This window comes from Lucilia sericata, unplaced genomic scaffold, assembly GCF_015586225.1.
Source record: "Lucilia sericata isolate MDLA Ls3-8-SP2 unplaced genomic scaffold, ASM1558622v1 Contig001421F_arrow, whole genome shotgun sequence".
Lineage (NCBI taxonomy): Eukaryota > Metazoa > Arthropoda > Insecta > Diptera > Calliphoridae > Lucilia > Lucilia sericata.
Genome location: NW_023995354.1, coordinates 1 through 137019, shown reverse-complemented (window position 1 = coordinate 137019; position 137019 = coordinate 1). Strand labels below are relative to the sequence as shown.

The window sequence follows — 137019 nt, the reverse complement described above, 5'->3', positions numbered from 1 at the left end:
ACTATGACTAGTCTATTTTTTTAGTTTTGTTAATAATTTAAAAGAAGTTTTTGTCTTTTCATAATTATCAAGATTCCTAAGAAATATTTAAAACCTTTAAATATCTGTTTCCCAGGAAACCCAGCTGTAGAGTAAAATCTGTCACCTTTTAACCTGCAGCGATAATTTATTGAATACCTAGAATTCACAAAATTCTACATACAAAATAAAATTGATAATAAATAAACAAATAAATTGCAAATGATTCATTTGTTAAATAAAACGCTAAGTAGAAGGTCTTGAGAAAAATGCAATTCAAAACTGTTACTCTTCCAATTTTATTATTTCTATTAATTCAACTTATAAAAGCTGAGAAAGATGATAGAAGCAGTGAGTGGACTACTAGCTCAGTAATTTAGTGCAGAATGTGAATTCCATTAGAAATCAGCTGAAGAACATGAAAATGCAAGTAGTGGGACAAATATGAACATGAAAAATTACTTTGGCAATTGGAGTCATTCGAAAGCTGGTATGCAGATGAGGAAAGATCGAAATGTTCCGCAGATCTTTCTTATATCTTCAATGGTTGGACACCAATACAAAGACGTCTAGATGGTTCGGAGAATTTCTATCGCAATTGGGCGGATTATCAGCAGGGTTTTGGCGATAAACACAAAGAATTCTTTATAGGTTTAGAGCCTTTACATCAGCTAACTAAACCAAAGGACCCCAAGAACTTTTGATCGTACTAGGGGATCATGATAAACATATAGCTTATGCTAATATAATAATTTTATAGTGGGCTCTGAAGCGGACTTATCCGAACTTAAAGATTGGGTTCTTATGTGGGTTTCGGCTGGAGATGCGTTAAGCGAACAGGTGGGTAAGAAATTTACCACTTTGGATCAGGATAATGATGGGTCAAAATTGCATAATTGTGCCAAACTATGACACGGAGCCTGTGGTTGGTTATTGTCATCAGAGGTAGGTTTTGACTTAATGAATGTTTTTGTTTGGTATCATTTTATATTTGTTTTCGTAGTCATCTTAATGGTCCTTATCTGGAGAAACCGGTTTCTGAGAAGGGAGAAAAAGGCATAGTTTGGGATCTGTGGCATGGCATGAATTATTCATTGAAATTTGTTTTAATGATGGTCAGATCGAAAGCTGAATAATATAATAAAATGGATTGATGCTCTTTAAAAAATTGTTTTTAATGACGTAATTTTATTAAATTTTTTTAAAAAGTACTTCTTCAAATTAAACTGAATGAAAAAGTACTTTCTTATATCATAAAAGTCCTTTTTTAGAAATTAAACTGAATTTATAATTTAGTCCAAAAATTGGCTTTTTCCTTAGGCTTAGACTAGACTATATACTAATCTATAGACAACACTAAAACTAGATTATAGACTAGACTATGGACTAGACTATATACTAGAATACAGAATAGAATACAGAATAAAACATATACTAGACTATAGACTAAACTATAGACTATACTATAGACTAGACTATAGACTAGACTATAGACTAGGCTATGGATTAGACTATAGACTAGACCATAGACTAGACTATAGACTAGACTATAGACTAGACTATAGACTAGACTATAGACTAGACTATAGACTAGACTATAGACTAGACTATAGACTAGACTATAGACTAGACTATAGACTAGACTATAGACTAGACTATAGACTAGACTATAGACTAGACTATAGACTAGACTATAGACTAGACTATAGACTAGACTATAGACTAGACTATAGACTAGACTATAGACTAGACTATAGACTAGAATATAGACTAGACTATAGACTAGACTATAGACTAGACTATAGACTAGACTATAGACTAGACTATAGACTAGACTATAGACTAGACTATAGACTAGACTATAGACTAGACTATAGACTAGACCATAGACTAGACTATAGACTAGACTATAGACTAGACTATAGACTAGACTATAGACTAGACTATAGACTAGACTATAGACTAGACTATAGACTAGACTATAGACTAGACTATAGACTAGACTATAGACTAGACTATAGACTAGACTATAGACTAGACTATAGACTAGACTATAGACTAGACTATAGACTAGACTATAGACTAGACTATAGACTAGACTATAGACTAGACTATAGACTAGACTATAGACTAGACTATAGACTAGACTATAGACTAGACTATAGACTAGACTATAGACTAGACTATAGACTAGACTATAGACTAGACTATAGACTAGACTATAGACTAGACTATAGACTAGACTATAGACTAGACTATAGACTAGACTATAGACTAGACTATAGACTAGACTATAGACTAGACTATAGACTAGACTATAGACTAGACTATAGACTAGACTATAGACTAGACTATAGACTAGACTATAGACTAGACTATAGACTAGACTATAGACTAGACTATAGACTAGACTATAGACTAGACTATAGACTAGACTATAGACTAGACTATAGACTAGACTATAGACTAGACTATAGACTAGACTATAGACTAGACTATAGACTAGACTATAGACTAGACTATAGACTAGACTATAGACTAGACTATAGACTAGACTATAGACTAGACTATAGACTAGACTATAGACTAGACTATAGACTAGACTATAGACTAGACTATAGACTAGACTATAGACTAGACTATAGACTAGACTATAGACTAGACTATAGACTAGACTATAGACTAGACTATAGACTAGACTATAGACTAGACTATAGACTAGACTATAGACTAGACTATAGACTAGACTATAGACTAGACTATAGACTAGACTATAGACTAGACTATAGACTAGACTATAGACTAGACTATAGACTAGACTATAGACTAGACTATAGACTAGACTATAGACTAGACTATAGACTAGACTATAGACTAGACTATAGACTAGACTATAGACTAGACTATAGACTAGACTATAGACTAGACTATAGACTAGACTATAGACTAGACTATAGACTAGACTATAGACTAGACTAGACTATAGACTAGACTATAGACTAGACTATAGACTAGACTATAGACTAGACTATAGACTAGACTATAGACTAGACTAGACTAGACTATAGATACTATAGACTAGACTATAGACTAGACTATAGACTAGACTATAGACTAGACTATAGACTAGACTATAGACTAGACTATAGACTAGACTATAGACTAGACTATAGACTAGACTATAGACTAGACTATAGACTAGACTATAGACTAGACTATAGACTAGACTATAGACTAGACTATAGACTAGACTATAGACTAGACTATAGACTAGACTATAGACTAGACTATAGACTAGACTATAGACTAGACTATAGACTAGACTATAGACTAGACTATAGACAAGACTATAGACTAGACTATAGACTAGACTATAGACTAGACTATAGACTAGACTATAGACTAGACTATAGACTAGACTATAGACTAGACTATAGACTAGACTATAGACTAGACTATAGACTAGACTATAGACTAGACTATAGACAAGACTATAGACTAGACTATAGACTAGACTATAGACTAGACTATAGACTAGACTATAGACTAGACTATAGACTAAACTATAGACTAGACTATAGACTAGACTATAGACTAGACTATAGACTAGACTATAGACTAGACTATAGACTAGACTATAGACTAGACTATAGACTAGACTATAGACTAGACTATAGACTAGACTATAGACTAGACTGTAGACTTAAAATTTGTCTTTCCTTAAAATTTTCTTCAATGAAGGAAATCTATGTAAATTCACTTTAAAATTATTCAATTTCAGTTTTTTCCCATTTCGGACTTTAACTTCCAATTAACGTTTTATTCTTTTTTTTCATACTATATTTACCTATCAGTTAGCTTTAACTTTTTGTCGTTTCTGATGTTATTCCTAGTTTTAGGATTAATCTCATGCCACCCAACTGCCCTTTATAAATATAGACAAAGCAACCCTTTCTTGCAGCATGTAAATGCAGTTTTAGATAAAGTTTTTCGCTATATAAAGGCCAAACTCCCTTTGGCTAAAGAAAATTAAAAACTAAATTGAGAAAGGGTAAAGAGAGAGCGGAAGGAAAACAAAAGGATTAACCAAAAAGTATATACGAACAGAGACAGGAGGCTGTAAAAATAACAATAGCTGTGGAATAAAAAAAGAAAACATAGACATCATTTAGATAGCAGCCAAACTGGAACTTTGAAACAAAAGGAAGTTTTTTTTTTCAACAGCCAGCAAATGCAACCCATATTTTTGAAAACCAAACTTACAACAAAAAATTACAAATTGATAAGGGTTTTTTTTTTGTAAAGGCAAACTGCAGTAGGTTTTGTTTTAGAAAAAAAAAGGTCTGGTCAAGACCGGTTTCTGGTTTTATAAAGAAACAATGGTATATGTTTTGTAAAAAGGTAAAATAAGTTTATTACAAAACTGACTTTTATTACAAAATGTTTTCAAAATAACAAATGTAAATTTAATTTATGTGCAAATCAAATTTTAAATGACACTAACATGTCATCATAGAGGGAAACAATTAAATCATACAAAGGAACCCAGATAACGGGATAAAATGTCAATTAGAAGGACTTTGAATTAAATGACCTAAAAAGTTTAAGGAAAAACTATTTGGAGATAAAATTATAATCTTCCAATTTCTAGTTTGTTATTCTTCAGTTTTGATAATTATTTTCTTAAAATTTGTTAAATTTCCTATAAATTTTATGAAATATTTTATAATAATCTTTAGAAATTACCTTAAATTTCTTGATTACACTGTTTAATCGTTGTAAATGTTTTAATCATTATTCTTTCTTGAAACTGTTTTATCTTGATTTATAGTTTATGTCACTGCTTTATCTTGAAACTCTGTTACCAGCAACTGCTTTTCCTAAATTCTTTACACTGTTTTATCTTAAAAAACTTCCCGTTGCAATCTTTTTCTTTTAAGCTGCAGCATTTCTTCATCAATTCACTTATGTAAATAATCCAATTTTCTTTTTATTAATCATTTAATACTCTTCTTAATTTCTGTAAAAATTAAAACTTAAAAAACCTGCAAAATAATAATAATAAAATAAACATAAACTTATTAAACTTTAGTTCATTGATATTTCCCACTAATGCCTTGGCCGTCGATACCACCGAATGTTTGACTATATTAATTATGGGAGCGGCTGAGCTAACAACGGGTGTTACAGAACGTACACTACCACCACTGGGTACATGAAAGAAACACAACATAAAGCCAGCTGCCAAAAGAAAATGAGCTCCAAGAATGGCTATAATCAGGAATAAAGAAATTTTGGAATTTCTTAAGGCTGGTGTGAGAACAGCAATTAAAAACAGAACCGGATAATAAAGCGGCAGTGATGACCAAAAGCCATTGTAGAATAGACAGCTGGAAATGAAGGAAAAGTTAGCATTTTTTCTTAAAGAAATTCATCTTAACTCACTTGTATAACCCACAAATGGAGAACAGGAATGTAAATAGCCAAAGAATAACCATAAACACCATTAAGGCCAACAAAGAAGGGGTGTATCAGCCTGGAAAAAGAACATAAATTGTTAAACTAGCCCAAAGTCCAGGATATCTATAGTCTAGCCTAAACTCCAGGATATCTATAGTCTAGTCTATAGTCTAGTCTATAGTCTAGTCTATAGTCTAGTCTATAGTCTAGTCTATAGTCTAGTCTATAGTCTAGTCTATAGTCTAGTCTATAGTCTAGTCTATAGTCTAGTCTATAGTCGTAGTCTATAGTCTAGTCTATAGTCTAGTCTATAGTCTAGTCTATAGTCTAGTCTATAGTCTAGTCTATAGTCTAGTCTATGGTCTAGTCTATAGTCTAGTCTATAGTCTAGTCTATAGTCTAGTCTATAGTCTAGTCTAGAGTCTAGTCTATGGTCTAGCCTATAGTCTAGTATATAGCTAGTCTATAGTCTATCTATAGTCTAGTCTAGTCTAGTCTATAGAGTCTATAGTCTAGTCTATAGTCTAGTCTATAGTCTAGTCTATAGTCTAGTCTATAGTCTAGTCTATAGTCTAGTCTATAGTCTAGTCTATAGTCTAGTCTAGTCTAGTCTAGTCTAGTCTAGTCTATAGTCTAGTCTATAGTCTAGTCTATAGTCTAGTCTATAGTCTAGTCTATAGTCTAGTCTAGTCTATAGTCTAGTCTATAGTCTAGTCTATAGTCTAGTCTATAGTCTAGTCTATAGTCTAGTCTATAGTCTAGTCTATAGTCTAGTCTATAGTCTAGTCTATAGTCTAGTCTATAGTCTAGTCTATAGTCTAGTCAATAGTCTAGTCTATAGTCTAGTCTATAGTCTAGTCTATAGTCTAGTAGTATAGTCTATAGTCTAGTCTATAGTCTAGTCTATAGTCTAGTCTATAGTCTAGTCTATAGTCTAGTCTATAGTCTAGTCTATAGTCTAGTCTATAGTCTAGTCTATAGTCTAGTCTATAGTCTAGTCTATAGTCTAGTCTATAGTCTAGTCTATAGTCTAGTCTATAGTCTAGTCTATAGTCTAGTCTATAGTCTAGTCTATAGTCTAGTCTATAGTCTAGTCTATAGTCTAGTCTATAGTCTAGTCTATAGTCTAGTCTATAGTCTAGTCTATAGTCTAGTCTATAGTCTAGTCTATAGTCTAGTCTATAGTCTAGTCTATAGTCTAGTCTATAGTCTAGTCTATAGTCTAGTCTAGTCTATAGTCTAGTCTAGTCTATAGTCTAGCCTATAGTCTAGTCTATAGTCTAGTCTATAGTCTAGTCTATAGTCTAGTCTATAGTCTAGTCTATAGTCTAGTCTATAGTCTAGTCTATAGTCTAGTCTATAGTCTAGTCTATAGTCTAGTCTATAGTCTAGTCTATAGTCTAGTCTATAGTCTAGTCTATAGTCTAGTCTATAGTCTAGTCTATAGTCTAGTCTATAGTCTAGTCTATAGTCTAGTCTATAGTCTAGTCTATAGTCTAGTCTATAGTCTAGTCTATAGTCTAGTCTATAGTCTAATCTAGTCTATAGTCTAGTCTATAGTCTAATCTAGTCTATAGTCTAATCTAGTCTACAGTCTAGTCTATAGTCTAGTCTATAGTCTAGTCTATAGTCTAGTCTATAGTCTAGTCTATAGTCTAGTCTATAGTCTAGTCTATAGTCTAGTCTATAGTCTATAGTCTAGTCTATAGTCTAGTCTATAGTCTAGTCTATAGTCTAGTCTATAGTCTAGTCTATAGTCTAGTCTATAGTCTAGTCTATAGTCTAGTCTATAGTCTAGTCTATAGTCTAGTCTATAGTCTAGTCTATAGTCTAGTCTATAGTCTAGTCTATAGTCTAGTCTATAGTCTAGTCTATAGTCTAGTCTATAGTCTAGTCTATAGTCTAGTCTATAGTCTAGTCTATAGTCTAGTCTATAGTCTAGTCTATAGTCTAGTCTATAGTCTAGTCTATATCGTCTATAGTCTAGTCTATAGTCTAGTCTATAGTCTAGTCTATAGTCTAGTCTATAGTCTAGTCTATAGTCTAGTCTATAGTCTAGTCTATAGTCTAGTCTAGTATAGTCTAGTCTAGTCTATAGACTAGTCTATAGTCTAGTCTATAATATATCTTTAAGCTATTTTATGTTATGGACTCTAGTCTGCCCTATGGTCTGTGTATTTTTACTTACATTCTCCGTTTCCAAACCCTCTTGTATGGGTTTCAAACTATACTTAAATAGGCCCCACAAAGCCGCTGGCAATAAATTCACATAGACAAAGATACAACTGGCCGCCACCGAAACCAAGTGAAAATTATAACGCCACTTGTAGTGGTCATCGGCCGCCTGCAAATAACTGGCAATATTGCCACTAATAGCAATACTGAAGATCTGTACATTGAGATAAATAAAATTAGTTTAGTGTTTTGTGTTGATATCCAAAAAAAAACTCACCAAAGTAGTGGTAATCCAAAAAGGACCATACAAATCTGGATTCTGACCTATAATCGATTTCAAATAATTCCCAGGAGCCCTCTTGGGGATCATAGAATTAGCAATACGTTCCAAAACCATTAAGGTGTCAACATTGAAAAATTGCTGATAATATTCCAAAGTCAAGAAGACACTTTATTTGTGCCAGCGGTGGCAGGTTCTGGCAAACCTTCTCCACCATTAGCAGAACCAGCACCATTTGCTGAACCCCCACCCGAGCCGCTTAAAATATTAGCCGAATTACTCATGTCGTAGATTAAATCCTGTAAAGGATCACCACGTTGTCGTCCCGCACCAGAGGAGGAATTGCTATTGGAATGTGTAGGAGAATTGACATTTATTTGTGCCGGAGGACTGCTGGTGTTGGGTTGTATTGGAAAAATCCTTAAATTGCAATAAATCCTCGGACTGCATGTTGTTTTTGTTGTAAGTTTTTTTAATTATATAGAATTTTAATTGTTTTTTTTTAGATTTGTTTATAAATTTAAACAAATTCTTTGGTTTTTTATAATTTTTTTACACGTCGTTAATAATTTGCTCTCTTTATTTTCTCTTGTTGTTAGTCAGCTGTCAAGTGTGTTTTTTTTTCGTTTTGTTGACATTTGCTATGTTTTTGTTTTCATATTGTTGTTGTTTGTTTTTTGAAGCGAGTGCGATGTTTTTGATAAGAGTCAGAGTTGCTGTTGTGAGTTTTTTGTTGTTTTTAACAGGGTTGTTTGGTAAATTATTGAAACCGTTAATTTTTGAAAAATAAAAGAGTTTAAAATGATTTTTTTTTAGTTTTTGAACAAAATAAAGATATTTTTTAGGGTTTTCTTTACATTTAAATAAAATTATGGGACATACAGTGAATTGTGGGTATTTTTATAAAAATTTTAAGAATATGTAAGAAAATAAAGGGATTTTCTTGTTGTTTTTATTAGATTTGAAGGAAATTCAGATTTTTAATAATAAAACAGAGAAAATGTTTTTAAAAAATCATAATTTTACTACATTTTCTTGTTACTTTACACACTTTTATTGATATTATGTAAAACTTATAGAAATCTGTGAGTTTTCCTTCATTTTTAAAAAAGTACTAAAATACTACTATTTCAAAACTGTTGCAATTTGACCAAAATTCGACATTAACTTATATCATTTAAATGCAATTTATGAAAATAGCAATATTTTGTCATTTTTCATACTTTAGTAGTAAAAATACTACTCTTTTTAATAGTAGAGAAAATTATAGTTTGCTATATTTTCGTTTAATAATATTAATATTATGTAAAATTTATAAAAAATTTTTGTAAATTTTGAAAAAAGGAGTAGAAATACTACTTTTTAAAAATGGTTTCAATTTGACTAAAATTTAACTTAAGCTGAAATTACTTACATCTACTTTATGAAAATATCAATATTTTGTCATTTTTCATACTTTTTTAAATAGTAGTAAAAATACTACTCTTTTTAATAGTAGAGAAAATCATAATTTTGCTACATTTTCTTATTATTTTAAACAATTTTATTAAAGTCATATAAAATTTATAGAAAAACTATGAATTTTTGTATAGTTTGAAAAAAGTAGTAGAAATACTACTTTTTAAAAATGGTTCTAATTTGATCAAAATTCAACTTAAGCTGAAATTACTTACATCTACTTTATGAAAGTAACAATATTTTGCCATTATGTACTCATACCTTTTATAATAGTAGTAAAAATACTACTTTTTCAATAATAGAAAAAATCATGAAATCTCAAACTTACTAACATTTTTTATATTTTCTATATGAAAAAGCAATATTTTAATAAATATTTGACTTTTATAAAACAGTAGTAGAAATACTACTTTTTGTAAATTCATCTAATATTCAAAATTTTATCAACTTTCTTATTATTTCTTACTAATTTATTAAATTTATTTTGAAAATTGTGAAAAATTAAAAAAAAATATTTTTTCAAAAAGTAGTAAAATACTACTATTTAAAATTAATTCCAATTTCACTTAAAATATAATTTTATTAATTTTCTTATATTTTTCTGCATGAAACAGCAGGATTTTAGTAATTTTTGGCCATTTTAAAAATAGTACTAAAAATACTACTACTTTTAATTCGTTCCGAATTCGCCTAAAATATAATTTTATATACTTTCTTACACTTTGTGTATGAAACAGCAAGATTTTAGTACTTTTTGTTAATTTTAAAAATAGTACTAAAAATACTACTATTTTTAAATCGTTCCAAATTCACCTAAAATATAATTTTATTTATTTCCTAAAATTTTTCTGCATGAAACAGCAAGATTTTAGTACTTTTTGGTCATTTTAAAAGTAGTACTAAAAATACTACTAGTTTTTAATCGTACCAAATTTACCTAAAATAGAATTTTATTAAGTTTCTTTAATTTTTCTGTATGAAACAACAAGGTTTTTTACTTTTTAGACATTTTAAAAATAGTACTAAAAATACTACTTTTTTCAAAAGTTTGAATTACATATTTTTTTAATGTTTTCTGGCAAAAAATAGTTGGGTTTTTTGTAATTTTGACATTTTGAAAATAGTAGTAGAAATACTACTTTTTTCAAAATGATATAATTTTATTATTTTTTTAAAATTTTTCAAACTTTTCTAATATAAAATAGCTAAATTTCAATATAATTTCAACATTTTGAAAATAGTAGTAAAAATACTACTTTTTTCAATTTGTTCTAAATTTGAAATTTTGTGATATTTTTAGGTTTTCTGTTAAAAAAGTTAAGTTTCAGTATAATTTCGACTTTTTGAAAATAGTAGTAGAAATACTACTTTTTTCAAATTTGCTTAAAACTAAAATTTTCATAATTTTTTACACTTTTCTGCTATAAATTACGAAAATTAATTATATTTTTACCATTTTTTAAAATAGTACAAAAAATACTACTTTTTTAGGTTTTCAAAATTTTTCTTTATTTTCTTAAAAATCTGTCTCACAATCTTTCATTAAAAACCAAATTTATGCCATTTTTGGCCTTTAAAACCATTTGTGCCATTAACACCAATTCCTCGTCAGGATCTCTGAGAGAAACTTGTAACTTCTGTAAAATTTTTACGGTCAAAATTTTCATTATCAAAAAGGCGTATTTGCGTCCAATGCATATATGGGGGCCCGCTGAAAAAGGAATATAACTAAATTTGGGAACTTTTTCATAGGATTTCTTAGTAAAACGTGAGGGTTTAAAGGACCAAGGGTCCTCGAAAAGGCTTTCATCATGAGCCAAACCGTACATATTAATCCATAAAGTAATGCCAGCAGCATAAGTACGTTGACCGATTTTAGTGGGCTGGGTAGTTTGTCTTCCGGTTAAAGGTACTATGGTATAGAACCTTAGGCATTCTTTAATAAACATATCCAAATATTCTAATTTATTAAGATCGCTGGGTGTTAAGGATTCACTATAATCCAAATTATGATGCTGTAACTCCTGTAATAGACGTTTTTGCTCCTCGGGATATTTGCCTAAAGCGTATAGCACAAAGGACATGGTAGCAGTAGTGGTGTCAACTCCCTTTAAAGTGGAAAAATATTTGGTCAATTTACATTATAATCCAAAAAGATGTAGATCTTACCGCAAACACAAAAGTATTAACTTCATCTCGGATTTCCTTCAAGGTCAAAGGTTGCTGATCTATTTCCACTGTTAGTAAAGTATCTAAAAGACATTGAGGTCTTTTACGTTTACCACTTCCACCGATATCAATCAAATCTCCTGATTCTTTTAATTCTCTGAAATATTCTTGTCTTTCCTTTATAACCGATTCCATTAAGGTGTGTATAATATTAAGATTTTTATCCAATTCCTGGCAAGCGGAAGTTTTATTGTAAATGAAATCGGAGAATAACAAGGATTAGTCATTCTGGCGAAAAGTAATTCACTAGTTCTAAAAATAATTATAAAAAAATTAAATCTTAAGAATGTCATGAAAAATTAAAAATATTTGAAATTTTTAAAAAAGTAGTATTTTTAGTACTATTTTAAAAATGTGTTAAATATAATAATTTATATCTTTTTTGTAGCAGAATAGCGTAAAAAATATAAATTTTCAAATTTGGAGCAATTTGAAAAAGTAGTATTTTTAGTACTTTTTTAAATAAGTCAAAAAAGTACCAAAATCTTGTTGTTTCATACAGAAAAATTTAAGAAAGTATGTTAAATCAACTAAAATAGAATTTGAAACGATTTCAAAATAGTAGTATTTTTAGTACTATTTTAAAAATGTTAAAAAATTACTAAAATATAGCTGTTTCATACAGAAAAATATAAGATAAGTAAATAAAATACTATTTTAGGTGGATTTGGGATGATTTAAAAATAGTAGTATTATTAGTACTATTTCGCAAATGTCCAAAAAGTACTAAAATCTTGCGGTTTCATACACGAAAAAGTAAGAAACTATGTTAAATTCTATTTTAGATGAATTTGAAACGATTTAAAAATAGTAGTATTTTTAGTACTATTTCGCAAATGTCCAAAAAAAATACTGAAATCTTGCAGTTTCGTACAGAAAAATGTAAAAAAGTAAATAAAATTCTATTTTAGGGGAATTTATAACGATTTTAAAATAGTAGTATTTTTAGTACTATTTGGAAAATCTACAAAAAATACTAAAATCTTCATGTTTCATATAAGAAAATGTAAGAAAATAAAAAGGTTATGTTTTAGGTGAATTTGGGATAATTTGAAAATAGTAGTATTTCTACTACTTTTTAAAAAATTTTCAAGTTTTTGTTCACAAATTTCCCAATAAACTTAATAGATTTGTAAGAAACAACAATAACGGTTAAAATTAATAAAATTTCGAATTTAAGACCAATTTTAAAAAGTAGTATTTCTACTACTATTCTAAAAAGGCGTTAATCTTATTAAAATATTAATATTTTCATATAGAAAATATAAGAAATGTAGTCAAATGTTAATTTCAATCAAATTGCAACAATTTTGAAAAAGTAGTATTTTTTACTACTTTTTACAAAATTTACGAAATATGCCCAGTTTTTCTACAATTTTCACATGATATTTATAAAATTGTATAAAATAACAAGAAAATGTAGTAAAATTATGATTTTCACTACAATTTAAAAAAAGTAGTATTTTTACTACTATTTAAAAAAATATTAATATTGCTATTTCCATAAATTATATGTAAGTTTTATAAGATAAATTCGAATTTAGGTCAAATTGGAACAACTTTAAAAAGTAGTATTTCTACTGCATTTTTTTAAATTTACAAAATATGCACAGTTTTTCCATAGATTGATTGTACATGATATTAATAGAATTTTCTAAAATAACAAGAAATGTAGAAAGATTATGATTTTCTCTACAATTTAAAAAAGGAGTATTTTTACTACTATTTAAGAAAATGAAGAAAAATTCAAAATATTGCTATTTCCATAATATGTAATAACAGCTTAATTTGAATTTAGGTCAAATAGGAATAATTTAAAAAAAAGTAGTATTTCTACTACTTTTTGACATTTTTGCAAAATTTGTCAATTTTTTATTAATTTTTTACTAGGAATGTAAAAAATGTAAGAAATATAAAAAAAAATCTTTTTTAAGATTAAATTGCAACAAATTAAGAAAAGTAGTATTTCTACTACTTTTTATAAAATGTTTAAAAATTTAAAAATGTTCGATAAATTTTAAATGAATTTTCATCAAATTGTTTTAAATAATATATAAATAGTAAAATTTAACCAAATTATAAGGTTTTTATGAAATTTAAAAAAGTAGTATTTTTACTACTATTTTAAAAATATATGAAAAATTTCGAAAAAAATCGCTATTTTGAGAAGTAAATGTTAGAAATATAAGAAAATAAATTTTTAGTTGAAATTAAAACTATTTAAAAAAAAGTAGTATTTCTACTACTTTTTACAATTTTAAAATATTTGGCAAAATTTTAATAATATTTATTAGGAATGTAAGAAAATAAATAAAATGTCTAATTTAGTTGAAATTTTACAAATTTATAAATATGTAGTAGTAGTATTTTACTACCTTTTTCCAAAAATTTCAAAAATCCAAAAAAATTTTTAAATTTCTTAAAATTAAGAGAAATGAGTTGTAAATAACAAAATTTAAGCAAATTATAAGGTTTTTTATGAAATTTAAAAAGTAGTATTTCTACTACTTTTTGAAAATTTGTTAAAAATTTAACAAAATTTTGTTATTTCATTTAGGAAAAGTGTGATAAGTTGTTATTGGTTGAAATTTAAACATTTTCAAAATAGTAGTATTTTACTACTTTTTTAAAAAAATGCCAAAAAAATATTTTTTTAAGTTTTTTTAAATTTTCAAACTTACCTATGAAAAGCATGAGTATAAAAATGATTTTCATCCTTTTGTGATTGTAAATTTTTACCCATAGAGGTCTCTATTATAGAGTCCATTATGCAGGGAAATAAATAATCCGTTATTTCCACCGGTTTCGTTTGTAAATTTCTTAAAATTTCCACCAAAATGTCAGCATGTTGGCAAATGGTTTCGGTGAAACCATTTAGAATGTTAGGATGAAAGGCGGGCCCCAAGGCCTTACGATGAGACTCCCAAAATTGGCCTAAAGAAAGCTAAATATAAAAAATTTCTTTCTATTTAAGAAATTTCATAAATACCATGACTTATTAGTAAACCATTGCCGATAAGTTTGTCCAACAACAAAAAAGTATCTGCTTTTCTTAAAGAAGAATCCTGTAAAGCATCACGATTTTCTTCAGGGGTATGTAAAAATACCCAAAGTTTGGGTCCCAGCCAGAGGCGAAAAGATTCTCCACAAGTTTCGCGAAAGTTTTGTATGTGAAAAAGAAGTTCTAGTAAAAAAAAAACAAATTTAATTATTTGTTTTCTATGTTGCTAAATGCATTAAGTTATTTTTAACTTAATCTTAATCGAAATGGAAAATAACTCACTTTCTGGTGTTAATTTTGTTATCATTTGCACATTGCCCATGAAAGGTATTGCCCAGGGTCCAGGCATTTGTATGCCGGTTAAAAATACTTTATACCATTTTAAGAAAAAATACACCGAAGCAAACACCAAACAGAATACTAAAATCACAGACATTTTTCTAAAAAATTTCAAATAAAATTTTTTATAATTTAATTTTTAATTAATACGAGTTTTTTTGTTTCTTTAATTTTTCTTTAAATTTCAACGCAAACGCTTCAATACTTCTACTCAGTGGGAGTTCCAAACTAATACTAAAAGACCAAATATGTTTTGTGTATTGATAGCCAAGAATTTAGTTCTCTCTTCCATATAGTTGTTATTGTTTAAATAACAAGATTATAATAATTATATTGTATGCTAAATATTGTTTACACTCAAAGAAAAATATAATTAAAATAGTGATCCCATTTCAATATTAAAAGAAATTGAGAAATTGTTTAAAATTATCTATAAACTACTTTTTATGGTAAAAAACTATAAAAATTGTTAAAAAGTTAAATTTAAGACATTTTAAAAAAAGTATTTCTACTACTACTTGAAAAATTTCAACATTTTAGCTTATTAAAGTTTTTTACAGAACTAGGAAAAAACTAGAACAGAACTAGAACAGAATTAGAACAGAACTAAAATAGAACTATAATAGAACTAGAGCAGAACTAAAATAGAACTAGAATAGAACTAGAACAGAACTAGAACATAACTAGAACATAACTAGAACAGAACTAGAACAGAAATAGAACAGAACTAGAACAGAACTAGAACAGAACTAGAACAGAACTAGAACAGAACTAGAACAGAACTAGAACAGAAATAGAACAGAACTAGAACAGAACTAGAACAGAACTAGAACAGAACTAGAACAGAACTAGAACAGAACTAGAACAGAACTAGAACAGAACTAGAACAGAACTAGAACAGAACTAGAACAGAACTAGAACAGAACTAGAACAGAACTAGAACAGAACTAGAACAGAACTAGAACAGAACTAGAACAGAACTAGAACAGAACTAGAACAGAACTAGAACAGAACTAGAACAGAACTAGAACAGAACTAGAAACAGAACTAGAACAGAACTAGAACAGAACTAGAACAGAACTAGAACAGAACTAGAACAGAACTAGAACAGAACTAGAACAGAACTAGAACAGAACTAGAACAGAACTAGAACAGAACTAGAAACAGAACTAGAACAGAACTAGAACAGAACTAGAACAGAACTAGAACAGAACTAGAACAGAACTAGAACAGAACTAGAACAGAACTAGAACAGAACTAGAACAGAACTAGAACAGAACTAGAACAGAACTAGAACAGAACTAGAACAGAACTAGAACAGAACTAGAAACAGAACTAGAACAGAACTAGAACAAACTAGAACAAACTAGAACAGAACTAGAACAGAACAGAACAGAACTAACTAACTAACTAACTAACTAACTAACTAACTAACTAACTAACTAACTAACTATAACTAACTAACTAACTAACTAACTAACTAACTAACTAACTAGCAACTAACTAACTAACTAACTAACTAACTAACTAACTACTAACTAACTAACTAACTAACTAACTAACTAACTAACTAACTAACTAACTAACTAACTAACTAACTAACTAACTAACTAACTAACTAACTAACTAACTAACTAACTAACTAACTAACTAACTAACTAACTAACTAACTAACTAACTAACTAACTAACTAACTAACTAACTAACTAACTAACTAACTAACTAACTAACTAACTAACCTAACTAACTAACTAACTAACTAACTAACTAACTAACTAACTAACTAACTAACTAACTAACTAACTAACTAACTAACTAACTAACTAACTAACTAACTAACTAACTAACTAACTAACTAACTAACTAACTAACTAACTAACTAACTAACTAACTAACTAACTAACTAACTAACTAACTAACTAACTAACTAACTAACTAACTAACTAACTAACTAACTAACTAACTAACTAACTAACTAACTAACTAACTAACTAACTAACTAACTAACTAACTAACTAACTAACTAACTAACTAACTAACTAACTAACTACTAACTAACTAACTAACTAACTAACTAACTAACTAACTAACTAACTAACTACTAACTAACTAACTAACTAACTAACTAACTAACTAACTAACTAACTAACTAACTAACTAACTAACTACCTAACTAACTAACTAACTAACTAACTAACTAACTAACTAATTAACCAACTAATTAGCTAACTGACAAATTTTGCTGAATTTGGCTTAATTTGAAAAAAGTAGTATTTTACTACTATTTTCTAAATGTACAAAAAACCCTGCATTTTCGTTTAAAGCTTTATTAATTGACTTGAAGATGACGTTTAAATGTGTTTTTTATGATTTTCATTCAATCAATTCTCTTAGAAAATCAATATGAATTAAAAATTTATTAAGAATAATAGAACATTTAGTTTCACTTACCTTTTAATTTTTATACCTAATAAAACAACTTCTCCAAAATTTTTCTTTCAATATATTCAATTTTCAATTCATATTTAACTTGATTTTTCTTTTAGTATTATTTTTATCTTTTTATTTAGTTTCTTTATTTAACAATTTCTGTATTTAATTCTTTGCACATTTATAAATGTTTTTTTAATACTTTTTCTCTTTAATTTAAACTTTTTAAAATTATTCGCTGTGGCGTCTTTATGCATTTCAATCAATTCATTAGTTATTTGTCAATCAATTGCAATTTTTTTTTTATTTTTTTCAATTAAATTACTTTTGCAATTTGTTAAGTGTGTAGACAAAGGAGAAGAGGGATTTCTTTTAAGGAATTTTAAAAATTGTTGTAGTTTAAGTACTTTTTTTAAAAAGGTTGTAAAATCAAATTTTTAGTATAGAAAATCTATAAAAGTAATGAAAAAACGTATTTTACTGCTTTTTAAAAAAGTAGTATTTTTACTATTTTTTTTAAAAAAGTAGTAAAATTCTTTGAAATATTTTTTTATATCAGAAAATACATTTTTTAGACCAAAAAAAGACTAAATAAAAACTCATTTTGACACCGTTTTTAATTAGTAGTATTTTTCTACTTTTTTAAATTTTGTAAAATTGTTCAAAATATTGTTTTTAGAGCAAAAACTTTATTAAACTTACAGAAAAACTTCTTTTTGTTGATTTTAAAAATAGTAGTATTTCTACTACTTTTTTAAAATTTTGTAAAATTGCTGAAAATACTGTTTTTAGAGCAAAAACTTTATTAAACTTATTTTTGTTGATTTTAAAAATAGTAGTATTTCTACTACTTTTTTAAAAAAGTGTCTAAAATTGCTGTAAACACATTTTTATGAAATAAAAACATCCAAAACCAGCAGCAAAAGTAGGAATAACAAATTTTGTGAATTTTAAAAATAGTACTATTTCTACTACTTTTTTTAAATTTTATAAAATTACTGAAAATACTGTTTTAGAGCAAAAATTTGAAGAAACTTACAGAAAATCTTATTTTTGTTGATTTTTAAAATAGTAGTATATCTACTACTTTTTTTTAAAAGTGTCTAAAATTGCTGTTAACACATTTTTATGAAACAAAAACATCTAAAAACAGCAGCAAAATTAAAAATAACAAGTTTTGTGTATTTTAAAAATAGTAGTTTTTTACTACTTTTTTTAAAATTTTGTAAATTGCTCAAAATACTGTTTTTAGAGCAAAAACTTTATTAAATTTACAGAAAAACTGATTTTTATTGATTTTAAAAATAGTAGTATTTCTACTACTTTTTTAAAAAAGTGTTTAAAATTGCTATAAATTTATTTTTACAGTAAAATCTTTATAAAAATAGCTAAAAAACACATTTTTGTTAATTTTTAAAATAGTAGTATTTTTACTACTTTTTTTTAAACAGAAATTTTCTAAAATTTTTGTTTTCTTCTCCTTTTGTTCAACTTTTTAGCACAAACTAAAAAATATATTTCAATATTTTACTGTTTTTTATCAATATTTAATAAGTTTTTTTTTTGTAAATTTAAATTTTGATTACCAATTTATTAACATTATTTTGTTATTGTTAAAACTACAGCTATTTTAAATTATTTCTTTTGTTTTTTTGTTTTATAAATGTATTTAACTTGTTAACCATTTGTGTATGGCTGTATACATGTGTGTGTATGTTAGAGTGTGTGTATGTGTTCTTATTTCTTATTAAAGCCAAGTTAATTGTTAATTTACAGCTTCTTCCAAACAATTAATCCTTTTATTCAGAGATTGCTTCAGCTGTCATTTCCATTTATTCGTTCTCACTCGGTTACTTCTTGGTTGTTGTATACTTATCCATTTGACAATTTTTCATTTGTTAGTTTTAAATACTATTTAATATATATTTTTTTTCAATATTTTAGTAATAAAAATATAATTATAAAATCGAAAATTAAAAATATCTACACATTTATTTCAATCATTTCAATCAATAACAGTAAAAGCGATAACTTGTATTATTTAATGTATAATTTATTAATATTTTGGTTGTTTGTATTAAGTGTTTAATTTGTTGTTTTTCTTTTGTTTTCAATGTTTTACTCCTTAAAGGAAGTATTGTTTTTATTTCATTCAATATATTTCTATGCAAAACATGCACATTCATGTCTCGTTGCTGAAGTTTACTTAAGAAAATTTATAAAAAATAAAAATATCAATCCATTAAACTTAAAATAATCAAAAACAACATAAACCCTCTACAAAAAAGCATAAAATTAAACAAAAACATTAATTTTCAGTTTTTTAAAAAAAGTAGTATTTCTACTACTTTTTTAAATTCCACCAAAAATTACTTTTTTATGTATTTGAAGCCATTAAAAGTCTTCTAGAAGTTAAAAACCGGTTTTTAAACAATTTTTGAAATAGTAGTATTTCTACTACCTTTTTTAAATTTTGCAAAAATTTCAATTTTATGCATTTTTAACCATAATATATGGGTTTAAAAGCGAAAAACTAATTTTTAACCATTTTTAAAATAGTAGTATTTCTACTACTTTTTTAAATTCTTCTAAAAATCACTTTTTTGTGCAATTTAAGCCATAAAAAAGTTTTTTGGAGCTAAAAATCGTTTTTTTCAACAATTTTAAAAATAGTAGTAGTTCTACTACTTTTTTAAATTTCCCAAAAAAAAAAAATCAATTTTTAAGCATTTTAAGCCCAGACAAGTCGTCTAGAATATAAAAATCGTATTTTAAACAATTTTTAAAATAGTAGTATTTTTAGTACTTTTTTCAATTTAGGAAAAAATCCAGCTATGACCACTAAAGTCATTTTCTGAAGGGGACGTTATATGTGGGGTAAGGTCAATTATGGACCGATCCTTATAAAATTCGACAAAGAGATTTAGGTTCCTAGAAGACATGTTCATGTCCGATTATGGACCGATCCTTATAAAATGTTATAAAGTGTTAAGGCCCAGGAAGATGCCTGCGATGATGACTATCTAGATATTTCCTCATAAGAGGCACAAATTTGTTTACAAAAAGATTAAGGAAGTAGCTAGTTCCATTTGGACTCTATCGTATTTTCAACAGACAGACAGACGGACGGACAAGGCTAGATCGTTTTAAAATATATTCAGAACCCAGAATATATATAATTACAAATGTATTAGTATTAAGTTTAAATGTTAAATAAAGAAAAATTATTAAATAATTTTATTAAATATCAGAATGAATTAATTCTTGGAAAATCCAAACATTCAGAGGTAAGTTGGAAGGTGTGTTTTTACAGGTTTCTTAGCTTCATAATAATAGCAAAACGTCCAGTTTCTAGACACTTTTGGTCACTAAATACCAAAATTTTGATTAAAATTTAGGTCTTATGTTTATTCTCAGTCCATTTTTGGACTTTCCAGCCAGATTCTGCCACTAGTTCAAGAGATTAAAGCGACCTAGGTCCCACACTCATCAAAATTCCCTCTACATATGGGGGTTCTTGTCTGGACAATTGAAAAAAATTTGCTAGCCAAGACAAGAACCTCGTGTATTGGAAAAATCTTGATGTAAAATTAAATTTCGTGGAATATTCGGTTCAAAATTTTTGTGCTGAAATTTTTAAGAAATATTGGACCTAGCTCAATTCTGAAACCATTTTCGGATTCAGCATAGATTTTAGTTCTAAATGTCAAATTTCAGTTGCCCTAGGCCTTAAGACCCCGTAGTTATAGTACAAATTGTTCAAAATAAAAAAATTTCGAGAATTTTGATGAAACAATGGACCTAGGTCCATTCTGAGTTCATTTTCGGATTCAGCATGGGAAATTACCAGAAAGGTGATTTTCCAGCCAGATTCGGCCAGTAGTTTTCGAGATTAAAGCAAACAAAAAAATAAATTTGATATTTTGTTGTAGTATGGGTCCTCGGTCCAACATTCATCAAAATTTCAGATTTTTTTTCATTTTGCTTCAAACTCGGAAACTACTGGTCGAATCTGGCTGGAAACTGAGCTTTCTGGTAAAATCCCATGCCGAATCCAAAAATGGACTCAGAATGGACCTGGGGCCAAAATTTAATTAAAATTCCCGATTTTTTTATTTTAAGCAATTTGTGGTATTATATCTGGGTCGTGAGGCCTAGAGCTGCAAAAATTTGATATAAGAGATTAGTACTTAAGCTGAATCCGTGAATCTGAGACCAATATTTCATCAAAATTTCCTCTATATTTAAGGGTTCTGAAAAATTATTTGCTAGCCAAGGCAAGAACAGAACCATAACAGAACTAGAACTGAAGAGAATTGATCTAAAACTAAAGTGGAATTGTTTCAGATCTTGAACTGAATAAAAGACTAAACAAATTTGTTTATTTGTATCTTTATTTCAGATTTAGTGTATCTTCATTTCAGATATCTTAAGTATATCTCTATTTATATAGGCTTTATACTATGTTTAAAAAGTCTGGTGGTGGTCCGCCAACATGATGATTGATGCTGCCTCACCATCATCAGCCACAACGATTAAATTCGATATAGCAAAAAGGACCTTATATGGGAGTTTTAAAAAATAGTAGTAGTTTTACTACTATTTTGAAAAATGTTAAAAAATCACATTTATAGGACTTTAAAGTGAAAATATCATTAGCAATACGAAAAAAATTAGTTTTTGACAGTTTGAAAAATAGTAGTATTTTCTACTACTTTTTTGAAGAATGTTTAAAAATATCTACTACTTTAGTTAAAAGTTACCATAAAAAGTACTTAAAAACTTGTTTTTACTTTCTTTTAAAATAAGTAGTATTTCTACAACTTTTTTTGAAAAAATGTTTAAAATCATATATTTAGCTCTTTTAATGAATTTTTGCTTAAAAATATAACAAAAATCCGTTTTTTGCGTTTTAAAAAATAGTAGTATTATTACTACTATTTTGAAAAAGTCACATTTTTAGGACTTTTAAGTGAAAATGTTATTAGCAATACGAAAAACAATAAGTTTTTGACAGTTTGAAAAATAGTAGTATTTCTATCACTTTTTTGAAAAATTTTTAAAAATTAAAATTTTCCGCTATTTTACTGAAAATATCAGTAATACGAAAAGAATAAGTTTTTGGCAGTTTGAAAAATTGTAGTATTTCTACTACTTTTTTGAAAAATTTTTAAAAATTTCTACAACTTTTTCCAAAAATGTTAAAATAAAACATTTTTAGTTGCTTTAACTAAAAATTACCATAAAAAATACTTAAAAATTTCATTTTAGTTTCTTTTTACAAAAGTAGTATTTCTACTACTTTTTTTGACAAATGTTTAAAATCATATTTTTAGCTCTTTTAATGAATTTTAGCTTAAAAATATAACAAAAATCAGTTTTTTTTTTTGCATTTTAAAAAATTGTAGCATTTCTACTACTTTTTTGAAAAATTTTAAAAAAGCAATTTTTATGATTTTCTAGCTTTAAAAATTGTTTAAAATGCCACAACATAAGGTTTTTAGCATTTTGAAAAATAGTAGTATTTCTACTACTTTTTTTAAAGATTTAGAAATTAATTTTTTGTAATTTTTAGCTTAAAACTATCATAATAAGTACTAAAAAGTGAAATTTTTGGTATGTTTAAAAATAGTAGTATTTCTACTACTATTTTAAAAAATTTTAAAAACTAATTTTTTGTTTAATTTTATTAAAGAAAATGGTTTTAATGAAAAAAAAATCATAAAAATCAAATTCTTAAGTAAAATAAAATTAAATTAAATAAAAAAAAAAAAAACTGAAAATTTAAAATTTTTAAAAAATATTTATTTTTTTTTTATTTATTATTAATATTTTTTTCTTTCTGCAGTTTCACTTAAAAATTATTGTCAATTTTTAATAAAATTAAGAAATAAGAAAAAGTTTTATTTTTTAGAGGGGGTAAGGGGAGGAGAGGTGTTTACTTCTTTTAAACAATAATAATAATGATAATAATAAAATATAAAATAAATTTAAAAAAAAATAAAACAAAACTAATTTTAATAAAAAAGCGTTTTTGTTGGATTTTTAGTTTATAATAATAAAAAAAAACGTTTATACAAAATATTAACTAAATAACTAAAATAATTAAAGTTTTTTTTTATAAATAATTTTTCTCTTTAAAAAGCAGGGGGGTTTAAGGGGAAGAGTGGTTGTTAGAGAAAACTAAAATATAAAACAAATTCTTTATGAGAAAAAATTTTTTTTTCAACAAATTTAAGATTTGTTTTTTTGATTTTGTTTTTAAGGTTTCAACACAAATTTTCAAATATCACAATTAAAAATAAAACAAAATATTTTTATTTAAATTTAATAATTAATTAATAAGAAACATAAGTTTAACTATTAATAATAATAATTATAAAAAAATTAATAAAAAAATTTTTAAGAACTTAAGAAAAGTTTTACAATTACTTTTGACAAACTACTGGCTACTTTTGGTTACAAACAAAATTTTCAAACACTTAATGAAAAAAACATAAATTTTTTGTTGTTGTTACTTTAAAAAAAAAGTGAAAAAACATAAACAATACAAAAGTCTACAAATAATAAGGTTTTTGTTTTTTAATAATAGTTTATATTAAATTTTAAAAAGAAACAATTTTACAGATTTTTTTAAATATATTTTTTAAAATATATATAAAACTACTAAACTAAAAGAGAATTTTTTAAAAATTCTCTTTTTTCACATACTCTCTTGACAGACAACAACAATATCAAAAAAAAAAAAGAGTAGAAAAAAACAACAGTGTTACCAGGCATGAAAAATTTACAACTTTAGTACTTTTTTTCAGTACTTTTGTATAGTCTATAGTCTAGTATATAGTCTAGGCTATAGTTTAGTCTATAGCCTAGTCTATGGTCTAGTCTATAGTCTAGTTTATAGTCTAGTCTATGGTCTAGTCTATAGTCTAGTTTATAGTCTAGTCTATAGTGTAATCTATAGTCTAATCTATAGTCTAATTTATAGTCTGGTCTATGGTCTAGTCTATAGTCTAGTTTATAGTCTAGTCTATGGTCTAGTCTATATCTAGTTTATAGCCTAGTCTATAGTGTAATCTATAGTATAGTCTATAGTGTAGTCTATAGTCTAGTCTATAGTCTAGTCTATGGTCTAGTCTATAGTCTAGTCTATAGTCTAGTCTATAGTCTAGTCTATCTATAGTCTAGTCTATAGTCTAGTCTATAGTCTAGTCTATAGTCTAGTCTATAGTCTAGTCTATAGTCTAGTCTATAGTCTAGTCTATAGTCTAGTCTATAGTCTAGTCTATAGTCTAGTCTATAGTCTAGTCTATAGTCTAGTCTATAGTCTAGTCTATAGTCTAGTCTATAGTCTAGTCTATAGTCTAGTCTATAGTCTAGTCTATAGTCTAGTCTATAGTCTAGTCTATAGTCTAGTCTATAGTCTAGTCTATAGTCTAGTCTATAGTCTAGTCTATAGTCTAGTCTATAGTCTAGTCTATAGTCTAGTCTATAGTCTAGTCTATAGTCTAGTCTATAGTCTAGTCTATAGTCTAGTCTATAGTCTAGTCTATAGTCTAGTCTATAGTCTAGTCTATAGTCTAGTCTATAGTCTAGTCTATAGTCTAGTCTATAGTCTAGTCTATAGTCTAGTCTATAGTCTAGTCTATAGTCTAGTCTATAGTCTAGTCTATAGTCTAGTTATAGTCTAGTCTATAGTGTAATCTATAGTCTAGTCTATAGTCTAGTCTATAGTCTAGTCTATGGTCTAGTCTATAGTCTAGTTTATAGTCTAGTCTATAGTGTAATCTATAGTCTAATCTATAGTCTAATCTATAGTCTAGTCTAAAGTCTGGTCTATGGTCTAGTCTATAGTCTAGTTTATAGTCTAGTCTATGGTCTAGTCTATATCTAGCTTATAGTCTAGTCTATAGTGTAATCTATAGTCTAATCTATAGTCTAGTCTATAGTGTAGTCTATAGTCTAGTTTATAGTCTAGTCTATAGTCTAGTCTATAGTCTAGTCTATAGTCTAATCTATAGTCTAGTCTATAGTCTAGTCTACTGTCTAGTCTATAGTCTAGTCTATAGTCTAGTCTATAGTCTAATCTATAGTTTAGTCTTTATTCTAGTCTTTTGTCTATAGTCTAGTCTATCGTCTAGTCTTTAGTCTATTTTATAGTCTAGTATTATAATCTAGTTTTCGTTTTATTATAATTTAGTACTTTTTCACAATTTCAGTTTTCCATGCCTGACTGATACAGAAACAAAAACAAAACAAAACAAGAGGCGGGATTTTAAAAACATTTTGAAACAAAAACAATTTTTTTTCAACAAAATTAAAATTTTAATTGTCATGTTTTACGTGGCGGTGTAGGAGGAGGCGGCGCATAATGTTGCTGTTGTTGTTGTTGAAGATGATGAGGATGCTGATGCCTCATCATGTCTTTGGGAATGTTTTCGTAGGCTGAAAAATGACGGGAGTAAACAATTTGAACAAACCGGGCCTGGTGGTGTTGGTGTTGGAGGAGGAAGAGGAATTGGTAGTAGAGGTAGAGGAGACCTGCTTACCTGTCTGTTGTTGTTGTTGTTGTTGCTGCTGCTGATGTTGTTCGTTGTGTTTTGGCGTTGTTGTATTGCTGCTGCTGGTGTTGTTACTATTTTGATACAAATCATTGCTATATAACAGTTGCTGTTGCTTTTGTTGTTGTTGCTGTTGAATTGTTGTTATATAGGCGACATGTTGTTGTAATTTTTGTCGACTACTTGGTGTTGTTGTTGGTGAGGGTAATGGCATTTTATTAAACATTGCAGTTGATTTCGTTGATTGTTGTTGCTGCTGCTGCTGCTGCTGTTGATTAATGTTGTCATTACAATTGTTAATATTGTTACTACTACTGCTGCTGCTGCTACCACTACTACAGTTTGTGGCTGATGGATTAGCACATTGTTGCTGTTGTTGTAGTTGTTTACTAGCTAAACTTAAATTAGGTGGTAAAGGAGATCTTTGTGTATCATTACCAATTTCGCCTGTATATCTGGAAAAATTGAAAATAAATTTTTAAAAATCATCAAATATTTTTTATTATATTTAAAAAGTGGAAACTTGTTCCGTTTTATCGCACAGAAAACCCTTCATACTATTAGAAACATCTTTTATCTTTCTTTACTTTCAAATACTTACTTTATATTTGTATATTCCCTTCCCACTTGTAAACTTTGCTCTTCGGCCCGTTTACGTTGTATAAGAGTTTGTATATAATGCTGGACAGCATAATAAACAAATTTATATTGTGCTTCCGTTTGTACTAAGCCAGAACGTTGGGAACGTACCATTTGGATTGTGCGTTGTATATCAATTTCAGTATCTAAACCTGAAAAAGATAAAGAATGATGAAAAAATGTAAATAAAAAATAATTACAACACTGAAGTTATAGTCTAGTCTGTTCTACAGTCTAGTCTATAGTCTAGTCTATAGTCTAGTCTATAGTCTAGTCTATAGTCTAGTCTATAGTCTAGTCTATAGTCTAGTCTATAGTCTAGTCTATTGTCTAGTCTATAGTCGAGTCTATAGTCGAGTCTATAGTCTAGTCTATAGTCTAGTCTATAGTCTAGTCTATAGTCTAGTCTATAGTCTAGTCTATAGTCTAGTCTATAGTCTAGTCTATAGTCTAGTCTATAGTCTAGTCTATAGTCTAGTCTATAGTCTAGTCTATAGTCTAGTCTATAGTCTAGTCTAGTCTATAGTCTAGTCTATAGTCTAGTCTATAGTCTAGTCTAGTCTATAGTCTAGTCTATAGTCTAGTCTATAGTCTAGTCTAGTCTATAGTCTAGTCTATAGTCTAGTCTATAGTCTAGTCTATAGTCTAGTCTATAGTCTAGTCTATAGTCTAGTCTATAGTCTAGTCTATAGTCTAGTCTATAGTCTAGTCTATAGTCTAGTCTATAGTCTAGTCTATAGTCTAGTCTATAGTCTAGTCTATAGTCTAGTCTATAGTCTAGTCTATAGTCTAGTCTATAGTCTAGTCTATAGTCTAGTCTATAGTCTAGTCTATAGTCTAGTCTATAGTCTAGTCTATAGTCTAGTCTATAGTCTAGTCTATAGTCTAGTCTATAGTCTAGTTTATAGTCTAGTCTAAGTCTAACCTAGTCTAGTCTATAGTCTAGTCTATAGTCTAGTCTATAGTCTAGTCTATAGTCTAGTCTATAGTCTAGTCTATAGTCTAGTCTATAGTCTAGTCTATAGTCTAGTCTATAGTCTAGTCTATAGTCTAGTCTATAGTCTAGTCTATAATCTAGTCTATAGTCTAGTCTATAGTCTAGTCTATAGTCTAGTCTATAGTCTAGTCTATAGTCTAGTCTATAGTCTAGTCTATAGTCTAGTCTATAGTCTAGTCTATAGTCTAGTCTATAGTCTAGTCTATAGTCTAGTCTATAGTCTAGTCTATAGTCTAGTCTATAGTCTAGTCTATAGTCTAGTCTATAGTCTAGTCTATAGTCTAGTCTATAGTCTAGTCTATAGTCTAGTCTATAGTCTAGTCTATAGTCTAGTCTATAGTCTAGTCTATAGTCTAGTCTATAGTCTAGTCTATAGTCTAGTCTTATAGTCTAGTCTATAGTCTAGTCTATAGTTAGTCTCGTCTATAGTCTAGTCTATAGTCTAGTCTATAGTCTAGTCTATAGTCTAGTCTATAGTCTAGTCTATAGTCTAGTCTATAGTCTAGTCTATAGTCTAGTCTATAGTCTAGTCTATAGTCTAGTCTATAGTCTAGTCTATAGTCTAGTCTATAGTCTAGTCTATAGTCTAGTCTATAGTCTAGTCTATAGTCTAGTCTATAGTCTAGTCTATAGTCTAGTCTATAGTCTAGTCTATAGTCTAGTCTATAGTCTAGTCTATAGTCTAGTCTATAGTCTAGTCTATAGTCTAGTCTATAGTCTAGTCTATAGTCTAGTCTATAGTCTAGTCTATAGTCTAGTCTATAGTCTAGTCTAGTCTAGTAGTCTAGTCTATAGTCTAGTCTATAGTCTAGTCTATAGTCTAGTCTATAGTCTAGTCTATAGTCTAGTCTATAGTCTAGTCTATAGTCTAGTCTATAGTCTAGTCTATAGTCTAGTCTATAGTCTAGTCTATAGTCTAGTCTATAGTCTAGTCTATAGTCTAGTCAGTTATAGTATAGTCTATAGTCTAGTCTATAGTCATAGTCTAGTAGTCTAGTCTATAGTCTTAGTCTATAATCTTAGTCTATAGTTCGTCTATAGTTAGTCTAAGTCTATAGTCTAGTCTATAGGTCTAGTCTATTAGTATAGTATATAGTCTAGTTCTAGTTAGTCTAGTAGTCTATAGTCTAGTCTATAGTCTAGTCTATAGTCTAGTCTATAGTCTAGTCTATCGTCTAGTCTATAGTCTAGTCTATAGTCTAGTCTATAGTCTAGTCTATAGTCTAGTCTATAGTCTAGTCTATAGTCTAGTCTATAGTATAGTCTATAGTCTAGTCTATAGTCTAGTCTATAGTCTAGTCTATAGTCTAGTCTATAGTCTAGTCTATAGTCTAGTCTATAGGTCTAGTCTATAGTCTAGTCTATAGTCTAGTCATAGTCTAGTCTATAGTCTAGTCTATAGTCTTAGTCTATAGTCTAGCTCTATAGTCTAGTTCTATAGTCTAGTCTATAGTCTAGTCTATAGTCTAGTCTATAGTCTAGTCTATAGTCTAGTCTATAGTCTAGTCTATAGTCTAGTCTATAGTCTAGTCTCTAGTCTAGTCTAGTCTAGTCTAAGTCTAGTCTATAGTCTAGTCTATAGTCTAGTCTATAGTCTAGTCTATAGTCTAGTCTATAGTCTAGTCTATAGTAGTCTATAGTCTAAGTCTAGTCTATAGTCTAGTCTATAGTCTAGTCTATAGTCTAGTCTATAGTCTAGTCTATAGTCTAGTCTATAGTCTAGTCTATAGTCTAGTCTATAGTAGTCTATAGTCTAGTCTATAGTCTAGTCTATAGTCTAGTCTATAGTCTAGTCTATAGTCTAGTCTATAGTCTAGTCTATAGTCTAGTCTATAGTCTAGTCTATAGTCTAGTCTATAGTCTGTAGTCTAGTCTAGTCTATAGTCTGTAGTCTAGTCTATAGTCTAGTCTATAGTCAAGTCTATAGTCTAGTATATAGTCTTGTCTTTAGTTTAGTCTATAGTCTAGTCTCTAGTCTAGTTTTTAGTCTAGTTTTTAGTCTAGTTTTAGTCTAGTCTATAGGATAGTCTAGTCTATAGTCTAGTCTATAGTCTAGTCTATAGTCTAGTCTTTAGTCTAATCTATAGTCTAGTCTATAGTCTAGTCTATAGTCTAGTCTATAGTCGAGTCTATAGTCTAGTATATAGTCTAGTCTTTAGTTTACTCTATAGTCTAGTCTCTAGTCTAGTTTTTAGTCTAGTCTATAGGATAGTCTGTAGTCTAGTCTATAGTCTGTAGTCTAGTCTAGTCTAGTCTATAGTCTGTAGTCTAGTCTATAGTCTAGTCTATAGTCAAGTCTATAGTCTAGTATATAGTCTAGTCTTTAGTTTAGTCTATAGGATAGTCTAGTCTATAGTCTAGTCTATAGTCTAGTCTATAGTCTAGTCTATAGTCTAGTCTTTAGTCTAATCTATAGTCTAGTCTATAGTCTAGTCTATAGTCTAGTCTATAGTCGAGTCTATAGTCTAGTATATAGTCTAGTCTTTAGTTTACTCTATAGTCTAGTCTCTAGTCTAGTTTTTAGTCTAGTCTATAGGATAGTCTGTAGTCTAGTCTTTATATAAATATTAAGTTAAATAGTTTTTGAGGTTAGGTTTTTGACATTTTTGTGTTAAAATGTGATTTAAAGAGATTTTTTTACTCACCATGTCTATCGATTTGATCTAAAATCATATCAATCACAATGAAGGTACCCGTACGACCAATACCAGCGGAACAGTGGACACAAATTGGACCCTGTTGCAAAAAAAAAAAAAATTAAAAAAAAACGTTCAAAAATTTTCAATTCTACAAAATTAAAGAAAAGATTTCCTTCCAACTTACCGGTTTCTCACCCGCTTGTGTCAATTGTCCCTGTTTAGTATTAACATCCTGTAAAAAGTTTAAAACACAACCAGGATCGGCTGGCACACCATGATCAGGCCAGACTTGAAAATGATAATGGAATATACGTCTTTCGGGCTGATCACGCCACGAGAAAAGAAATTCCCTTAAAGTATAATCATTAGTGGAATTCTCTGAGATACATTGAATTTTGGCGGGTCCAAATTGTTTGCACTGTCCCTCGTCTGGCCAATATTTGGCACATTTATTTTTGCCTCTCTCATATTCTTTGGTAGTCATAACAATGACCCGAGTATTTTCCTGCCAAATCATATTCCAAAAATCAGTTATCGTATTGGCCAAACAACCCTGGGTGGCTATGTAGGTCTTAAACATTTCCCTTTCGGTTAAATCATTGCTATTCTTTTTATTAAGGGGACGTGAGGCGGCTGTAGCCGAATTAGGGGCGGCGGGACGTGGTGGTGGTTGCTGCTGCTGTTGACTTAAGCAACCATTACTAGTGCTCATTAAGGCGGAATTGGTTAAGGATTCACTGCGTTTATGTTGCTGATGTTGTTGTTGTTTGCTAAGATTATCATTCTTCTTGTTGCAGGTGGTGCAATTGCTGTAGGGTAAAGTGGCCGTTTTCACCGCACACTGTACACAGGTCTTATTAAGTATTTGACAATTGGGACAATTCTTTTGCATTTGAGCCGCTGTACAGGCCGGACAGGAGGAGACCATGGCATTGAGACTTTCTTGTGAGGCATTCATATTGTTTTGTTCACCATCGGTGGGTAAGCGTATATAGTTGGCATTGATGTACTCAGCGCCGGCTAATGTGTGATCCACATCATTAAGTTTAACACGAGTGTGGTCGTCTGCAAGATATTATTTTGAAAAGTTATTATTTGTTATAATAAAAATCAATGAGATTTATTACTTACAGGGCAAAATATTTCTATAACGATTTTTATTACGATTCTCCATTTTGTAACCCTCATTGCGAGAGAATATATCACGACTGTCTTGTTGTAAAGCTTCAAATTCTTCCCAAAAACCACCCTGTAAAGAAATTTATAAAAAAAATTGTTAATAGAAACCAAACAATTGAAGTAGAAGGGAACTAAACGTGATGTAGAATTGAACTAGGACATAACTGAACTGAACTAGAACTGAAGAAGAACTGAACTGGAACTGAAGTAGAACTTAACTAGAACTGAACTAGAACTGAACTAGAACTGAACTAGAACAGAACTAGAACAGAACTAGAACAGAACTAGAACAGAACTAGAACAGAACTAGAACAGAACAGAACTAGAACAGAACTAGAACAGAACTAGAACAGAACTAGAACAGAACTAGAACAGAACTAGAACAGAACTAGAACAGAACTAGAACAGAACTAGAACAGAACTAGAACAGAACTAGAACAGAACTAGAACAGAACTAGAACAGAACTAGAACAGAACTAGAACAGAACTAGAACAGAACTAGAACAGAACTAGAACAGAACTAGAACAGAACTAGAACAGAACTAGAACAAAACTAGAACAGAACTAGAACAAAACTAGAACAGAACTAGAACAGAACTAGAACAGAACTAGAACAGAACTAGAACAGAACTAGAACAGAACTAGAACAGAACTAGAACAGAACTAGAACAGAACTAGAACAGAACTAGAACAGAACTAGAACAGAACTAGAACAGAACTAGAACAGAACTAGAACAGAACTAGAACAGAACTAGAACAGAACTAGAACAGAATTAGAACAGAACTAGAACAGAACTAGAACAGAACTAGAACAGAACTAGAACAGAACTAGAACAGAACTAGAACAGAACTAGAACAGAACTAGAACAGAACTAGAACAGAACTAGAACAGAACTAGAACAGAACTAGAACAGAACTAGAACAGAACTAGAACAGAACTAGAACAGAACTAGAACAGAACTAGAACAGAACTAGAACAGAACTAGAACAGAACTAGAACAGAACTAGAACAGAACTAGAACAGAACTAGAACAGAACTAGAACAGAACTAGAACAGAACTGGGACAGAACTAGAACAGAACTAGAACAGAACTAGAACAGAACTAGAACAGAACTAGAACAGAACTAGAACAGAACTAGAACAGAATTAGAACAGAACTAGAACAGAACTAGAACAGAACTAGAACAGAACTAGAACAGAACTAGAACAGAACTAGAACAGAACTAGAACAGAACTAGAACAGAACTAGAACAGAACTAGAACAGAACTAGAACAGAACTAGAACAGAACTAGAACAGAACTAGAACAGAACTAGAACAGAATAGAACAGAACATAGAACAGAACTAGAACAGAACTAGAACAGAACTCGAACAGAACTAGAACAGAACTAGAACAGAACTAGAACAGAACTAGAACAGAACTAGAACAGAACTAGAACAGAACTAGAACAGAACTAGAACAGAACTAGAAACAGAACTAGAACAGAACTAGAACAGAACTAGAACAGAACTAGAACAGAACTAGAACAGAACTAGAACAGAACTAGAACAGAACTAGAAAGAACTAGAACAGAACTAGAACAGAACTAGAACAGAACTAGAACCGAACTAGACAGAACTAGAACAGAACTAGAACAGAACTAGAACAGAACTAGAACAGAACTAGAACAGAACTAGAACAGAACTAGACAGAACTAGAACAGAACTAGAACAGAACTAGAACAGAACTAGAACAGAACTAGAACAGAACTAGACAGAACTAGAACAGAACTAGACAGAACTAGAACAGAACTAGAACAGAACTAGAACAGAACTAGAACAGAACTAGAACAGAACTAGAACAGAACTAGAACAGAACTAGAACAGAACTAGAACAGAACTAGAACAGAACTAGAACAGAACTAGAACAGAACTAGAACAGAACTAGAACAGAACTAGAACAGAACTAGAACAGAACTAGAACAGAACTAGAACAGAACTAGAACAGAACTAGAACAGAACTAGAACAGAACTAGAACAGAACTAGAACAGAACTAGAACAGAACTAGAACTAGAACTGAACTAGAACTAGAACAGAACTAGAACTAGAACAGAACTAGAACAGAACTAGAACAGAACTAGAACAGAACTAGAACTGAACTAGAACAGAACTAGAACAGAACTAGAACAGAACTAGAACAGAACTAGAACAGAACTAGAACAGAACTAGAACAGAACTAGAACAGAACTAGAACAGAACTAGAACAGAACTAGAACAGAACTAGAACAGAACTAGAACAGAACTAGAACAGAACTAGAACAGAACTAGAACGGAACTAGAACAGAACTAGAACAGAACTAGAACAGAACTAGAACAGAACTAGAACAGAACTAGAACAAACTAGAACAGAACTAGAACAGAACTAGAACAGAACTAGAACAGAACTAGAACAGAACTAGAACAGAACTAGAACAGAACAGAACTAGAACAGAACTAGAACAGAACTAGAACAGAACTAGAACAGAACTAGAACAGAACTAGAACAGAACTAGAACAGAACTAGAACAGAACTAGAACAGAACTAGAACAGAACTAGAACAGAACTAGAACAGAACTAGAACAGAACTAGAACAGAACTAGAACAGAACTAGAACAGAACTAGAACAGAACTAGAACAGAACTAGAACAGAACTAGAACAGAACTAGAACAGAACTAGAACAGAACTAGAACAGAACTAGAACAGAACTACAACAGAACTAGAACAGAACTACAACAGAACTAGAACAGAACTAGAACAGAACTAGAACAGAACTAGAACAGAACTAGAACAGAACTAGAACAGAACTAGAACTGAACTAGAACTGAACTAGAACTGAACTAGAACTGAACTGGAACTGAACTAGAACTGAACTAGAACTGAACTAGAACTGAACTAGAACAGAACTAGAACAGAACTAGAACAGAACTAGAACAGAACTAGAACAGAACTAGAACAGAACTAGTACAGAACTAGAACAGAACTAGAACAGAACTAGAACAGAACTAGAACAGAACTAGAACAGAACTAGAACAGAACTAGAACAGAACTAGAACAGAACTAGAACAGAACTAGAACAGAACTAGAACAGAACTAGAACAGAACTAGAACAGAACTAGAACAGAACTAGAACAGAACTAGAACAGAACTAGAACAGAACTAGAACTAAACTAGAATTGAACTAGAAAAAAAATTCACTCTTTGGAGAGACAATGCTTGTCATTAAAGATTTGTTCATTTAGATTTCTTAATTCGTAATTAATAATTCAATTATAAATCTCTATTGTCTCAAACAATTATAAAAAAATGATTGCTTTTTAACCGCATTTATCAATTATTATTAATAATGTATAAATTATAAAATGAAGATTTTTTTAATGATTTTTTACAACCTTAATCTCTCCCTATCACCCTTTATTCTAAACCACAATATGTTCCCAAACGATTTAAAGCAAAAAAAGTACTAAAAATTAATTACTTTTTGCTATTATATTGTTGTTATTATTGTCGTAAGCTTTTCAAATGTAAAAAAGATTATTAAGATGAAAAAAAAAACTTAATTATATTTTAAAAACTTACATTATTCAAACAACAATAACAACTTTTGACAGACACTATTGTTTTAACTGCTAAAAGCCTTAAAAGGTAAAAACAACTGAAAAATCATTTGATTTGTCTATAACTATTGAAATGTTCGTTGGAATTCTTAATGTTAAATGTGTTTCACAATACAAATTCTAGCTCACCTTAACCAATTGCTCCACTCTGGCATTAATGCCAGCCGCTGTTATGCGTGTGGCATTGAATGGTTGGCGCAAATGCACCACTGTACCACAAGTCTCAACCATGGGATTACGTTTGTAATGTTCGATTAATTCGGACAGAGTGTTAAAGGGTTCACCACCACCAACATCGTATTTATTATCCTGGAAAAAAGAAAGAAAAAAGGAATTAATGAAATATTCTTACAAAAACTCTTTAAAATGTGTTTATTTTTAATAACAATTTAACAAAACACTTATTAAAATTTGTTACAAATTCAAATCACTTTTACTTTTTGAAATGTTTTCTTTTAAAATTTTTGAAAATTTGAGGTTAAACACGAAGAAATAGGAACAAAATTAGGTTAAATGTAATAAAATACATTTTTCTTATTAATGCCTTTAAAATTTGTCCCACTGTTATGAAATTTTAAAGGAATATTCTAAAAATTTTAATAATTCTAAAGCTCCAAACATTTTATAATGTTTTCTTCAAAACATTTTCAAAATTTGAGGTTAAACACGAAAAATTTTGTAAAAAGAGAGATCGAAAGATACCAAAATAAATTTCAGTAATATTGCCCTTAAATTTTGAAAGAATTTAATGAAATTTTACCACAACATACTTAATAGTCTTCCAATTCTAAGGACCCAAAATTTGTATACAATCTCCTAGAAAAGTTTTGCATAATTTGAGGTTAAACTTGCAGAAAAACTGAAAATTTCAAGAAAAATTACTTTCTTTGTTCTATAAAATTAGGACCACAGTTATGAAATTCTGCAAGTAGAATCTAAAGAGTCTAGGAATTTTGGGAAACCTCAATTTTGCTAAAGTCTCCTTAGAAAGTTTTGCACAAATTGAGGATAAACTTGCAAAAAAACTGAAAATTTCAAGAAAAATTACATTTGAACTTTTTACTCTCTTTGCTCTATAAAATTAGGCCCACTGTTATGAAATTTTGGAGGTAGACTCTAAAGAGTCTAGGAATTTCCGGAAACCTCAATTTTGTTACAGTCTCCTTAAAAAGTTTTGCACAAAATGAGGCTAAAGTTGAAGAAAAACTAATAATTTAATGAAAAATTATTTTTTATATTTTCCCTCTCTTTGTTCTATAAAATTAGTCTCACTGTTATGAAATTTTGCAAGGAGAATCTAATGAGTCTAGGAATTTCAGGAAATCACAATTTTGCTACAGTCTCCTTAGAAAGTTTTGCAAAAATTGAGGTTAAAGTTGAAGGAAAACTGAAAAGTCAATGAAAAATTAATTTTTAATTTATTAATTTAATTTATTTATATTAATTTATCCTCTCTTTGTTCTATAAAATTAGGGCCACTGTTATCAAATTTTGCAAGTAGAATCTTTTGAGTCCAGGAATTTCCGGAAACCTCAATTTTGCCACAGTCTCCTTAGAAAGTTTTGCACAAATTGAGGTTAAATTTGAAGGAAAACTGAAAAGTCAATGAAAAATTAATTTTTATATTTATCCTCTCTTTGTTCTATAAAATTAGGCCCACTGTTATGAAATTTTGCAAGTGAAATCTAAAGAGTCCAGGAATTTCAGGAAATCACAATTTTGCTGCAGTCTCCTTAGAAAGTTTTGCAAAAATTGAAGTTAAACTTGAAGAAAAATTTAAAACGTAAGAAAAATATTACTTTCAAACATTTTTCTCTCTTTGTTCTATAAAAATAGGCCCACTGTTATGAAATTTTGCAAGGAGAATCTAATGAGTCCAGGAGTTTCCGGAAACCTCAATTTCGATACAGTCTCCTTAGAAAGTTTTGCACAAATTGAGGTTAAACTTGAAGAAAAACTAATAATTTAATGAAAAATTATTTTTTATATTTTCCCTCTCTTTGTTTTATAAAATTAGGCCCACTGTTATGAAATTTTGCAAGGACAATCTAATGACTCCAGGAATTTCAGGAAATAACAATTTTGCTACAGTCTCCTTAGAAAATTTTGCACAAATTGAGGTTAAACTCGAAGAAAAACTTAAAACGTAACAAAAATATTACTTTCGAACATTTTACTCTCTTTGTTCTATAAAATTAGGCCCACTGTTATGAAATTTTGCAAGTAGAATCTTATGAGTCCAGGAATTTCCGGAAACCTCAATTTCGATACAGTCTCCTTAGAAAGTTTTGCACAAATTGAGGTTAAACTTGAAGAAAAACTAATAATTTAATGAAAAATTATTTTTTATATTTTCCCTCTCTTTGTTCTATAAAAATAGGCCCACTGTTATGAAATTTTGCAAGTAGAATCTAGAGTCTATGAATTCCCGGAATTTTAAATTTTGATACAGTCTCAATAAAAAGTTTTGCACAAATTGAGGTTAAAGTTGAAGAAAAACTGACAACAAAATCAAAAATAAATTTTTATATTTTCCTCTTTTTGTTCTATAAAATTAGGCCCACTGTTGTGAAATTTTGCAAGTAGAATCTAAAGAATCTAGGAGTTTCCGGAAACCTCAATTTTGATACAGTCTCCTTAGAAAGTTTTGCACAAATTGAGGTTAAAATTGAAGAAAAACTAATAATTTAATGAAAAATTAATTTTTATATTTATCCTCTCTTTGTTCTATAAAATTAGGCCCACTGTTATGAAATTTTGCAAGTGGAATCTAAAGAGTCCAGGAATTTCCGGAAATCTCAATTTTGCTACAGTCTCCTTAGAAAGTTTTGCACAAATTGAGGTTAAACTTGAAGAAAAATTGAAAACTCAATGAAAAATTAATTTTTATATTTATCCTCTCTTTGTTTTAAAAAATTAGGCCCACTGTTATGAAATTATGCAAGTGGAATCTAAAGAGTCCAGGAATTTCAGGAAATCACAATTTTGCTGCAGTCTCCTTAGAAAGTTTTGCACAAATTGAGGTTAAACTTGAAAAAAAACTAATAATTTAATGAAAAATTATTTTTCATATTTTCCCTCTCTTTGTTCTATAAAATTAGGCCCACTATTATGAAATTTTGCAAGTAGAATCTTTTGAGTCCAAGAATTTCCGGAAACCTAAATTTTGCTACAGTCTCCTTAGAAAGTTTCGCAAAATTTTAGGTTAGACTTGAAGGAAATCTAAAAAAAATCTTAAGTAAATTACTACCAAACATTTTACTCTCTGTATGCTATAAATTTAGGCCCACTGTCATAAAATTTTGCAAGAAGATTCTAAAAAGTTTTATTATTCGTTAGAGTTTCAAATTTTATAATGACTTCTTAGAAAGTTTTGCAATAAATGAGTTTAAACCTGAGGAAATTTTGAAAAATCTTGTGTAAACAATTTAAAAACATTTTTCTCGCTGGAGACTATACTAGTTGACCCACTGTGTTAGAATTTTGTTAGATTATGCTGTAGAATCTTAAGATTCCATGAAACCTATATATTGATATAAACTTCTTTCAGAATTTTTCAAAAATTGAGTTATAACCTAAAAATACTGAAAATTTCCAGTAGAAATACTTAAACGCTTTCTGTCTATCAAGGGACATGAAAAGTTGGCCCATTGTGCTTAAATTTTTTAATAAGTTGTTGCAGAGAGTCTTAAGATTCTATAGAACTTATATTTGTATATAAGCTATATACAAATTTGTTAAAAATTTGAGCTTTAATTGGAAGAAAATTGTTTAAATTATGGCAAATTTGCTTGAATTTTGTTTACGTTTTGATTGTTTAACCTGAACACTTTTTATTGTTGTTGTTAATTAAATAAATTCTCTAAATATTAATTATTTGTTGTTGTTGTTGTGATTGTTATTGTTTTTTTTTTTTTTTTTTTTTTTTGTTATTATTTAGCTACTATTAGTAAGTCATTGTTTTGTCATATTTGTAAAACGAATTAAAATTATTTTCAACGTTAGAATGAATAAATAAAATAAATATTTTGTTGCTTTTGTTTTTAGAATTATTTAATATGTGAGTGCTGTTGTTGTTGTTGTTGCTATTTAATTCAAGGTCACCAATAATAAGGAAAAACTTTAGATTTAGTAAATTACATTATTTGAACTTGAAACCAAAAAAAACACAAATCGATATTTTTTTTCTTTTTAATTTTAGTTAGTGTAATAAAGTGAGTGTGTGTGTGTGTGTGTGTGTGGGTTATATACATACTTAGTAGTAATTTTCTATGAAACTTACCTGCCAACGTATCATGACATTAGTTACTTTATCATCGGTACGTACGGATAAAACAAAATCACCTGGTTTTGATTGAGATTCACGTACCAGAAATGAACCATTCTTACCACGCTCCAATAACAATTTTTCACCTTCTTTACCAGAAAGATTGCCATGAAACCATCTGTAATAAGACGAAAAAGAAAACAGTTTGTTAAACATGAAATTAAGTATTTTTTTTTTATTTATTTTTGTTATTAATTTATTTACGTTTTATTTTATTATTATTTAAGCTGATTTTGTAAATAAACTTTGTTGTTTTTAAGTCCTTTTCTATGGCTTAACAATTGCGTACTAATTGTTTTTTAAATACTGACATATTTTTGCTTTAAAAAAGCTTTATTTTGTGTGATTTTTCGTTTAATTTAAATTGGAATTACAATGAAGGCGTTATAACCACAGACCACAGTTAAAAGTATTAATAGTTTGTAGAGATTTACAATTAAAACCACTAAACGGCAAATCTTAAAAAAATAGAAGCAAGACAAGATTTTTGCTCTTTTGGGACCATAAAATTTGACCCACTGTGCTGAAATTTTGCCACGATATTCTGAAGAGTCCAAAGTTTCCATGGACCCTAAATTTTATAAAAATTATTTAAATTTTATTTTTCTAAAATTGTGTTCAAACTGAAGAATTATTAAAAAAAATTCTCGCATAAAAACATAAACATATTATACATTCTGAAGACTAGAAAAGTTGACCCACTGTGCTAAAATTTTATCAAAATATTCTGAAGAGTCTAAAGATTCTGTGGACCCTAACGTTTTATGTAAAGTAATTTAGAAATTGTTCTCAAATTGCATTCAAAATTGAAGAAATATTGAAAAATCTCTTGAAAATACTTGCAGATATTTCATTCTCTAGAGACTAAAAAAGTTGACCCACTGTGCTGAAATTTTACCAAATTTTTCTTAAGAGTCTTAGCTGCCTATAGCAATCAAAATTTTATACAGAGTTCTTTCAAACTATTTCAAAAATTGTGTTAAAATCTAAATAAATATTGAAAAATCTCTTGCAAAAATTTTTAAACATGTTTTACACACTATATGCTAAAAAAGATGACCCACTGTGCTAAAATTTTACCAAAATATTCTTAAAAGTCTTAGCTGCCTACAGTAATAAAAATTTTATACAGAATTCTTTCAAACTTCTTCAAAAATTGCTTTCAAATCTAAAGGAATATTGAAAAACTCACAAACTGTAGTTAGCGCTTAAATTGTGTTCACACCTTTGGTCGCCACACTTTGTAAACAAACTGGCTTTGCTTTAATTAAGTGATTTTGCAGTAGTGTGCAGCTATAATTGCATTTACTCTCTCCCAATCCCTCTCTCTTTCTTTTACACCTTTTTGCACACTCTTCAAAATTGCAAATTAATAGAGAGAGAGAGAGAGTGGAAAAGTGAGACAGTGTTATATAGTCAGCTTATGCAGAAAAGCTTTATAACAGACAAGTTTATACTAAAACTTTTAAATCAAAACAGGGTTGGGAACATGTAAAGACTTAAGAAATATAAATAGAAATTTGAAATGGAATATTACTAAACAAATTTCTAAATTGTAAGAAAATAACAAAATTCATTCACAGTAGATGGCTAATTATGGAAGCTAGAGTAAAAGTTCAAATTCTTTTGGATGGCCAAAGTAGCTGGTATTATAATGTCATAGAAATCTTACGAAATTTCAAAAAAATAACAAAATTCATTCACAATAGTATTTTGGAAATATTAATGTTAGAGCAAAAATTTTAATGGAATATTATTAGATAACTTGTCAAGATTAGAAAACCATAGAAAAATTTTTAAATTGTGTGAAAATAAGAAAATTCATTCACAGTAGATGGCTTATTACTTGAGATTGAGAAAAAGTTTTAATTAATTTGGTTAACAAAACCTGCTAGTAATACAATGTTATAAAAATAGTTGGCAATTTCTAAAAAATAAAAAAATCATTCACAATAGCAATTTAGAAATATTGAAGCTAGAGCAAATTTTTTAATGTAATATTACTAGATAACTTGTCAAGATTTGAAAACCATAAAAAAATTTCCAAATTTTAAGAAAATAAGAAAATTCATTCACAATAGTTGTCTTATTAATAAAGATAGACTACAAATTTAAATAGATTTGGACTATAAAACTAACTATTATAACAATGCCATAGAAACCTTTAGCAATTTCTTAAAAATAACAAAAATCATTCACAATAGTAGTTTGATAATATTGAAGCTAGAACAAAAGTTTTAATGGAATATTTTTAGATAATTTGTCAAGATTAGAAAACCATACTAAAAATTCCAAATTGTAAGAGAATAAGAAAATCATTCACAATAGTTTTCTATTTAATGAAGATACTCCACAAATTTAAATAGATTTGGACTCTAAAACTAACTGGTATTACAAAGCCATAGAAACATTTAGCAATTTCTTAAAAATAACAAAAATCATTCACAATAGTAGTTTGGAAATATTGAACCTAGAGCAAAAATTTTAAAGGAATATTTTTAGATAACTTGTCAAGATTAGAAAATCATAAAAAAAATTCCGAATTGCAAGAGAATAACAAAATTCATTCACAATAGTTGTCTAATTAATAGAGTTAGACCAAAAATTTAAATAGACATGGACTATATAACTAACTAGTATTACAATGCCATAGACAAATTTTACAATTTCTAAGAAATAACAAAAATCATTCACAATAGTAGTTTGATAATTTGAAGCTAAAGACAAAATTTAAATGGTATATTAACAAAAATCTTTTTGTGTTAAGAAAACTATAGAAAATTTTCCAAATTGTAAAAAATATAAGAAAAAACATTCACAATAGTTGGATAAATGTAAATAGAGTAAAAAAGGTTGGAAATTACTTAACCAACCCTGCTTTTAGTCATATTATTTATGTATATAGATAAAGAGCTTTCATAACTTCTTTTAAACTAAAACAACAACTATAATAAACAACAAGTTACACTCAACTACTAACAGTCAACTAACCACCTGTTTAACCAGCACGTGTAGCTTTTTGTTGTTTTTGTTATTATCATTTGCATACATTGCTTAAACTAAGAGTTTTAGTATTTAGAGAGAGAGAGAGAGTGATAGAGAGGGAAAGAGCGCGTCAATTATATTTAAGTAAAGTAAACAAAACTAGTTTGTAAACTCTTTATAAAGCCTTTATGCCAAAGAAACTAAATAAACTTAAAAGTTTTTTAAACTATAATGTAAATAAATTTAAATAAATATTGATTTATTTATTAACATTTATAAAAAGCAGAAGTTAAAAGAAAACAATCGTAATGGAAAATTTGTTTTGATAAAAAGATTTGCATAACAAACGAAAACAAAAGAGAGGCCAAAGAAAGACTTGTCGAAAATAGCAAAAAAAAAAAAACAATAACAAAGAACCGGCTTAAAGTTCGTATAAACAAACCTATAAATGTAAACAAATTGTAAATTGTGTTTTAATTTATATTTAAACTAGTTTCTTTGGCTAATAAAGGGGGAAAGTTAAGGGGATTCAAAGGCAGGAAGTAGGGAAAACACAACTGACTCGAGCTGTAAATGGTGTTACTTACAAGGGGAACTAACTATATGTATAATTGTAGGCTTAAAGTGGCTGCTGACATATTTATTATACAATAATTAAAAAGGAAATTTTTACAATAATAAAAAAAGCAAACAATTTAAACTATATCCGGGATAGTGAGACACAACTTAAATTCAAGGTCGTTTAGTTAATGTAGAAAAAATAAAGTTAAAAATAGTTTAGAATGCTTGTTATAAAAAACGATTAAATTGAAGTTTAATAACTAAAAAGAAACTAAATTTAATAGAACATCGAAGTAAAACTGAAAAGAATTACAAATCTTGTTATGAAAAGGAAGCTAAAGGAAAGTTTCACAATTTCTAAGAAATTAAGAAAAATCATTCACAATAGTATTTTCAAAAATTTAAGTTAGAAAAAAATTTTAAATTGATTATTACTTAAAACATAGCCACGCTTGAAAAATGTAACAAAAATTTCAAAAATTCTAAGAACATAAGAAAAATCATTCACAATAGTCGACTAAAGTTAAATTTTGAGTAAAAATTTATATTGCCACAGATTACAAAACTTCTCAGGAATATAATGCCACAGAAATTTTTCACAATTTCTTAAAACTAAGAAAAATCAATCACAATAGTAGTTTGCAAATATTAAAACTAGACGAAAATTTTTTATTGGATATGACTACAAATCTGGCCACAATTAGAAATTAAATAAAACATTTTCCAAATTCTAGAAAATAAAAAAATCATTCACAATAGTTAACAAGTTATTGGAGATCAGGAAAAAGTTTAAATTGTTTTAGACTATAAAACTTATAAGGAATATAATGCCATATGAAATTTTCACAATTTCTTAAAAATAACAAAAATCATTCACAATAGTAGTTTGCAAATATTGAACCTAGAGAAAAAATTTTAATTGGATATGACTACAAATCTTGCCACGATTAGAAATCAAACGAAAAATTTTCCAAATTCTAGGAAATAAGAAAAATCATTCACAATAGTTGGCTAGTTATTGGAGTTACAATAAAAAATTAAATGGATTATAATCACAAAACTTGCTAGTATAAACATGCCATAGAAAAATTTTCTAATTTCTTAAAAACAACAAAAATCATTCACAATAGTTGACAAATTTTAAAAATATTGGAGCTAGACAGATAGTCAAACAAAATTTGGCTTACATTAAAAAAAATAATATGATCATCTTTTTAATTTTTTACAAAATTTCACAATATTTTTTTCAAATTGCACAAACATTTGCATTTATTCTTTGCAATTAATCTTGTTAAATCTTGTTTATGCAATTTTTTACACAATTCTAAAATTTATTTGTTTATAACAAATTTATGGTTTATTTATATTTATATTAAATTATAACCTTGTTTAAGCAGAAAAAACAAATAAATTTAAGGCAAACAATGTTAAATGCAAAAATAAAAATTCAATTAAACAAATTTACGCCTGAAAGAAAAAAACTCATAAATAATGAAATTTGCATAAGAAAGCAAAGACCTTCTTAAACCTTTTTTCAATATAAAAGGATTTAAAAATTTCTCAATCAATTCAAATCTATTAAAACTTTTATTCAATTTTTTCATTTCAGCTTAAAACTGAAATTTAATTGAAAATTCAAATAAATCAAATATGCAACACATTTATAATTACATTTATCTATAAGCTTCTTAATGTTGCAAAATAAAAAAAAACTAGTTTTTAACTGTCATGTTTGTCTAATCATTAAGTAATAAACATGTAAATTGCGAAATAAATCATTTTGAAATTTTTATAAAAAAAGAAAAAGTGAAAACAATTGAACTAACTCTACACCCAAGAAAATGAAAAGAAAAAAAGTTCAAAAGCCTCCAAAAGCGAAAGTGTTAATCACAATAACAAAAAAATCAAGTAAAACAACAAAAACTTATATCAAATCTTATTTACAAGATAAACTTAAACCTAATCCTAGCAAAACATAACTAAATTCTAAAGTAAACTCCAAAATGATTCACAATAGTTGGTAAACTTTTGAAATATTAAAGTGAAAATACAAATGTTACTTGCTTATCGCTTATTAGCTTGCTCGGAGAAGAAGGCTATAGAAAAATTTAACAATTTCCAAAAAATTAACAAAAATCATTCACAATAGTGTTTTTAAAATTTAAAGCTAGACAAAAAATTTAAATTGATTATTGTTACAAATTTCCCAATATATAGAAAGCAATACAAAAATTTTTAAAATTCAAAGAAAATTAAGAAAAATCATTCACAATAGTTAAGAAACTTTTGAAATATTAAATTTAGAATAAAAATTTCAATTGCCTTCACCTCAAAAACTTGCTCGGAATCCAATGCCATCGAAAATTTTAACAATTTTCAAAAAATTAACAAAAATCATTCACAATAGTGATTTCAAAATTTGAAGATAAACAAGAATTTTTAATTGATTATTACTACAACTAATGCAGTTATTTGAAAGCAATAGGAAAATTTTGATAATTCAAAGAAAATAAGAAAAATCATTCACAATAGTTGGCTAATTCTCAGAATTAACATTAAATTGGATAAGACTGTGGAGAAAGAAAAGCAATGGAAGTTTTTGCTTTATAATATGTCCATTACCTAAAATCTAAGGAAACTAGTGAACATTTTTAAAAAATCATTCACAATAGTTGGCTAACTTTTACAATATGCGAGTAAGAGTAAAAATTTTAATTTAAAAAGACTAGAAATCTTATAGTGCTTGGAAAATAAGTGATTTTTTTTAAATTTCGAAAAATTTTAGAAAAATCATTCACAATAGTTTGCTAACTTTTCTAATATTATAGATAAAATAAAAATTTTTATTGTGTAAGTTTAAAAATTTTGCTAGAATTAGGTTGCTATAGACAATTTTTACATTTTCTAGAAATTAACAAAAATCATTCACAATAGTTGGCTAACTTTTACAATATTGGATTTAGAGTAAAAATTTAAATTGTAAAAGTCTAAAAATCATTAAATGTTTGGAAAATTTTTATAAATTTGAAAATAATGAAATAAATTTTAAGTTTTATGTTTATTAAAGATCTATTAATTCAATTTGAAAGAAAAAAATTTTGAAAATTTCCGAAAATTAACAAAAATCATTCACAATAGTTGGGTATATTCTATATAGTTTGAGGTAAAACAAAAAGAAAAATTGCTTGTAATTATAAAAATTATAAGGATTTTAATACAAAAAAAATGTTGAAAATATCAAGAATTTTAAAAAATCATTCACAATAGTAAGGCAATTTTCTTCATATATGAGTTAAATATGCTAAAAAGTAAAAAAACTGCAAAAATTAACCAAATTATTCACAATAGTTGTTAAATTTTTCATAATTTCTATAATATTTCTATAGTTTTGTATATCTTCCTTTAAATTACTAATGGAAACAGTGTTCTCCATTAACTAGAAAGTAATCATTCACCTTTCCCCCTTTTCTTATATTTTTACAAACAATTTCAATTTCTATTACTATGAATGTCTATTTTAATAACAATTTCATCATGTGTCCTTAAGCTAGATTATAGTTGTCTTAGCAAACTACAGTTTTTTATTAAGTAAATAAATTAAATGGCATTTTAACTAAAGTAATTAATAACTGTTATAAAAATACAGATTTTCACACTATCACTTGGCCCCTCTCACTCTCTCGCTTTGACTATTTAAAATAAACTAAAACTATTTAAAGTGAAATAATAGAAAACAATTAAAATATTATACAAGTTTCTCTTCCTGTTTAGTTCAAAAGTAATTGAAATAACAAATAAATCCGTTAACAAGATCAACAACTTTTTCAAATTTAACAATAATAGAGATGGCAAGTAAACGATTAATCGACTCAAATAGAAAAATACAACAATTATTTCTCTAATTAAACAAATAATTTATGATTTTAGTAAAATCCTTATTTTTAAACTTTTTCTGAAAAATAACCGATTTATCGAATAATTCACAAACCGATTAATCGGTTAGTCAAATAAATGTTTATTTGTAATTTTTAATATTTCATTATAAAATCAATTTTCTTGTTAATTTCACTTAAAATAATCGGTTACTCGAATAATCGTTTAAGCGAATAATCGGTTATTCGAATAATTTTTTTCTCTATTACCAAAATTTTACATGGTTAAGCCAGTAACTTATTAATTAGCTATTAATTTGTTACTTTTCTTGTTAAATTGAACTAAAATAATCGGTTACCCGAATATTTGTTTCATTCGGTAATCGATTAAGTTTAATCGGTTAACCGAATACATTTAGATGTATTTTTTTTTAATATTTTACTAAAAAATCTATTTTTTTGTTAATTCTACATAAAATAATTGCTTACTCGAATAATCGTTTATCCGAATAATCGGTTATTCGAATAATTTTTTTCTCAAAATCTAAAAATTTCCATTTCATTTTCGAAGTAACTTACTAAATAACTGTTAATTTGTTATTTTTCTTGTTAAACTGAACTAAAATAATCGGTTACTCGAATAATCGTTTCATTAGGTAAACGATTGCGGATCAATTTTTCAAAATTTTCAAGAAAAATACAATTACAAAAAGAAGTTAAACTAAATTTAGTAAATTTTTTCATATTTTTTGTAAATTTGCGAAAAAGTAACCGGTTACTCGAATAATCATTAAAGAAAATAATCGATTATTCAAATAATTATTTTTAAATTTTATTATTTTTCAGCTAAAAAATCAAGAAATTTAACAAATATTTGGTATTTTTTTAGTTTTCTTGCTAATTTTAATAAAAAAAAATAACCGGTTACCCGAATAATCGTGCAATTTTTTTTCGAAAATTTTCAATATTTCCCGCAAAAGGTAACAATATATATTACAATTTGGTTATTTTTATCAATTTGTGAGTAAGTAATCGATTATTCAAATAATACTGTAAATAAGTAATCGGTTATTCGAATAATTTTTTAAAAAAATATTCATATTTCTGAAAAAAGAACAAAAAATTAGTTAATATTTAAAAAAAAATTGTAAATCCTGTTAATTTCTGAGAAAATAATCGATTATTCCACTGATAATATTAACAAATAACCGGTTATTCGAATAATTCAATAAAAAATGTTTATCGGTTATTCGAATAATTTTTTAATATTTTCATAAAAAATCAACAAATAATCCTAATATTTGTTTAATTGTTATATTTTTTTTATAAATTTTCGAGAAAATAATAATCGATTATTCGAATAATCGTTTCAACAAATAACCGGTTATTCGAATATTTTTTTATTTCAAAGTGTTTAAAATTTTCCTGAAAAAAGCAATGAATTAAACGATTATTGAAAAAGCGGTAATATGAATAACCGATTCGAACGATTAACCGGTTACTCGAATAATTTTTTGTAAAATTTCTATATTTCTTGAAAAAAAAAAACAAGAATCTAACAAATATTTGCTAATTTTTTTAAGTGCTTGATAAAATTTTTGATAAAATAATCGATTATTCGAATAATCGTTGTAACAAATAACCGATTATTCAAATATTTATTTCACAGAAATTTATTTATTTTACAGATTTTAAGAAAACGGCAAAGAACTAAAGGAATATGGAAAAAATAATCGATTATTCGAATAATCATTTCAACGAATAACCGGTTACTCGATTAATTTATTGTAAAATTTCTATAGTTCCTGAAAAAAAAGCAAGAAACTAATAATAATTCACTGATTTTTTTTAATTATTGTTAATTTTAGAGAAAATAATCGATTATTCGAACAATCGTTGAGACAAATAACCGATTATTCGAATATTTATTATGCAGAAATTTATTTTACTGATTTTAAGAAAAAGGCAAAGAACTAAAGGAATATGGAAAAAATAATCGATTATTCGAATAATCGTTTCAACGAATAACCGGTTACTCGAATAATTTTTTGTAAAATTTCTATATTTCCTGAAAAAAAGCAAGAAACTAATAATGATTCACTGAATTTTTTTTAATTATTGTTAATTTTACAGAAAATAATCGATTAATCGAATAATCGTTGAAACAAATAACCGATTATTCGAATATTTATTTTGCAAAAATTTATTTATTTTACAGATTTTAAGAAAAAGGCAAAGAACTAAAGGAATATGGAAAAAATAATCGATTATTCGAATAATCGTTTCAACGAATAACCGGTTACTCGAATAATTGTTTGTAAAATTTCTATATTTCCTGAAAAAAAAAGCAAGAAACTAATAATAATTCACTGAATTTTTTTTAATTATTGTTAATTTTACAGAAAATAATCGATTATTCGAATAATCGTTGAAACAAATAACCAATCATTCGAATATTTATTTTGCAGAAATTTATTTATTTTACTAATTTTAAGAAAAAGGCAAAGAACTAAAGGAATATGGAAAAAATAATCGATTCAACGAATAACCGGTTACTCGATTAATTTTTTGTAAAATTTCTATATTTCCTGAAAAAAAGCAAGAAACTAATAATAATTCACTTAATTTTTTTTAATTATTGTTAATTTTAGAGAAAATAATCGATTATTCGAATAATCGTTGAAACAAATAACCGATTATTCGAATAATTTTTTTTAATTTTTCATATTTTCTATCAACAAGCTGTGTATTTAAGGAATATTGAAAAAAATAAACCATTAATCGAATAATCGTAACCGGTTACTCGAGTTTTTTTTTTAATTTTTCATATTTCTTGAAAAAAATCTGTTTTCTGTTAAGTGAAAGTAAAAAATAAGGTTTTTGATGCAAAACTTTAAAAATTCTTTCAAGAATCTTTTAAATTATTTTTTTTTTATTGTTTATTGTTTTAAGTTTTTTGTTATTGTTTTTGTTTTATACATCAATATATTTAAAACACATTTATACTAAGAATGCGGTTTTAATAATTGTCATTTTAAATTAAAAATGCATTAAAAAATATGGGTTAAATTAAATTTTTTTGAAATGGAAACAATAACAAAATACTTCCACATTATTTCATTATTTTAAGGGAGAAAAGGAAAGCTGTGAAATACAATTTTTTATTAAAATATTATAAATAATTTTTGAGACAGTTGGATTTAAAAAAAAAGTATTTTTTACCATTTTTAAAAGGTTATTAACCAACATTAAACAAAAATAGGTTTATTGTTCAGACATAAAAATTAACACGAGCAAAATAAATGCTCACAAGAAAATTAACACTTTTTTACGAAATATATATTTTTTTTTAAATCTATAAAATTAATGAAATAATATTAAAAGCAGAAAAACAAATAAACTTAAATAAATAAATTCAATTAATGTTCAATATTTTTAGGAAGTCACGTATTTTTATTAAAAAAAATATATTGTTATTGTTGTTTTTTATATTCTCAACTGAGTTTTTTGTAAAAAACATTCTATTACAACATTTATAGAAAAAAAGTTACAAAACATTTTGAGTTTAAAGCAAAATTTAAAGGTCAACTTTACATTTGAGCAACTTTTAGAAGTTTAGAATCAAGGTGTTTAAAAGAATTTAGATTTTTTGCAAATTTTTTTTTAATTATTTCTTTCAAAATTTTTCAAATTTATTGATTAAATTCAAGGTTTTTATTTTAAACATTTGTTTGAATATTTATTTCACTTCTTTAAATAATTCTCCATTTTTAATCAATTTCCAATCAAAAATTTTAACAATTTATTTTAAAAAAGTTTGTAAATGTTTAAGCCACAAGTACTTTACATTATCTGTTTAAGATGTTGACATTGACATTTTTTCTTAATTTTTTTTTTTTTTTAATGTTAATGTCATTTTTATTAAAATCACCAATAAAGTTTTAAATTTAATTTTGACCCACATTTTTGCTAACAAACTTTTTAAGGCTTAAACCATTAAATTAAGTTGTTATACAAAATAATTAAAGCAATAAAATTTGCAAAAAAAGTTAAAAAAAAAAATCAAAAACAATAAATCGTAATACTTAACAAACTACCAAAAAGAGAAAGATTATTTTAAGAATTTACTAACTTTAACAAATAAGATAAACTTTTTCAAGAAACTTTTCTAAAAGAAAACGTTCTCAAAAAACTTTCTCAGAGAAACTTAACAAAACTAGAGCTGAACTAGAACTGAACAACAACTAAACTAGAAATGAACTAGAACAGAACTAGAACAGAACTAGAACAGAACTAGAACAGAACTAGAACAGAACTAGAACAGAACTAGAACAGAACTAGAACAGAACTAGAACAGAACTAGAACAGAACTAGAACAGAACTAGAACAGAACTAGAACAGAACTAGAACAGAACTAGAACAGAACTAGAACAGAACTAGAACAGAAATAGAACAGAACTAGAATAGAACCAGAACAGAACTAGAACAGAACTAGACAGAACTGAACAGAACTAGAACCAGAACTAGACAGAACTAGAACATGAACCTAAGAACAGAACTAGAACAGAACTAGAACAGACCTAGGACAACTCGAACAGAACTAGAACAGAACTAGAACAGAACTAGAACAGAACTAGAACAGAACTAGAACAGGAACTAGAACTAGAACCGACTAGAACGAACTAGAACAGAACTAGAACAGAACTAGAAACAGAACTAGAACAGAACTAGAACCAGAACTAGAACAGAACTCGAACAGAACTAGAACAGAACTAGAACAGACTAGAACAGAACTAGAACAGAACTAGAACAGAACTAGAACAGGAACTAGAAACAGAACTAGACAGAACTAGAACAGAACTAGAACAGAACTAGAACAGAAACTAGAACCAGGAACTCGCACAGAACTAGAACAGAACTAGAACAGAACTAGAACAGAACTAGAACAGAACTAGAACAGAACTAGAACAGAAACCTTAGGACAGAACTAGAAACTAGACCTAGAACTAGAACTAGAACAGAACTAGAACAGAACTAGAACAGAACTAGAACAGAACTAGAACAGAACTAGAACAGAACTAGAACAGAACTAGAACAGAACTAGAACAGAACTAGAACAAACTAGAACAAAACTAGACAGAACTAGAACAGAACTAGAACAGAACTAGAACAGAACTAGAACAGAACTAGAACAGAACTAGAACAGAACTAGAACAGAACTAGAACAGAACTAGAACAGAACTAGAACAGAACTAGAACAGAACTAGAACAGAACTAGAACAGAACTAGAACAGAACTAGAACAGAACTAGAACAGAAAAAAAAAAGAACAGAACTAGAACAGAACTAGAACAGAACTAGAACAGAACTAGAACAGAACTAGAACAGAACTAGAACAGAACTAGAACAGAACTAGAACAGAACTAGAACAGAACTAGAACAGAACTAGAACAGAACTAGAACAGAACTAGAACAGAACTAGAACAGAACTAGAACAGAACTAGAACAGAACTAGAACAGAACTAGAACAGAACTAGAACAGAACTAGAACAGAACTAGAACAGAACTAGAACAGAACTAGAACAGAACTAGAACAGAACTAGAACAGAACTAGAACAGAACTAGAACAGAACTAGAACAGAACTAGAACAGAACTAGAACAGAACTAGAACAGAACTAGAACATAACTAGAACAGAACTAGAAACTTTTAAGAAACATTCAAGAAACTTTTGTTTAAGAAAACTTTCTTAATAAACTTTTCTTAAAGAAAATGTGGCAAACCTTTAGACAAACTAAAATTACTTGTTGTTTTTTGTTTAATTTTTTTTGTAGTCAACTGATCCTTAATATTTAAAAAACAAATCGTCATTAAAATGAAATAAAAACATTTACATTAACAAAACGCGTTTAACATAATAATTTTGTTTATAAATAAATATATTTGTAATTTTTGCCCCAAAAGACATTTTGTTAAAAATTTACAAACGTAAATATTGGTCATCAATAATAACAACAACTTTGTTACAAACAAATTGGGTAAAAAAAAATGATTAACGCAAATATACAATTTGCTAACAAATCCCAAAATAACCAATAATATATTGAGTAAATTTATATTGAAATACAATTCGCAGTTATTTTGAAGTGGCTGCAAACAAAGATTGACGTCAATTTGAATAAAAATATAACAAACTTTAAACTTTACCGTTAAGTAGAGTTATATTGGGAGAGAGGGTGAGGGAGAGGGAGTGTGTGACAATGTAAAGTAACGGTTAAAGTAAATAAAAGTAATTGACATTTACTCAAAGTTTATTATTGTGAATGATCTTTAAAGATCTTTATAATTTGAAAAGATTGTTGTGATTTCTATGTTGTTATTGTGAATTATTTTTATTGTGTGTTTATTTACAAAACATTTATTTTGAAATAAATTTTGCAAATTTCAAAACTTTTTGTTTATTTTAACAATTTTGAAGTTTTTTTTTCATAATTTTGATTGAAAAACCACATATTTATTTAAAAAATTAGTAGAAAATTTTCTTAAAATTCTTAAGAATTCTTTAAAAAATAACTCAAGCTTCACATTTAAGGCGGAATAATAAAGTTGACAATTTATTTTTGTTAAACAAATAAACATGTGACTTTCGCTTAATAAATTAACCAAAAAAAATCGTTCATAATTTATTGGCTTTAACTATTTGGCTCAATAGCAAAATCGTGACTGATGTCTTTTTTTGAAATAAATTATTTGATTTGAGTTTTTTTCAAATTTTGAATGTTTATTTTAACATTAAAATAATTTACCTTTAACGTCTGGTGTAGGTGGTCACTTATTATTTAAACAATTTAATTAACACTATTAGACAAAAATGCAAATTTTAAAAATAAATACAAAAATATGTATTTAAAACAAATAGTGCCAATAAATAACCGCAAACTCATGAGAAATAAAAAATACTTAAAGAACTATTTTAAAATTTTGAACAAAGTTAGTTCCAAACTGAAAAAAGACGACCTTTATTATTTAAATTAAGAAACAATGGAAAATTTTTTAAAAACATAAACATAATACTTTTTAGAAGCAAACTATTGTTTTTTGATTAATTTTTAAAACGTTTTTTTATTTAAATCAAATTAAAAATCCAATAATAGAAAGGAAATGTTAACAAAGGCGACTAGAAAGCGATATTTGATCTCTAACTTGAAATAATAACAATTTTAAGAAATTTTCAATAAAATTTAGCTTTCTTTAAAAATTCCACTAATTTACATTTAATTAAGTTAAGAAACTTTCTATCTTTCTAACCAACTAAAGGAAACTTCATTGAAAATCGTTTCTCATGAATTAAAAGAAAAGTTTCTTTCTAGTTCAGTTGTTCTGCAGTTCTACATCAGTTCCAGTTCAGTTCTAGTTCTGTTTTAGTTCAGTTCTAGTTAAGTTCTAGTTAGTTCTAGGAAACTTTTCTTTGAATTCTAGTTCTGTTCTAGTTTTGTTCTACTTTTGTTCTAGTTTTGTTCTAGTTTTGTTCTAGTTTTGTTCTAGTTCTGTTCTAGTTTTGTTCTAGTTTTGTTCTAGTTCTGTTCTAGTTCTGTTCTAGTTCTGTTCTAGTTCTGTTCTAGTTCTGTTCTAGTTTTGTTCTAGTTTTGTTGTTCTAGTTCTGTTCTAGTTCTGTCTAGTTCTGTTCTAGTTCTGTTCTAGTTCTGTTCTAGTTCTGTTCTAGTTCTGTTCTAGTTCTGTTCTAGTTCTGTTCTAGTTCTGTTCTAGTTCTGTTCTAGTTCTGTTCTAGTTCTGTTCTAGTTCTGTTCTAGTTCTGTTCTAGTTCTGTTCTGTTCTAGTTCTGTTCTAGTTCTGTTCTAGTTCTGTTCTAGTTCTGTTCTGTTCTAGTTCTGTTCTAGTTCTGTTCTAGTTCTGTTCTAGTTCTGTTCTAGTTCTGTTCTAGTTCTGTTCTAGTTCTGTTCTAGTTCTGTTCTAGTTCTGTTCTAGTTCTGTTCTAGTTCTGTTCTAGTTCTGTTCTAGTTCTGTTCTAGTTCTGTTCTAGTTCTGTTCTAGTTCTGTTCTAGTTCTGTTCTAGTTCTGTTCTAGTTCTGTTCTAGTTCTGTTCTAGTTCTGTTCTAGTACTGTTCTAGTTCTGTTCTAGTTTGTTCTAGTTCTGTTCCAGCTCAGTTCTAGTTCTGTTCTAGTTCTGTTCTAGTTCTGTTCTAGTTCTGTTCTAGTTCTGTTCTAGTTCTGTTCTAGTTCTGTTCTAGTTCTGTTCTAGTTCTGTTCTAGTTCTGTTCTAGTTCTGTTCTAGTTCTGTTCTATTTCTTTCTAGTTCTGTTCTAGTTCTGTTCTAGTTCTGTTCTAGTTCTGTTCTAGTTCTGTTCTAGTTCTGTTCTAGTTCTATTCTAGTTCTGTTCTAGATCTGTTCTAGTTCTGTTCTAGTCTGTTCTAGCTCTGTTCTAGTTCTGTTCTAGTTCTATCTAGTTCTATTCTAGTTCTATTCTAGTTCTATTCTAGTTCAATTTTAGTAAAATTTTCTTGTGAAAATTTTCTTATAGAAAAGATTCTTGAGAAAGTTTTTTATACAAAAAAGATTCTTGAAAAAGTCTTCTTACAGAAAAGATTCTTCAGGAAGTTTTCTTTTAGAAAAGTTTCATGAGAAAGTTTTCTTACAGAAAAGTTACTTGAGAAAGTTTTCTTATAGAAAAGTTCTTCAGAAAGTTTTATTATAGAAAAGTTTCTTAAAAAATCTTTTCTTTTAAAAAAAAAGTTTCTTAGGAAAGCTTTTCTTTTAGAAAAGTTTCTTGAGAAAGTTTTCTTTTAGAAAAGTTTCCGGAGAAAGTTTTCATTCAGAAAAGTATGTTAAGAAAGTTTTCTTTAAGGAAAGTTCCTCGAAAAAGTTTCTCATAGAAATGGAGCTTTTCTTTTCAATTTATATATTTTAGAATATTAATAGAAAAGTTTCTTTAAATAGTTTCTGTTTTAGAAAGTTTTCTTTCAGAGAAAGTTTTCTTATAAAAAAGTTTCTTGAAAAAGTTTTCTTTTAAAAATGTTTCTTGAAGAAGCTTTTTTTCAGAAAAGTTTCTTATAGAATTCGTGTTTTTGTTTATTTATATATTTTAGAATATTAAAAGAATACCCACGGATAAATCCACATTCTTATGCGCAGCAAAGTCAATTCATAGGAAATTTGCAGCGTAGCAGCTCCCGACAACGGCCAAACCGGATTACCCGCAAACGGCAATGAAGTGGGTGTCGAGACATTCGAAGAATAAGGAGTAGCACCATTTTCCGAAGAATTCAAAGACTCCGTCGAAGAGGAAGAACGTGATGAAGAGGAGGGAGCCTGTAATGTTGTAGAATTAGGGGTGGAGCTAAATGATGAGCCAGCATTTGAATAGACCCCCGAGGAGGGTGAGGTGGATAAGTTTAAGGTCAAAGAACTTTTAGTCTCTCTTAAAGGAGGCGTGGCCGAATACTGTGAGTTGTGTGTAGAGGTTTCCTTTAAAGTATGTCTTTTAGTTTTATTATTATTCGAGCCTCCTTTAATGATAATGGCCAATTCATCGGTGGTTAAATGGGTTTTGGTATTATTCGTATTATGGACATTTATTTTGGGTTTTTTCTTTTTGGGTATTAAGTGCGAAGAGGAGGTGTGATGATGATGTTGATTTCTTTGACTATGATGACTCTGATGATTATGTTGTGTTTGATGTTGTTGTTGTTGTTTATAGGAAGCAGCTATGGCTCTTTCATATTCAAAATTACGATTGGCGGCATTGTTGTTATTGTTATTTGTATGGGGTATATCTATGGTTTGGGTGGATGGTGAAGAATTTTGTTGATTTTTATGACTGTTGCTGCTACTGCTGCTTTTCAAATTTTCCTTATTATTTTTATGTTGTACAGCATTGGAAATTTTTAATAAATATTTATTGAAAATCATGTTGGGAGTAGAGTTTTTAATGAGTTTGACTAGTGTTTTTCTAAGCAAAATACTGTTTTCTTTTAGAAATTTCTTTAATTTTTAAAGATTTTTATAAAAAATCTATTTTTTTTCTTAAATTTTTGTTGTAAATTTAATTGAAATATTATTTTTCCTTGTTTTTTGTTGTTGTTCCTTTGTTTTTAAGGTTTTTTCAAAAAAGTACTTTTTTTGGTACTTTTTTTCTTTAAGCTTTTTAAGAGCTTTCTCTTAGCTTTTTCTTCAAAAATTTTGTTCAGCTTAACGTCCCCGCTTTAGTACTTGCTGTTGTTGTAAGAAATTTTTTAAAATTTCCAAATTTCTTTAATGTTTTTCAAAAAACAAAATTTGGTACTTTTTTCACGTTTTTTATTTCTTTGTTAAATTGTTGTTTCTTTTATTGTTTTTTTTTTTTTTATTTATATTAAAATTGTATTATTCCTTGGTTCTTTTACGTTTTTCAACTTTTCCTTTATTCTTTTTCAGTTTTCTTTATAAAGTACTTTTTTTGGTACTTTTTTTCTTTTAGCTTTTTAAGGGTTTTCTGTTAGTTTTTTCTTTAAGATTTTTGTTCAGCTTAAGGTCCCTTTTTTAATACTTATTGTTGTTGTAAAAAAGTTCTTAAAATATCCAACTTTCTTTAACGTTTTTTTCCAAAAACAAAATTTGGTACTTTTTTTAAATTTTCTTCAATTACTTTTTTCTTTTAAAATTTTGTTGAATTTTAATTTTAATTCAATTTTTCTTTATTAATTTTTCGTTTTCTGTTGTTTTTTTTTTTTCTTTTATTTTCTGTTTATTTTTCCAAAAAGTACTTTTTTGGTACTTTTTTTTCTTTTAGCTTTTTAAGGATTTTGTGTTGAGTTTTTCTTAAAAATTTTTCTTCAGCTTAACGTCCCAGCTTTAGGGCTTTGTTGTTGTTAGAAAAAATTTCTTAAAATTAGCAATTTTCTTTAAAAATTTTGAGATTTTTTTGAAAAATTTTCTTTGTTTTTTTAAGAAAATTTTAATTTTTATTTAAAAAAGATTTCTTTAAGTTTCCTTAGGGGGGATTTTAAGTTGCTTAGTAGCTTAAGTTGTAGTTGTTGTTGTAATTGTTAAATTTTCTTTAAATTTTTTTTTTTCAAAAAATTGTTTTTAACAAAATTTTTGCAAATTTTTTATACTTAGTTTTTTCTTAATTTAAAAATTCTATTTATATTGAAGTTGTGGTTTTGTTGATTTAATATTTTTAAGAATTTTTTTCTTAATTCTTTTAAAAATTTCAAAATTTTTAAAATTTTTAACACTTTTTCAAGTTTTCTTTAAAAATTTTTTATTTAAAGTGAAAATTGTGAAAGTTTGGTTTAATATTTCGTTAATTTTTCTTAAGTTTTTTTTTAACTTGTAACTTTTTCTTAATTTATTTTATTATTAATTATTTCTTTTTATTTTTTATAATTTTTTTAAAAATTATTTTAAACTTTTTTTTCCTTTAAAAAACAGTTTTTTCTTTAATTCTTTTGCAATTTCTTATTTAAATCGATGGCACCAACGTTTTTTAAAGCTTTTAAAACTTGTTTACAAAATTTTAAAGATTTTTCTTTAGTTTGTTGTTTTTGTTTAAAATCAGCTTTTACTTGTTGTTGTTGTTTTTCATTAATATTTATTTGGGCATTAATCAAATGCTCGAATACATAAGATGAGTGCATTATGACAAATAAAAAAAAAAAAATTTCAAAAATTTTTTTTTACGATTTCAATACGCATACGACGAAGTAAAACATAATGTATGTTGTAATCGTACACTCACACATACATACAATATAAAACACAATTTTCACTAAGATTTGGAAACTTGTTCAACTTCAATTACAAATCAATTTAATTTTTTTTTTTAATTTTTCAAAATTCATTTGGTTCGTTCCTTGTTAAGATTATTTTTTAAATTTTAAAGCTTACGAACCGTTTTATTTGTTTGGTTTTTTTCTTAAAATATTTTTATTTTAATTTCGTCTTTTAAACTTATTAACAAAAAAATATAAAATTTTATTTATTTTTATTTCCTATTTCAATGTAGATTTTAGTTTATTTTCGTTTTGAAACACGCCTTTTAAACTTTAACGCGCTTTTTTCTTCTTAAAGTTAAGAACACTTCTCAACACTTCGACTGTATGAACGTAAATGAAACGTTGAAAAAAATTGTCATTTGTTTTTAAATTAAATTTAACAACCACTTCAGTTAGAGCTTAAATTACAAACATCAATATATGAGCAAAAAACTATATATGAAAACAATAAAGTTTGCAAAAAAAAATAACCATAATAAACACGACTTAAAATACTACTCTCTAACAAACGCTCTCTAACTTATACACTCTCTCTCTCAATCTCTTACTCTTTTTATAGTTAACAAATCCATAAAAGTGTTGACTCATTAAACAAAAGCATAAAAACGATAAAATTTCTTAAGAAACCTTTACAAAAGAAAACCTTATGTATCAGAAAGCTTCCCAACAAACTTTTGTATAAAAAAGCTTTCCAAGAATTGTTTTCATAAGAAAACTTTCTTAAGAATCTTTTCTATAAACTTTTTTAAGACAACTTTTTTACGAACCTTTTCTAAGACAACTTTTACAAGAAACTTTATTAAAAGAAAACTTTCACAAGAAACTTTATTAAAAGAAAACTTTCACAAGAAACTTTTCTAAAAGAAAACTTTCTTAAGTAACTTTTTTAAAAGAAAACTTTCTTAAGAAGTTCTGTTATAGTTCTGTTTTAGTTCTGTTCTAGTTCTGTTCTAGTTCTGTTCTAGTTCTGTTCTAGTTCTGTTCTAGTTCTGTTCTAGTTCTTGTTCTAGTTCTGTTCTAGTTCTGTTCTAGTTCTGTTCTAGTTCTGTTCTAGTTCTGTTCTAGTTCTGTTCTAGTTCTGTTCTAGTTCTGTTCTAGTTCTGTTCTAGTTCTGTTCTAGTTCTGTTCTAGTTCTGTTCTAGTTCTGTTCTAGTTCTGTTCTAGTTCTGTTCTAGTTCTGTTCTAGTTCTGTTCTAGTTCTGTTCTAGTTCTGTTCTAGTTCTGTTCTGTTCTAGTTCTGTTCTAGTTCTGTTCTGTTCTAGTTCTGTTCTGGTTCTGTTCTAGTTCTGTTCTTAGTTCTGTTCTAGTTGTGTTCTAGTTCTGTTCTGTTCTAGTTCTGTTCTAGTTCTGTTCTAGTTCTGTTCTAGTTCTGTTCTAGTTCTGTTCTAGTTCTGTTCTAGTTCTGTTCTAGTTCTGTTCTAGTTCTGTTCTAGTTCTGTTCTAGTTCTGTTCTAGTTCTGTTCTAGTTCTGTTCTGTTCTAGTTCTGTTCTAGTTCTGTTCTAGTTCCGTTCTAGTTCTGTTCTAGTTCTGTTCTAGTTCTGTTCTAGTTCTGTTCTAGTTCTGTTCTAGTTCTGTTCTAGTTCTGTTCTAGTTCTGTTCTAGTTCTGTTCTAGTTCTGTTCTAGTTCTGTTCTAGTTCTGTTCTAGTTCTGTTCTAGTTCTGTTCTAGTTCTGTTCTAGTTCTGTTCTAGTTCTGTTCTAGTTCTGTTCTAGTTCTGTTCTAGTTCTGTTCTAGTTCTGTTCTAGTTCTGTTCTAGTTCTGTTCTAGTTCTGTTCTAGTTCTGTTCTAGTTCTGTTCTAGTTCTGTTCTAGTTCTGTTCTAATTCTGTTTCTAGTTCTGTTCTAGTTCTGTTCTAGTTTGTTCTAGTTCTGTTCTAGTTCAGTTCTAGTTGAGTTCTAGTTCTGTTCTAGTTCTGTTCTAGTTCTGTTCTAGTTCTGTTCTAGTTCTGTTCTAGTTCTGTTCTAGTTCTGTTCTAGTTCTGTTCTAGTTCTGTTCTAGTTCTGTTCTAGTTCTGTTCTAGTTCTGTTCTAGTTCTGTTCTAGTTCTGTTCTAGTTCTGTTCTAGTTCTGTTCTAGTTCTGTTCTAGTTCTGTTCTAGTTCTTTTCTAGTTCTGTTCTAGTTCTGTTCTAGTTCTGTTCTAGTTCTGTTCTAGTTCTGTTCTAGTTCTGTTCTAGTTCTGTTCTAGTTCTGTTCTAGTTCTGTTCTAGATCTGTTCTAGTTCTGTTCTAGTTCTGTTCTAGTTCTGATCTTGTTCTGTTCTAGTTCTGTTCTAGTTCTGTTCTAGTTCTGTTCTAGTTCTGTTCTAGTACTGTTCTAGTTCTGTTCTAGTCTGTTCTAGTTCTTCTAGTTCTGTTCTAGTTCTGTTCTAGTTCTGTTCTAGTTCTGTTCTAGTTCTGTTCTTGTTCTATTCTAGTTCTGTTCTAGTTCTGTTCTAGTTCTGTTCTAGTTCTGTTCTAGTTCTGTTCTAGGTCTGTTCTAGGTCTGTTCTAGTTCTGTTCTAGTTCTGTTCTAGTTCTGTTCTAGTTCTGTTCTAGTTCTGTTCTAGTTCTGTTCTAGTTCTGTTATAGTACTGTTCTAGTTCTGTTCTAGTCCTGTTCTAGTTCTGTTCTAGTTATGTTCTAGTTCTGTTCCAGTTCTGTTCTAGTTCTGTTCTAGTTCTGTTCTAATTCTATTCTAATTATGTGCCAGTTCTGTTCTAGTTCTGTTCTAGTTCTGTTCTAGTTCTGTTCTAATTCTATTCTAATTCTATTCTAATTCTGTTCTAGTTCTGTTCTAGTTCTGTTCTAGTTTTGTTCTAGTTCTGTTCTAGTTCTGTTCTAGTTCTGTTCTAGTTCTGTTCTAGTTCTGTTCTAGTTCTGTATTAGTTCTGTTCTAGTTCTGTTCTAGTTCTGTTCTAGTTCTGTTCTAGTTCTGTTCTAGTTCTGTTCTAGTTCTGTTCTACTTCCGTTCTAGTTCTGTTCTAGTTCATTCCTAGTACAGATCTTAATAAAAAAAACGCTTAATTTAATTTTAAAAACAATCGCTACATTGTTAAATTTCATGACTAACTGGAAGAGTAAAATTTATTATTAACTACTTTTAAGAGTTTAATAAATAAAATTGTATTTAACAAAAAAAAAAAAACAACTACCAGCAACAATTACGTGCGTGAGTTATAAAATTACATTTGAAAAAAACCATTGACGTTTATCTTAGTTTAGGATTTTTGCTGTTTGTTGTTATTGCATTTTGCTAATGCGTAGCAAAGCTATAAGCTGGATACTCTTTTAATGTTTTTTCAACTTGCATACTAATGAGAAAATATTAAAGATTTATTAAAAGTACAAAACAAAAATTATGAATAATTTTTTTATAAAAAAAATATTATGATTGTATTTTATTTTAAGGGGATGGTTAAGATGAGAAGTAAAAGAGGGTAAAAATGGGTGGGTGTGTTTTATTATTGGCGTTTATTAGAATTTAAAAGAAAAGTTATAAACAATTCTGAGAATTTTGCGAAAATATAGGAAAAAATCTAAAAATGTACAAAATATTTTTTATTGCTCTTAAGCAAGAGGTTTTACACTCTTTATTGTATCATTTCTGAGTTTAGTTACAAAATATTGCAAACAGACTTAAGTCACAAACTTCCTTTTGAAAATAAACATAAAAGACTTAAGACACAAGCTTGTTTTGATGCCATTTTTTCTATTTCTTGTTTATTTACAAATTAAAACTAAAGACTTAAGACACATACTGCTTTGCAATTTCTAGTTTAGTTGTTGTTTTATTGAAAGGAGAGAGTGTTGGAAGTTTATTTACATAACAAAACCAAAGACTTAAGACACAAACAGCTGTTAAAGATTTTGTTATCCAAACAAGAAAGACTTAAGACACAAACAACTATTTTGAGCTGTCATTTCTTCAATTGTTGTTCTATGAAATTGTTTACAAAATACAGGTAAAGAATAAAGACAAGTTTTGTTTACATAATAAAAGTGTCACTTGTCAATTTTAATTGTTAAATGAGTTTATTTACAATTAATAAAGAGCTTTATTTAGACTTTCAACTGTTTGAAATGAACAAGAAAAGAATTAGAACTGAACTAGGGCAGAACAGAACTAGAACAGAACTAGAACTAGAACTATAACAGAACTAGAACAGAACTAGAACAGAACTAGAACAGAACTAGAACAGAACTAGAACAGAACTAGAACAGAACTAGAACAGAACTAGAACAAAACTAGAACAGAACTAGAACAGAACTAGAACAGAACTAGAACAGAACTAGAACAGAACTAGAACAGAACTAGAACACAACTAGAACACAACTAGAACAGAACTAGCACAGAACTAGAACAGAACTAGAACAGAACTAGAACAGAACTAGAACAGAACTAGAACAGAACTGAAACAGAACTAGAACAGAACTAGAACAGAACTAGAACAGACCCAGAACAGAACAAGAACAGAACTAGAAACAGAAACTAGAACAGAACTACAACAGAACTACAACAGAACTAGAACAGAACTAGAACGGAACCTAGATCAGACTAGAATAAACTAGAACAGAACTAGAACAAAACTAGAACACAACTAGAACAAACTAGAGCAGAACTAGAACAGAACTAGAACAGAACTAGAACAGAACTAGAACAGAACTAGAACAGAACTAGAACAGAACTAGAACAGAACTACAACAGAACTACAACAGAACTAGAACAGAACTAGAACAGAACTAGAACAGAACTAGAACAGAACTAGAACAGAACTAGAAACAGAACTAGAACAACTAGAACAGAACTAGAACAGAACTAGAACAGAACTAACAGAACTAGAAACAGAACTAGAACAGAACTAGAACAGAACTAGAACAGAACTAGAACAGAAACTAGAACAGAACTAGAACAGAACTAGACAGAACTAGAACAGAACTAGAACAGAACTAGAACAGAACTAGAACAGAACTAGAACAGAACTAGAACAGAACTAGAACAGAACTAGAACAGAACTAGAACAGAACTAGAACAGAACTAGAACAGAACTAGAACAGAACTAGAAACAGAACTAGAACAGAACTAGAACAGAACTAGAACAGAACTAGAACAGAACTAGAACAGAACTAGAAACGAACTAGAACAAACTAGAACAGAACTAGAACCTAGAACTAGAAACAGAACTTAGAACAGAACTAGACAGAACTAGAACAGAACTAGAAACAGAACTAGAACAGAACTAGAACAGAACTAGAACAGAACTAGAAACAGAACTAGAACAGAACTAGAACAGAACTAGAACAGACTAGAACAGAACTAGAACAGAACTAGAACAGAACTAGAACAGAACAAGAACAGAACAAGACAGAACTAGAACAGAACTAGAACAGAACTACAACAGAACTACAACAGAACTAGAACAGAACTAGACGGAACTATCAGAACTAGAACAAACTAGAACAGAACTAGAACAGAACTAGAACAGAACTAGAACAGAACTAGAACAGAACTAGAACAGAACTAGAACAGAACTAGCACAGAACTAGAACAGAACTAGAACAGAACTAGAACAGAACTAGAACAGAACTAGAACAGAACTAGAACAGAACTAGAACAGAACTAGAACAGAACTAGAACAGAACTAGAACAGAACTAGAACAGAACTAGAACAGAACTAGAACAGAACTAGAACAGAACTAGAACAGAACTAGAACAGAACTAGAACAGAACTAGAAACAGAACTAGAACAGAACTAGAACAGAACTAGAACAGAACTAGAACAGAACTAGAACAGAACTAGAACAGAACTAGAACAGAACTAGAACAGAACTAGAACAGAACTAGAACAGAACTAGAACAGAACTAGAACAGAACTAGAACAGAACTAGAACAGAACTAGAACAGAACTAGAACAGAACTAGAACTGAACTAAAACTGAACTGAAAGTTGGCTTAACTTAAGTGTTACTTTTAATCTCTTGTTATTTGTTTAAAACCAATAATTTTGTTGTTTTTAACAAAAAAAACTGAATGAATTTTTTAAAAAACGCCTACATATATTTTATAATGTGACTGACTGTCTGTTTTTAAAAAGAAATTAAATTATTTATTTAAAATAAAAAACAAAACATCATGATTGTGTTTTGTCTTCCCATAAATTTTTGAAATTATTTGACTATTTAAGGCGACTTTTACAGGTTTCCGGTCATTATAGAATTTTTTTTTAACAAATTTTTTATTAAAAATTTTTTAGCAAAATAATAAACAACTTGTTTTTTTATATAACAAAACAATTCTATTCTACTACTATAAGGCATTTGTTTACCTTTCTAAATTCTAAATGTTTTAAAAGATAAGTTATGGCGTTTTTTTTACAACTTAACAGCTCACTTTGAATTCAGGAGAATTTTTGTGTTAGTAATCAACACCTTACTTTACCACCTACTATACTAACTTAATAACTGATTAATGTTATGATATCATGGTGTAATATAAAAGAAAAATACGTTTTAATTATATGATTGAATGTGCGTTAAATAGAAGATTTAAGCGGAAAACTGATGTTATAAAGAAAGAAATCCAAGAATTAAGAAAAAGTTTAAAATTCTAAGAATTTTTACATAATGTTGTATAATAAAAAATATTAAATAAAATTGTGGGAATAAATCTTTAAATTCGCAATAATTTTGAACAAATTAAAAAAATCATAGAATATATTACATTTTCTTAAGAAATAAGTAGAAACTCTACAGTTCTAGTTCAGTGCTAGTTCAGTTCTAGTTCAGTTCTAGTTCTGTTCTAGTTCTGTTCTAGTTCTGTTCTAGTTCTACTTCTTTCTAGTTCTTTCGAGTTCTGTTCTAGTTGTCTGTTCTAGTTCTGTTCTAGTTCTGTTCTATTCTGTTCTAGTTCTAGTTCTGTTCTAGTTCTGTTCTAGTTCTGTTGTTCTGTTCTAGTTCTGTTCGAGTTCTGTTCTAGTTCGGTTCTCTTTCTGTTTTAGTTCGGTTCTAGTTCGGTTCTAGTTCTGTTCTCGTTCTGTTCTAGTTTGTTCAAGTTCTGTTCTAGTTCTGTTCTAGATCTGTTCTAGTTCTGTTCTAGTTCTGTTCTAGTTCTGTTCTAGTTCTGTTCTAGTTCTGTTCTAGTTCTGTTCTAGTTCTGTTCTAGTTCTGTTCTAGTTCTGTTCTAGTTCTGTTCTAGTTCTGTTCTAGTTCTGTTCTAGTTCTTTTCTAGTTTCTTTTCTAGTTCTGTTCTAGTTCAGTTCTAGTTCTGTTCTAGTTCTGTGCTAGTTCTGTGCTAGTTCTGTTCTAGTTCTGTTCTAGTTCTGTTTAGTTCTGTTCTAGTTCTGTTCTAGTTCTGTTCTAGTTCTGTTCTAGTTCTGTTCTAGTTCTGTTCTAGTTCTGTTCTAGTTCTGTTCTAGTTCTGTTCTAGTTCTGTTCTAGTCTGTTCTAGTTCTGTTCTAGTCTGTTCTAGTTCTGTCTAGTTCTGTTCTAGTTCTGTTCTAGTTCTGTTTTAGTTTGTTCTAGTATCCGGTTCTAGTTCTGTTCTAGTTCTGTTCTAGTTCTGTTCTAGTTCATGTTCTAGTTCAGTTCTAGTTCTGTTCTGTTCTAGTTTCTAGTTCTGTTCTAGTTCTGTTCTAGGTTCTGTTCTAGTTCTTTCTAGTTCTGTTCTAGTTCTGTTCTAGTTCTGTTCTAGTTCTGTTCTAGTTCTGTTCTAGTTTCTGTTTCTAGTTCTGTTCTAGTCTGTTCTAGTTCTGTTCTAGTTCTGTTCTAGTTCTGTTCTAGTTCTGTTCTAGTTCTGTTCTTAGTTTCTGTTCTAGTTTCTGTTCTAGTTCTGTTCTAGTTCTGTTCTAGTTCTGTTCTAGTTTCTGTTCTAGTTCTGTTCTAGTTCTGTTCAGTTCTGTTCTAGTTCTGTTCTAGTTCTGTTCTAGTTCTGGTTCTAGTTTCTGTTCTAGTTCTTTCTAGTTCTGTTCTAGTTCTGTTCTAGTTCTGTTCTAGTTCTGTTCTAGTTCTGTTCTAGTTCTGTTCTAGTTCTGTTCTAGTTTGTTCTAGTTCGGTTCTCGTTCTGTTTCTAGTTCGGTTCTAGTTCTGTTCTCGTTCTGTTCTAGTTTTTGTTCAAGTTCTGTTCTAGTTCTGTTCTAGATCTGTTCTAGTTTCTGTTCTAGTTCTGTTCTAGTTCTGTTCTAGTTCTGTTCTAGTTCTGTTCTAGTTCTGTTCTAGTTCTGTTCTAGTTCTGTTCTAGTTCTGTTCTAGTTCTGTTCTAGTTCGGTTCTAGTCTGTTCTAGTTCTGTTCTAGTTCTGTTCTAGTTCTGTTCTAGTTCTGTTCTATTCTGTTCTAGTTCTGTTCTAGTTCTGTTCTAGTTCGGTTCTCGTTCTGTTCTAGTTCGGTTTCTAGTTCTGTTCTCGTTCTGTTCTAGTTTTGTTCAAGTTCTGTTCTAGTTCTGTTCTAGATTGTTCTAGTTCTGTTCTAGAGTCTGTTCTAGTTCTGTTCTAGTTCTGGTTCTAGTTCTGTTCTAGTTCTGTTCTAGTTCTGTTCTAGTTCTGTTCTAGTTCTGTTCTAGTTCTGTTCTAGTTCTGTTCTAGTCTGTTCTAGTTCTGTTCTAGTTTCTGTTCTAGTTCTCGGTTCTAGTTCTGTTCTAGTTCTAGTTCTGTTCTATTGTTCTGTTCTAGTTCTGTTCTAGTTCTGTTCTAGTTCGTTCTAGTTGTCTAGTTCTGTTCTAGTTCTGTTTCTAGTTCTGTTCTAGTTCTGTTCTAGTTCTGTTCTAGTTCTGTTCTAGTTCTGTTCTAGTTTCTGTTCTAGTTCTGTTCTAGTTCTGTTCTAGTTCTGTTCTAGTTCTGTTTCTAGTTCTGTTCTAGTTCTGTCTAGTTCTGTTCTAGTTCTGTTCTAGTTCTGTTCTAGTTCTGTTCTAGTGCTGTTCTAGTTCTGTTCTAGTTCTGTTCTAGTTCTGTTCTAGTTCTGTTCTAGTTCTGTTCTAGTTCTGTTCTAGTCTGTTCTAGTTCTGTTCTAGTTCTGTTCTAGTTCTGTTCTAGTTCTGTTCTAGTTCTAGTTCTGTTCTAGTTCTAGTTCTGTTCTAGTTCTGTTCTAGTTCTGTTCTAGTTCTGTTCTAGTTCTGTTAGTTATGTTCTAGTTCTGTTCTAGTTCTGTTCTAGTTCTGTTGTAGTTATGTTTAGTTCTGTTCTAGTTCTGTTCTAGTTCTGTTCTAGTTCTGTTCTAGTTCTGTTCTAGTTCTGTTCTAGTTCTGTTCTAGTTCTGTTCTAGTTCTGTTCTAGTTCTGTTCTAGTTCTGTTCTAGTTCTGTTCTAGTTCTGTTCTAGTTCTGTTCTAGTTCTGTTCTAGTTCTGTTCTAGTTCTGTTCTAGTTCTGTTCTAGTTCTGTTCTAGTTCTGTTCTAGTTCTGTTCTAGTTCTGTTCTAATTCTTTCTAGTTCTGTTCTAGTTCTGTTCTAGTTCTGTTCTAGTTCTAGTTCTGTTCTAGTTCTGTTCTAGTTCTGTCTAGTTCTTTCTAGTTCTGTTCTAGTTCTGCTCTAATTCTTTTCTAGTTCGTTCTAGTTCGTTCTAATTCAGTTCTAGTTCAGTTCTAGTTCAGTTCTAGTTCAGTTCTAGTTCAGTTCTAGTTCAGTTCTAGTTCAGTTCTAGTTCAGTTCTACTTCAGTTCTAGTTCAGTTCTAGTTCAGTTCTAGTTCAGTTCTAGTTCAGTTCTAGTTCTAGTTCAGTTCTAGTTCAGTTCTAGTTCAGTTCTAGTTCAGTTCTAGTTCAGTTCTAGTTCAGTTCTAGTTCAGTTCTAGTTCAGTTCTAGTTCAGTTCTAGTTCAGTTCTAGTTTCAGTTCTAGTTCAGTTCTAGTTCAGTTCTAGTTCAGTTCTAGTTCAGTTCTAGTTCAGTTCTAGTTCAGTTCTAGTTCAGTTCTAGTTCGTTCTAGTTCTGTTCTAGTTCTGTTCTAGTTCTGTTCTAGTTCTGTTCTAGTTCTGTTCTAGTTCTGTTCTAGTTCTGTTCTAGTTCTGTTCTAGTTCTGTTCTAGTTCTGTTCTAGTTCTGTTCTAGTTCTGTTCTAGTTCTGTTCTAGTTCTGTTCTAGTTCTGTTCTAGTTCTGTTCTAGTTTCTAGTCTGTTCTAGTTCTGTTCTAGTTCTGTTCTGTTCTAGTTCTGTTCTGTTCTAGCTCTGTTCTAGTTCTGTTTAGTTCTCTTCTAGCTCTATTCTAGTTCTGTTCTAGTTCTGTTCTAGTTCTGTTCTAGTTCTGTTCTAGTTCTGTTCTAGTTCTGTTCTAGTTCTGTTCTAGTTCTGTTCTAGTTCTGTTCTAGTTCTGTTCTAGTTCTGTTCTAGTTCTGTTCTAGTTCTGTTCCAGTTCTGTTCCAGTTCTGTTCTAGTTCTGTTCTAGTTCTGTTCTAGTTCTGTTCTAGTTCTGTTCTAGTTCTGTTCTAGTTCTGTTCTAGTTCTGTTCTAGTTCTGTTCTAGTTCTGTTCTAGTTCTGTTCTAGTTTCTAGTTCTAGTTCTGTTCTAGTTCTGTTCTAGTTCTGTTCTAGTTCTGTTCTAGTTCTGTTCTAGTTCTGTTCTAGTTCTGCTCTAATTCTTTCTAGTTCTGTTCTAGTTCTGTTCTAGTTCTGTTCTAGTTCTGTTCTAGTTCTGTTCTAGTTCTGTTCTAGTTCTGTTCTAGTTCTGTTCTAGTTCTGTTCTAGTTCTGTTCTAGTTCTGTTCTAGTTCTGTTCTAGTTCTGTTCTAGTTCTAGTTCTGTTCTAGTTCTGTTCTAATTCTGTTCTAGTTCTGTTCTAGTTCTGTTCTAGTTTCTGTTCTAGTTCTGTTCTAGTTCGGTTCTAGTTCTGTTCTAGTTCTGTTCTAGGTCTGTTCTAGTTCTGTTGTATTTCTGTTCTAATTCTCTTCTTTTCATTTCGTTTCATTTTCGTTTAAAAACATTTGTGACTCATTTTTAAGTGTTTTTAGTAAAATGACTCATTTCTTAGGGACATCAAACACATTTCTAAACAAATTTATAAGAATTTGAAAAAAATAAACTTTTTTATGACTAAAATAAAGGATGAACATAATTTAAAAGAATTTATGGGAACATATATGCAGGAAAAAAAAGTAACGACATTTTTATAATTAGAAGAGAAGTCAAATATATATTAAGAATTAAGACTTTTTTTTTGAAAATAATTTATAGAGGTCGTCTGTAATAAAATTCTGGACTTAAACTACAAATTAAACCAAATAAGGTGAGCTCCTAAAGAGGACTGGCTTCCTGGTTTATTTTCATTTCAATTTTAAAGATAAATATGTAAAACTGATAAAAAGGTTAATAAACTCTTTTTAAATAAGCATTTCAAGATCAGGGAGAGAGACTTTCTTTATTAAAAGTTATTGAACGAAAGAACAAAAAAACAGCTTCTTTGTGTTGACTTTTTAAGGCTGTAAAATGGTTAGGGATGACGCAGTTATTCTTAAAATGACATTTTATTGGCAAAATGATCATGTGTTTGGTTTTTAACGGTTTTTTAAGATTTAAAATTATTTTTAGTTTTTTACAGTTTTTTATTATAAATTATAATAAAAAACACCGGCTTTTGGTAAATTATAAAAAAACAGACGTTTTTCTTTTTTTTTTAATTTTATTGATTTAAATGACATCTTTTTAAATCATGTGTTAATAAACAAATTATATTTATTTACATTTAGCTCACACTTAAAACAACAACAAAAAAAGGTTTCAAAGCTTAACAAACCGTGAGTTTTTTTTTATAAAAAAAGACACCTTTTTTTCAGTGTTTCAAATACATTTTAGTCGTGAGCGAAGTTTATTGTGTTGTCATTAAAAACAAAAATCATTTACTTAAATGACTCAAATTTTCAGACAGACAGACAGACAGACAATTATTTAATTTGTCATCAATTTTTTTTTTTGTGTTTTGTTTATTAACTGAAAAAAATCATTTAAAATTTTTTGTTTTGTTATTGTTTTAAGGAAATTATTATAATTTTTTTTTCGCTTAAAACCAAATTTGTGTAAAATATTGATATCCTGTATAATGTCCAGAATAATAAACAACTTTTATATAATTATATTTCAATTTACAAAACGGTTTTTGTTTGCTTAAAGAAACCGCAAACTAGAAAAACCCAAGAAATTAATAAATAATTTAAAATGAGCTAAAATAGTGGGTGTCCAAATTAAAAACAGATAAAAATCTTACCACAACTATATTAAAACAGAATTTTAATTCGAAATTAACAAACAAAAGAATGAAATGTAAGATTTTTAGGCAATTTATATAATAATTCAAACAAAATTTATAAATAATATAAAAAAATTTTAAATAAAATCCTTAATGTTTATTAAAATAATAAATTCTTTCAAGAAATCTTTAAATTTTTCTTAATAAAATGTTAAATTTTGTTAAAATTCTCAACAAACATTACATTTTCTACTCAACGCCCGTTGAAATACTTTTAACGGCGTTAGAAATTCATTTACAACAACTCTGTAAAACACAAAAGCAAAGAGAACTTTCATTAATGTAAACAAAGAGACTGAAACCACTAGTAAAGAGTTCTAAGTTAAAGGAAATGTTTTTAACGGCGTTAAGACTATAAGCCCAACTACTTTGGACTAAATTCATAAATAAACAATTTTGTAAACAAAAAATACAACTACTTTTTATTAAAATATCTTCAGACAATTAAGAAAATAACAATTATTTATTTAGTTTTTACTTCTTCAGAAAATAAAAAAAATTTTTTAAATTCTCAACAAACATTACATTTTCTACTCAACGCCCGTTAAAATACTTTTAACGGCGTTAGAAATTCATTTACAACGTCTCTGTAAAACACAAAAGCAATAGAACATTCACTAATGTAAACAAAGAGAGTAAAACCACTAGTAAAGAGTTCTTAGTTAAAGGAAATGTTTTTAACGGCGTTAAAACTATAAGCACAACAACTTGGTGTTATGTGAAAGCAAAAAAGAAGAAGAGAGTGTTTAATTATGTAAAGAAAGACATCATAGCTAAAGGAAGTATTAGTAACGGCGTTAAAAATTAAAAGAACATGAAAATGAATAAAGAAAGACTTAAGTAATAGAAAAAAATGTATAAATTTTTTAAACAAAATTAAAATTTTAATAAATTAACTACAAGTTTAACATAAAAAGACATTTTAAAACCAAACATACAATAAAATTGTTAAAAAATTAAAGAAATTTTAAGGAAATTTAACAAAATATTAAAAAAAATTCACAAAATCTCTAAAGAAAAAGACAGATTTGCCATAAAATAATTACAAATTTTACAACAAAAGATAAATTTACACTAAATATTAAAGAAAACTGTAAAAAATTCTAGAAATTTGAGAAAATTTTATAAAAATACTAAAACTACAAAGAAATTAAATTTAAATTTGTTAACTTAAGAATATTTTTTACTAAAATAATGTTTTTTATAACAATTTTATGTACAGGAAATGTATAAACTTTAAAATTGGTAAAAACTGGAAACAAGTTAGAATTAAATTTAATGAAACTTAAAAAACAATATTTTTTAAACAAATATACAATTTGCTAAACATTTCCTTTAATTTAAACAAATATTTGTTTTAAAATTTATTATTTTCACCATAAACCCAAACTAAAAATCATTTTTTATTAAAATATTCCCAAGAAATTATAAATTTCAACTTTTTCCCAAAACTGTTAAATGATAAATCAAATTTGTTATAAACAATCCCTAAATTTGATGACAAGCTATTAAAACTCTCTCCCAAGTTTCGTAGAATATTACATAAAGGTTTAAATTTAAAAAAATCTAACTTATAGAGAATTTAATAAAATTTGTCTTTCAATTTTATTTTTAGTTCAAATGTTCTAAAGTTGAACTAGGTATTCCCCTAGTTGTCTAATATTTGTCATTTATTATTGCAAATCTTTATGGCAATTTTATTAGGATTTTTTTTGTATTACAAATTATTACTATTTTTTAGCAAATTTCTTTAATTCTGTTTAAACCGCTTTATTCTTTGTAAAATTAAAATTTTTTATTAAAATTACTCATTGCCATTTAATATTTGTATAAATCTATAACTTAATTCTGGTTTTCAATCAGTTTTTACTTAATTTTTCTAAAAAAAAATTCTTTGTATTAATTTGGTTGCACAATTACTCACATGTTAAGAAATTTCTTTTAACCCTATAAAGGCTAAAGGGGCTCTAAAGATTAAAGTAACTTTTTAATTACTTAAATTAAAGCTTTTCACCTGCCTTCTGCTATTTCAAAGGAACATAACTCCTTCTAATTCCATATATAATGCCTTTAAAAAGATTTGTTTTGCTCTAACAGCTCTTTTATTGATTCCACACTAACTGTTTACAAAATTTTTCACTTTCCGGCCTCTTTTTGCTTTTGTGTTTAAAGAAAGTTGTTTTAATTACATACTTAACGCCGTTGAAAACATTTCCTTTGACTAAGAACTCTTTATATAGAAGTTTCTCTCTTTGTGTTTTACAAAGTGAAAGCTCTCTTGCTTTTGTATAGTACAAAGTTGTTGTATATTTATTTTTAACGCCGTTTGTTGTTTGTTAGGCTCTACACAGAAAAACAGCCGTTTGGTGTGAGTTTTATTAAAATTTTATATTTCTAATTTTTTATTTCTTTTAATATTTTGGAATTTCCTTTAACTTACAGCTGTTGTATAAAAGTTTAAACACTGTCTGTTTATAAAATTGAAAACTGTCATTGTTAGCATAAGATTTGATGTGAATTTATTAAAATTTTTTTTATGAGAAATTAAAAGTGTTTTATTTAGAAAATTTATAAAATATTTAATTTTCGTTAATATTTAACAAATTATTTTGCCTTTCTGCTCTTTTTAAAGCTACTCCTGTTAGTTTCTTAAGGTTTAAATGATTTTTATTATGAAAAATCTTTTTAAAAAGAAAAATCCTTATTTTTATAATAAATTATTTTATAACAATTTATTATTGTTCAATTTAATTAATAATAAATGACTTTCATTTTCTATTAAATAGAATTATGGATTTTTTTCTCTCTGTTTTAAACATTAATTGTAAATTATAGGTAAATGTTTACTTTGTCATACATACACGTTATTGTGAATAAATTATTTTCATTTGAAAGCTTATTTAAACATATAAAACTTAATTTATTTATTAAAGAATATTTAATTAAAAACAATTTCTTAATAGTTCTTAATAGTGAATGTTTTCTAAACAGAATTATGATTTTAAATTAATAGATATGTCTATAAATTAAATTAATTTGTTAGCTAAAGTAAAAGTTTAATTAAAACTATTTATAAACGACGGTTGTAAAGATTAAAAAAAGTGATTGTAAAAGTTTATGTTAAAAATTAACAATTAATATGTTTATATTTAACTAAAGAATTTAGAAAAGTAAAATGTTTTAGTAGATCTAAAATTGTCTTTATGTTTTAAATTCTTCTATTTTAACTTTATAATATTTAAATATAAAGTCTTAATTAAATGTTTTAAAAGGTTCTATAAAATTTATATTTGTTGCTGCAATCGAAAACTTGTTTTATAAACTTTAAAATAGATTTCAAAAACAATTTATGCAAATTTTAAACTCTTTTTTGTTTTAAACCATTCCTATAAACTGCCATCGACTTATGGAAATAAAAATTATAAGAAATTCTATAAAATTGTTATAAGAAAAAGAAACACGTGACTTGCAGTCACCCGTGAAAGATTTTATAACACAATGTTATTTTGAAAAATCATGCTGATTGATTAATTAAACAAATTGTCTTTAGCAGAGATGTTTTTCCACTTAACGTTTATTAAATTAAATAAACAAATTGAATAATAAAACTTAGAATTTTGTAAATTGTAAATAATTTACAATAAATGTTAAAGAAATTAACCCATGAAAGGGCCGATAAAGAGATATACATATAATAATTTTTTCATATTTTTCAACAAATGTTGGAAAAAAACTTTATAATTTTCTTATAAATAACAAAATTTTTATAAAATTGACACCGCAGCCCCTAACAAAACTACTTTTAACGGCTTTAAAAATCAATTTTAAGCAACTTTGTACTACACAGAACAAAAGAGTTTTAATATCTAAAAAAAACGAAGACAGAAATAAAAAACAATGACAAATTCCATAAAAAATCCTTATAAACAGCTGTTTTTCTCTGCAGCGCCGAACAAAACTACTTTAAACGGCGTTAAAAGCGTAACAACCCTCCTTATTCCTTATAAAATATTAAAATTTAACACCAAACAGCTATTTTTCTCAGCAGCGCCCGACAAAACTACACTTAACGGCGTTAAAAATCTATTTCCAACAACTTTGTCATTGTTAGAATAATGACAGTCTTAAATTTTATAAACATATACCCTCTTATTCATAAGCACAATTTTATTTTATAAACGTTTTATAAATCAAATTTCGTATGGAAATTTTGTTTTATAAACCTTTCATAAAATAAAATGTTGTTTATGAATAAGGGGGATAGTGTTTAAACTTTTATACAACAGCTGTAAGTTAAAGAAAATTTCAAAATATTAAAAGAAATCAAAAATAAGAAAAACTCTCTAGAGAAATCCTTAAAATTCCTTATGAAATATAAAAGTTTAATAAAATTCACACCAAACAGCTGTTTTCCACTGCAGCGCCTAACAAAACTACTTTTAACGGCGTTAAAAATGAATTTACATCAACCTTGTACTACACAAAAGCAAGAGAGCTTTCCCTTTGTAAAACACAAAGAAGGAAACATCTAATAAAGAGTTCTTAGTTAAAGGAAATGTTTTCTACGGCGTTAAAAATGTAATTAAAACAACTATGTTTAAACACAAAAGCAAAAAGTGGCCGGAAAGAGAAACATTTTGTAAACAGTGAATGTGGAATCAATGAAAGAGAAATGTTAAAGCAAAACAAATCGTTTTAAAGGCGTTAAATGTGGAATTAGAAGGAATTATGTTTCTTTGGAATAGCAGGTGAAAAGTTTCAATTTAAGTAAATAGATAGTTACTTCAACCTTTAGAACCCCTTTAGCCTTAATAGGGTTGAAAGAAATTTCTTAACATGTGAGTAATTGTGCAACCAAATTAATACAAAGATTTTTTTAGAAAAATTAAGTAAAAATTGATTGAAAACCAGAATTAAGTTATAGATTTAAACAAATATTAAATACCAATGAGTAATTTTAATGAAAAAAAAATCTAATTTTACAAAAAATAAAACGGCTTAAACAGAATTAAATGAATTTACGAAAAAAAAAATAGCAATAATTTGTAATACAAAAATAATTCCTAATAAAATTGTCATAAAGAATTAGAACAATAAATGACAACTGACAGACAACTAAACTAGGGGAATACCTAGTTTAACATTTTAGCTTAAAATAAAATTTAAAGAACAATTTTATAAATTATCTATGAGTAACAGTATTTATAAATTTAAACACTTTTACTAGTATTCTACGAAATTTGGGAGAGAGTTTTAATAACTTGTCATCAATTTAAGGGTTTTTTTTATAACAAATTTGATTTATATTTTAACAGTTTTGGGAAAAAGTTGAAATTTATAATTTCTAGGGAACATTTTAATAAAATATGAGTTTTAGTTTTGGGTTTATGGTGAAAATAATAAATTTTAAAACAAATATTTGTTTAAATTAAAGGAAATGTTAAGCAAATTGTATATTTGTTTAAAAATATGATTTTTTTTTTAAATTTCTTTAAATGAAATTCTCTTTTTTTCCAGTTTTTACCAATTTTAAAGTTTATACATTTTCTGTAAATAAAATTGTTATAAAAAAACATTATTTTAGTAAAAAATACACTTTAGTTAACAAATTTAAATTTAATTACTTTGTAGTTTTAGTATTTTTATTAAATTTTCTCAAATTTATATAATTTTTTTACAGTTTTCTTATATATTTAGTTTAATTTTATCTTTTGTTGTAAAATTTTTAATTATTTTATCAAAAATCGTTCCTTTTCTTAAGAGAATTTGTGATTTTGTTTAATATTTTATTAAATTTCCTTAAAATTCCTTTAATATTTTAAAAATTTTATTGTATGTTTGGTTCTAAATTGTCTTTTTAAGTTAAACTTGTAGTTAATTTATTACAATTTTAATTTTATTTAAACAATTTTTAAATTTATCTTTCTCTTAAGACTTTCTTTATTGTATGTCTTTAATAGAAGTTTCTCTCTCTTTGTTTACATAATTAAACCCTCTCTTGCTTCTTGTTTGCTTTCACATAACACCAAGTTGTTGTGTTTATAGTTTTAACGCCGTTAAAAACATTTCCTTTAACTAAGTACTCTTTACTAGTGGTTTCAGTCTCTTTGTTTACATTAGTGTAAGCTCTGTTGCTTTTGTGTTTTACAGAGACTTTGTAATTGAATTTTTAACGCCGGTAAAAGTATTTTAACGGGCAATGAGTAGAAAATGCAAGATTTGTTGAAAAATTTAACAAAATTTGTAAATTTTTAAAGAAATTTGAAAGATTTCTTAATAGAATTTGTTTTTTAATAACATATTTGGAATTTTTTAATAAAATTCAAAGATTTCTTAATAAATTTTGTTATTTAATAAAAATTAAGTAGATTTCTGATATTTTTATTAATATATATATATATATATATTTTAACAAAGTTCTTTAAGACATTTGTTTATTTTGTTAAAAATTTACGAAATTTTATTTAAAAAATCAATCTTCTTTTAAAATTCCAAAAAACAATTTCTTTTCAAAAATTCTTTAAATTAGTTTTCTTTTGAAACCAAAGTGACTCATTTATAATAATAAAAAAACATTATAAAATCTTGTAAATTTTTTTTTTTCGTTTAACACCGGAAATTTAAAACATTTAAAAATCAAACACATTTTACTCTACTACCTAAAAAAACTACTACATACTACTATTTAAATGTGACAATCAAAATATTTTATTTAAGGCTTTAGGGGAAATATGTTTAAACAACAAAAAAATAAAATTTATTTTATTAACAAAATAGTAATAGTAGTAGCAGCAGAATGACGCTGACCAAACAACGACTGTAAAATTCTAAACAGTTTTGCTTAATAACAAAAAAAAAATGAAAGTGACAGGAATTTTAATTAAATTAAATAAATATCAACAAAAATAAAACAAAAAATATTATTTAAACTTTTAGCTTAAATAAAACAAAAGTCCAGTTTTTTAGATATTTTTTTAAATGAAAAAATATTTAAAAAATGTTCTTGATTAAACAAATAATTTAAAAAGAGTTTAAAATATTTAAAAAAAATGTTTAAAAAAAGTTAAATGTTCAACGACCCTTTTAATATATATTTTTTTAATGAAGTTAATTTTATGATTTATAGGAAAAGAAAACCCAGCAAACATTTTTTTAAGAAACAGATTATAAACTAGTCGATAAACTAAACAATAGCCTAATCAATAGTCTAGTCTATAGTCTCGTCTATAGTCTAGTCTATTGTCTAGTCTATAGTCTAGTCTAGTCTAGTCTAGTCTATAGTCTAGTCTATAGTCTAGTCTATAGTCTAGTCTATAGTCTAGTCTATAGTCTAGTCTATAGTCTAGTCTATAGTCTAGTGTATAATCTAGTCTATAGTCTAGTCTATAGTCTAGTCTATAGTCTAGTGTATAATCTATAGTCTATAGTCTAGTCTATAGTCTAGTCTATAGTCTAGTCTATAGTCTAGTCTATAGTCTAGTCTATAGTCTAGTCTATAGTCTAGTCTATAGTCTAGTCTATAGTCTAGTCTATAGTCTAGTCTATAGTCTAGTCTATAGTCTAGTCTAGTCTAGTCTATAGTCTAGTCTATAGTCTAGTCTATAGTCTAGTCTATAGTCTAGTCTATAGTCTAGTCTATAGTCTAGTGTATAATCTAGTCTATAGTCTAGTCTATAGTCTAGTCTATAGTCTAGTCTATAAGTCTAGTCTATAGTCTAGTCTATAGTCTAGTCTATAGTCTAGTCTATAGTCTAGTCTATAGTCTAGTCTATAGTCTAGTCTAGTCTATAGTCTAGTCTATAGTCTAGTCTATAGTCTAGTCTATAGTCTAGTCTATAGTCTAGTCTATAGTCTAGTCTATAGTCTAGTCTATAGTCTAGTCTATAGTCTAGTCTATAGTCTAGTCTATAGTCTAGTCTATAGTCTAGTCTATAGTCTAGTCTATAGTCTAGTCTATAGTCTAGTCTATAGTCTAGTCTATAGTCTAGTCTATAGTCTAGTCTATAGTCTAGTCTATAGTCTAGTCTATAGTCTAGTCTATAGTCTAGTCTATAGTCTAGTCTATAGTCTAGTCTATAGTCTAGTCTATAGTCTAGTCTATAGTCTAGTCTATAGTCTAGTCTATAGTCTAGTCTATAGTCTAGTCTATAGTCTAGTCTATAGTCTAGTCTATAGTCTAGTCTATAGTCTAGTCTATAGTCTAGTCTATAGTCTAGTCTATAGTCTAGTCTATAGTCTAGTCTATAGTCTAGTCTATAGTCTAGTCTATAGTCTAGTCTAGTCTAGTCTAGTCTATAGTCTAGTCTATAGTCTAGTCTATAGTCTAGTCTATAGTCTAGTCTATAGTCTAGTCTATAGTCTAGTCTATAGTCTAGTCTATAGTCTAGTCTATAGTCTAGTCTATAGTCTAGTCTATAGTCTAGTCTATAGTCTAGTCTATAGTCTAGTCTATAGTCTAGTCTATAGTCTAGTCTATAGTCTAGTCTATAGTCTAGTCTATAGTCTAGTCTATAGTCTAGTCTATAGTCTAGTCTATAGTCTAGTCTATAGTCTAGTCTATAGTCTAGTCTATAGTCTAGTCTATAGTCTAGTCTATAGTCTAGTCTATAGTCTAGTCTATAGTCTAGTCTATAGTCTAGTCTATAGTCTAGTCTATAGTCTAGTCTATAGTCTAGTCTATAGTCTAGTCTATAGTCTAGTCTATAGTCTAGTCTATAGTCTAGTCCTATAGTCTAGTCTATAGTCTAGTCTATAGTCTAGTCTATAGTCTAGTCTATAGTCTAGTCTATAGTCTAGTCTATAGTCTAGTCTATAGTCTAGTCTATAGTCTAGTCTATAGTCTAGTCTATAGTCTAGACTATAGTCTAGTCTATAGTCTAGTCTATAGTCTAGTCTATAGTCTAGTCTATAGTCTAGTCTATAGTCTAGTCTATAGTCTAGTCTATAGTTTTGTCTAGCCTTGTCTTAGTCTATTCTAGTCTCGTGCTTTTCTGTGTTGCAAAGCTACTGTTAAACAATTTCTAACGCCGTCAAAAGTATTCTTGGCAGTATTCTTGTTTAAAATTCTATGAAATTATAAAACAGTAAGATTTAAAAGCATTTTGTAACTTAATTGTTTTTTTACCTTAATGTTTGCTGGGTTTTCATTTAAAAATTTCAGCAAAAAAAAACTATAAAACGGTTTTTAATCTAATTTTTTCTAATACTTATTCTGATATTTTAAAGTTGTTACGTTTATTTATATTTGAAAATAATAATCCGCAATATGTTCTAATAACCCACAAGCTTATAAAATTTTTGTTTAGTGTAAAAACAACAACAAAATTTATTAAAAATAATAAAAATTATAAAGTTTTTTTTACTAAATTAAGCTGTTAGATAAAACACTTGTTAGTAAAAAAAACGTTTTTTTTCTATTTTTATGTAAAATTTTTTTTTAAGGAACTTGTTTAAAATAGCCAGCAAATCAATGTCATTAACAATTATGAATTAATTAATACAAAATTTTAACAAAATTAAGGTGCTAAACTATAAAAATGTTATATCTTTTTAGAATATTTGGTCTATTTAAACAAATATATAAAAAAAGATCGGATGAAAGGGGTCATTTAACTGCCTCAAATGACAATCAAATTTATTATAAAACATTTGACTATTGACAACAGGTGTTAAAGTGTGTTAATAAAAAAGCAAAATTATTAAATTAATTTGCAATTTAAATATAAATTTATAATTTTAGTAAACAACCCTCTAAAATCTTAATTAAAATGGACCGCATTCTAGACTATAGACTAGACTATAGACTAGACTATAGACTAGACTATAGACTAGACTACAGACTAGACTATAGACTAGACTAGAGACTAGACTATAGACTAGCCTATAGACTAGACTATAGACTAGACTATAGACTAGACTATAGACTAGACTATAGACTAGACTATAGACTAGACTATAGACTAGACTATAGACTAGACTATAGACTAGACTATAGATTAGAGTATAGACTATAGACTAGACTATAGACTAGACTATTAGACTAGACTATAGATTAGAGTATAGACTATAGACTAGACTATAGATTAGAGTATAGACTATAGACTAGACTATAGACTAGACTATAGACTAGACTATAGATTAGAGTATAGACTATAGACTAGACTATAGACTAGACTATAGACTAGACTATGACTAGACTAAGACTACTATAGACTAGACTATGACTAGACTATAGACTGACTATAGACTAGACTATAGACTAGACTATAGACTAGACTATAGACTAGACATAGACTAGACTATAGACTAGACTATAGACTAGACTATAGACTAGACTATAGACTAGACTATAGACTAGACTATAGACTAGACTATAGACTAGACTATAGACTAGACTATAGACTAGACTATAGACTAGACTATAGACTAGACTATATACTAGACTATAGACTAGACTATAGACTAGACTAGGCTATAGACTAGACTAGACTATAGACTAGACTATAGACTAGACTATAGACTAGACTAGACTATAGACTAGACTATAGACTAGACTATAGACTAGACTATAGACTAGACTATAGACTAGACTATAGACTAGACTATAGACTAGACTATAGACTAGACTATAGACTAGACTATAGACTAGACTATAGACTAGACTATAGACTAGACTATAGACTAGACTATAGACTAGACTATAGACTAGACTATAGACTAGATATAGACTAGACTATAGACTAGACTATAGACTATAGACTAGACTATAGACTAGACTATAGACTAGACTATAGACTAGACTATAGACTAGACTATAGACTAGACTATAGACTAGACTATAGACTAGACTATAGGACTAGATATAGACTAGACTATAGACTAGACTATAGACTAGACTATAGACTAGACTATAGACTAGACTATAGACTAGACTATAGACTAGACTATAGACTAGACTATAGACTAGACTATAGACTAGACTATAGACTAGACTATAGACTAGACCTAGACTAGACTATAGACTAGACTAGGACCTAGACTAGATAGACTAGACTATAGACTAGACTATAGACTAGACTATAGACTAGACTATAGACTAGACTATAGACTAGACTATAGACTAGGACTATAGACTAGACTATAGACTAGACTATAGACTAGACTATAGACTAGACATAGACTAGACTATAGACTAGACTATAGACTAGACTATAGACTAGACTATAGACTAGACTATAGACTAGACTATAGACTAGACTATAGACTAGACTATAGACTAGACTATAGACTAGACTATAGACTAGACTATAGACTAGACTATAGACTATAGACGAGACTATAGACTAGACTATAGACTAGACTATAGACTAGACTATAGACTAGAGACTATAGACTAGACTATAGACTAGACTATAGGACTAGACTATAGACTAGACTATAGACTAGACTATAGACTAGACTATAGACTAGACTATAGACTAGACTATAGACTAGACTATAGACTAGACTATAGACTAGACTATAGACTAGACTATAGACTAGACTATAGACTAGACTATAGACTAGACTATAGACTAGACTATAGACTAGACTATAGACTAGACTATAGACTAGACTATAGACTAGACTATAGACTAGACTATAGACTAGACTATAGACTAGACTATAGACTAGACTATAGGACTAGACTATAGACTAGACTATAGACTAGACTATAGACTAGACTATAGACTAGACTATAGACTAGACTATAGACTAGACTATAGACTAGACTATAGACTAGACTATAGACTAGACTATAGACTAGACTATAGACTAGGACTACTAGACTAGACTATAGACTAGACTATAGACTAGACTATAGACTAGACTATAGACTAGACTATAGACTATACTATAGACTAGACTATAGACTAGACTATAGACTAGACTATAGACTAGACTATAGACTAGACTATAGACTAGACTATAGACTTGACTCTAGTCCAGACTATAGATTAGACTATATTCCAGACTATAGACTACATAGACTAAAGTCCAGATTATAGACTAGACTATAGTCAAGATTATAGACTATACTATAGACTAGACTAAAGTCCAGACTATAGACTAGAATATTGTCCAGACTATAGAATAGACTATAGTCCAGACTATAGACTAGACTATAGCCCAGACTATAGACTAGACTATAGTCCAGACTATAATCCAGACTATAGACTATATATATATAGTCCAGACTATAGACTAGAATATTTTCCAGATTACAGACTAGATTAATGTCCAAACTGTAGACTAGACTATAGTCCAGATTATAGTCCAGACTATAGACTAGACTATAGTCCAGACAGTAGACTAGACTATAATTTAAGATTTGTTTAAATTTACATACAGTTTTTTTTTAATTTTTAAAAAATGTAAAAGTTCTTATACAAATTTGTTGGATTTAAAAATATCTTTGGAATTTACTTCCATTTTAATAAAATTTCTAAGATGACTTAATTATTAGATATTAAAATTCTTTTTATATAATCAAGAAAATAAAACACATTCCTAAACACGAGCCTAATTACAATTAATATTTCTATAAATCTATAAGTTAATTTATTACATTTATATAACAATATTTTGTTATAATTTACTTTTCTTGACATAACATTTATCTCAATAAAGCAAAAAACAATAAAAAATGCTAGGAGTGGCTTTTTTAAAAAAATGCATAAATAAAATTAAATCTGAACATCACTATCATTAAATGAAAATTATAGAGAAATGTTTTCAATTACAAATTAAGGAATTTTAATTAGTTTATTAAATAAATATGATTTTTTTTTTTGCAATTTTTCTAAAACAAATAAATATTTATTACATGTCTTTAAAAATTTTCAATTTATTTCAAAAATCTTATTTATGACGTTCGAATTTTTCTTTTTTTTTTATTTGGTATTCAATTCTAAATGATTTTGAAAATTTTATACAAACAAGGCACGTTTTTCAATATTTTTTTTTTTTTAAATTACGCCTCTCGGCTACAATAACAACAAGTAGTTTACACTTAAATAACGAAAAAAATCACATTTAAACTTATTATTATGTGAGAGAAAAAATCACACAATTGCTGTTAGATATAATAAAATATAAAGCACACATTAATATTAATACTATAAACCGAAAGAATCGTGCTTAAAGTCACATACACCTGAGACCACAAAGTGTTCTTTTTTTAAATAATTTTAAAGGGGGATTTGTCCTTTTCTTTGAGTAATTTTTTATGTCTTTTTTAATGTCTCGTATAAAACTCAACCTGGTTACAAAGACTTTTACACGTGTGAACTTTTAAACACTCTGGACTACACTCTATTGTCTGGACTGTTGTCTAGTCTATAATATTGACTACAGTCTAGTTTATACTATAGTCACTATATAGTCACTATAGTCTCGTCTTTAATATACTAAAGTTGGAAATGCAGTCTAATCTCAAGCTAGACTAGACTATAGACTAGACTATAGTCTAGTCTATAGTCTAGTCTATAGTCTAGTCTATAGTCTAGTCTATAGTCTAGTCTATAGTCTAGTCTATAGTCTAGTCTATAGTCTAGTCTATAGTCTAGTCTATAGTCTAGTCTATAGTCTAGTCTATAGTCTAGTCTATAGTCTAGTCTATAGTCTAGTCTATAGTCTAGTCTATAGTCTAGTCTATAGTCTAGTCTATAGTCTAGTCTATAGTCTAGTCTATAGTCTAGTCTATAGTCTAGTCTATAGTCTAGTCTATAGTCTAGTCTATAGTCTAGTATATAGTCTAGTCTATAGTCTAGTCTATAGTCTAGTCTATAGTCTAGTCTATAGTCTAGTCTATAGTCTAGTCTATAGTCTAGTCTATAGTCTAGTCTATAGTCTAGTCTATAGTCTAGTCTATAGTCTAGTCTATAGTCTAGTCTATAGTCTAGTCTAGTCTATAGTCTAGTCTATAGTCTAGTCTATAGTCTAGTCTATAGTCTAGTCTATAGTCTAGTCTATAGTCTAGTCTATAGTCTAGTCTATAGTCTAGTCTATAGTCTAGTCTATAGTCTAGTCTATAGTCTAGTCTATAGTCTAGTCTATAGTCTAGTCTATAGTATAGTTTATAGTCTAGTCTATAGTCTAGTCTATAGTCTAGTCTATAGTCTATAGTCTGAACTATAGTCTAGTCTACAGTATGGACTATATTCCAGTCTACAGTGTGGGTCTAGCCTATAATCGAACTATATTCTAAAGTGTGAACTATAGTCTAGTCTATAGTCAGGACTATAATCCTGTCTATAGCCTGGACTATAGTCTTATCTATAGTCTGGACTATAGACCTGGTCGGGACTATAGTCCTGTTCATAGTCTGGACTATAGTCCTCCCTATGATCTGGACTATAGGCTCGCTATAGTCCGGACTATAGTCCTCTCTATAGTCTGGACTATATTCAGGACTATAGTCCTCTCTATAGTCCGGACTATATTCCGGTCTATAGACTATACTCTAGTCTATAGTCTAGACTATACTCTAGTCTATAGTCTGGACTATACTCTAGTCTATAGTCGGGACGATAGAGCTATTTATAGTTTGGACTATAGTCCTTTCTATAGTTTGGATTATAGTCCTGTATATAGTCTGGCCTATTGCCTAGTCTACTGTCTGAAATATAGTATGTCTATAACTTGGTCTGTTGTCTGGTCAACAGTTTGGACTTTAATGCTGTCTCAAGACTGGTCTCTAGTCTGGTCTCTAGTCTGGTCTTTAGTCTGGTCTTTAGTCTGGTCTTTAGTCTGGTCTCTAGTCTGGTCTTTTGTCTGGTGTATACTCTAATCTGTAGTTTGGTCTATGGTGGGCTTTTTAATATGTTTTATAGCTTCATATCTAGTTATTCTATTAACACTCATTTTTAGAAAGCCATTAATATCAGTTACAAAAGATTTTTTTGTTACAAACATTTTTATATTCTTAACGCAATTAAAAAACAAATACGTTGTTTTTAAAAATGTGATTGGTTTTTTTTTTTGCCATAAGCGGTTTCATTTCTATAAAAAAAAAACTCGATGAACTTATGTAAATATGATTAAATATAAATCATTCACATGTTCTAGAGACGGACAGACAAACTATTTCCAATGACCACTATTGTAATAACATGCATTTAAACACTTATATGAAAGTTAGTTTTTTATAGTTTTTTTATATTTTTTCCAAATGCGTTTTAGTGATTATTTGCATTAGATAATTGGACACTTAAAGTGAAAAAGTATTTCCCCTTTCGTAGAAAAATGTTTAATAGACGTAGAAGAAAATATAAAAGTTATAGAAAAAGGTACATTTGGAGGGGAAAAACAAATAGAGTTGGACTTTGATTCTTGTAAATTCTATGACTCCAAATTAATTTCAACAATTTTTTGTTTCTTAAACAAAATTTACATAAAATTATGAGCTTGTTGATGAAAAGCTATTAAAAAAAATCTTTTAAAAAATATTATTGTTATTAAGCTATTGTTAAACGTTCGTTATGTTACGTGCAAAAAATCGTAAAAATCGTATTATTAAAAAAAAGATTTATATTTATATTCTGTTCATTACAAAGACCAATAGAGAAGATTTGGGAAAGATTTTTAAAGGCCCCAAAAAAAGTACTGATATGGATAAAGATAAATAAAATTTAATGAAAAATAAAATCAAGTCAAGGTTAAAAATACAATAAACGCGCCTTTTTTATAAGATAAACAGTGACAAACAAAATAGAAAGGAAAACTTTTGAAATATAAAATCTGGGAAAAAAAACGTTTTTATTTAATTAGAATTAATTTCTTTAGTATTAACAATAATTTTTAGACATTCTGAGTCAATGTTCGAAAATTCGAAATTAAGTTCGAATTTTCGAACTTGATCAAAAGACAAGAAAAATCATTCTTAAGTTCATAGAAATAATTTTCAATTGATTAAAACTCATTTTTAGACATTTTGGGTCAATGTTCAAAAATTCGAAATTAAGTTCGAATTTTCGAACATGGCTAAAAATCGACATAAATCCTCTTAAATGACTTATTAACCACTTCTACACGTTTAAAAATCATTTTTAAGCATTTTTGGTTCATTTCCGAAATTTTGAAATTAAGTTTGAATTTTTCGAACATGGCTCAAAGTCAAGAAAAATCTTTGCTTAATGCTTAAAAATAATTTTTATAAGTTTAAAAGTAATTTCCACGCGTTTTTCTATAATTTTAGACATTTTAAGGCGAAGTTCGAAAATTCGAAATTAAGTTCGAATTTTTCGAACATGGCTCAAAATCAAGAAAAATATTGCTAAATGCTTAAAAAACATTTTTATAAACTTAAAAATAAGTTACACACATTTTTCTATAATTTTAGAAATTTTTAGTTCATGTTCGAAAATTCGAAATTAAGTTCGAATTTTTCGAACATGGCTCAAAATCAAGAAAAGTCTTTGCTAAATGCTTAAAAAACATTTTTATAAGCTTCAAAGTAATTTCCGCACATTTTTTTATAATTTTAGACATTTTAAATTCATGTTCGAAAATTCAAAATTAAGTTCGAATTTTTCGAACTGGCTCAAAATCAAGAAAAATCATTGCTAAATGCTTAAAAATCATTTCTATAAGCTTAAAAGATATTTTAACACATTTTTCTATAATTTTAGACACATTGCGACAATTTTCGAAAATTCGAAATTAAGTTCGAAATTTTCGAACATGGCTCAAACTCAAGAAAAATCATTGCTAAATGCTTAAAAATAGTTTTTATAAGCTTAAAAGTAATTTCCAGACATTTTTCTATAATTTTAGACATTTTGAGACAATTTTCGAAAATTCGAAATTAAATTCGAATTTTTCGAACATGGCTCAAAATGCTAGAAAACGAATTCAAATGGCTGGAAATGGATTTCTAAGCTAAAAAAAGGAATTCAAGTCGTTTTCATTGATTTTTAGACATTTTTGGTTATGTTCGAATATTTCGAAATTAATTTCGAATTTTCGAACATGGCTCAAAATGCTAGAAAATGAATTAAAATGGCTGAAAATAGATTTCTAAGCTTATAAAAGGAAATTCTAAGCAGTTTTCTTTGATTTTTAGGCATTTTAGTTATGTTCGAAAGTTTCGAACTTAATTTCGAATTTTTCGAACATGGCTCAAAATGCTAGAAAATAGATTTAAATGGATGGAAATGGATTTCTAAGCTTATCAAAAGGAATTCTAAGCTATTTTTAATGATTTTGCACACTTTTTGTTATGTTCGAAAATTTCGAACTTAATTTCCAATTTTTCGAACATGGCTCAAAATGCTAGAAAATGGATTTAAATGGTTGAAAATGGATTTCTAAGCTAATAAAAAGGAATTCTATGCTGTTTTCCACGATTTTTAGCCTTTTTTTTTGTTATGTTCGAAATTTCGAAATTAAGTTTGAATTTTTTGAAAATGACTCAAAATGTTAGAAAATGGATTGAAATGGCTGAAAATGGATTTCTAAGCTTATAAAAAGGAATTCTAAGCTGTTTTCTTTGGTTTTTAGACATTTTTCGTTATATTAGAAAATTTCGAACTTAAATTTCGAATTTTCGAACATTAATTTGATTAATCTCTCTATAAGGAAGTTTTTTTTTGTTTGTGAAATTTCATTACAAAAACGAAGTAAATTTTAAAACATTTCTTTATAAAACTACCGAACTGAAATTGTATTTTATTTAACGATTTTTTTGTTATTGTTCAAAAACCTAAAAACAATTAAAAATATACACAAAAACAACAAATATTAATTACTTTGTTTATTGCTAATAAAAACAAGTTTTATTATTTAGGCGTAAAAGCGACAGTTTAATGAAAATATAATCTTGAAAAAAAAAACAAAGGAACAAAAAGTTATATGATCTAGTTTAAAAAAAACTCTACTTGTAATAACTAATTTATGGAGATTTTTGTTTAATACAAAACAAAAACAATGAACACGATAGCGATCAATGATCGTTGGGTTGTGTTGTGTGTGTGTTTTATAAATAGCAAATTGTTAAAACGTGATAAATTAACAGAAAACTGTTAACATTTAAAAAAAGTAGATTTTATTACAATTTTGCTGTCAATATCACAGAATTGTAATTAAAACACAAATTGAGAACAAAAAAAATTATAACAAAATCATGTGAAAAGTGTTAAAGTTTTTCTAGTGGTTGGCATGATTGAATTAATCTTTAATAGCAAAAAAAAAAACAAATTAGTTTCTTAATTTAATACAATAAATTGTGATTTTTTTCTCTATAAGAAATTCTAAGAAATGATAAAAATAATCAATAGAAAACAAGTGACCAGAATAAATTATGTTTAAATGTTAGAAGGATTTGTTTTTATCAATTTAAATGCTTTAATCGATAAAATTGAAAACTTAAATGAATACAAAAAACCGTTATAAAAATAAGTTTAAATTGAACGTGTTTTGTGGTTAAAACTTGAAAAACCCAAACAAATTCTTAGAAATCGTTTTAAATTTAAATTTTAGACATATGTATTTAGTAAAAAATAGAAAATTCGAAATTTTCGAACATAACAAAAAATGTCTTAAAATTATTGAAAATTACCTACAAATCCTTTTTATCGAAATCGAAGAAGATTTCTAGAAATTTTCACCCATTTTCTAGCATTTTCAGCCATGTTCGAAAAATTCGAAATTAAGTTTGAAATTTTCGAACTTAACAAAAATTGTCTAAAAATCATAGAAAACAGCTTAGAATTTATTTTTATAAGCTTAGAAATCCATTTCCAGCCATTTTAATCCATTTTCTAGCATTTTGAGCCATGTTCGAAAAATTCGAAAATTTCGAACATAACAAAAAATTTTTAAAAATCATAGAAAACAGCTTAGCATTTCTTTTTATAAGCTTAAAATCCATTTTCAACCATTAAATTCATTTTCTAGCATTTTGAGCCATGTTAGAAAAATTCGAAATTAAGTTCGAAATTTTCGAACACCACAAAAAATGTCTAAAAATCATGGAAAATTGTTCAGAAATCATTTTTATAAGCTTAGAAATTCGTTACCAGCCATTCAAATCCATTTTCTAGCATTTTGAGCCATGTTCGAAAAATTCGAAATTAAGTTCGAAATTTTCGAACATCACAAAAAATGTCTAAAAATCAAAGAAAACAGGTTAGAATAACTATTTGTATGCTTAGAAATGAATTTCCAGCAATTTGAGACCATTTTTTAGCATTTTGAGCCATGTTCGAAAAATTCGAAATTAAGTTCTATGTATATTTCGAACATAACAAAAAATGTCTAAAAATGAAAGAAAACAGCTTAGAATTCCTATTTATATGCTTAGAAATCAATTTCCACCAGTTTAAGTATATTTTCTAGCATTTTGAGCCTTGATCGAAAATTTCGAAATTAAGTTCGAAATTTTCTAACGTTGACTAAAAATGTCTAAAATTAAGGAAAAATGTGTGGAAATTACTTTAAAGCTTAAAAAAATGATTTTAAGCATTAAGCAAAGATTTTTCTTTACTTTGAGCCATGTTCGAAAAATTCGAACTTTATATCGAATTTTCGAACATTGAATAAAAATGTCTAAAATTAAGGAAAAATGTGTGGAAATTACTTTTAAGCTTATAAAAGTGTTTTTAGGCATTTAGCAATGATTTTTCTTGACTTTGAGCCATGTTCGAAAAATTCGAACTTTATAACGAATTTTTGAAAATCGCCCAAAATGAATAAAATTATAGAAAAATGTGTGTAAACTACTTTTAAGCTTATAAAAATGTTTTTTAGGCATTTAGCAATGATTTTTCTTGACTTTGAGCCATGTTCGAAAAATTCGAACTTAATTTCGAATTTTCGAACATAGACTAAAAGTGTCTAAAATTATAAAAAAATGTCTGAAAATTACTTTTAAGCTTATAAAAATTATTTTTAAGCATTTAATAGCGACTTTTTTCGACTTTGAGCCATGATCGAAAAATTCGATCTCAATTTCGTATTTTCGAAAATTGTTCGCAAAATGTCTAAAATTATAGTAAAATGTGTGTAAATTACTTTTAAGCTTATAAAAATTGTTTCTAAGCATTTAGCAATGACTTTTCTTGATGTTGAGCCATGTTCGAAAAATTCGAACTTAATTTAGAATTTTCGAAAATTATCGCAAAATGTCTAAAATTATAGAAAAATGTGTGGAAATTACTTTTAAATTTATAAAAATAATTTTTAAGCATTTAGCAATGATTTTTCTTGACTTTGAGCCTTGATCGAAAAATTCGAATTTAATTTCGAAATTTCCTTTTTTTCCTAAAATTGCTTAAAATTGATTTTTATACAGTTTCCTGTAAAAATTTAAATAGAATTTTGTTTTATTTTAAGATTTTTATTGAGTTATTGTCATAATATGTAGAGCAGGGTGCTTGATTTCTTAAAAATTTCTAACACTTTTACTATTTAGCTAAATAAGGTATTTTCTTTAGATGGTCTAATGGTCTTTTGTCTTAAGTGTCTTTTATTTTAAGTAGAAATAGATGAAAGTTTGTGATAGTGGTATTTTTGTATTATTAAGACTTTTTTTGAAACCATTAATCATTAAATTTAAAAGTTATGAATGAATGAATGAATTGGTTTTTAAGTATAACTTTATATAGAATTTGTTTTCTTTTTTAGTTAAAAAAAAGAAGAGCAGTTAAAAGTTTCATTAATAAATTTATGTGCATAATATTGAATAATATTTTTTGTTTTAAAGCGAGAGAACGGTTGTTTCGTTTTAAACCTATTTAGTGGAGCAACATCTTTAAACAGCCAGTTAAAAGGTTAATAAACTTTAGAATTAATAAAACAGCGAGGTCAACTTAAAAATAACTAACGAAATAACTCAATATTTACTCTATTAATAAAACTTACATTACAAAAAAAATTGTAATTTAACAATGAAACACAGTAATTATTTACAACAAACAGGTACAAAAAAATATTTAAATTCTATATTTAATAAGAAAAAAATATGTACAACCAAAAAGATGGTCTTTCCATTCTTAACAAACGACGTCAATTATTTCTAAAATAATTTAAAATTCAATAAACGTTTGTTAAAGCTTTACTATACAGCAGAGTTATAACCTCTTCATATACTTAATAATAATTTATCTTTTTTTGTAAATAAAACTAATTATAAATGTAAAATTAGCTTTAACTTAAAATACATATTTAAATAATTTTTATAAAAAGTGTTTTAATAAAACACCCAAAATTAAAACATCTAACGTCATACACACCCCTCACTTAAGTTGGAATTAATTAAGTCAGTCGGGAATTCATTTGATTTTATAAGTATTTAATTGTTACATTAACATATTTATTTTGGTTAGTGGGGATTTTTATCTGGATTTAAGAAACAAAAAATTTCCCAGGAATTCCTGTTGTAAAATTAAACAGTTTTTTACAAAAATTTTGGAAAAATCATTTTAATTTAATTAGAAGTCTTAATTATTCATTTAAACATAAATTTCCCAATTTTTTTTAGCAAAAAACCAAATTTGGAAATTATGTTCGAATTATTCGATCAAGGCTCAAAGTCAAGATATATTATTAAAAATGATATAAAAAACATTTTTATAAGCTTAAAAGTAATTTCCACACATTTTTCTATAATTTTAAAAATTTTGCGACAATTTTCGAAAATTCGAAATTAAGTTCGAATTTTTCGAACATGGCTCAAAGTCAAGAAGACTGATTGCTAAATGCATAAAAAACATTTTTATAAGCTTAAAAGTAATTTCCACGCATTTTGCTATAATTTTAGACATTTTGTGACATTTTTCGAAAATTCGAAATTAAGTTCGAATTTTTCGAACATGGCTCAAAATCACGAAAAACCATAGCTTAATGCTTAAAAATCATTTTTATAAGCTAAAAAGTAATTTCCACACATTTTGCTATAATTTTAGACACTTTGAGTCAATGTTCGAAAATTCGAAATTAAGTTCGATTTTTTCGAACATGGCTCAAAATCAAGAAATATCATTAAAAATTACTTAAAAAACGTTTTTATAAGCTTAAAAGTAATTTCCACACATTTTTATATAATTTTAAACATTTTGCGACAATTTTCGAAAATTCGAAATTAAGCTCGAATTTTTCGAACATGGCTCAAAATCAAGAAAAATCATTGCTAAATGCTTAAAAATAATTTGTATAGGCTTAAAAGTAATTTCCACACATTTTCCTATAATTTTAGTCTCTTTTAGTAGATGTTCGAATATTCGAAATTAAGTTCGAATTTTCGAACATGGCTTTAAAATGCTAGAAAATGGCCTCAATTGGCTGGAAATTGATTTCTAAGCTAACAAAAAGGATTTCTAAGCGATTTTCCATGATTTTTAGACATTTTTTGTTATGTTCGAAAATTTCGAAATTAATTTCGAATTTTTGAACATGGCTCAAAATGCTAGAAAATGGTCTCAAATTGCTGGAAATTGATTTCTAAGCTTATAAAAATGTTTACTAAGCAATTTTCCATGATTTTTAGACATTTTTTTGTTATTTTCGAAAATATCGAATTTTCGAACATGGCTCAAAATGCTATAAAATGGTCTCAAATTGCTGGAAATTGATTTCTAAGCTAGTAAAATGGATTTCTAACAATTTTCCATGATTTTTAGACATTTTTTGTTATGTTCGAAAATTTCGAACTTAATTTCGAATTTTTCGAACATTGTTCAAAATGCTACAAAATTGCTAGAAATTGATTTCTAAGCTTATAAAAATGTTTACTAAGCTATTTTCCATGATTTTTAGACATTTTTTGTTATGTTCGAAAATTTCGAACTTAATTTCGAGTTTTCGAACATGACTCATAATGCTAGAAAATGGCCTCAAATGGCTGGTAATTCATTTCTAAGCTTATAAAAATGTTTACTAAGCACTTTTCCATGACTTTTAGACATTTTTTGACATAATCGAAATCATAGATTCGTTTCATTTTGAAGCCCCGTTGTTGAACAATTTTTTAATTGTTTTTGTTTTTTAATTTTTATTATATAAATTATTTTCTTTATAATAAATATTAACAAAAAAAAAACTGTTAAATTTTGTATTGTATTTTACACCCACTTAATAACAATTTACATTTTAAATTATTATTATCATTTTTTTTTTTTTTTTGTTAAATACAAACAAATTTAGTTTAACAAGTTCAATGGTTTCAACAAAATGCTTTTTTTTGTATAAAATAAAATTTCATACAATAAATTTATTGAAATATTTTATGTCTTTTTTTATAATGTAATGCCTTGCTTAACGCCTTCTCACAAGCAAATCTATAGATTGCAGTATATAACAAACAATTATTTGGAGGGTTTTTTATAAATTATGAACTTTTTTTCTTGTTGTTTAAACAAAAATTTTACAACGCAATTTAAGTTAATGCATTAAGCATTTCAGATTCCTTTATATTTTGCCTCCAAATGTAGATTTTTTGCTAATCTTTTGTTTTCTTAATTGTTTGTATGTTTGTTTAATTATTTGTTTTTGTTTTGTTTATTGTTTATATAGTTTTAGCCTAATTTGGTTATTAAAGAAATTTATATAGATTTTGTTTTTTGCTCGTCTTTATTATTGCAATTAAAAAAATAACAAAATAAGCACGCTTTTGCTATAATAGTTTTGTTCTGCACACCCCCGCTTTATTCTAAATATGAACAAAAAATATTTGAAATTTTTATAAAAACAATAACAATAAAGTGTTGTTTTTTTTTCTAACAAATTACTCTACTGGCCAATCAAAAAAATAATAACTAATGGTTTAAAATTACTTAAAAATCATTTCTATAAGTTTAATACTCGTTTTCAGGCAATTTTGGTTCATATTCGAAAATTCGAAATTAAGTTCGAAAATTCGAACATGGCTCAAAAACATCTAAAATCATTAAAATTCCATTAGGAATCATTTTTTAAGCTTAACAATCAATTTAAAGGCATTTTGGATCAAGTTCGAAAATTCGAAATTAAGTTCGAAAATTCGAACATGGCTCAAAAACATAAAAAATCATTATAATTAGCTTAGATATAATTTTTATAGCTTTAGAAAACATTTTTGGAGATTTTTAGTCCATGTTCGAAAATTCGAAATTAAGTTCGAAAATTCGAACATGGCTCAAAAACGTCTAAAATCATTAACATTTTACTAGGAATCATGTTTTTAAGCTTAAAAATCAATTCTAAAGCATTTTGGACCATGTTCGAAAATTCGAAATTAAGTTCGAAAATTCGAACAAGGCTCAAAAACGTCTAAAATCATAAAAATTTTCAGTAGGAATAATTTTTTAAAGCTTAAAAATCAATTTTAAGGCATTTTGGACCATGTTCGAAAATTCGAAATTAAGTTCGAAAATTCGAACATGGCTCAAAAACGTGAAAAATCATTAAAATTAGCTTAGAAATTATTTTTATAACTTTAAAAACCATTTTTAACCTTTTTAGTCCATGTTCGAAAATTCGAAATTAAGTTTTTAAAAATTAACCAAAATTACTTGAATAGTTTATTTTAATAACTTTCATTCATGTAGGTATTCACTATAACTTTTTTAATGTTATTTTCTGCTTGATCTTTGAACGTGTGTTGTTTGATTTGTATCATAAAAAACACCTACAAATCTAGTTTAAAAATCAATTTATTTTGAAAGTTTTAAAGCAAATAAATTAAATTTAAATTTGACATTATAAATGTATAACAGTTGAAATTATAATAGTATACGGGGGTGGTTAATAATTTGGATTATTTATGACTTTTTTTTTTTGAAAATCATAAAAAAATCAGACAAATTAAGAAGAGCAGGTGTCAAACCAAAAAAATTGACTTTTTTTGAAATTTATTTAACAAAATTCGAAATTTTTGAACATAACGAAAAATTTCTAAAAATCTTGGAAAATTGTTCAGTAAACATTTTTAAAGGCTAAGAAATTAATTTTCAGCAATTTGAGGCCATTTTCTAGCATTTAAAACAATGTTCGAAAATTCGATATTAAGTTCGAAATTTTCGAACATAACAAAAAATGTTTAAAAATCTTGGAAACTTGTTCAGAAATCATTTTAATAAGCTTAGAAATCAAATTCTTGCAATTTTAGAAGATTTTTTCAATGTTCGAAAATTCGAAATTAAGTTCGAAATTATCGAACATGACAAAAAATGTCTCAAAAACATGAAAAACTGCTTAGAAAACATTTTTATAAGCTTAGAAATCAATTTCCAGCAATTTGAGATCATTTTCTAGCATTTTGAGCCATGTTCGAAAATTCGAAATTAAGTTCGAAATTTTCGAACATAACAAAAAATGTCTAAAAATCTTTGAAACTTGTTCAGAAATTATTTTAACAAGCTTAGAAATCAAAATCCTACAATTTTATAAGATTTTTTCAATGTTCGAAAATTCGAAATTAAGTTCGAAATTTTCGAACATAACAGAAAATGTCTAAAAATCATGGTAAATTACTTAGAAATATTTTTTATAAACTTAAAAATCAATTTCCAGCAATTTGAGACCAATTTCTAGCATTTTCAACAATATTCGAAAATTCGAAATTAAGTTCGAAATATTCGAACATAACAAACAATGTCTAAAAATCTTATAAACTGTTTGAGAAATCACTTTTATAATCTTAGAAATCAAAATCCTGCAATTTTAGAAGATTTTTTCAATGTTCGAAAATTCGAAATTAAGTTCGAAATTTTCGAAGATAACAAAAAATGTCTAAAAATCATGGTAAATTGCTTAAAAATTGTTTTTATAAGCTTAGAATCAATTCCCAGCAATTTAAGACCATTTTCTAGCATTTTGAACAATGTTCGAAAACTTAAAATTAAGTTCGAAATTATCGAACATGACAAAACTGTCAAAAAATCATGGATAATTGCTTAGTAATCATTTTTATAAACTTAGATATCAATGTCCAGCAATTTGAGACCATTTTCTAGCATTTTGAGCCATGTTCGAAAATTCGAAAATTCGAAATTAAGTTCGATATATTCGAACATAACAAAAAATTTCTAAAAATCATGGTAAATTACTTAGAAATATTTTTTATAAACTTAAAAATCAATTTCCCGCAATTTGCGACCAATTTATAGCATTTTGAACAATGTTCGAAAATTCGAAATTAAGTTCGAAATATTCGAACATAACAAAAAATTTCTAAAAATCATGGTAAATAGCTTAAAAATCATTTTATGAGCTTAGAAATCAATTTCCAAGCTATTTTAAATCATTTTCTATGATTTTGGCTCATGTTCGAAAATTCGAAATTAAGTTCGAATTTTCGAACATGGACTAAATATGTTCAAAACTGAGTTTTAGAGGTATAAAAATGGTTTCTGAGTTGATTTTAATGTTTTTCCATGATTTTGGGGCATGTTTGAAAATTCGAACTTTATTTTGAATTTTCGAACATGGACTAAAAATGTTCAAAACTGAGTTCTAAAGCTATAGAAATGTTTTCTAAGCTAATTTAAACGTTATTACAGGTTTTTTGTCCATGTTCGAAAATTCGAAATTAAGTTCGAATTTTCAAAAATGCCAAAAATTGAGTTCTAAAGCTATAGAAATGGTTTCTAAGTTGATTTTATTGATTTTTCATGATTTTGGGGCATGTTCGAAAATTCGAAATTAAGTTCGAATTTTCGAACATGGACTAAAAATGTTCAAAACTGAGTTCTAAAGCTATAGAAATGGTTTATAAGCTATTTTAAACCATTTTCTATGATTTCGGCTGATGTTCGAAAATTCGAACTTAATTCCGAATTTTCGAACATGGACTAAAAATGTCCAAAATTTAGTTCTAAAGCTATAAAAATGGTTTCTGAGTTGATTTTAATATTTTTCCATGATTTTGTGACATGTTCGAAAATTCGAACTTAATTTTCGAATTTTCGAACATGGACTAAAAATGTTCAAAACTGAGTTCTAAAGCTAAAAAAAGGTTTTCTAAGCAAATTTTAACTTTATTACTGGTTTTTTGTCCATGTTCGAAAATTCGAAATTAAGTTCGAATGTTCGAACATGGACTAAAAATTTCCAAAATTGAGTTCTAAAGCTATAAAAATGGTTTCTGAGTTGATTTTATTAATTTTTCATGATTTTGTGACATGTTCGAAAATTCTAACTTAATTTTGAATTTTCGAACATGGACTAAAAATGCCCAAAATTAAGTTCTAAAGCTATAGAAATGGTTTATAAGCTATTTTAAACCATTTTCTATGATTTCGGCTGATGTTCGAAAATTCGAACTTAATTTCGAAAATTCGAACTTAATTTCGAATTTTCGAACATAGACTAAAAATGTCCAATAAGAGTTCTAAATCCATAAAAATTATTCGTTTAGAAATTGTTAATGATTTTCTGTCATAATTTTCATTTCTATTGTAAAATTTTGAACAAAATTTCAAAATTTTTTATAAAAAAAAAAAACTTTGTGGTCTAGTGTTTTTTCTTAAAGAAATGTTTAAATGGAATGTTAAACTTTCTAATTATACAATTATTGAAAAATTTTACATTAATTTGTTACAACATTACACACTTTCATTAAGAAAACTAAACGAAGGGGATCGTTTGTAACAATTAAAAAGAAAACCTTGAAATTCCTTCTTTTTTTCTAAATACATTTTTGCAATTGTAATGAAAATTACTATCATTTTGTAATTAAAATGAAATGGAAAATATAAAGAAATTGTTAATTACAAAGAATTGTTAATTAAACAATTAATGAAACTTTCATAAGGTAGAAAAAAAACTAGAAAATTATTGGAATAATTTAAGACTTTTGCTAAAGTTCTGCTTTCTTGATAAAAATTTTAACAAAAGTTACACTTTTTCACTTTTAACTGCAAAAATTTTCTTTTGAAAAAATCAGTTTTAAACTCGAAATCTTTGTAAATTTTCAAAATTTTTCAAAACTTACCTTTCTGTTGTTGGTTCAGCGCATATTAGCGGTTGTTTTAATTCTATAACTTGTCCATTTTTCTCTTTCAATTCACCATTTTCCATATAATATTGTACCAACTCAGGTAAGGTAGCAAATTTTTCACCTAAAACAAACAAACAAAACAAAACAACAAATTGTAAGTTGCTTCACTCCAACAACAACAACAAAATCTATTTGTTTATTCTACTCACCGCCATAGAGATCGAAAAAATCACCATTATTTTGTATTTTAATATGTGTTACTTCCTGACCCCGTCTTACAGATAATGTAAATGCACCGGGATTTGATGAAGAGAGACGTGCTAAGAATGAACCATCAAAACCCTGTTCTAATAAAAGTTTTTCCGCTCCAATGCCCGAAATAGTGGGATGAAACCATCTAGAGAAAGAGAAAAAACAAGGTTGTAAAATAAATTTCTCCAAATTAAGCACAAAAATTGTAAATTCTTAAGCAAAGTGTGTGTAGTTCATAGCTGAATTGTTAAAAACTTAGCTGAATTGAGAAATTCTTAGCTGAATTGGGAAATTCAAAGCTGAATTGAGAAATTCAAAGTTGAATTGATATATTTATATGAAAATGTATTTGCTGAATTGATAAAATCTTAGCTGAATTGAAAAATTCGTAGCTGAATTAAGAAATTAATAGGTGAATTGTTAAATTCATAGCTGAATTGAGAAAATCATTGCTGAATTGAAAAATTCATATATAAAATTCTTAGCTGAATTGACAAATTCTTAGCTGAATGATAAATTCTTAGCTGAATTGACAAATTCTTAGTTGAATTGACAAATTCTTAGCTGAATTGAGAAATTCGTAGCTGAATTGAGAAATTCGTAGCTGAATTAACAAATTCTTAGCTGAATTGATAAATTCGTAGCTGAATTGACAAATTCTTAGCTGAATTGAAAAATTTGTATGAAAAGGTCTTAGCTGAACTGAGAAATTCGTAGCTGAATTAATAAATTCTTAGCTGAATTGACCAAGTCTTAGCTGAAATGACCAAATCTTAGCTGAATTGATAAATTCCTAGCTGAACTGACAAATTCAAAGCTGAATTGACAAATTTAAAGCTAAATTAACAAATTCACAGATAAAATTATTTGCTGAATTGATAAATTAATAGCTTAATTAACAAATTTTAAGCTGAATTGATAAATTCTAAGCTTAATAGATAAATTGTTAGCTGAATGGATAAATTAATGGCTGAATTGATATATCTATATGAAAATATCTTTGCTGAATTGACAAAATCTTAGCTGAAATCACCAAATCTTAGCTGAATTGAGAAATTTTTAGCTGAATTAATAAATTATTAGATGAATTGATAAATTATTAGCTAAATTTACAAATGTAATGATAAAATTCATTGCTGAATTTATAAATTCGTAGCTGAATTGACAAATTCGTAGCTGAATTAATAAATTATAAGCTAAATTGATCAATTCGTAGCTGAATTGAAAAATTGATAGATAAAATTATTTGCTGAATTGATAAAGTCCTAGCTGAATTAACAAATTCATTGCTGAATTGATAAATTCATTGCTGAATTGATAAATTCTAAGCTGAATAGATAAATTATTAGCTGAATTGATAAATTAATGGCTGAATTGATATATCTATATAAATATCTTTGCTGAATTGACAAAATCTTAGCTGAAATCACCAAATCTTAGCTGAATTTAGAAATTATTATCTGAATTGATAATTTATTAGATAAATTTACAAATTTAATGATAAAATTATTTGCTGAATTAATAAATTTGTAGCTGAATTAACAAATTCGTAGCTGAATTAATAAATTATAAGCTAATTTGATAAATTACACGCTGAATTGATAATTTTCTTTGCTGAATTGATAAATTCTTAGCTGAATTGACCAAATCTTAGCGGTATTGACAAATTCTTTGCTGAATTGAGAAATTCATAGCTGAATTGATCAATTTATACGAAAATTTCTTTGCTGAATTGATAAATTCATAGCTGAATTGAGAAATTCATAGCTGAATTGACAAATTCCCAGTAAAACTTCTTTACTGAATTGATAAATTCTTAGCTGAATTTATAAATTCTGAAGAAAAATGGTAAAATACTTGAAAAAATCTACAATATAGACTATTTATACTTTGCTGAATTGTTTATAGAGCAGCTGAATTGTTTAAAATTGCACAATAATTAAAGCAAATTCTCAATTCCTTTCTTTTTGATTAGCTGAATTAAATATTTGTTTAGCTGAATTTGTTTTAAACAATATAAAACTACTTTTATTAATAATTACTTTAAATTAAGTTAGCTGAATAGACTTTTTCTTAAGCTTTTACATTTTAAAAGACTTGTAACTGATTCAAAGTAATCAAAAACAAACTCAGAACTTTACTACTGTTATAACACAAAAAACCATAACTGTCTTAATGTTTACTTAATGATAAAGCTAAAATTATTAAAAACAATATTTTGTTTAACTAATTGTGCTAAAACTAAACAAACAAATAATATCACTTATATGTTTGTTCTTATTTATGGCCTAAAAGTAAAACAGTGCTATTAAATAATAAACACAAATAGTCTCTGTTATCTTTAACAGCTAACTATAAATTGTTGCTAAAATCAATAGCAAAAAACTATATAAAAAAGTTAAACTTTTTCCTAGATAAGTTAATAAATTAAGTTGTTTTTTATCAAACAAGCACTTGGAGGTTTTAATTGTATTTAGCTTAAAAGTTATTAAGGGCAAAAATATAACAGAGAAATAAAGATAACAAATGAAATTAATTAACGATAATAAAACAAATATTAAAATATAAATAAAAAAAAAGGGTTTTATTAAAAAGATAATTTTAGAAATAAGAGAAAAATTAAATAAATTTAATAGCTTAGCAACAAAGATAAGAAATTTTTAGCTGAATTAATATATTCAAAGCTGAATTGACGAATTGTTAGATAAAATTTGTAGCTGAATCGATAAATTCATAGCTGAATTGACAAATATACAATTTTTATAGCTGAATTGAGAAAATGATAAATTTTTGTGAAAATGTTTTGCTGAATTGGCAAATTCACAGTTAAATTGATAAATTTATATGACAGTTTCTTTGCTGAATTAACAAATTCTTAGCAGAATTGATAAAATCGTAGCTGTATTGATATATTCATAACTGAATTTACTAATTTTTAGCTTAATTATATAATTTATTAAAATCTTTCTTCGCTGAATTGATAAATTCAAGGCTGAATTGAAAAATTTATAGCTGAATTGGTAAATTCATAGCTGAATTGTCAAATTTATAGACAATTTTAATTCTGAATTTATAAATTCTTAGCTGAATTGATAAATTCGTAGCTGAATTGAGAAATTCGTTGCTGAATTGATAAATTCATAGCTGAATTGACAAATTCTTAGCCTAATTGATAAATTTATTTTAAAATTTCTTAGCTGAATTGATAAAATAGTAGCTGAATTGATAAATTATTAGCTGAATTAACCAATTTTTAGCTGAAATGTTAAATTCTTAGCTAATTTGTTAAATTTATTAACATATTTCTTTGCTAAATTGATAAATTCGAAGCTGAATTGGCAAATTCTTAGCTGAATTGTTAAATTCATAGCTTAAATGATAATTTTCTTTAAAAATTTCTTTACTGAATTGAGAAATTCATAGCTGAATTGATAAATTCTTAGCTGAATTGTCAAATATTTAGCTGAATTGTTAAATTCTTAGCTGAATTGATAAATTTATTTATAAATTTGTTTGCTGAATTGATAAATACACAGCATAATTGATAAATTCTTAGCTGAATTGATAAAATCTTAGCTGAATTAACAAATTCTTTGCAGAATTTTAAATTCTTAGCTTAATTGATAAATTTATTAAAAAATTTCTTTGCTGAATTTATAAATTCATAGTCTGGAAAAAAGAAAGCAACAATTTTAACAATACATATTAACAAAAATGAAAATAAAAGTTTAAGCAGCATTTTTTTATAGAAAAAAATTAATATGGGAAAAACCTTTAGCTGTTTGTATGTTTGTTTAGCTGTATAGAATTCATAATTCTTTAAAAGCAAGGGAAATTTTTATTATTCAAAAATATTTTTAAATTAAGTCAAATAACAAAACACTTGAGACAAATTTAAGGATTGCATAAAAAATTGTATTTAATTTTTACTTAAATATTAACTTTTTGCCTAAAAATGACTCATTTTAATGATTCAGCTAATAAAAAACGAATTCAGCTAGGAAAAAGAGTCAATTCAGCTAACTAAAATGGTTAAAATATCATAAAATTGTAATACAACTAATGAAAAACACAATTCAGCTAACTAAAAATGTTAAAAATATAAACTTTTTTAATGTGAACATTAAAATTATATAATTCAGCTAATGAAAATGTCATTCAGCTGAATAAAATTGCTACAATAGTTAATTTTTATCTCATAAATCGCAAAAATTTACTATTCAGCTTGTAAAAATGTTATTCAGCTGGGAAAAATTCAATTAAGATAAATGAAAATGTAAAAAATTTAAATTTTTATAATGTAAATATCACAATTTTACAATTCAGGTAACAAAATTGCAATTCAGCTAACCGAAAATCTATTAAATTAAAACAAAAACATTAAAATTATTGATTTTTACACAATTTCTGCAATTCAGCTAAGGAAAAACTCTATTCAGCTTACTTAAAGAGATGAAAAATTCAAATCTTTTGAACAAAATTTGTTAAAATAGAATTCAGCTAATGAAATTGCAATTCAGCTGAACAAAAACTTAATTCAGCTAAGTAAATTGTTTAAAATTATAAATTATTATATTATTTTTGCAATTCAGCTAAGGAAATACATAATTCAGCTAACTTAAATAAAATTAAAATAGATTTTTTCGAATAAAATTTGTTGAAATTGCTATTCAGCTAATAAAATTACAATTCAGCTGAGTAAAACTCCTATTCAGCTAAGTAAAATTGTTAATTTAATTAAATTTTTTTGATTCTTTTGAAATTTTCGAAATTCAGCGGAGAAAAAATTCTATTCAGCTAACTTAAACTATTGAGAAATGAGATTTTACCAAAAAAATGTCCTTATAATTGTAATTCAGCTTTTGAAATTGCAATTCAGCTAAGGAAAAACTCTTTACAGCTAACTTTAATTGGTAAAAAATAAATTTTCTTGATTAAAATTTATTAAAATGATAATTCAGCTTATAAAACTGCAATTCAGCTAAGCAAAAACTCCATTCAGCTAACTTAAAGAGAAGAAAAATGAAATATTTTTACATTAAATTTATGAAAATGGTAATTCAGCTAATGAAATGTTAATTCAGCTGAGCAAAAACTTAATTCAGCTATGTAAATTGATAAAAAATCAAAATTTTCCTTTATTTTCTTTAAATTACAAACACAACATTTTCATTGTTGTCTCGTATTTTGTTATTTCCTTTTAAAGTCACTCTCTCTTTTCACTTGACACATTCCCTGACCTTTATCAGCTGTTAAAGGATTTGTGTATAACATATGTAAACAACAACAACAAGAAACATTCATGTTATACCAAAAATCCAAAAAATAAACAATAACAAAGGTGGGTGGTTGGTTAGTTTGTCAACAAAGCAAAATCTAAATCAACATGTTTTTTGTTGGCAAAAATGTTGCTGTAAACATTTGTTTCTTTCAAGTGTTTAGCAACAAAAACTGTGTACGTGCTGGTTGGGGCAGTATAAAACAACAACAATATGAATAACAAAAAATACTATTAAAACGACGGGTTAGCAACGGTGTTTATTTGTTGTAGTTTTTTTATTAGTTTGTGGCTAGTCGTTAAAAAAAACTTAAATAAAAGAATAGAAAGAAAATAGAAATAAAAACAATAGAATTACAACAAACATCTTCTTGTTTGTAACAATCACACATATAGCAAGGGGGCAAAACAAGAGTAGAAAGAAAGGGCAACGAGTAGAGAGTAGCAAAAAAAAAAGCACACTGTTTTTCATTGTTGTTGTTGTTGTCGGCCTGGCACAGAACATTACAATTTTGCTTAAAAAAACCTATGTATGTATGTTGGAATAGGGGGAGGTGTGAGGAGCAGGAGCTGTGCAGCGTCATCATCATTATTAAGAAAAAAAAATACAAAAAAACACCAGCAGCTGAAGATACTCTATAAACTGAAACATACACACATTTACAAAAACAACGAAAGAGTAGAAACAACAAAAAAAGCGTTGCCAGTTAAAAAGGGAATTTTTTAGAGTAACCAGACTTAAAACTTGGCTGGGATTGTTACAAAAGGAAAGAGTAATATAGAAATTGTCATAATATCGAAACTATTGGACCGTTTGCAATGAAATTTGGTATTTAAGAAGAGAATAGTAGGAACTTTCTTTATAAAATAATATTTCACTAAAATACTTTAGTTATTTTCTTTATATGGGTGCTAAGGTCAAATGAAACCCGATTATTAGGAAAATTGAAATCGTCTATCTACTATCTTATCCTATCTATCTATCTATCTATCTATCTATCTATCTATCTATCTATCTATCTATCTATCTATCTATCTATCTATCTATCTATCTATCTATCTATCTATCTATCTATCTATCTATCTATCTATCTATCTATCTATCTATCTATCTATCTATCTATCTATCTATCTATCTATCTATCTATCTATCTATCTATCTATCTATCTATCTATCTATCTATCTATCTATCTATCTATCTATCTATCTATCTATCTATCTATCTATCTATCTATCTATCTATCTATCTATCTATCTATCTATCTATCTATCTATCTATCTATCTATCTATCTATCTATCTATCTATCTATCTATCTATCTATCTATCTATCTATCTATCTATCTATCTATCTATCTATCTATCTATCTATCTTAAAAGTTTGGAATTTATGGCGATTTACTTTGAAAAAATGGTCATATTCCTAATTTAAACATATGGCATTACTATGTCTTATAAAAAGAAAAAGAGTCAAAAAGAGAAACAGCCGTTTCAAACATACGGGACGAAACGACAAACAGATGAAAAAAAAAATTGTACAAAAAAAAGTTGACAAAAAATGCACTCTACACAGAAAAGAAAAAACCTGGAATACAAAAAAACATATGGAATATACTATAAGTTAAAAAGTAATTTAACTACACAGATTCCAATTAGAAAATTACAGCACACACACTCTACAAACCGAAACCCTCTTTTTTTTACACAAATACCAAATCAAGAGGGTTTTGCAGCTTAAACATTTTTTCACGTTTATTTTGCATATTTTTTCACTAATATTTAAATAATTTCACTTTTTTGTAGCCCCCTCTTTTTGATAAACCAAAAAAGGGGAGCAGCATTTTATGCTTCAGATTTTATTAAAATTTTTTTTCTTTTTTTCAATTCGTTTACCAACCACACATACATTTTTTTGCAAAGATTTTTTTTGTCGATTTTTTTCTTCTACATTTCAATATTTCGATACACTTTTTTTCTTATTGGACTATAATTTTCTTTTTCTTTCATTTATTTTGTATTTCTTTTAGCAATTACCTTCGCGAAGACATGTTTTTATGTTAAAATAATATTTAATTTAAGCTTTAAATTGTGGATTTTTTAAAATAAAATGTAAAATTTCTGTATATTTTTTTATAAATTTTCTGTGGAAGCAACCTCCAAAGACCTGCGCCGACAAACATTAACAACGACGGCGACTAATACTAAAAACTGTGGCGGCAACTTTAAATAGGCAGTAACTATGTTATAAACAAAAAATTTACAGCTGTTTAGGGTTCTTTGAAACGTTTTACGAACAATCGACTTTTTGTTGGAAAAAGTCGATTATTTTGTACAAACAACTATTATAAAAGTCGAAAAATGTTCATTTTAAAAAGTTATTGTAAAAAAAATAGAACAAAATGAGTTAATCAAACAGATTTTATTAACTTAATTAAAATACTAATCAAATTCTATTTAAAAAGGCAAGAATTCCTAAAAGAATTATATATTGAAAATCTTTAACGCCGTTGTCATATAAAATTTATCAGCGACTAGTCATAGACGTTGGTTTGGCACAACAAAGCTCCTATTCTAACATCTGACTACATTACAAGTGTTGCCAGAATTCCCTAACAAAATGCAACAGGGTGGCAGCTAAAAATAGTGAAATATCTTTAACAATTATAAAAACAATTTGTTTGAGAAATATTGATAAAAATAAATACATTTAATTTAAATTATTTAATTTTTAATGAAATTCTTGGAAAAAAATTGTATCTAATACAATCCTCAACGTTGCCAACCTTATGTGTGTAAACACAATTTTGTCGTTTGTTTTGATTATGTTTCTTCTCCATGTTAATCTCTTGGATTACTCTCTCACACTTTAAGAAAACAGCTGTTTACTTAAAACCAGAGCTGGATAAGTGAACACATAATGAACTAAATATTGTTATTTATTAAAATAAAATTTGTTAAAATAAATTTCTTAATAAACAATAACTTCTTACTAAAATTATTTTAAAAAGTTAATTAAATTTTATAAAAAAAAGTAAGTAAAACCTTAAGAAGTAGTATTGATTTTGTTTAATCTTATTACTATAACTCTTTCCAACCCTGTTTCTAAGCTAATGAAATCGCTCTCCTGCTTGATGAAATAAACATTTTGAAAATTTCACGTGCGTGCCAAACGCCAGCAGAAAAACCCTAGATTTATAAAAAAGCCCATTTGATTTCTTAAGAACTAACTAACGCGAATGTTGCTCACCGCCTTAAGAAACGCAGTGCGTGGCAAAACTAACGAACTACTCAAGGAACTTCTAACGCAAAAACCTTTAACAAAAAGTGCCTCAAATCTGAAAAAATCTTCTAAAATGTCTGAAAATTCGACAGCGGAACAATCAACAAAGGATAAACTAAATAGTAAACCCATTTTGCGCAAGGAACGCCAACAGCAGGCCAATAAAAAGAAAGCAACACCTTATATACCCGGCACTGTTACTTTGCAAATTTTGGGTGCCGGCTCTAATGGTGCCCCAGCAGCTGTTTATTTGTTTACCGATCAATCACGTTATTTATTCAATTGTGGCGAGGGTACCCAACGTTTGGCTCATGAACATAAAACAAAATTAGCTAGATTAGAACAGATTTTCGTGACGCGCAATACTTGGCCGGCTATAGGAGGATTTCCCGGCTTGGCTCTGACAGTTCAGGATGCTGGTGTTAAGGAATTGGCTTTACATGGTCCTCCCTATTTGGAGAATATATTGTATTCGATGAAACGTTTTGTGGTGTTGAAGAATTTACAGGTGAGTGGTCAAGTAGTCTAGTTTGTTGTCTATAATCTAGTCTTTTGTCTAGTCTAAAGTGTAGTCTAGTCTATAGTTTAGTTTATAGACTAGTCTACATACTATTTTATAGTCTAGTTTATAGTCTAGTCTATATACATAGTGCAGTTTGTAGTCTAATCTATAACCTAGACTATAATCTATCTATATAGTCCGACTTAAACTTTCTTATTCCTTTCCCGTTTACAGCTCAAAACCGTTGATCGTACCCAAATCCAAGACTTTGAAGATTCCGTTATGTCAGTGAAATCAGTGCCTTTATATCGTCTTACAGAATCCCAGCAGGAGGAGCAAACTTTCCTAGCCACCGCCAGTACAGAAGAACAAATAGCCATCACCTATATATGCAAACTAAAACCCAGGCCAGGAGCTTTAAACCTAGAAAAATGTGTAGAGCATGGAGTGCCTCCCGGTCCTCTTTTAGGTTTACTCAAAAATGGTATAGACGTTACACTGGAGGATGGTACAGTAGTAAAATCCTCCGATGTTAGTGAACCCAATGAAAATCCTTTAGCTTTTATGTTTTTGGATATACCTTCTAAAGATTTCTTGGGGAATTTGGAGAAGCATAGAGAGATTTTATTGAATACTAACATAAATACCGATAACACCCCCCAAATGCCTTTAGTAGTACATTTCTCCCCAGCGGAGGTGATAAAAGATGAATTATATCAAAGTTTTGTTAAACAGTTTCCCGCCAAAACGCAACATATTTATTTGAACAATGAGCAGAATACTTTCTCGGGTTATATAGCGGCTCATCGTATACAATATCAATTGAATTTGTTAAATCCTAGAGTATTTCCTTTGCTAGCGGAGGCTTCAAGTTGGTCTAACAATTTAAGTGCAAAATTGAAGAAAACTAAATTGGCGGAAGATGAATTAAATGATAAGGATGGAGTTAAAGAAAGTGACGATAAGGATAAACATTTAATGGACTTAAATGCCATGAGTTATTATCATTTCCGTCCCAGAAAAGGTAAGTTTAAGGGAATTTTAGATAAATTTGGTTTACTTTATTGATAGGCTATGAATTTTTTAGGTTTAGACCGCACTTTGGAGGTAAAACTCTCTCCTCAAGAATATATAGAAGAGACCCATGTATTAGAGGAATTCCCCTCCTTACTGCAAAAACTTAAAGAGGATTTTAAGCATCTAAAGGAGGCCTCTGTTACCGCACCACAATATCCTGTGATTACCTTTTTGGGTACTGGTTCCTGCATACCCAACAAAACGCGCAATGTTAGTTCTATCTTAATACAAGCCAAAGAAGATTCCTTTATACTGCTGGACTGTGGTGAGGGATCTCTAGGACAAATACAAAGATTCTTTGGCTGCTCCAAAGCGCAAGAAATAGTCAAAAATCTCAAATGTATTTATGTTTCCCACTTACATGCCGATCATCATATTGGTTTAATTGGATTACTAACAGAAAGACTGAAATTATTGGGTAATCAGGAGGACATGGAAAAGGTTTTACTGCTGGCACCCAAACAAATTGAACCCTGGTTGAATTTCTATCACGAACGCATTTTAAATATAAAAAATTCCTATGAATTGATAGGAAATGCAGAAATAATGGAAGAAGCTTTGGAGTTTAAAGAAAACCAAACAGATTTTGGTTTGGTTGGAATAAAAACCTGTTTAGTAAAACATTGCCCTCACTCTTTTGGTGTTAGAGTGGATGTTTTGAATCCACAGGACTTGAAGAACCCCATTAAAATCACTTATAGTGGCGATACTATGCCCTGTCAAGATTTAATCGATTTAGGCTTAAATTCCCAAATATTAATACACGAGGCCACCATGGAAGATGATCTAGAGGAGGAGGCTAAAATCAAAACCCACAGCACCATATCCCAGGCTATACAACAGGGTCAGCTAATGCAGGCTCAGCACACTATTTTAACACACTTTTCTCAACGTTATGCCAAATTACCTAGATTGCAACTAACTTCCTCCACAGATTCTTTAAACGATAAGGAAACTAAAGAAACCAATACAATGCAAAATGTTTCCATAGCTTTTGATAATATGCAAGTTTCTTTAAAAGATCTAGAACATTTTCATTTAATGTATCCCGCCATGCGCTCATTGTTCGCTGAACATGCTGAGGAGTTGGAACAGAAAGCTTTGAAACGGGAACTTAAATTAGAAAGAAAACGTAAATTGTTAACAACTTAAGCTGTTAAAAGTAAGAATTGTTTAAATTGAGTTTTATTTATTTTAAAACTTGTTAAGTGTTTAAATTTATTTAGAATTTTTTAACAATTTTTTTGTTTTATTGTTTAATTTAATTATTTTTTAAAGTTTTCGAACTTTATTCTATTAATAAAAGCTTAAAAAATAAAGTATATTTATTTTAGCCGCCAAAAACTTGGATTTTTGTAAACATTTTGAAATAGTAGTAGAAAAACTACGTTTTTTAAAACCGCCAAAAATGTATTTATTATGCATTAAATCCTATATTTTTCCATTTGCGGCCAGAATTTGATATTTTAACAAGTTTTTAAAAAAGTAGTAGAAATACTACCTTTTTTAATACCCACAAAAATGTTCAACCTTAGCTTTAAAGTCAATATTATTAGATTTTTGGGTAAAAATTTTAGGTTTATAAACTTTTTAAAAAAGTAGTAAAAATACTACCCTTTTTAAAACCCTCCAAAATGTTCATATTATGCTTTAAAGGTAATATTTTTCCATTTGTGGCCAAACTTTGATGTTATAATAACTTTTGAAAAAGGTAGTAGAAATACTACTTTTTTATACTCAACAAAAATTATTAAATTTCTATGCGAAATCCAGTTTTTCAAGATGCTCATTGATTTCTTATAAAAATTCCTTTAAAATTTTATAAATATTATGTTTTTAAAAAAGTAGTAGAAATACTACCTTTATTAATATCCGCAAGAATGTTCATATTTAGCTTTAAAAGCAATATTTTACGATTTTCGGAAAAAATTTTATGTTTTAACAACTTTTGAAAAATGTAGTAATCGGTATTTAACAATTTTTTAAAAAGTAGTAGAACTACTACTATTTTTATAATCAACAAAAATCATTAAATTTCTATGGGAAATGAAGTTTTACAAGATTCTCATTGATTTCTAACAAAAATTTGTCTAACCGTACAGTTTTAAAAATAGTAGTAGAAATACTACCTTTTTTTAACAACCTTCAAAAATATTCATATTAAGCTTTGAATGCACTGTTTTATAATTATTTGTAAAAATTTTATGTTTTAACAACTTTTGAAAAAAAGTAGTAGAAATACTACTATTCTTAAATTCAACAAAAATCATTAAAGTTCTATGGGTAATTAATTTTACATGATTCTCATTGATATCCAACAAAAATTTGCCTTAAAATGCAGTTTTTAAATATAGTAGTAGAAATACTACCTTTTTTTAAAACCTCCAAAAATGTTTATAGTAAGCTTTGAATGCAATATTTTATGATTTTCTGTAAAAATTTGTCGTTTTAACAACTTTTGGTAAAAGTAGTAGAAATACTACTATTCTTATAATCGGCAGAAATCATTAAATTTCTATGGGAAATGAAGTTTTACAAGATTCTCATCGATTTCTAACAAAAATTTGCCTTACTCTGCACTTTTAAAAATAGTACTAAAAATACAACCTTTTTAAAACCTCCAAAAATGTTTATATTAAGCTTTGAATGCAAAGTTTTACGATTTTCTGTAAAAATTTGGTGTTTTAAACAACTTTTGGAAAAAAGTAGTACAAATACTACTTTTGGAAAAAGTAGTAGAACTACTACTTTTTCTATATTCACAAGAAATCGTAACAATTTCTTAATAAAAAGCTTTCTTCTTTTCCAAAAATTTTATAAATTTCTCATTTTATTTCTTTAAATATTTACAAAAACTGACCCCTTTGGGAGGCAGTGTCTCCAAAAACCTGTTTCTTTTCACAAATTTACACACTTTTTGATGGTGTTAGCAAAACTATGCTTAATGATAGAAACCATGACCATGATAACCAAAACCCGCCAAATCCATGACCATGACCAATAAGAGGAGCAGCATGTACAGCATAACCGACAGAAGGATAACCATAGCCATGACCGCCATAGTAACCGTGACCATGTCCAAGACCATAGCCGCCACCATAACCGCCTAAACCATGACCATAGCCAAAGCCATAAATGCCACGTTTCTCGGGACTCTTGGCCGCTACCGAGGATTCAGCATCCTGCAATTCAGCAGCTTGGTTGACGGCAAACAAGGCGATGAAAACGAAAATGCACAAAACGTTCTGAAAAAGGGGAAAAAGTAAGTTTTTTAATAAAAAAATTTAAAAAAAAACTTAGATTCAAAATAGTAGTAAAATACTACTTTTTGCAAATTCATTAAAAATAAATTAAATTTCATGTTTTAGTTTGAATTTGTTTTAAAGAAAGTTTTGGAAAAAAGTAGTAGAAATACATACTACTTTGTTAAAAAACTTCAAAAAAGGGAATTGTTTTCGATTTTCTATAAAAATTTGTGTTTAAACAAGTTTTGCAAAAAGTAGTAGAAATACTACCTTTTTAAAAATTCCCAAAAATCTTTAGATTATGCTTTAAAGGCAATATTTTTCGATTTTCTAGAAAAATTTTGCAAAAAAGTAGTAGAAATACTAACTTTTTTAAAATCCCCAAAAATGTTCTTATTATGCTTTAAAGTTAATATTTTTCGTTTTTCTATAAAAATTTTGTATTTAAACAAGTTTTGCAAAAAAGTAGTAGAAATACTACCTTTTTAAATATACCCAAAATCGTTGTATTATGCTTTAAAGGGATTAATTTTCGATTTTCTATAAACATTTTGTGTTTAAAACAACTTTTGCAAAATAGTAGTAGAAATACTACTTTTTTAAATGCGTCCAAAAATAGTTGTATTATGCTTTAAAGGGATTAGTTTTCGATTTTCTATAAAAATTTTGTGTTTAAACAACTTTTGAAAAAAGTAGTAGAAATACTACTTTTTTAAAAATCCTCAAAAATGTTTAGATTATGCTTTAATGGCAAATTTTTTTCAGTAAAAATTTCATGCTTAAACCACTTTTGAAAAAAGTAGTAGAAATGCTACCTTTTTAAAATTGACTAAAAATCAATGTTTTTAAAATTTTTAATAAATTTTTATAATTCAAAATTAAAAAAATTCAAAATTTTAAGGATTTTTTTGAAAGTTTTCACTTTTTAAAAATTTTGCCAAAAAAATTTACTCCTTTTTCTAATTATCACTTAAAATGTTTGGCTTTTTTCTTCAAATCCTTGTTCTTTTTATTTTCACTTACGAAGTATTTCATTTTGTTGTTGTTTTTATTTGTTTATTACTTGATAACTTATTAAGATCACGATCTTATTTGTTTGAATACTTAATTGTTTTTGATGTTTAATTCAACCAAACAGTGCATTATTTATACTTTAAAAATTAAAGTACTCGAGGGTGCAGCAGAGCAGTTGCAGCAGCAAAATTTTTCATATGCAACAAGACTTTAACTAAAAACTATCATCATCAGCAAACGACAATAATATAGCAAACAATCAAACTTAAGAAAATATAAAAAATGAAAAAAACAGAATTTAAGCAACAAACGTCTATAAAAACTAATAAAAATTTTATTAAAATGTTAAATTTTCTTTAAGAAACTATTAATTTATATCTAAAATAACAATATTTATATAAAAATTTAAGAAAACCTTATAAAATTCTAAATAAATAAAGTAAAATTCTTTATTTTTCTCTTTTAACATAAAAAGCCAAACATAAACAATAAAGACTTAAGCGAGAAACCTCACAATGGCTGCTATTGCAATGTAAACAACAAAGACTTAAGCAACAAACTTTATTATGAGTGGCTCTCTTTTTGTTGCCGTTAAATTAAAAGTAAACAAAACAAACAGAAATGACTTAAGCAAGAAAACTCATAATGGCTGACTTGCCAAAAGGTAAACAACAAAGACTTAAGACACGAACTTTGTTTACACGGCAAAAATGAACGAAAAACACTTGATTCTTAAATAAAATGAAGAAAATAAGGAAAAATTTAATTTAAAAGAGATTTTTGAAAGAAAATAAGCAAAATTTGTTAAAAAACATATTAAAATACATCAGAATTAAAACATTTATTACAAATAACTAAAATTAAATGCTTTATTACCAAAAAGCCAAGAAAAATTCTTAAAAATTAAAAAAAAACATTTTAAAACAAAATTAAAGAAATAAAATCAAGTTTTTCTTTATAAATTCAATTTAATGGAAAAATTATTTCTCTTTGCAGCTTAACGCCTAACGCTTTCATTATGATTAACTATTTGCTGCTACTGCTACCAACTTAAAAAGCCCTCAATTTTTTTCATCTTTTCAAAGCGGCATTTTTTGCAATTTTGCAAATGAAATATTATATGTAATACATATTTTAAAGATTCAATTACATTATTCAAAATGTAATACAAACATTAAAACATACTTTGGCGTTTTTTTTTCCATACATTTCTTAACAAACATAACTGTAATATTATCTATTAGTAGATTGCAGTTTAAATTTTTATTAAAAGAAAATGTATTAACAAAAATTTGTCATTACCTTAAAAAAGACACACAATTTTTCTAGTAAAACTATAATTTTCTTGTTCATTAGGTTTTGGAAAAATGCTTAGGCCTAGCTAAATTTAGGGCGGAAGTGTTATACTAAAGGGTCATGTTTAGTCTTTATTACATAATTTTCAAAATAACGTAATATTGCCTAAAGAACAATACATTTAATAAAATTTTCTTAAAATTACTTTGATTTTTTCTTTAAACTTAGCCTTTGTTTATGTTTATATAAAGTTAGAATTTGTCAATATAAAAAGGAAGTGGTTTATATGTCAAGTGCATTTTTGTAAAAACGTTGAAAAAGAAGTTTTCAAATATTGATTTTTTTAATTTTGAGAGGTATTAATTTTTTCTATAAGAAAACTTTGTACAGACACTTTTTTATATGAAATCTTTCTTAAAAAAACACTCTTAAGGACATTTCTATAACAATTTTCTCAAGAACAAACTTTCTCAAGAAACTTTTCTTTAAGAAAACTTTCTCAAGAAACTTTTCTTTAAGAAAACTTTCTCAAGAAACTTTTCTTTAAGAAAACTTTCTCAAGAAACTTTTCTATAAGAAAACTTTCTCAAGAAACTTTTCTATAAGAAACTTTTCTATGAGAAAACTTACTCAAGAAACTTTTCTATAAGAAAAGAAGAAACTTTTTTATAAGAACATTTCCTCAAGAAACTTTTCTTAAAGAAAACTTTCTCAAGAAACTTTTCTATAAAAAGCTTTCTTAAGAAACACTTTCAAAAGAAACTTTTCTATAAAAAACTTTTTCAAAAAACTTTTCTATAACAAAGCTTTCTAAAGAAACTTTTAAAAGAAACTTCTCTAAAAGAAAACTTTTTCAAGAAACTTTTCAATAAGAAAACTTTCTCAAGAAACTTTTCTAAAAGAAAACTTTCTCAAGAAACTTTTCTATAACAATAATTTCTGAAGAAACTTTTCTATAAGAAAAGTTACTGAAGAAACCTATTAGTTAGTGAGTTAATTAGTTAGTTAGTTAGTTAGTTAATTAGTTAGTTAGTTAGTTAGTTAGTTTGTAGTTAGTTAGTTAGTTAGTTAGTTAGTTAGTTAGTTAGTTAGTTAGTTAGTTAGTTAGTTAGGTAGTTAGTTAGTTAGTTAGTTAGTTAGTTAGTTTGTTTGTTAGTGTTAGTTAGTTAGTTAGTTGTTAGTTAGTTAGTTAGTTAGTTAGTTAGTTGTTAGTTTAGTTAGTTAGTTCTTAGTTAGTTCGTTAGTTAGTTTTTTTTAGTTCGTTAGTTTCTTAGTTCGTTAGTTCGTTGTTATTAGTTCTTTTTCGTTCGTTCGTTCGTTTTCGTTCGTTCTTCGTTCGTTCTTTGTTTAGTTAGTTCGTTATTTCTTTAGTTCTTTTAGTTAGTTCGTTCGTTCGTTCGTTTTCGTTCTTTCGTTTAGTTAGTTCTTCTTTCGTTTCGTTCGTTAGTTCTTTTTCGTTCGTTATTTAGTTTTTGTTCTTCGTTCTTATTGTTCGTTTCGTTCGTTCGTTCGTTCTTCGTTCGTTTTCTTTTCGTTCGTTCGTTGTTCTTCGTTTTCGTTTAGTTCGTTCGTTCGTTTTTTCGTTATTCGTTCGTTCTTTCTTTCTTTGTTCGTTTTTCTTTTTTCGTTCGTTCGTTTTTTTCTTTCTTTTTTTCGTTTCTTTTAGTTCTTTCTTCGTTCGTTCTTTTTTTCTTCTTTTTTCTTTCTTTTTTTTCTTTCTTCTTTTTTTCGTTCTTCTTTTCTTTTCTTTCTTTCTTTCTTTCGTTTAGTTCTTTGTTTTAGTTTCTTTCTTTCTTTCTTTCGTTCTTTATTTTCTTTCTGTTCTTTCTTTCTTTCTTTTCGTTCTTTCTTTCTTTTTTCTTTCTTTTCTTTCTTTTTTTCTTTTGGTTCTTTCTTTCTTTCTTTCTTTAGTTAGTCAATTCAGTCTTTTCATTTCTTTTCAACAAAGTTTTTTAACAATGATGACCTAATTATTTCCCTAAATCCTAGTTTTTGTTGAAATTTACACCATTACATGTCAATTGCAATCAAGACAATTATAAATGTCGGAAAATATTTCCATAAAAGTATGCTTAACATTACAAACCTCAGTAATAGTGTAAAATTACTTTTGCATTAAAATAAATTACACATTTAATATCAGTTTACCTTTCGGACAGGTCTGATCCAAATATGACAATCATTTGCACAAAAGAAAAAGTAAATTTTCTCATAAACAATGACGTATGATTAATATTAAATACTTCATAATATTATTTGTTAAAAAGCCAAGCCCCTACTTATTATTAACTAACAGCTTAAGTGTTTATTATCAACAATAATCTATAATTAATTAATTTATATTAAACTTATGAAAGAAAACAAACATCTGCTTTTAATGCTCTAGGACAAAAAAAAAATAAAAATTTAAATAAATTAAACACGATTTTTCTATACAAAGACATTATTTAAATGATAACAATAACTAAAGTCTCCCTGTGTTTTTTCCTCTCTCAAAATGTAAATAAAAAACATCAAAGACGTAAGCTACCAACACTTCAGTGGCTGACTTACAAATGTAAACAAGAATGACTTAAGACACAAACTTTATTTACATGAGTTTTTTATTTTTGAGTGATGAGATAGATAATGACGTCCTTTTCAAATGTAAATAATAAAGACTTAAGTCACAAACTTTATTTACCATTCAGTGAAATACATGATAAATGAAAAAAATACTGCTAATGGCGTCCTTCTCAAATGTAAACAAAAAAGACTTAGGAACTAAACTTCACATTTAGTATCTAGCAATTTTTAGGGAAAATTTGCAAAATATAAAGAACATGTATGATGTAAAGTTTATGTTTAAACTTTTTGCTAATTATAGAATTTTCAAACACTATAGAATGTTATTTTAATATATTTTTGTTAGATCTAATAAAATATGGTGTTTCTTCTACAAAAATTATTGAATTGCTTTTAGTGGTTCTAATAGCAATATGACCTTCAAATAAAGTGGGTGTTAACTAAACATAATTTGCTTATTATTCAAAAAAAAAAAACTAATGTCTTCATAGTTTACTAAATAATAAAATAACAATTTACAAAATAATTTAACATTTTCTTGATCCTATGGCAAAATAATCTTAAAGATAACTAGTACAGCTATTGTTTTGCAAACTTGACTTATGAAAATGTTAGCAACAATTGTTGTTACTATTATTATTATTTTTTTTTTTTTCGTTTCTTTTCTTAAAGAATAATAACTAATAAATTTATAAATCAAACGTCAACAATGATGTGGTTGGTATAAAACTGTCTGTAACCAAATTTAACATGCAATTGCCTTAGAAGGGAAGGTTTGTCTAGATATTTTATATCTATATTAAATTATTAACAGACCAGAGGTATAAATTTTTTTTAAGAATACCTTCCCTTTTGCTATAAAACAAAGGGCATTAAACGCTTGCGGCTGTTTTAGTGAAGTCTTAGCTTAGCTGGGCTTCTTTTTACAAGTTCTAATATTGTTTAAATGTATTATATTACTTTGTTTTAACAGTAATTTAGTACTAGTAGCATATTTGATTACAATTACTACATGTTACAACAATAATTCATATTACAACAACAAAAACAATAACTAACATCAAATATTGTCATAGTTGGCAAATAAAATTAAACTGTGTAATATCAAACAATAGAAACAATTGTTATTAACTCCAATTGCCTCCTATTTCACCCTCCGTTCTATTAAACAGAAGATTTAAGAAAACGTCTCTATAATTTTTCATTGTTTCTTAAGTCCACTGTTAATTTTTTCTCTTTAATATGTTTCTTTTTTATTATTTATTATTTTCTTATTAAAATTAGCCTTGTCAGTTACTTATCATTTTTAAAACTTATAATGTTTTCCAATATTATTAGTTTACAAATTGTTTTCAACCATACTTTGTTAAATGTTTTATGGCCATCACGTTTTAAACATTATATTAATTGTTTATTAATATAATGTTTGTTACTTTACAGTTTATATTTACTCTTGTTTAATATTTCAAGCCATAAAATATGTTTATAGCAAATTATCTCAATATTAATATCAAACAAGAAAAAAAAAATAATTGAATTTTGCCTAAAAAGTTCTCATAACAATAATTTAAACATAAATTTCAATAAACCATAAAATAAAGTAACGATTTACACCAATTCCATTTAAAATTAAGAAGAATTAAAATTTAACAAGCATTTGTTACCAAAAAGACTTTATATTAATAAAACATTTTCATGGAAATATTGTAAAAAATCAACATTTACACCAATTTCCTTTAACACTAACAAAAAAACTAATACAAAATCTGTAAATTATGAAAAACTAATTTATATTGAGAATTTTCTCCTGAAAACAGCAACAAATTACAAAAGACTTAAGTAACAAACTCTACACAATGGTTTGCTTTACAAATGTAAACAAAAAGGACTTAAGACATAAACTTTAATTAATAATTATCTCTTCAAAGGATAACAAATAAAAACAAAACATAATCTGAAATTTAAAGTTGCCAGATGTTGTAACTGACTGACTAACTAACTAACTAACTAACTAACTAACTAACTAACTAACTAACTAACTAACTAACTAACTAACTAACTAACTACTACTAACTAACTAACTAACTAACTAACTAACTAACTAACTAACTAACTAAAACTAACTAACTAACTACTAACTAACTACTAACTAACTAACTAACTAACTAACTAACTAACTAACTAACTAACTAACTAACTACTAACTAACTAACTAACTAACTAACTAACGAACTAACTAACTAACTAACTAACTACTAACTAACCTAACTAACTACTACTACTAACTACTAACTAACTAACTAACTAACTAACTAACTAACTAACTAACTAACTAACTAACTAACTAACTAACTAACTAACTAACTAACTAACTAACGAACTAACTAACTAACTAACTAACTAACTAACTAACTACTAACTAACTAACTAACTACTACTAACTAACTAACTAACTAACTAACTAACTAACTACTAACTAACTAACTAACTACTAACTAACTAACTAACTAACTAACTAACTAACTAAACTAACTACTAACTACTAACTAACTAACTAACTACCTAACTAACTAACTAACTAACTAACTACTACTAACTAACTACTAACTAACTAACTAACTAACTAACTAACTACTAACTAACTAACTAACTAACTAACTAACTAACTAACTAACTACTAACTAACTAACTAACTACTAACTAACCAACTAACCAACTAACTAACTAACTAAGCAACTAACTAACTAACTAACTAACTAACTAACTAACTAACTAACTAACTAACTAACTAACTAACTAGTAACTGACTAACTAACTAACTAACTAACTAACTAATCTAACTTACTAAATAACTAACTAATTAACTAACTAACTAACCACTTAACTATCTAACTTACTAACTTTTGCTCTACGTAGAAACCTTTGACCTATCTTGAATAGTGTTTACACATTTTAAGAAATTTCATTAAATTTAAAGCAAATTTAATTGAAAAACGTTATTTAATATTTTCTTTTACAATTTTCACTTAAAAAGCAACATTTTATAGTATGACCTATGACCTCTTGTTCAGATTTTTATGTTTTCCATTAGATTTACACAATTTAGTTTAGTTTTATTAAAAATTTTCTTAAGATACTTCATTTTAAAAACTAAAATATTAAAAATTTCTTTAGATAATAGGCAAGAGGTGCTTGACCTTGCATACCGCAACAGTATTATCATTTACTAAATAAAAAAACATCAGTTTTATTTCGGTGAAGTGGTTCCAAGTATAAAAAACTTGTCCTTTTTTTATTAAAATAAAACATTTATAAAAGATTACAAATAAACCAACCACTTCTCCTTTAACTCCTTCTCGTCCTTCCTTCTTAAACTTCATATTTTTTTTTTTTTTGGAATTTACAATTAAATTATGAAAAAGATAGCTAAAAAACAAACATACGTCTTAAACCCACTTAATTTGTAGGCAAATAAGTTAATTTCTCGTTCAATTGCAATTGTGTCTTAATTAAGTTCGACAAAGTGATGACCATCAACAAATCACGAACATTGGCGTTGAACATTTGGGTGAATTGTTCATGAGACATATGGGGTACGGAGTGGATAAGATCCAAAAGTTGACGGCCGACAGCATTATCGGGAGCCTGTTTGTGAGCGATAACATCTTCAACATATTTCAAAATTAAATCCAAGAGTGATTGCAATTTGGTGGAAGCTTCACTGATTTGAGCCAAATCCAACATGGGTGAAACGGTTTTTGGACGTTCGGGAGCAGAAACACCAATGGTTTTTTGCAAAAGTTTAATGCCTACAGTTTCGGGTTCATAGCAAGTCATTTCTACGGGAATGGGGGTGAACATGCAACCAGTTTTGCCACCAGGAACACCCAAGGGAATGCATACGTAGGCTTTTAGACCCATACGACCGCCTTGCAATGAGGTGTCGACGGTCAAGTGCACGGGATTGTTGCATTCGCGGGCATAGTACTCATGGATAACCGAACTGTGATTGGTAACTTCATTACCGGTAGCCCACCAACCTAAAGGGAGGATTTAAAGTAATTTTATTAAAATATTGAGGTTATGTTTACATTTTAAAAGAAAACCTACCAACAACATTCTCATTGGGATTGACTTTACGATTTAAATCATACAAATCCAAGGCGTAACTCAATTCAGCTTCTACTTGATCATCATGTTCCTTATGGGGTACACAAAAACAATTGGTTACTTCTACAACACCCTTGTCAACGGAGCCTGTTTTTGGGGGCAGAAAGAAAGCGTGTTTTAAATGGGTTGTTAAATTAACACATTATACGGTTTACTTACCCAATAAAGTGCCAATAACACGATGGGAATCAGCATTACGTCTTTCGTAGGCATCTACTACTTGGAACAGTACAACGGGATGAACTTTTACGGTTAAATTAAGTCCTGACATGGCGTGGCGTTGCAAAAAATTTCTAGGCAAACTTGCAAAAGAAAGAAAACCACACAAAAAAATTAATAATAGCAAGAAGAAGCAGTCGAAAAGAGAGAAATGTCAAAAAATACAACAGCTAGGAATGGTATGGCAAGAAACATATCAAACAAAGAGATGCCATATTAAAAGCCAGAAACAAAAGCTAAAATTAAAATAAGAAAAAACACATAATAAGAACATAATATATACAAAAATTTTTAAAAATAATAAAATTGTTGTATTTTTAAATTAAATTCTATAAATTATAACTATTTTAAAGGAAATTTTCTTAAAATTTGTTTATTTTTTAAAAGGAACAATTTAACTAAGAAACGTCAAACATTTCTTTAGTGCTAACCATTCACTGTGATTGTTGTGCTTAAAGAAGCAGTTAAACAGCTGTTTTTATTGTCTTTAGAAAAACACGACCAAAGAAAAGGTTATAAAACACAATAATTTTTATTAATTTAAAAAAAATCTTCTATAAATCCTTATAAAATGCAAAAGAAACGTTTACCCGGCAATACCTTACTTGATAAACTACACCGTGGTGCTGTTTATGCCTGCTTGGGGGTGACCATATATGGTACTTTTTTGCTGGGCATGAGAGCCTATCGTTATTACACTGTGGTTAAGCCGGAACGTGAAAAGGCTGAATTGCAAATGATTACCGAAGGTGCCCATGATAAGGCCAAGGAATTAAAATGTTAAGATTTTGTTTATTTCACTATATATATATGTGGTATATTTATTTTGTTGATTAAGCTTAAATAAAAATGAAAATTATACTAAATAAATACAAAAATAATAAAAAATTGGAAATTAAAGAAGATTTACAATTGTATGATAATAAATAAAGAAATATGAGGAAAGCACCATGGGTTTAAGAACAGGTTTATTATATAAATTATCTAAAAAATTATTCTAAATTAAGAAATTTATGCACAATAAGACTAATTTTTCAAAAATGCATATAAAATCTTAAAAATTTCCAAAATTGGTACTATAAAAAGTACTTTTTGTTAAAGAAACTTTAATTAGTTGTGTAAATTTTGCTAAAAATTTCTTAAAAATTTAAGATATTTATAAAAAAATCTTATAAATTTCATAAATTTTTATAGAAAAATCTTAATAAGTTTTAGTTTTAAATAAGGTACTTAAAAAAGTACTTTTTTGAACTTTTCGTAAAAGGTACTTACATTTTTTTTAATAAAATTTGTGTAAAATCCCAAGGTGCTTAATGAAAAAATACTTTAATATAAAGTACTTAATACTAAACTTTAAAAATAAACAGATTTCTGTTGTCCTCGCTGGGAAAAAGATGACGAGGAGGAGGTGGGATTGGTATTTGAGTCATTATTGAGATGAGGCTGTAGAATATCTAATAATTCTGAGGCCGCCCCAGGAGCTATATGATAACGATTTAACCATTGTAAAACCTGTTCATGTAAGTTAGGTGCGTTTGTTTGTATGGGATCAACATTGTCGGCAGCTAAATGTGGTGGTGTACCTATAAAAGGTTTAATATCTGGCTGTTCTTCTTCCGTCTCTTGATGCTGTGTAGGAAAAACTCTATGTTGCTGTTGTTGTTGAGGTGTACTGTGACTATCCGTTCTTATGGTTTGTAAATAAAACTCCTGTGGTGTCAGCAGTTCAGTTTTAACCTCTGTTTCATTCACTTCATCACAATAAAACTCATCTTGGGTGTCCATTTCTTCTTCATAATCATTATCTTGGAATTCTTCTTTTATTTGTGGCTGTTCAGCATATTCATCATATACTACATCTGGTTGTTCAAATTGTTCCAGGACATTCTCATACTCTCCCTCATGGTGTACATAATTGGGTATTTTTCGTTGTAAGACTTGATTCTCATTAAAATCTAAATTCATTCTTGCCTTCCATTTCTCTAACCAACCCGTTGATGCCTTAAAATCAATATTTAAACGTTCTGCTATTTCTTTAGCACGATTTTTGATTTGTGTTCGTGTTAAACTTTCACCACTTTCCATTTTTTCTCTTACCCAGGCATTAAGTTCGGCCTCGCCTCCTTTAAATATGCCTCCTCGTATACGTTTCATTTGTAAATTTTGTCCTCCCGCCGCTAGCTTAAGTATCTTTTCCTCGTCTACTACTATTTGGGACATGGCCGATTGGCTTAGTTTGTATTCCACCAGCAAATCATTGCGTTTTTCACCGTTTTTTAAACGCTGTAAGATTTCCAGCTTTTGTAATAAAGTCAAAAAAGTTTTTTCTTTTCTACTTCTGTATATCACCCCGGAGGCATCTATAATGGGTAATCGTTTGGTATACTCTCTTTTAGTACGTGGCTTACCATTAGAATCCTCTAAATTGCTGTTAAAACTTTCATTTGGTGTTTTTTCCGGTGTCCCTTCCATGTTGCTTTCATTGAGGGTGTCATTTAGTGTTTTATGTTCCTCCGCCTCCTGCCACTTTTCTCGTTTATCTAAAAATTCCTTTAAAATCTCTTCCGGTTCCTTTGCCTTCTTGGCAAATTGTATATTTTCCCTGGCCTTCCATTTATACAGCCAGGCTGTGGAGGGCTTGACATCGTGACCCATATTTCTTAATAATTCCTCTGCCTTTTGTTTGGCCATGTGGGCTGTTATCTGTTTATCCGCCAATTGCATTTCCCGGGCCCACATAGTCAAGGACTGATCCAGTTCTTTGTAATTTATTGACATTTCCCTTTTGCTGATAACATTACCCAAAGCCTCCTGTTTCAAAGTATCTTTATACAATAACACCCGACTTATGGTAGATTGTGAGCAATTAAACATTAACTCCACTTCACGTCTAGAGGAACCGGATTCCAATTGTTTTAATATAGCCAATTTCTCTTTTAGTGTAATAACTTTACACGGTCGCTTGGGTGTCTGCAAATCAGACTTTTTTCATGGAAAATATTAGATTATATATTAAAACTTCGATTTCTTTACAATTTACCTGATTTAAGTCCATATTTTTGTTGAATTATTTAAAAATAATTGTGAAATTTGTCTGAATTTAAGGAAAATTTTATTGTAAACAAATGCAGCCAGCTGTAGCACGGTTTAATTAACAAGGTAACAGCACTAGAGAGCAACCGCACAATTGTCAATTTTTTTTATATGGAGTTTGACAAACGTGCTTTCTAAGCCTGTATACAAGTCTATGTATAAAAAATTGTAAACAATGATCAGCTGGGTAAGTGATGTCACCTTGTATTCAATACACCCTGAGATGTAGTATACTAAATTCTGCTTTTTCTCAGAATTGATGATTCACCAGGAAATGGTAACGTGTAAAGTGAAATGACATTTTTAGAACAATAGGAATACTGAGAGAAATGAATTGGTTAAAATGTAAACAATTTTATTAGATTTTTAGAAAATGACTATAATTTTAAAGATTTTCCAACATATAATTAATAAAAATAAAAAAAATTCTAGAATATAATAAAGAATAATTATAAAATAATATAAAATAGGAAGTTTTGCATAAAAAATACAAACATTTGATAAAAAGTTGCTGAAATTTAAACCAAGGTTAAAGGTCATGTTAATAAAACTTTAACATATTATGAAAATTAACAAAAATTATATAATTTATTACAAATTTCATCCTTAATAAAAATATTTTTTTAAATAAAACTATTTTTTTTTTTTTTGTTTCACTAACAATTATTAAGTATTTTGATTATTTTATTTATTGTTAAATTTTATTAACTAATTAATACATATATAAAATTGTTTATTTTAAAATTAACACATTTATAATATAAATACGTATAATACTGTAGTTTGATTGTTTGCATAATATTTTTTTGGGGGAGAATTAAAAAACAAATATTTTTTTTATTACAATTTAAAATAAATCTAAAATTCCCACCTTTATTGTTTAAATTATTGTCTTAAAACTATTATAAAATATATATATTAATATATGGACTCGCTTGTTTAATATATCTTTAAATATTTACGTTTGATTTTTTGGTATATAAAATAGTAACATTAAATCTGGAACTTGTATCAAAAAAAGGAAGGACCATTTTCAAATGTTATTGAAAATTGGACCTTTGTACTAAAAAAAACTTACAACTAAAAACTTTTTAATTTAATAACTTATACAGCAATTGCAGCTTAATATGTGGAGCCTCCACTTTCAAAATAGGCTGGCCGAATTCATCCACATATTTATTATAATACTGTTCCAGTAAAACCTCAAAACCACTAGATTTTAAGATTTTTTGTGAAAATATACCCGTGGCATCCGCTTTCATGAGCTAAAATACAATATTTTTATAAAATTAATTTATTAATTTTTAAAAATTACCTTAAACTCATATTCTTTGGCTATATCCTCGCTGTGTTTAACCAATTCTTTGGCTATACCCTGACCCCTATAGGCACTATCCACCGATAAGATGCGCACATCAAAAGCCTTATCCACTTGAAAATGTTTGAATACATTTTCCTTTAAATTTAAAGTATACAAAAGTTTAAAGATTTTCTTAAATTTTTCATCATCATTTAGTTCCAGTTTCTTTTGGGAACTTTCTATATCGCCGGGATGTAAAATACCATTTAAAATAACTCCAGCAATCTGAAAAATTTAAATGATTTTTTAATAAAATCTTATTTATATCGACATTTTTTATCAAAATTTACCTCATTATTTTCATTTACCGCCATTAAACTTAAATTATCTTCTAAAGTTTCAATACTATGATGTTCCAAGTCTCGATGACCCATGCCACGACGACAAAGTCCTGCCGCCTTGTTCAGTGGTTCATCAGCGAAAAAATTGTCTCTTAGATGACGTATAACATCGTCGTAACGATCTTCGGTTATTAACTTGTACTCCATTTTGTTATTACTGTTAGAGATAAGGAATTATGAATATATTTTATATATTTTCTGAAATCAAATTATAGATCTTAAGAGTCTAAAGGCCAGACTTTAGACCCTACTACACTAGACAATAGTCCAGACTATAGACTAGGCTACAGTCCCAACTATAGACATCCTACAGTCCAGACTATATATTATCCTAGAGTTCAAACCATTGACTAAATTATAGTCCAGACGATAGACTGGAGAATAAACTAGTCTAGACTATAGACTAGACTATAGACTCGACTATAGACTAGACTATAGACTCGACTATAGACTAGACTATAGACTAGACTATAGACTAGACTATAGACTAGACTATAGACTAGACTATAGACTAGACTATAGACTAGACTATAGACTAGACTATAGACTAGACTATAGACTAGACTATAGACTAGACTATAGACTAGACTATAGACTAGACTATAGACTAGACTATAGACTCGACTATAGACTAGACTATAGACTAGACTATAGACTCGACTATAGACTAGACTATAGACTCGACTATATACTAGACTATAGACTAGACTATAGACTAGACTATAGACTAGACTATAGACTAGACTATAGACTAGACTATAGACTAGACTATAGACTAGACTATAGACTAGACTATAGACTAGACTATAGACTAGACTATAGACTAGACTATAGACTAGACTAGACTATAGACTAGACTATAGACTAGACTATAGACTAGACTATAGACTAGACTATAGACTAGACTATAGACTAGACTATAGACTAGACTATAGACTAGACTATAGACTAGACTATAGACTAGACTATAGACTAGACTATAGACTAGACTATAGACTAGACTATAGACTAGACTATAGGACTAGACTATAGACTAGACTATAGACTAGACTATAGACTAGACTATAGACTAGACTATAGACTAGACTATAGACTAGACTATAGACTAGACTATAGACTAGACTATAGACTAGACTATAGACTAGACTATAGACTAGACTATAGACTAGACTATAGACTAGACTATAGACTAGACTATAGACTAGACTATAGACTAGACTATAGACTAGACTATAGACTAGACTATAGACTAGACTATAGACTAGACTATAGACTAGACTATAGACTAGACTATAGACTAGACTATAGACTAGACTATAGACTAGACTATAGACTAGACTATAGACTAGACTATAGACTAGACTATAGACTAGACTAGACTATAGACTATAGACTAGACTATAGACTAGACTATAGACTAGACTATAGACTAGACTATAGACTAGACTATAGACTAGACTATAGACTAGACTATAGACTAGACTATAGACTAGACTATAGACTAGACTATAGACTAGACTATGGACTAGACTAGACTAGACTATAGACTAGACTATAGACTATACTATAGACTAGACTATAGACTAGACTATAGACTAGACTATAGACTAGACTATAGACTAGACTATAGACTAGACTATAGACTAGACTATAGACTCGACTATAGACTAGACTATAGACTAGACTATAGACTCGACTATAGACTAGACTATAGACTCGACTATATACTAGACTATAGACTAGACTATAGACTAGACTATAGACTAGACTATAGACTAGACTATAGACTAGACTATAGACTAGACTATAGACTAGACTATAGACTAGACTATAGACTAGACTATAGACTAGACTATAGACTAGACTATAGACTAGACTAGACTAGACTATAGACTAGACTATAGACTAGACTATAGACTAGACTATAGTCTAGTCTATAGTCGAGTCTATAGTCTAGTCTATAGTCGAGTCTATAGTCTAGTCTATAGTCTAGACTAGTTTATTCTCCAGTCTATCGTCTGGACTATAATTTAGTCAATGGTTTGAACTCTAGGATAATATATAGTCTGGACTGTAGGATGTCTATAGTTGGGACTGTAGCCTAGTCTATAGTCTGGACTATTGTTTAGTGTAGTAGGGTCTAGACTATAGACTAGACTATAGACTAGACTATAGACTAGACTATAGACTAGACTATAGACTAGACTATAGACTAGACTATAGACTAGACTATAGACTAGACTATAGACTAGACTATAGACTAGACTATAGACTAGACTATAGACTAGACTATAGACTAGACTATAGACTAGACTAGACTAGACTATAGACTAGACTATAGACTAGACTATAGACTAGACTAGACTATAGACTAGACTATAGACTAGACTATAGACTAGACTATAGACTAGACTATAGACTAGACTATAGACTAGACTATAGACTAGACTATAGACTAGACTATAGACTAGACTATAGACTAGACTATAGACTAGACTATAGACTAGACTATAGACTAGACTATAGACTAGACTATAGACTAGACTATAGACTAGACTATAGACTAGACTATAGACTAGACTATAGACTAGACTATAGACTAGACTATAGACTAGACTATAGACTAGACTATAGACTAGACTATAGACTAGACTATAGACTAGACTATAGACTAGACTATAGACTAGACTATAGACTAGACTATAGACTAGACTATAGACTAGACTATAGACTAGACTATAGACTAGACTATAGACTAGACTATAGACTAGACTATAGACTAGACTATAGACTAGACTATAGACTAGACTATAGACTAGACTATAGACTAGACTATAGACTAGACTATAGACTAGACTATAGACTAGACTAGACTATAGACTAGACTATAGACTAGACTATAGACTAGACTAGACTAGACTAGACTATAGACTATAGACTAGACTATAGACTAGACTATAGACTAGACTATACTAGACTAGACTATAGACTAGACTATAGACTAGACTATAGACTAGACTATAGACTAGACTATAGACTAGACTATAGACTCACTAGACTAAACTATAGACTAGAGTACTGTCTTTGTTCTTCTTGAATTAACATTTTTTCGATTTTGTTTTTGTCTCCATTTTCTCTATTCCTACATTAATTTCCTTAATTATTTGTTTTGTTTACAAACAAATCGTTAATTGTATTTTGGCATTAAGGCAATAATTCTCAATTAATTAAAGCGGTCGATCGTCGGCCGACAAACACACAAATATGGCATTTAAAATGTATGTAAATGTTAATACTAGAGGCTGTTGTGCTGCGGTAATTGGTTTAACAGAAACAATTTTGTTAATTGATTTTATTAAAATGTTAATATGTAAACCTAAAGCAAATAACAAGGGGAAGAAAAGATAATGGCTAATTCTTATATTATGAAAAATAAGGGAAGGGAAAAATAAGTAATTTAGACTGCATCTCATTAATTTCACATTTCATTCATTAAATGTACAAATTATATAAAGAACAAAGGTCACAGATTCTTAAAATCTATATTTGAAAGAATTTTTGGCCGAAAATTATTTGGATTCATTTTCAAATTAATATCGTTAGTATATATTCTTACCAGTTTTTGCTTGACGAATGATTAGGAAAGGTATATTTATACCAATTATTTAAATGATTTTTTATTTGACAAATTTTTATATTTTTTATTTGGAACATATTTTAGAGAAAATTTAAAAATTTTATTTTTTTTATTTTAATTTCTAATTTTTTATTTATATTCAAAAGTAGTTTATTCCACTAGCTCATGGTTGCATTTAACTGAATAAAATACAGTGTTGTATTTTAAAATTTCAGTATAATTTTATTAAAATTTAACAAATTTACATTATGAACTATTATCATACAAATAATAATAGAGATAAAGATGTTAAACTTCTTTTGAAGTATTTTTGTAAATAAAATGATTAAAATTTATAAATAGTGAACTTTGACCTATTCTTTAAATTTAATGTAACATAAAATTTTTACAAATTGTTCAAAAATCTAATTTTTTTTTTTTTATATCAACTAGATTTGAACATTAATATAAATAATTTTAACAAGAATTAAACTTTAAATATTTAATTTTGAATAATGTGACCTTTGACCTTTCTTAAAAAACATCCTGAGATATTTTAAGATTGTCTAAAAAAGCTTATTTCAATTAGAAATTTGAAAATGTCTTAAACATTTTTGTGTTTTAACAAGAGGTCAAAGGTCATTTTGATTAAATATTTGAAAAAAAGTTTTTTTTTTTCCATTTTGCAACAATTTTTAAAAAAAATTAAAAAAAATGAATTATTGTTTTTTATTTTGCAAAATCTTGAAATTTTAAATATTGATTGAGATTTTTTTTATAAAATTTCCTATATTTTCTTTGGTTTTGAAATTTTTATAAAAAATTAACGGAATAATTTTCCGAAATTTTATATTTGAGTTTTTATTTTCAGATACTTTTAAGAAATCTAAAAAAGAATGAACAATTTTTGAACTGTTTTAATTAAAAAATTAATTAAAATTTTTGAAATGTTGTGGGTTTTAAAAAATAAAATCATATTAACTATATTTCAATAAAATGATAAACAATTTAAAAATAACACAGATCTAACCTTAAAAATCAAATATTTTTAAATTTGTTAAGTTTAATAAATTTTAAGGAAAATCTTTCAGAAATGCATATTAAGAGTTTTAAATTTTTTTAATTTTCCTTTAAGTTCCAATTTAACCACCTGTAGATCTTTATAAAATGTTTATTAAACAATTTAATCTTAGTACTTAAATCCTAATATAATCTTCACTTTATTACCGTTTTACATTTTAATGGGTTTTCCATTTTTTTTCAATTACATATGTATATTATATTTGTTGTTACAAGTAATATAGCAAATAAGGAGGAGTTAAGGAGTCAGATAATGATGCTGCTAATGGTTGAGAGAGGTAAGAGTTGAGTCTCAAGTTCTTTAACTTAAATTAAATTTAATAAAACACTTAAGGCAAAAAGCAAACTTTGCATACTTTTTAAGTTATATAAGGATTTTTTCAGTTTAAAGAGTTTTTCTATAAAAAAAAAAACTTACTTTTAACAAATTTTGTTTAATTTTATATATTTTTTTATTAAATTCTTTATTAAATGTTTATTAGCAATAGATTATTTCTATGTTTTATTTTCAAATTTTACTATCTGATCAAATGTAGTTTTATTTTATATATTATCCAACCGTTTCGTTTGAATTTTGTTAGTACACTAAACCTTAAATGAAATGAAAAGTATATTGAAAAATTCTTTATCATAGTGAATCTTTGTGATACTGGCTGGCTGGTGGCTGGATGGCTTTTCCCATATTACATACGAATATAATAATAAATTCTCTGTTGAGCATGTGCCATTAATAGTAACCAGTAGGAAATTGAACTATGTAAAAAATTTAATTATAATTTAATTTTTAGCAAGAAATACATTTGAAATATTAAATTGTAGAAAACATAACCCTTGACCTTTCTTAATTTTTTTTTTAATTATAAAAATTTCTTTAGAATATATTTTTCTAATATATTATTTAAGAGTTTTCACAAAATTTATAAGTTTTATTAACATGACCTTTGACCTTTTGTTAAATTTCAACATTTTTTATAAAGTTTTTATGTAAAATAGTTTTGTAAAAATTTATTTATACAATTCCCGTTAGAAATTTTCTCAAAATATTGAAATTTAGAACATGTGACCTTTGACCTCTTTAATTTTTTTCAAGTAGAAAATTTTATTGCAAAAATGTTGTTTAAAATTTGAATTATATTTATACAATTCCAATTAGAAATTTTCTTATTAAGAGTTTTCACAAAATTTATAAGTTTTATTAACATGACCTTTGACCTTTTGTTAAATTTCGGCATTTTTATAAAGTTTTTATGTAAAATAGTTTTGTAAAAATTTATTTATACAATTCCCGTTAGAAATTTTCTCAAAATATTGAAATTTAGAGCATGTGACCTTTGACCTTTTTATGTTTTTTTTTTTTTTTTAAGTAAGAAATTTTATTGCAAAAATATTGTTTAATATTTGAATTATAATTATACAATTTCAATTAGAATTATTCTCAAAATATTGAAATTTAGAACATGTGACTTTTGACCTTTTTAGGATTTTTTTTTACAAATATGGGAAATTTTATAGCAAAAATATTGTTTAATATTTTAATTAAACAATTTTCAAAAAATTGCAAAAGTTTTACTAACATAACCTTTGACCTATTTTGAAAAATATTTGAATTATATTTATACAATTTCAATTAGAATTTTTCTCAAAATATTGAAATTTAGTACATGTGACCTTTGACCTTTTTATGTTTTTTTTTTAAGTAAGAAATTTTATTGCAAAAATATTGTTTAAAATTTGAATTATATTTATACAATTCCAATTAGAAATTTTCTTTAAATAATGAAATTTAGAACATGTGACCTTTGACCTTTTTAGGATTTTTTTTACAAATATGGGAAATTTTATAGCAAAAATATTGTTTAATATTTTAATTAAACAATTTTCAAAAAATTGCAAAAGTTTTACTAACATAACCTTTGACCTATTTTGAAAAATATATATTTATACAATTTCAATTAGAATTTTTCTCAAAATATTGAAATTTACAACATGTGACCTTTTACCTTTTTAGGATTTTTTCTTCACAAATATGGGAAATTTTATAGCAAAAATATTGTTTAATATTTTAATTAAACAATTTTCAAAAAATTGCAAAAGTTTTACTAACATAACCTTTGACCTATTTTGAAAAATATTTGAATTATATTTATACAATTTCAATTAGAATTTTTCTCAAAATATTGAAATTTAGTACATGTGACCTTTGACCTTTTTATGTTTTTTTTTTAAGTAAGAAATTTTATTGCAAAAATATTGTTTAAAATTTGAATTATATTTATACAATTCCAATTAGAAATTTTCTTTAAATAATGAAATTTAGAACATGTGACCTTTGACCTTTTTAGGATTTTTTTTTACAAATATGGGAAATTTTATAGCAAAAATATTGTTTAATATTTTAATTAAACAATTTTCAAAAAATTGCAAAAGTTTTACTAACATAACCTTTGACCTATTTTGAAAAATATATATTTATACAATTTCAATTAGAATTTTTCTCAAAATATTGAAATTTAGAACATGTGACCTTTGACCTTTTTAGGATTATTTTTTTTCACAAATATGGGAAATTTTATAGCAAAAAATAATGTTTAATATTTTAATTAAACAATTTTCAAAAAAATGCAAAGGTTTTACTAACATAACCTTTGACCTATTTAGTAAAACTTTTGAAAATATAAAAAATTTGTTAATAAGACATATATATTTTTACACTTAATTTGAATGAAAATACTTTTCGTAATAGATTTTCCAGCAGGATTTTAAAAATTTGACTTCCCGACAGCCTGACTGAGTGTTATAGCAGTGACTAAGTGTGTTTCTACTTTAATGGAGAGTTGAAGGAGGGGGGAGTTAGTTATTATTATGGGTATTGTGAGAATTTGATAAAGTGATTTTTGTTGTTGTTGTTGTTCCACTCTCTAGTTGACTTTTCAATTTTCTATTGTTTTTGTTAAAGGCTGTTGTAGGAATTTTAACAGCAGCAGCAGCAGCAACAAAAACTCCTTTATTATAATTTAATGGGGTCTAGAAGTGGGGTAGTGCAAGAGGCAGAGAGCACAGGATATGCTTAATTCCATCAAACAAAACATTTCATATTTCAAAATGGTTTTGTAAAGTGCTCAAGTGTTTTACATTGTTGTTAAAAGGTTTAATTTGAAAAAAATTCAAAAAAGTAGTTAACCTACTTTTTAAAACAACAATAATCAGAAAAAAGCAAGATTTAAATGTTTTTATTAAAATTTTAAATAAAAAAATAAATTAATTACACTATTTTTAATTAAAAACACAAATTTATTTAAACAATTTTTAAAAATTAATTAAAAACCTTTTGGTTTTCAATTTGACAACTTTCTATTAAATTTCAATTTAACCTTTAACCTTGATTATCTTATCTAAACAGTTAATAAAAAGGAAAAGCTGAAAAGCAAAGTTAAGCATAAATTGACAGCTTGTTAAAAAGTCATTTCCCTTTCAATTTTAATGATTGTTTTTATTCCACAATACATGACCTGCTAAAGACAACTGTTGCTTTTATATTAAAATGTATATAACGTATTTTTTATATACATATAAAAATATATGTATATAATAGTAGGTATATAACAAAATTCTCTATACATAATAGTATTTTTCTATATAAAAAACAAGCCTCCTTATAAACAGTATAAACCATAATAAAAGCAACGCATTTTAAACCTATACTCACTCTACATTTGTTCTCCTTATTTACTCTCACTCTATAAATAGAGTGGCAGACAGGGATGGGTAATTCAGCAGTGTTACTTTCAGCACCATTTTAGGTACTTTTTCTAACTAGACTGTAATCTAGTTATATTTTTCCATAGCGGGTCGTGATACATGTAAATCATAACAACCCGCACGTCGAGATGGGTATTCTAAATAATATTCATCATATAAATATAATCTAGTGTTATACTTTAGTACTATTTAAAAATTTCAATTTTCCTTCCCTGGTGTCAGATAACGGTTTTTCTCCACTATTTGTCATCTGTTAGTAAACTTTATTTGTATTTGTGTGTTTGTTAACCCAGAAAGCATAAATTTATTGTTAGATAGACTCTTAACTCGAGGTTATGTATGTATATCTTCCCTTTTTCCCCACCCTCTCTTTCTCAAATTCCTAACTTAACAGTTATACATACAACATTCCTGTTGTTATTTTCTTCATTATTACTGAGTTGTAATTTAATAATGTTCTTTCGTCTTTATTAAAATGTTTTGATTTTTATTCTGTATATATTTTTTCTTTTATTCAGTTTAAGAACGTGTTTTGAATGTCAATTTATTAAACGAGACGGCTATATATTTTTATGTAAAATATTGTAATATTACAAACATGGTAGACAAAACATATGTATAGTCTAGTCTATAGTCCTAGTCTATATTCTAGTCTATAGTCTAGTCTATAGTCTAGTCTATAGTCTAGTCATATAGTCTAAGTCTATAGTCCTAGTCTATAGTCTAGTCTATGTCTAGTCTATAGTCCGAGTCTATAGTTCTAAGTCTATAGTCTAGTCCTAATAGTCTAGTCTATAAGGTCTAGGTCTATAGTCTAGTCCTATAGTCTAGTCTATAGTCTAGTCTATAGTCTAGTCTATAGTCTAGTCGATAGTCTAGTCTATAAGTCTAGTCTATAGTCTAGTCGATAGTCGAGGTCTATAGTCTAGTCTATAGTTCTAGGCTATAGTCCTAGTCTATAGTCTAGTCTATAGTCTAGTCTATGTCTAGTCCTATAGTCTAGTCATAAGTCTAGTCTATATCTAGTCTATAGTCTAGTCTATAGTCTAGTTAATAGTCTAGTGCTAATAGTCTAGTCTATAGTCTAGTCTATTTAGTCTATAGTCTAGTCTATAGTCTAGTCTATAGTCTAGTCTAGTCTATAGTCTATCTAGTCTAGTCTATAGTCTAGTCTATAGTCTAGTCTATAGTCTAGTCTATAGTCTAGTCTATAGTCTAGTCTATAGTCTAGTCTATAGTCTAGTCTATAGTCTAGTCTATAGTCTAGTCTATAGTCTAGTGTATAGTCTAGTCTATAGTCTAGTCTATAGTCTAGTCTATAGTCTAGTCATAGTCTAGTCTATAGTCTAGTCTATAGTCTAGTCTATAGTCTAGTCTATAGTCTAGTCTATAGTCTAGTCATAGTCTAGTCTATAGTCTAGTCTATAGTCTAGTCTATAGTCTAGTCTATAGTCTAGTCTATAGTCTAGTCTATAGTCTAGTCTATAGTCTAGTCTATAGTCTAGTCTATAGTCTAGTCTATAGTCTAGTCTATAGTCTAGTCTATAGTCTAGTCTATAGTCTAGTCTATAGTCTAGTCTATAGTCTAGTCTATAGTCTAGTCTATAGTCTAGTCTATAGTCTAGTCTATAGTCTAGTCTATAGTCTAGTCTATAGTCTAGTCTATAGTCTAGTCTATAGTCTAGTCTATAGTCTAGTCTATAGTCTAGTCTATAGTCTAGTCTATAGTCTAGTCTATAGTCTAGTCTATAGTCTAGTCTATAGTCTAGTCTATAGTCTAGTCTATAGTCTAGTCTATAGTCTAGTCTATAGTCTAGTCATAGTCTAGTCTATAGTCTAGTCTATAGTCTAGTCTATAGTCTAGTCTATAGTCTAGTCTATAGTCTAGTCTATAGTCTAGTCTATAGTCTAGTTTATAGTCTAGTCTATAGTCTAATCTATAGTCTAGTCTATAGTCTAGTCTATAGTCGAGTCTATAGTAGAGTCTATAGTCGAGTCTATAGTCTATCTATAGTGTAGTCTATCCTATAGTCTAGTCTATAGTCTAGTCTATAGTCTATCCTATAGTCTAGTCTATAGTCTAGTCTATAGTCTAGTCTATAGTCTAGTCTATAGTCTAGTCTATAGTCTAGTCTATAGTTTAGTCTATAGTCTAGTCTATAGTCTA

General features: G+C 27.5%; 9 protein-coding genes and 1 pseudogene across 14 annotated transcripts; 3 read left to right on the top strand and 7 right to left on the bottom strand.

The window, feature by feature from the left end:
* The first annotated feature begins 840 nt into the window (after positions 1 to 840).
* On the top strand, positions 841 to 1202 carry LOC119611324 (fibrinogen-like protein 1). The gene is made up of 2 exons (XM_037966868.1): positions 841 to 963; positions 1022 to 1202. Exons 1-2 carry the CDS (start codon positions 893 to 895, stop codon positions 1152 to 1154), a joined length of 204 nt encoding a protein of 67 aa, XP_037822796.1. The 5' UTR covers positions 841 to 892; the 3' UTR covers positions 1155 to 1202.
* A 4322-nt stretch (positions 1203 to 5524) lies between these two features.
* LOC119611329 lies at positions 5525 to 8560 on the bottom strand (annotated as a pseudogene).
* A 2322-nt stretch (positions 8561 to 10882) lies between these two features.
* On the bottom strand, positions 10883 to 15190 carry LOC119611327 (probable cytochrome P450 311a1). The gene is given in 6 exon segments (XM_037966870.1): positions 10883 to 11499; positions 11561 to 11835; positions 11838 to 11872; positions 14302 to 14554; positions 14610 to 14804; positions 14904 to 15190. Coding segments are annotated over 6 exon segments (1491 nt in total). The 5' UTR covers positions 15058 to 15190; the 3' UTR covers positions 10883 to 10920.
* A 10342-nt stretch (positions 15191 to 25532) lies between these two features.
* Positions 25533 to 106425, bottom strand: LOC119611319 (tyrosine-protein phosphatase corkscrew). Of its 5 annotated transcripts, none has more exons than XM_037966859.1 (10): positions 106270 to 106425; positions 98915 to 99102; positions 98700 to 98826; positions 39324 to 39486; positions 35171 to 35350; positions 31358 to 31475; positions 30411 to 31291; positions 30233 to 30323; positions 26553 to 26742; positions 25579 to 26406 (listed from the first exon to the last, which is right to left on the bottom strand). In XM_037966859.1, exons 1-10 carry the CDS (start codon positions 106281 to 106283, stop codon positions 25809 to 25811), a joined length of 2550 nt encoding a protein of 849 aa, XP_037822787.1. In that variant the 5' UTR covers positions 106284 to 106425; the 3' UTR covers positions 25579 to 25808. The 5 variants fall into 5 exon arrangements, with proteins under 5 accessions (XP_037822786.1, XP_037822785.1, XP_037822787.1 ...); XM_037966861.1 differs by having other exon boundaries at positions 106142 to 106409; XM_037966858.1 differs by lacking the exons at positions 98700 to 98826; positions 98915 to 99102; positions 106270 to 106425 and adding an exon at positions 55910 to 57160 and having other exon boundaries at positions 25533 to 25835; positions 25940 to 26406.
* A 918-nt stretch (positions 106426 to 107343) lies between these two features.
* LOC119611323 (ribonuclease Z, mitochondrial) lies at positions 107344 to 110361 on the top strand. Its single transcript, XM_037966867.1, has 3 exons — positions 107344 to 108023; positions 108252 to 109041; positions 109105 to 110361. Exons 1-3 carry the CDS (start codon positions 107472 to 107474, stop codon positions 110244 to 110246), a joined length of 2484 nt encoding a protein of 827 aa, XP_037822795.1. The 5' UTR covers positions 107344 to 107471; the 3' UTR covers positions 110247 to 110361.
* A 1534-nt stretch (positions 110362 to 111895) lies between these two features.
* LOC119611322 (cold and drought-regulated protein CORA) lies at positions 111896 to 113457 on the bottom strand. Its single transcript, XM_037966866.1, has 2 exons — positions 113363 to 113457; positions 111896 to 112339 (listed from the first exon to the last, which is right to left on the bottom strand). Exons 1-2 carry the CDS (start codon positions 113372 to 113374, stop codon positions 112001 to 112003), a joined length of 351 nt encoding a protein of 116 aa, XP_037822794.1. The 5' UTR covers positions 113375 to 113457; the 3' UTR covers positions 111896 to 112000.
* A 7002-nt stretch (positions 113458 to 120459) lies between these two features.
* Positions 120460 to 121786, bottom strand: LOC119611326 (eukaryotic translation initiation factor 3 subunit F-1). The gene is made up of 3 exons (XM_037966869.1): positions 121544 to 121786; positions 121325 to 121471; positions 120460 to 121254 (listed from the first exon to the last, which is right to left on the bottom strand). Exons 1-3 carry the CDS (start codon positions 121653 to 121655, stop codon positions 120671 to 120673), a joined length of 843 nt encoding a protein of 280 aa, XP_037822797.1. The 5' UTR covers positions 121656 to 121786; the 3' UTR covers positions 120460 to 120670.
* Positions 121787 to 122048: 262 nt separating this feature from the next.
* LOC119611320 lies at positions 122049 to 122508 on the top strand. The gene has a single exon (XM_037966863.1). The coding sequence runs from the start codon at positions 122175 to 122177 to the stop codon at positions 122385 to 122387; it is 213 nt and encodes a 70-aa protein (XP_037822791.1). The 5' UTR covers positions 122049 to 122174; the 3' UTR covers positions 122388 to 122508.
* Positions 122509 to 122852: 344 nt separating this feature from the next.
* LOC119611328 lies at positions 122853 to 124783 on the bottom strand. Its single transcript, XM_037966871.1, has 2 exons — positions 124644 to 124783; positions 122853 to 124585 (listed from the first exon to the last, which is right to left on the bottom strand). Exons 1-2 carry the CDS (start codon positions 124656 to 124658, stop codon positions 122957 to 122959), a joined length of 1644 nt encoding a protein of 547 aa, XP_037822799.1. The 5' UTR covers positions 124659 to 124783; the 3' UTR covers positions 122853 to 122956.
* Positions 124784 to 125470: 687 nt separating this feature from the next.
* LOC119611321 (dopamine N-acetyltransferase) lies at positions 125471 to 131664 on the bottom strand. 2 transcript variants are annotated; one of them, XM_037966864.1, is made up of 4 exons: positions 131512 to 131664; positions 126347 to 126554; positions 126012 to 126281; positions 125471 to 125961 (listed from the first exon to the last, which is right to left on the bottom strand). In XM_037966864.1, the coding sequence occupies exons 2-4, from the start codon at positions 126542 to 126544 to the stop codon at positions 125788 to 125790; spliced, it is 642 nt and encodes a 213-aa protein (XP_037822792.1). In that variant the 5' UTR covers positions 126545 to 126554; positions 131512 to 131664; the 3' UTR covers positions 125471 to 125787. The 2 variants fall into 2 exon arrangements, with proteins under 2 accessions (XP_037822792.1, XP_037822793.1); XM_037966865.1 differs by lacking the exon at positions 131512 to 131664 and adding an exon at positions 130014 to 130068.
* Positions 131665 to 137019: the final 5355 nt, after the last annotated feature.

Coding starts and splice junctions, on each gene's coding strand:
- LOC119611319 (XM_037966857.1), bottom strand. CDS start 56,712: ATGATTTTCAATAAATATTTATTAAAAATTTCCAATGCTGTACAACAT. Junction 39,487..55,909: donor ATAAGAATGTGGATTTATCC/GTGGGTATTCTT, acceptor GTCTTATTACAG/ATGGTTTCATGGCAATCTTT. Junction 31,292..31,357: donor TTATAGAAATATTTTGCCCT/GTAAGTAATAAA, acceptor AATATCTTGCAG/ACGACCACACTCGTGTTAAA.
- LOC119611323 (XM_037966867.1), top strand. CDS start 107,472: ATGTTGCTCACCGCCTTAAGAAACGCAGTGCGTGGCAAAACTAACGAA. Junction 108,024..108,251: donor TGGTGTTGAAGAATTTACAG/GTGAGTGGTCAA, acceptor TCCCGTTTACAG/CTCAAAACCGTTGATCGTAC. Junction 109,042..109,104: donor TCATTTCCGTCCCAGAAAAG/GTAAGTTTAAGG, acceptor TGAATTTTTTAG/GTTTAGACCGCACTTTGGAG.
- LOC119611326 (XM_037966869.1), bottom strand. CDS start 121,655: ATGTCAGGACTTAATTTAACCGTAAAAGTTCATCCCGTTGTACTGTTC. Junction 121,472..121,543: donor TGTTATTGGCACTTTATTGG/GTAAGTAAACCG, acceptor CCCCAAAAACAG/GCTCCGTTGACAAGGGTGTT. Junction 121,255..121,324: donor TCCCAATGAGAATGTTGTTG/GTAGGTTTTCTT, acceptor TCCTCCCTTTAG/GTTGGTGGGCTACCGGTAAT.
- LOC119611324 (XM_037966868.1), top strand. CDS start 893: ATGATGGGTCAAAATTGCATAATTGTGCCAAACTATGACACGGAGCCT. Junction 964..1,021: donor GTTGGTTATTGTCATCAGAG/GTAGGTTTTGAC, acceptor TTGTTTTCGTAG/TCATCTTAATGGTCCTTATC.
- LOC119611321 (XM_037966864.1), bottom strand. CDS start 126,544: ATGGAGTACAAGTTAATAACCGAAGATCGTTACGACGATGTTATACGT. Junction 126,282..126,346: donor CGGTAAATGAAAATAATGAG/GTAAATTTTGAT, acceptor TAAATTTTTCAG/ATTGCTGGAGTTATTTTAAA. Junction 125,962..126,011: donor CCAAAGAATATGAGTTTAAG/GTAATTTTTAAA, acceptor ATTGTATTTTAG/CTCATGAAAGCGGATGCCAC.
- LOC119611320 (XM_037966863.1), top strand. CDS start 122,175: ATGCAAAAGAAACGTTTACCCGGCAATACCTTACTTGATAAACTACAC.